This window comes from Cynocephalus volans, chromosome 4, assembly GCF_027409185.1.
Source record: "Cynocephalus volans isolate mCynVol1 chromosome 4, mCynVol1.pri, whole genome shotgun sequence".
Lineage (NCBI taxonomy): Eukaryota > Metazoa > Chordata > Mammalia > Dermoptera > Cynocephalidae > Cynocephalus > Cynocephalus volans.
In genome coordinates this window covers 107317426-107461604 of record NC_084463.1, presented here as the reverse complement: position 1 = coordinate 107461604, position 144179 = coordinate 107317426, and the positions used below count along the sequence as shown (strand labels likewise).

Sequence of the window (144179 nt, the reverse complement as noted above, 5' to 3'; positions counted from 1 at the left end):
CGGACTTGCCCGGGGAAAGTCGCCTCTCCCGCCAAGCCATCGCCCACATTACGCTCCAAACCAGCGGTGTTCTCCACCCGGGGGTACTGGCAGCTCCTTCCTCTTGGGCCTTGGCCAGGACTCTGTATGCCCTTCCTTGTCTTCCACACAATGTGGGCACCTGAAGGACTCGCATGGAATCCAGCTTCCTTTACAGCAGGCAAAACACACAGCCAGAGAAGAGTAGGGTCATGTCATACCTTGGTCTCAGTGGGCGCTGGTGGCGAAGGTTGTCTCAGCGCTGAACGCCACGGATCAAACAGAGAAAGAAAAAATATGAAAGGAAAGATCAGTAGGTACTTGCTGTTTGATGAGAAAGGGGAACTCATTTGGCTTTCAAGGTCTCATCCTCCTCTGCAAGCCCAGCAAACCTGCTAAAAGGGCTGCGTGGGCAGGCCTTAGAGGTTGGACCCTCCCGCCCCGCCCAGCGAGTCTCTCCTCCCATTGGCTGGCGGACTAAGGGGGCGCGCTGCTCCCACTCTCCCCCTCCGGTCTACGCCTCCCACTGGCTCTACAGGGCACTTCCCCAGGAGAAGATACATTGTTCAATACGGGATCCTCTGCGCTCACAACACCTGCGGGCACACAGCGTCCTTCCTTTCCTGATAACCAATAACTCAAGAACATGTGGGGGGGAAGGGGGGTCGGGAAGTTGGACCCAAGTTTTAGATGACGTTTCCCAAACTGACCGACTCCCAATAAGCAGTGTCCTTTGATTTATCCATCCAGTAATCCACATAATTATTGAGCACCTACTTCGTGCCTGGCAGTTTCCTGAACTAACTCTAGCAGCGAACAAAATATTCAGTCTCGCTCTCCAGCCCCCAACCCTCATGTAGCTTACATTCTATTGAAGGAGCACAGATAATGAATTGTAGTATATCAGGTGGAGGTCATTGCTGTGGAGAAAAACAGAGTGGGGTAAGGGACATAGTGCCAGGGGTGGGGAGTAGGGCATGAGTCCTATTTCTCTTTGAGTGGAAAGGCAAGACACTGCTAAGGTGACATTTGCAGAAGGTGAGGGTGTGAGCCATGCAAATATCTGGGAGATGGGGCATTTCAGGAGGAGGAAATAGCAAGTGCAGAGGCCCACAGGCAAGAACCTGCTTGATATATTTGGGAAACATTTGAGTCAAATCAACCGTGATGATCACCATGACTGTTGATAAATGTACCAATAGTGCAATTTCATCCAACTCCCACATGACTAGAACAGCACTTGTGTGAATTTATGGACCTGGTCCCTAAAAACAGGGACCTCAAAGTTGGCTTAAAACCTAATAGATACAGCAGCTTCGGGAATTAGAATTGTCTCTCAAACGAGAGGCCTCTGAATCAATGGGCACAATCAGTGTCCTCTAAGGATGGCTTCTTTTTCTCAGGATAACCCATTTGAAAGACCTTTTCCTATTCACATAGCAGCAAGATTTGGGAGATTCTAGACTTGGCCATCACCTCGTTTAAGCTAGTGTATCTCCCACTGGACTCTTCATGGAGAGACTGGAACTTCATTCCAACCTAACAAAGTAGGAGCCGGTATTCATTGGCATTAAGCAAAAGTATACTCCAGGCAACTGATAACTAAGGGTTGAGGCATGCTAGTTAGCAAGATGCATCCAACAATGTTAAATAGTCAGAAATCAGAGGCCTAAATTATAAAGATTCATATAAAAACTAACTCAAAAGGATAACCAACAGTGAGGGATAGGAGAAGTAGTGAACTCCTCTCTTGGTTTGGTTCTAAGCTGCTTTATTAACTGGTTACATAATAGACTTCAGGTAATGTGCTGAATATTATGTTCACAAGTACATTTAAGAGAAGGTATCAGTGTTAGAGGTTTTGGTTCTGAAACCAATTCTAAGATGCCCATAAAACCATGAAATAGAACATATTTATTCCCTGACAAACTGAGGGGATGTTTAAAGAAATTAAAGAAAATTTTGGAAGATGAGGGTCCTGAAACTGTTTCTTATAAAAATGAATTAGACATTTAAAACTTTTTATTTAATTACATATACCTGACCATATTTAATTAATGCATAAATGCTTAAGTATTATTTTAAATTTTAGTGCAGTCTTTTTTGTTTCTTTTCCCTTTTGTTTTAGCTCTCCCACTGAAAGCAACCCCAGCGAGGAAGAACACTGTTTGCCCCTTATTGCATTATTATAAAGGAATATTCTGTTTTGACTCTTCTTTATTACTTCTGGTAAAATTTAACTTTTCAGTCCTTATTTTTCTTAAAATGCTAAATAAATAAAAAAGAAAACGCAAATCTTCTTAATTAACAACTACTAGCAAAAAGGCATGAGATGACTCTTTTTCTAAGGAAAAAAATTTTAAAGATATCCCTTCACATCCTTGTAGCTGAAAGGACAGACACTTCTCTTCTTCATAAAACTAAGGTGCCAAGTTGAAAACGGTTAACAAAATCTCCGTTTTGTTTTGCTGTTCCATAAGGAGATCTGCATAAATACTTATACTACTACCAACTTGTTCTACTTTCTGTTTATGGAAACTTAGAAGTGTTATTTGTACAGAAGATTCTTATAAGATACCTAGACTTTTGTAAGTACTGCAGTGCCTTGTAGAGGTAATCTTTAACATCTAAAAGGTATGCTATTCTTAGTGATTGTAGAACTTGTTCATTTTTTGCCCTGATAGTAATTTTTTGATGGCATCTCTGTATTACTATTTTAGTAAAAATTCTTGGAGGATTTATTTGTCAAATTAAAAGAACTTGTCACTTTCTTTATCTCCCACAAACACAGAGGTAAAAGAAGAGTGGTAGAATTCCTTTTTTACTAAGAGTTTGAGAGACCATCTTATAGGACCCCAATTTTCTTTTTATTCACATCAATTCCTCCCAATAAATAATCCACATTAAGCCCATCCATTATTCAGTATGTATCTTTTCACATTTTTCTCTGTGCTTATATAATTAAACTCAAAATCACATACACAAACACATACTGAGTTACAAAATTTGAATTATTCCACTTTTTGTACCTTGACTTTCTCACCCAATGAACAATTTTAGTTATTTGTTTATTGAACACTGATGTTCTCTTCCTACTCCACCCCACCATTAAAATGGCTCCACGATAGATAAATATTTTTATCTATTTTATTCATTTTTGTATCCCCAGCACCTAGAACAGTGAATGAACTTAATCAATACCACCTCATGAATGTCAGAAGGGAGTGGAGTGGAAACAAGCATGACAGGTTGGAACAACAAGGCCAGGATGGCTAATATGGAGGGAGGAAGCAGAATAATGGAATATGAAGTCAGAGAAGTAGAAAAGGAAATGAGAAAGGTAAGGAAAGATAGATTATGTAGACCATTTAGGTCACTGTTAGTACTTTGACTTTCACTCTGAGGAAGCTATGAAGCCAGCTGAGGGTTTTGAACAAAGTGAATAATCACAATTACGTTTTAAGAGAATCATCCTGCATCATGATGAAATAGACTGGAATTGGGCAATGGCAAAAGTAACGAGACCAATTAAGAAGCTATTATTTAAAAAAAAGACTATTATAGTAATCCAGGTGAGAGAAAATGATGGCTAGGGCTAAGCTGGTAGCAATGGAGATGGTAAAATTCATCATATTCTGGAAATTAAGGATAGAACTGCATAGATTTGCTGACAGAACAGACATGGGATATAAGAGAAAGAAAAGTCAAAGACAGGTCCAGGATTTTGGCTTGGAAAATTAGAAGAATGAGATTAAGAAGGCTGTGAGAAAAACAACTGTGTGAGGAGTCTCAGGAGCACATTTTTAAACATGTTAAATTTGGGATGCCTGTTAGACATCGAAGTTGGGGTGTCAAGGAGGGAGTCTAGAGTTAGAATACAAAGTCTGAGCTGGAAATATAAACTTGAGAGTCACTAGCATATAGGTGGAAATAGATAGAAACAAGAACATTAAAATACTAACCCCTGAGTCATCTACTATTTAGGAGAAAGGGCAGGGAGAGGAGGTGGAAGTGGGGAAGTCAGTAAAAGTTTTCCAAACAGCCTGAAAAGAAACATCGAAAGATGAAAATCTGGATAGTACGGTGTCTAAAAATCCAAGTAAAGCAAGTGTCTCAAGGTAGAAAGAGATCAGTTGTGCAAAATGCTGCTGACAGGACAAGATGAGGATTGAAAACTGACCATTGGATTTAGCAACATAGAGATCATTAGTGATTTTGAGAAAAGCAGTTGCAGTGGAATGGTGTGTTGAAAACCTAATTAAAGTAGGTTCAAGAAAAATGGGAATGAGAAGAAATTCGAGACAACAGACTACTTTTTCCAGAAGTTTGGCTCAAAAGGAAGGACATAAATGAGGCAGTAGCTGATGGGGGAAGTAGGCCTGCTATGGACTGAAAGTTTGTGCTCCTTCCACCCCCAACTCCCAAATTCATATGTTGAAACCTAATGTGAGGGTATTAGAGGATGGAGCCTTTGGGAAGTGGTTAGAGTCCTTATAAAACAGACCCCAGAAAGCTCCCTGTCTCCTTCCTCTATTTGAGAACTCAGTGGGAAGACAGCTGTCTAAGATGAACCAGGCACCAGGCCCTCACCAGACACTAAATCTGCAGGTGCCTTGATCTTGGACTTCTCAGACTCTGGAACTGTGAGAAATAAATTTCTGTTGTTTATAAGCCACCTAGTTTATGGTATTTTGTTATAGTAGCTGGATCTAAGACAGGGCCCTAGAGTTTTGTCATTTTGTTTTGCTTTTTTAAAGACATAATGGCATAGTTGATTGTTGATAGGAAAGAGCCAATAAAGAGGGAAGAGGGAAGATTGATATTGCAGAAGAGGGGAGTTGCTGGAGTTAGGTTCAGAACGGATGGAATCTATTGACTAAATGGATAGGCTTCCTAGCTCGGGACACAGACTTTTCATTCATATAGAGAGATAGATCAAATGGGCACTGATGTAGGTAGGTGTGTGGATGCATTGTGGGGAATAGAGAGGGGTATGGAAGTTCTCTGCTTGTTTTCTCAGGCAATTAAAAACACTCTCATCCGCTGAGAATAAAATGGAAAAGCTCTTAGTTTTTGTAAATGTCCTATGGACAGAAACAATATAATCTCTATTCTAGGGATATGTTTCTATATATCTCTTAAGTCAAGATTATTAATCATACTATTCAATTTCTGTATGACCTTATTTTGTCTCCTAGATTTAATTCTAACACAAATGTATTGAATCTTCCACAGAACTGTATTTTTAACCAAATTTTCAAATTTATGAGTTTTGATTTATGCATTTAGTAGGTTTGGTACCAATAAACTTCTTCATAAATTGTGCCTTTAATCAATATATAAATTCCATCTATTTCTTTGGTTCTTAAGTTAACTTTCCATTAGTTTTCTGAAATATGGAAATTTCTACCCTTTTTGTTTGCCTGGTATCTTTTCTTACCAACCTCACAGGTGTTTCTAGTAAACAGCATATGGCTGGATTTTGTTGCTTGACCCAATCTGAGTTTCTGCCTTTGTATAGGAAAATTTATTCCATTCATATTTAGCATAACTGATAATTTATTGCATTCTTTGTTACTTTAGGTCTATTTATATTGTGGCTTTCTGTTTCCTGTTTCATAATTTTTTTGTGGTTATCTGTTTTGTTTTGTTTTTTAATAGAGTCCTTTCTTGAATTGTTTCCTCATATGTGGTATACCTGAATGATTAGGACTCTGAATTCTTGCAAATCCTCAAATAGTTCTTTCACTAGGACAGGTGATTATATTTTGACTGATGCATTGCAGCCCCTTTATCTTACTAGCTGCTATTGAACAGTTTTCTAGCTTGCCACATTAAGTCCAATGTCATCTTTCTTTTTAGATAACTTGACCTTTTTGCCTGAAAATTTATGAGTTTTCTCTTTATCCTTAGAGTATAGAAATTATACCTTTATATGTCTAGTGTGAGTGTTTCCTTCTTAACCCAGACTGAAATGTAGTGAGTTCTTTAGATCTTCAGATTCAGGCCTTTTAGAAATTTCCCAATCCAGAAAAATGTTCTATTATTTTGTTATTTATTTACTTGTTCACTTCTATCCACTTGTTTTTCTCCTTCTGGAAGTTTTGTGAGTTCATATTAGATTCCATAGATCTATCCTTTAAGCCTATTGTCTTTTTTCTTCATGATTTACATCTCTATCTGTTGAGAAAATATAGGAAAAATGATCAGGGTCCCTCAGATGTTCAGAATCTTGCCGAGCATTTGATGTAAATAGGCATACTTACTCAGGTGTTCCTTGGTTATCTTCTAATGTAATTGCACATGTGCACCCAGGTGTCCTGGGTTATGGACTTAAGTATAAGGATGAGTGGCTCTGATCCATGGCACCTCCCATCTCCGGGATGCCCCCCCACGGGGGGGGCATGGGGAGGCCACTACTGCTGCTGGAGGCTGCTGCTCGTGCCCCTGGGACCCTCTGCAAGGTCACTGCCAGACCTGTAAGCTACCAGACCTGTAAGCTGCTGCCACCGAGGAAGCTGAGGACTGAGCTCATGTCATTTGCCAACAGCTCCCGGAATCTTTCCCAATTACCTAGCATGGACCTGCATGTGATGGGTCTGGGGACCCAGTCTGTACAATGGGTTTGGAGGGTCTGAACCCTAGCTCTAACAATATAAAGGGAAACTTAGTATAACTAAAATAATAACTAAAATAATGAAACATTTTGGCTTTAGTTATGATTTGCCTTACTTTACACTATCTTTCCTCCCTCTGTGCTTTAGAATATTTCTGTTAAGTCAGTGTAGGGAAAGTGAAGGAGGATGGTTAGGGCCCCTCGGATGTTTGGAATTTTGCCAAGCATTTGATGTAAATGTGCACGTGTGCTCAGGTGTTCCTGGGTTATCGTCTGGTGTGGTTTGTGTGAGTGCCCAGGTGTCCTGGGTTATGGACTCAAGTATGGGGGACAAGTGGCTCTGATCCATGGTGCTCTCCCCTCCGCCCCTGTGTTCCCCCAGAGGGGTCATGGGGAGGCTGCTACTGCTGGTGGAGGCTGTTGCTGCCAGGGTCCCTGGGACACTCTGAGAGGTCACTGCTGCTGCTGCTAGAGGCTGCTGTGAACTGCTGCTGAGGACTGAGCTCGTGTTGTCTGCCAATGGCTCCCAGGATCTTTCCCAACTACCTAGTGTGGACCTGCATGTGAGGGGTCTAGTGACATAGTCTGTGCAATGGGTTTGAAAGGTCTGAGCCCTAGCCCTGAGAACAGAAACGGAAACTTAGTATAACTAAAATAATGAAACATTTTGGCTGTAGTTACGAAATGCCTACCCATACAATTAGCGTAGCTATTGCCTCAACCTGACAACTGGTGACAACTGGCATAGTCATGTAGCTTTACAGTCAGATAGGACACATTTTGGCTCAAAATTCACCATTTCCTTCAATTGTTAAAATGCTTAATTAGGAAAATAGAATTAACTTAATTTCAAAACGTCTTGTTCATGCTATATTTTATGCTCTTTTTTGTTGTTGGTTATTCATTTTGTCCTGTCATTTCAGTTAGATTTCCTCAGATGTACATTCTATTTGTTTCTCTGACAAGTGGATCCTTTTAGGATTTTAGTTTTTGTCAGTTCATTGGGGTTCAGATCTGATTAATGGAATATTTTAAGTGGCAGCAGTCCCACAAATGGGGGAAACAAAGAGATCTCTACTTCTGCTGTCCATTGAGTAAGAAGCACAAAGCCTGACATTTTCCTACAGAGGCACCTGGAAAAAACCCTCTTGCTCTCTATAATCTCTCAGACTCAGCACAAGTAGTCAGCCTAAGTGTTCAGCTTCTTCTTGGCCTCTTGGGATTCAAGGAACCCAAGTACATTTATACAGGTCTCCTAAGGGGTCCACAGATCTGAGGTCCAGGCTCTTTTCTAGAAACACCACATTCAAGTCCTCACACCTAGGCCCTGATGCTGTTCTCCACATAACTATCGAACTCATAAGGCAGGGGATGGGGAGAGGTCCAGCACCAGGTTGCTAAGCCAGTACTCTAAGCCTAAGGTCTCTCCTTATAAGCTTCAGTTTTCTGGTTTAGGAGTAGACAGCTAGAAACAGGGACTAGAGGAGTTCATTTAGGCAGCCATTTCTTAGAATCTCCCCCACAATCCACATAGATCTTTAACAGAGAGCTATTGCCCTTTTCTGTGACTATGAAATATGAGACCCCATTCTTTTATATGAAAAAGAGCTTATTTTTCTCAGTATTCACCACTTTGGCATGGAGAAAATATTATCAGTGTGTTTGGGGCAAAAGTCTTAAGGATTAGTGTTCTTAATTAGCAAACAAACAGTTGTTTGAAACATCCTAGATTCTACTTCTCTCTTAAAATAAGCTCAAAAATGCTCAATGTCTGGGAGACTCAGTTACACCTCTCATATCGACTGATACAAAATAATTTAGTCTCAAAGCACACTATTTTAAAAACTGTTAATATAAGTTAAATAATGACATCAGTAGTTAACATTTAATGTTTTATGTGGCAGGAATGCTGAAAAGTAAATTATGTGGATTATCCATAATATTCCTTAACAATCATGACTCCTACAGGCTGGAAGTAGCATGGCAGTGTTTGTTCTTACTGGTCAATGTCTGTGCACTCAGGACTTTATCACCTATAACTATTTAAATATGTTGAAATCTTCATTTTACAGATGAGAATGATGTCAGAGGTAAGTCTGGGGGCCCCGATAGTCAGCCTCAACCCACCCAATACTCTTTCCAGGTTCTTGACTCTGCCACAGGAAAGAATTCAAGGGCAGAGTCACAGTAGAAAGTGAGAAGTTTAACATAATAGATAAGAAATGCAGGTTCCACAGAGAGTGTAGCATAGCTCCAGTGACTGAGCAGGGCCCACGCTAAGTTTAACACAAAAATAAGTTCAGTACAGACATCAACTCTAACACAAAAGAAAAACATACTAAAGTTCAGTAAAAAGTGCAGGCTGGCTCAAGAGAGTGGACAGCCACTTGCTGAAAGTAAGCTCGATACAAAGAAAAGTATACACACCTCCCTCAGTTGGCAAAGTGTGGGTGGCTCCAGGAAAGTGAACAACAACCCTGCCTGCAGCTGGGATTTGGCTTTTTAGTTTCTTTATCTAATGAGTATTCAATTAAGGGGGTGGCTCCCAGTTATATAACATTTAGTCTTTCACATGCTCAGTCAGTCCCTTCCTGGAAAATGTTCATTGGTCAGACCCTACCACGTGCACCAGGCATATTTAAGAATGCTCTGTGCTCTCTGTTGCACATGCCCAGCCCTGGATTTGCAGAAGCCAGCGCCTTGTGGTCTCACTTTTCCCTGTTGGTGCTAAAAATAAGTCTAACTGGCAACAGTAACTTTCCTTCAGGGGAGAGCTCAGAGGAGGTGACCTGAGACCTCAGGGAGTGGCTTGAAACCCAAAAGCATGTCTTGAAACCCGAGCCCAGGGAAACTGAGCACCTGCTGTATCAAGAAGACTGAGGGTGAGAGGTTAAATAACTTGCCCAACATCATCCAGTGGATATCAATGACAGGTTTTAAAGTTCTGTCAGACAACAAAGCCCAAGTGTTTGAAGGCTATGCCATATTGTCTCCGGATGTTCAAGCCAGGAAGGGGTCTAGGCAGGATGATATTCAAAATGTGGTCTCTGGAGATGGAAGAAATCCAGATGCTCATTTTGTGGTGGGGCTCAGGCAGATAGGCTCTGAGCCACACACCCCTGCTAAGCATTGTACTGAACATTGTTCAACATTTAGAGTAATTCCTATGTTCCTGGGCCAGTTTAAGCATTTTAACCACACTAACTTATTTAAATTTAAAGCCAGCCTATGAAATATTTACTATTATTATGCCTATTAGTATTATGCCCATTAAGCTAACACTAAAAGGTTAAGTAATTCAGCCAAGTTCCCACCATTAAGTAAGTGGTGTAGTCAGATTAGAATCCAAGGAGCCCCTTGCTTCTAAGGCTACCCTATTAAAGCTTCCATGCCCAATAAAATGTTTGTATACTATTGGTCCAGCCCAAGTTTGAAGAAGAGGGCTTAAGAAAGCGAAAACATTTTCTTAACGTGACACACTCAACTAAATAATAGAAGAGTAAGCACTTGAAACTCTTTGCGGTCGCAGATCCCCAAGAAGGGGCTCCTTTCCCCGGCTTCACCTCAGTCCCACCCTGCCTTTCCTTTCTCTGCTCGGAGTCTCCAGAAGAGTTTAGGGCTTGGCAGGAAGGCCGCAGGGATGAAAGCCAGACTGGACCAAGAACGAAGCGGGTCCCTGGCAACAATAAAATGGAATTGGACAAGCTCTCGCCGCGGCTGCGCGACTCCAACCTCAAGTTTAGGGCGCCCACTCCGCCCAGGGCGTCAGACAGAGGCGCAACAACCCACCCCTCGCTGCCGCCGAAGGCGACCTGACAGCCAAGGGTTTCCCCGGGTTTTCGCTGGGGGGGGTTCCGCAGTCGCAGGCTGTGAGGGTCCCACAATTTTCCGAAGCCGGCCGCTCCATTTCCCTGAATCCGGGGCCCTAAAAGGAGCGGGAGTGATCCTATTTTACTGGTGTCGGGGTTGATTCGCCATGTCCTCCCAGCTACTGTGTGCAGTGCCCTCCCGCGCGGAAATGCCCGCGGCTAAGCGCCCGGCTCCGACTCGGTCTTTCTGGCCAATCAGGAGCCGCGTACTCCTGCGCGCTCCTTTCTCGCCCTGCCCCTTTCCGTTTCCATGGAAACGCTGAGAGTGTCTACTCCAAGGCCCTGGACTTCCGTTTCGGTCTAGACGGGCTGAGGCCATTGTTTGTGTGGATCAAGCGTTTTGGCCGGTTCTCTTCAGAGCCTCCGTAAGTGACGCGGACTCTCCGGAAGGCCGAGCCAAAAGCGGACTAGGGCAGGAGGAGCTGTGGGTGAAGGAAGGGTGGCAGAAAAGCCGAGGGTCAGGAGCCGAGAAGCGACTCTGGCTTACAGGTCCCGAAAACACCCTTGTAGGTGGGTCCTTCGCAGCTGCCCTACCACATTAAGACCGAATAAAGGGAAGAAGAGAGGGAGGCAGAGGCAGCTTGGGCCCTGGAGTCGGGGTGCTCGGCGTTGTTGGGTGTTAGGGCGGAGCTCGGGCCAGGGATCTGGATGCGCAACCGAGGCCGAGCGCGTCTTGGGTGCTGGAGCAGAGGCCGCGCCGATCTGTGCCTGAGACCGGGAGATCCCGCTCCTTGTGAACCATGCGTACGTCTGAATCCGGTGCTCACACTCGGGCAGCCCGTGGTGCATTGGGGCAGCCCAAACCTGTCCTGCTCTTGAGGCATGCATGAATCGTTTTTCTTTCTAGAGAAGGAGGGCTGGTTCTTAACCAATTGCTTGTCATTTTTCCCAGGGACCTACTTTGTGATCAGCAAGGAAGGGCAGGGGTGGCAAAGGCTCATGCCCCCATTTTACAGGTAAGGAAATCGAGGCCTTGGGAGGACTAGAAGTTTGGTCCTTTTTGAAGTTCTACAAGTGGTTGATGGCACAGTTGAGACTATGATCAGGTCTTGGGAGCCATACATCTGGTATCCTTCGCCCAGGCTCCAGGTATCTCTCTGAAAGTAAAACCAATGTTTGTGTGTAACAAATAGGGAAGGGCAATGGAACTATTTTCTCCTTAAGTTGATTGAACAAAATAAGAAAAATGCTTTAAGAATAGAAGGAAATTATTTAAGTGTGCTTTTATTTCTATTATTTTTATTATTGTTAATAATAAACTATACAAACAAACTATGCAATAATAAGTGTAATTAATAAAATAAAGCCTTGAGGTTCAGAGAGTTGAATTCATAGAGAGCATCTGCATCCCTGGAGGGACTAAAAAGTGAAATCAAACTTTGTGGTTTTAATGTCCAAACTAGAGTTGTATCCTTTGAAGTTTCTAGAGGGTCAGAAATAAGTTCCAAAGTACCGGTGCTCTTAGCTCTCCTTTCTGATTGTTAAAAAGGAAGAGGAATATTCTTGGGATCTTTTTGACTTCTTTCTAGGAGATTTGGGGGTCATACTCAGTTAGAATGTGGGGATTTTAGTGAGTTTGGGAATTTAAAGTCATGCCCAGATTTTTGTTTTTTATTTGTTTTATATCCCATCCTACTGGCAAGAATTTAAAAGTGTGACAATATTGGAGAGGATGTGGATCAACAGGATATTTCATATATTGGAAGAGGAGTATAAACTGGTACAAACACATTGCAGAACAGTTTGACATTATCTTATAAAGATGAATATTGCCAGCAATTCCTCTCTTAACCAAATACTCCAGAGAAATTTTTGCCTATGTACATCAGAAGATATGCCCAAGAATGTTCATTAGCACCATTTCAATAGGAAAAAAATCTGAAAATAACCCAACTGTATATTACCCAGAGAACTGATAAATGCATTGTATTATTTATACCATAGGATATTACACAGCATTCAGTCATGCCCAGTTTTTCATTCCTTGTTTCTTCTCCCTCAGCTCAGCCATCTCAACAATCCACCCTTCCGCAAAAGAGCACAGAGGAGGAAGGCATGTACGCTGTTTTCCTCATAGTGTGACTCCAGGTGAGTAGGGTCATTTTTTCTCATTTATGAAATGCCCCTGAATTCTCCATGGGCAGTGGGGGTAGTGGAAGTGGCAATGAGGATGAATGTATCAGACTATATAGAAAATGTTCCTCACTTGCCTGAAAGGCTTCCAGGCTTCCTAGCAGCATGCCTCTACCTCCCACCCAGTCGCAGTGTCTCTTCCCAACATTTATTCACTCAGTCACTCACTCAAGTCCATTATAATTTGTAGTGTTCTTGGTGCTCTCAGATAAAAAAGTATAAGAATGTCTTAATACTGGGGTATAAAACATATGAGGTTGTCCCGGCCTGCGGGACAGATAAGAACGCGGGCTCGAGGAGGACTACCTGTAGCTGGTGAAAAGAGGGAGGGACAGGAGACACGCAGAATGGAGGCAAGACAAGATTCTGATCAAGCCTCGAAATTTTATTGTTAGGCAATTGTTTATATACATAGTGAAGAAGGGGCGGGCTGTCACAGAGTGTGGCAACTTATGACAGGCGGAAAGGCAGGGGAGTGATAGTGGCGTGGTATGAGAAGAGGAGGTGGGAGGAGTATTGGCTTGTTATGATAGGCGGAAAGGCAGGGGGGTGATAGTGGCGTGGTATGAGAAGAGGAGGTGGGAGGAGTATTGGCTTGTTATGATAGGCGGAAAGGCAGGGGGGTGATAGTGGCGTGGTATGAGAAGAGGAGGTGGGGAGGAGTGTTGGCTTGGCGAGCGCGGGCTTTTCTGAGGGGGAGGAGAAAGCCTTACATAAAATGGCTGTTATTTGTTAAAAATGGCGGCTACTGTTAGATATGGCTCCCGACATGAGGTGATAATAATTTCTGAAGTTATCCACATTAAACTGTGCCAGAATGAGTGGTCCTTAAAACACAGCAACAAGAACTCAGATTTGAACCATCATTATAAATAGGAAGATAAAATTCTGGACAGGAAAACCATTTAATCTCAGGTAGAATCGGAAGAGACGAATAAGGAAACTGCTAGTTGCAGGGGAGTATAGGTAGGAATGTATAAAGTGAAACTACATTGTGGAGGGCTATTAATGTTTAATTTGTTATTTATTCTTGTGTACCATTCAGAGTCCCCTTCACATCAACTAGAGGCAGTCATTATTGACATTTGGGTATATTTACTTATACTTTTTATCTTATACTTAATGTACACACATATTTATTAATCCATATAAACATTAATGTATATGTGTACATGTACATACACATGTACAAATATATGCACATAGGTTTATCTAAGATACATGTATATATAAATATATGTAAAAAAATTTGAATCATGACAAATAGGTTCCATTAGGGTAGGGAATGTTCCCAGTATATCGAACTGTACTTGCATATAGTAAGCACTTAGTAAATATTTGTTGAATGAATGTATGTCTGTTATTTGTGTAATTTTTTTCTTTTAACATAATGAGCATTTTTCCAAGCATTTTTTGATAGCATGAATTTTAATGACTATATAGGGTTCGATTCTAGGTACTGTGCTTTATTTAAATTTTCTTTTATTGGGGAATATTAAGTATTTCCCAATATTTTGCTGTTATAAACATCTACTAAGTATTCTTATACATAATTTATTAAGTATATGTATTATCTTCTCTAGATATTACTCTGCAAAATAGGAAAACAGTCAAAGGATATAAACATGTTTTAGGCTTTTAAAAAACTTAAGTTCTCTTTTAGAAATATCACATAAACTCCTACAACCATTTGATGAAAGATCCTATTTTGCGGAACCTTTACCAGCATTACTGTATTTTAAAATTTTGCCTCGATTTGCATCCCTTTAATCTTTAGTTGGATTGGTTATTTTTTACAAACTCTTATTTATGGACCATTTGCTGTCCTTTTTTGATTAATTGCCTCATGACATACATTACCTTTTTCCTGTTGAATTTTTTCCACTTGACAGTAGGTACTCTTGTATGTAAAAGATATGTCATTTGTCATCTGGTGCAAATATTTCTCCTATATTATCATTTGCCTTTTACTTTTAACAACTTCTTTATGTTTTGAATTTCTGTAAAGTGAAATCTTATTTCTTTTATTTATATGGTTTTATGCTTAAAATCTCTCTTCTTCTCCAAATTTAGTACATAATTACTTTCATTTTCCTCAACTATTTTTTATAGTTTCAAGTGTTTTAAAAGTTTAACTCTTAAATCTGTCAGGAATTTATTTTGATGTGAGAAATGAAAGGAATACTTCAACATTAATTTTTCTTCCCACTTAGTTATTGAATTTTTCTAGTAACATTTACCTTCTCCACTGATTGTAGTGCTACCTTTTCATATACAAAATGACTAAATTGTTTACATGCAAACCACATACACACAGACACTTTTGGGGCTGCCCTGATTCATGGACCGATTTCTCAATTTTTATATTGCTGTCAGAGTGATTTTATTGTTGTTCCTTTATATGTAGTGCATTTAATGGACAATGAAAAGGAATGTGGCCTTTCTTTTACACTCAGTGAGGATAAAGAACAGGAAGGAAGATGGCTCATATATTGGGAATATTCTACAGAATAACATTATGATGGTTTACATTTTAGAAAAAAAAGTAAAAGTTACATATAATAAGTTTTAGATGTTGAGTGTACTGACCTTTAAATATGTTTAATCAGTGTAGCATATTGGTCAAAACACAGGTTCTGTACCCATTACCTAAGCTTGTTTCATGTCTCTACCACTTCTTAGTTCTATGAACTAGATTGAATCACTTAACCAGTTTCTCTTCTTTAAAGTGGGGAAATAAAACCCACCATGTTGGGCTGTTAAAAAGGCTAAATAAGATCATACATATAAAAAAACTTAACACAGTGCTTGACATGTACAAAGAACTCACAAACAGTTGATTGCTATTATTATTTAAAATATAATGCATATCTGATGAAACTTTAGTTATTAAGACATAAAAATTGAGGCAGAGAATCTAGCTTAAAATTTTTTTCCCAAATGTCAAGTCAATTATTCCAACATCACTAATTAAAACATCTTTTCCCCATAAATTTGATGTCACCTTTATTGTGTTTAAAATTCACTGTTGCACTTGTGTCCATTTCTGTATTTCTAGTCTTTTTCATTGATCTACTGTATTCCTATGTCAAACTCATGCTATTATAATTACAGAGGCCTTGTTAAAGTTTTAATATGTCATTGGATTAGTCTCCCCTCATTATTCCTCTTTCAAAATTATCTTTTTCTCACAAAAGCACTTAAAAACCAGTTTGTCATATCTCCTTCACCCCAACATCAAAATCTTGTTAGTATCTTGATAGATTCCGTTGAAAATACAGACTAGTGAGAACAAAATTATATTTATTTCTCCTATCTCAGATAGAATGCGGTCTTTTTATTTTTTCAACCCCCCTTTTTTTTAACCCCTCAGAATTCTGAAACTGTATATGTTCTAAGTATTTTTATTAAGTTTATTTTTAGGAATTTATATTTTTATTGCTATTATAAATTTCATTTAAAAAATAATTTGTAATGATTATTATTTTATGTCTGAACTCTTTTTATTACTCTATTGGTTTTTATGTGTTAATTTGAACTTTATTGTGATGTATTACTTATATGTAAAAGAATATATGAAAACCTGTATGTGCAATTTAAAATACAGTAATAACACGGACACGCACCAAATAGACCAACAAATACTTTTAAAAGCCCCCTGATGACCCCACCATTTTATTTCTATCGCCTTCCTAGAGGGGCAACCACTATCTTAAATGTTGTGTCTATTATTCCTTTTCTGTAATTTTAACTACCTAAGTCTGCATCTCTATACAAAACTATTTAGTATTGCATATTTTTGAACATTATGTAAATGGAATCACTATATATTCTTCTGTGAATGGCTTGTTTTGCATAATGTTAGATTTTTACAGTGCATCTGTGTTGATTCATATAGCTGTAGTTCATTTTCACTGTTGTGTACTATTTCATAGTATGAACAACTTATTTATCCATCCTACTGTTGTTAGGCCTTTTGGATTGTTTCCAGGTTTTTGCTCTATAGCAATTATTATACTCTAAATGTTCTTGTACATATCTTCCACTATACATGTGTAAGCTTCTCTAGGCTATAGCCCTACTAGTGGAATTAATGGGACATTGAATTTCCTTATAATTGCTAATAGTTTTCAGCTGATTTACTTGTATTTCCCAGATCTGCAATCATACCCTCAAGAGATAGTTTTGTCTAATTACATTGGCATGTGTTTTAATATCAGTGGTTTAAAAATAGTGGATTTTCAGTATACTTGTCAAGTTTCCAGTTTTAATGAGAATGCCTTTAATGTTTTACCTTTGGATTTGGGATATGTTTGTGTGTCCTTATTTTTGTTTTGCCAAATTGCTTTGTCTATAGTTTTAAATGAAGGATACATGTTGAATTTAAGAAATACCCTTTTTGGTATCCATTGAGGTAATTATATGGCTTTTCTAATTTGACATTATTATAAAGGCTCAAAGTTAATAGCTTTCTTAATTTGAAATTTCCTTCATCTTCTGGAATAAACCATCAATTTATCATGCTATAATATGCTTTGGTATTGTAGCAGATTGAATTTTACAATCCTATCCTTTATGCTCTTCTTACAATGTGACTGACACTCTTACCACGAAAAGGTAGGGTCTGTGTCCCCTCCTCAAATCTGGCTGGGGCTTGTGATTGCCTTGACCAATGAAGTACAACAGATGTGATGTAATGTGACTTCCAAGGCTAAGACATAAAAAGAATGCAGCTTTTGCTTGCCTTTCTCTCTTGGGAAACATGCCACGAAATTGATAGATTGCCCAGGCGACAGGAAAGGACTAAGTGGAGGGAAACTGAGACCTCTCATTAACAGTCAGCTGCAACCTGCCAGCCATTTGAGTTGAGTCACCCTGGAAGTGAATCCTCCATCCCAGTCAAGCCTTTTGATGACTGCAGATCTAACCAACAACTCACAACAATCTCAGGAGAGATCCAAGCCAGAGCTTGCCTAGCCAAACCACTCCTGAATTTCTGACACAGAAAAAACATAAGATAATAAATAATTATTATTGTTTTAAGCCAGTAAGTTTTGGAGTAATTAGTTATATGGCAATAGCTTATGAATATGGGTGTTGCTGAATTTCACTGGGCTTATATTTTTCTTTATTTCTGCTGGCTTGAACAATTTGTCAAGTTTTCTTGGCCTTGAACAGTTTTTGATGCCTTGGAACAATTTAATAGTACCAAATCTGTTCTTTAAAAATCTGAAATTTATTTGAGAAAATTTTTGTTCTAGTTATTTTTAAAGGCCATAATTCTTTGATAACTTGACCATTTTCTTTCATAATATCTGATCTGTTTAGTTCTCTTAGGATCATATTGAATGGTTTTCTAGGGAAATATATATTTCCCATTCTGATTTTCAAGTTAATTTTTAAAGAGTTGTAGAAACTGCTCAGCTAACATTCAGTTAATTTTTACTTGTTGAAATTTCTCCAATCTCATTTCTATTTTTTTTCTATTTGTGCTCACCGTTTTTTCCCCCTTTTACTAGCTGATGATTTATCTATTTGATTGTTAATATTCCCCCTCATCCCCACCCCCGCCAAAGAATTGGCTCTTGGATTCATTTAATAATGGTAAATATTTTCAAATTCCAGTATTTTCTTTTACTAACTTTATAGCTTTCCCTTTAACATTTAAGTAATTAATCCATCTAGTATCCCCATAGTATATGGTATTAACTTGGAATCCAGTTTTATTTTTTCTTATATAGCTAATCAGTTTCCATAACACCATCTAGTAAATAATTCATATTTTCCTCTTTGATTTTTAATGCCACCTTTATTTTTCATGTATTTTTATAGATGAAGCACATTGGTTAGTCTCAGAATCCTCTGTTCTGTTGTACTGATCTACTTTTCTGTTCTGATTTTACCATTGTAGTTTGTGATATATCAGTATCTAGTAGGGAAAATCTTCCTGCTTCGTTGATTTGTCTTTGTGGACTTTTTTTCCTTCCCTATAAATTTTAAGGAAAAAAAGTGTATTATGTTCCTCAAAAAAAAAAAAAATCTAGCTGGAAATTTGATTGGTATGTATTGCATTTAAGTCATTTTGTTTAAGGGCATAGAAGAAGGTTTCTCCTTTAGTTCAGATAATTTTCTTTCTTTTTTATTGGAATTTGAAAATTGTCTTCAATGAGTTCTTCGTGTTGGTTAAGATAGGTATGTTTTGGTGTTGTGAATGGTATTTTACATTCTAGGAGTTCTTCGTGTTGGTTAAGATAGGTATGTTTTGGTGTTGTGAATGGTATTTTACATTCTAGAAGTTTATTGCTGATGAATCATGCTGTTCCTTTATTGTATCTGGTAATTTTGCTGAACTCTCTTAGTTTATGATTTATCTGTATATGTTTGGTTTTTCTAGTTTGATGGCCATAACTATGCAAATAATGATATTTTATGGTTTCACTTCTAATCCTTATACCTCTTATTCCTTTTTTTTTTTCTTATATAGTATTTGCCAGAACCTCTGGTACCATGCTGAAAAGCAACAGTGATGGTGATCAATCTTGTTACCGTGGTAAAGGAAATATATATATAAAGTTTCTTCATTAAGCTTAAGGTTCTTAATATATAACTTTTACCAATTTAGGGAGGTTTTTTTAATTCCCAGTTTGCTAAAAGTTTTTTTAAGACTATGTATAGGTGTTGGAGTTCACGAACTTTATATCACGTGTTTCAGTTGAGATAATCATGGTTTTCTTCTATATTCTATTAATACAGTGAATTACATTGATAAATTTTCTCATGTTGAACTATACTTGCTTTCCTGGAATAAACTATGCTTGATCATGATGTAAATTTTTAATACCTTACTGAATTCAATTAGCTGATATTTTATTTAGAATTTTTTCATTACAAAATTTAGAAATAGAACTGTAATTTAATTTTATTTGCATTGTCCTTATCTGGTCTTAGAACCAAGATTACACCAGCCACATAAAATGAGCTGGCAATTTTTGCTCTTTCTGCTTTTGAAGACAATTTGATTGTAATAGTAGTTAACTGTTAATCGAATGTTTGTTAGAACTCAACTATAAAAGTCTTTGGGCCTTGTGATTTGGGGGAGGGAGGAAGAACCTTGGCTACCATTTCAGTTTCTTTAATACTTTCTACTCTATATAATTTTCTATTAGTCTTTAATCTGTTTTGATATTTTATATTAGTATTTTGTACTTTGCTAGGAATTTGTCTCTTTATATAGGTGTTTAAGTGTGTTTGCATGTAATTCATAATGCCGTTGTATTATTTTAAAATCTTATGTCTGTAGTTATTTCCTCCTTTTGCCCTGTGTTTTGTTTATAATCATCTTTTTAAAAATCAGACTTTCAGAGATATGACATTAAATTTTTAAGAACATCTTTTGGCCTTATGCATTTTCCTAATCATTTATTTGTTTTTTAAATCTTTGACTTTCAACTTTATCCTTTTTTGAAGTTTGCTCAGTTTGTTGGTGGGGGTGGGAGAGGGTTTTTATGAGTTGAATGCTTAGTTTGTTTATTTCTAGCCAGTTTTGTTTACTTTAGGTACTTCATCTAGGTCTTATGAATTTTGTTGTGTAATTATTATTCAGTTCAGACTTTTCTTAGCTGTCATTATACCTTCCTTTTTAATTCAAGGGGTATTTAAAAATGTGTTACTTGGATTCCAGAAGTGTGGGCTTGTAAAATTCCATTGTTAATAGTTTCTAATTTTATTATCTTGTAACTAGAGAATGTATTCTACAATGTATTGTGTTGATTCTTTTGAAACTTCTTGAGAATTCTTTTATGGACTAATACATGGTCTATCTTGTAAGAGAACTATATGTTCATGAAAATAACCTATATTTTGTGCTGTAGGAGTATAGAGTTCAACACAGATAAAAAATACCTTAAGCTTATTATTTGTAGGCTTCAGATTGTTGGGTTTTTTGGTTTGCTTGATCTATAATTTTGAGAGGGGTGTTTTAATATCTATGATTACAATTGGTGGTATATATATTTCTCCTTGAACTTGTGACAGTTGTTAGACATTTTGAAATTTTGTTTGTGGGTGCAATTTATTAATTTTGGATTTTTTGGGCTTACTGTTTGTTTACTGGTATTTAAAAAACATACTTTTTTGTCCCTCATGATATTTTGGCCATACATTTTACCTCAACTGAAATTAGATTTGCTATTCCAGCTTTCATTTGGTTCATATTTTTTTCAGTATATCTTTTTCTATCCTTTTATTTATTTGTACTTTTCTCTTTAGTATATCTCTTATAAACCACATGTTGAATCATTTTTTAATCAGAGTCTATGTCTTTTAACTGTGAAATTAAATCATTTACACTTATATAATTATTGTTATATTATTTTTGCTATGCTATTATTGTTTTTTTATTTTCTGTTTTCCTTTGAACAGGTTGTTTTCTTTTATGTATTTATTTATTTATTTATTACTAATATTCATGAGATACAAAGCTGATTGTCTCCCCTCTTGCCCATGATGTGGGGGCCAGATTCATACTGGGGGCAGTTGTTTTCTGCTTTTGTTTTGTTTTGATTCTATTTTGGTTCTTATAGTGCTTGTCCTTATTTTGAAACCTATGTTGACTTTTATTTACCCTTGTTAACTTCTTAAACTTACTAATAATATCTAGGTTATGTTTCTATTAAGATATGTACCTTAGCACACTCTTATTCTTTTTTCTCTATTTCCCCTTCATCATATTTGTATTGTCAAGAATTGTAGCTCAGATATGTAGACATAGATATGCTTTGTTTTCTTACTTTATTTTTTGCTTCTATGTTTTTTTTTGTTTGTTTGTTTTATGATAATAAAGTTTACCAAGGTGCTTGATCACCTTTCCTTGTCATATCTCATGCAGCCATTCCTGAATTTGTTTCTCTTCTTAAGTTACTTGTTAGGAAAATAGAGAGGTAAGTGTGTATGTTTAAAATATATTAAGGTTACCAAGTAAAAGAATAGGAATTACGTGTGAAATTGAAATCATAGGTTAAAAAGTGGAGATGGGATAGAATTAAAGTATAAAACTCTAAGAGGAGACAAGAAAGGATGGAGGAATAATTTTTAAAAATAAAAAATAAGATTTTAGAAGTCAGTCTAGATATATCAGTAATCACAATAAATGAACATGATAAAGTTAACGTATAAAAGACTGAGTTATACCAATTGGATGAAAAACAAAATCCTGCTCTATGCTCTTTACAAGGGACCTACCTAAAGTAATGTCACAAAAAAGGTAAATAGTGTTCATAAAGATCCATCAAGGAAGTGAATTAATCATAAACTAATGTAGCTAAGAATGTGTTTCAAATTGTATACAGCAAAACTTCACAATACTACAAGAAAGAATCAAAATTCCAAATTCATAGAGAATGATTTTAACTGATCTTTCTTGAAAAGGACCAAAAAGAGAACTTTAATAGTTGGAGAGATAACTATGTGCATGGATAGGAAGACAAAAGGGATATCAAGTTCATATAATATTTTTGGAGAGGTTATGTATATACAAAAAAAAAATAGAAAATTATCAAACTCCTTAGAGAAATGATGAATACTGGTTGGTACAAGAAATGTAATAGGAATGAACCTGGAACATTTGTTGTGCCAGCAAGTAAGCAAATTCTCAAACACTAAAAAGGGTCATTTCACAAACCCAGGAGCCAACCTCAAGGAACTTCGACTCTTCTAAAGATGAGGGAGTTTTGAACATCTAAAAGAAAAACAACTGTAATTTGATTGAAATACATCAAATATGTAAAAATCAATGAATTCATAAAAATGCTTGTAGAGCTAGGGTCTGGAGCTCACAGACCCCTCAAGCCCATTCACGAACCCTTCACACGCAGGTCTATGAGCGAGGTAACCTGGCAAAAACATCCTTGGAGCCTTGGCTGAAGTAGGGATAGTTTTTATTCAGCACACAACACTATGAGCTAGGCAGTACAAAGAGAAACACAGAAACTCAGCTGCTACCCACAAAGTCCACTTAAAAACTGAGCCACTGCCAGCAGAGTAAACATGCTCTATTTTTAGACTGGAGCTCTGCCTGCCAGCTCTGCTTCACAATCTGAAGAACACACAATAGCAGTTAACTAAAAAGATACATGGATGCGCATGTGCACTAACTCCATCCATACACAACTTGTTTACAAAGAAATGTGCTGCATGACCCTCAACCAGACCTAAGCAGAGGGACCCTGACTAAATTATCCTAACTTCCCCACAATGCTGAAAAGCAAAACAATACATATTTCATTGGTTATAGCTGTTGATTGCTTTGCCCCATCTTATTACTCTGAAAATTGATTTTTATTTTATTTATTTTTGTTTTGTTTTTGACCGATAAGGGGATCGCAACCCTTGGCTTGGTTTCGTTCGCACCACGCTCAGCCAGTGAGCGGACCGGCCATCCCTATATAGGATCTGAACCCTCGGCCTTGGCGCTACCAGCGCCACAACTCTCCCAAGTGAGCCATGGGGCCGGCCCTGAAAACTGATTTTTAAAAGGGTATAGGTTGGGGGATAATCAAGCGTTTATTCTGCCTTTTTCATTTGGACTACATTTTAGGATAACCAGAAAATTTGTGATGGTAAGTTCTTCATTACAGAAGAATTATAGCTTATATATGTACAAGGCATGGTAGAATAGAAAACCAATTTGCAATTCCTAGTGAAATAACAGGTCCAGGAAATTACTGTCATTCACTGCTATGACTTTTAGTGAAAGGTGTTGGGGGGAACGTTAGAGGGGAAGGACTGGACTGATAGCATCCAAACCCATTGCTCAGTTCAGGAACCCTGAAATGTCTAATAGGAAGTATACAGCAGGTATTCTCGTCAGAAAAATGAACCTTAGTCTAATCAGGCCTCTGGAACAAAAGAACCAGCTAACAGGAAGGGAATAAAGAAAAAGTTAACCACCACAAGGAAACAATTAGCCAAATCATGGCCATGGGATGTTCTACAAAAGTGCTACTGAAATTGTGGTCTCTATTCAGCAGCATCAGCATCACCTGGGAACTTAAATGCAGACTCTTTAGTTCTACCTCAGACCTACTGAATCAGAATCTCTGGGGATGGTGCCAAGGAAACTTAATAAGTTCTCCAGGCAATTCTGATGCACAGTGTTCTACAGGATAAATGTCTGGGTTTCTTTAACAAATTAATGGAATGATTAACAACAACAAAAAAAAGATAGGTGGAGACTGTTACCTAACAAGGGAGATTTAAGAAACATGCAATAACTAGATATGTTTTGGTTATTCAGCCAATAATAATTACAACAATAATAATGGGGGGTGCAGAATATTGAAACAAGATTGATAAAATGTTCTTAATTGTTGAATGATTATATAGGACCTTATTATACTGTTGTCTTCACTCTTGTGAATGTTTGAGATTTTCCATACTAAAGTATTAATGACATAAGGTCTTAAAGCATTTATGACAAAAGTTTAAGCAGTTCTGGCTGGTGGTACACAAGGGGTTATTACTTTATTTCTCACAAAATGACTCTGCTTATGCAGTGCAATACATTTTCCTTGGATTTTACCTTGCCTAATACAGGTTGAGTACCTCTTATCTGAAATGTTTGGGACCAGAATTGTTTCGGATTTCAGATTTTTTCATATTTTGGAATATTTGTAGAATACATACCATTGAGCATCCTTAATCTGAAAATTCAAAATCCAAAATGCTCCAATGAGCATTTTCTTTGTGAGGCACATTGGTGCTCAAAAGTTTCAAATTTTGGAGCAATTTGGATTTTGGATTTTCAGATTAGAGATGCTCAACCTATATTCATATTGTAAATCCTACTTTATTTTTGCCTACATTTCCCTGTTACAGTTTAGCCTATCCTTTTATTTTTAATCTTTCAGAATTCATTAGTCTTGGGTGTATCTCTTATGAGCAGTATACCACTATATTTTAAAAGTTAGTTTTATATTATCCTTTTCTCTATTAACAGGCTTACTTGTTCTCTTTACTTATTCTTTATATAACTCCTTTCTTTACTTTTTATTCTGTATAGATTTATTGTACCTATTAATTTTGAATATAGGTGTCCTGCTTTAATTTTCCTAGTGGGGGAAAATATTCACAGCATTTTTAAAAAGTATTTTCAAGGGAAGTTTAGCAGTATTTTTTAGTAAACTAAAGTGCACCTGCCTGGCAATTTTATTTCTGGAAATTTATCTTATAGAAATATTATTACAAGTGCATGTTTAATGATATATCTAAAAAAAATTCTTCACTGCTGTATTGTTATAGCCAAGAAACTAGAAACAGTCTTACTGTCCATTAGTATAGGAAGAGTTAAATCTTAGACGACATAAAGTTAAATGCTATGTAACTTTTACAAACAATAATCTATTAGTTATCTTTTGTTGCATAACAAATTATTCCAATACTTAGCAGCTTAAAAGAACAAACATTTATTGATCTCACCCACTTTCTAAGGGTCAAGAATCTAGGAGCAGCATAGCTGGCTCAGGGCCTCTCATGAGGTTGTAGTCAAGCTGTCAGCGGGGACTGTAGTCATCCAAAGGCTGTATTGGGATCGGAGGATCCACTTCTAAGACGGTTCACTCACATGGCTTTTGGCAAGACACCTTATTTCTCAATGAGGGCAGAAGGTAACAAGTTCCTTGCTATATGGACCTCACCATAGGGCTGCCTGAGTATTCTCATGAGATGTCAGGTAGCTTCTCCCAGAGCAAGTGACCTGAAAGAGAGAGCAAGGAGAAAGCTGCAGTGCTTTTTATGACCTAGTCTCCAAAGCTGCACACATTACTTCCCCTTCCACTTTTTTTCCTATTCATCAGAAGTGAGTCACAAAGTCCAGCCCACATTCAAAGAGTAGAGAATTGGGCTCTACTTCTTGAATGGAAGGGTATCAAATAATTTGTGGACATATATTAAAACACCACAAATAAGATAGGTCTATATGTACCAAAGTGGGAAGATGTGCACTATATATTAAATGAAAAAAAGCAAATTGTGTAATATGGCTTTGTTAAGGAAAAACATCAGTGGTGTTATGTATATATGTTTGTGTGTATGCTTGGAAGAAGGTCAGAAAGGACATAGTGAAAGCTGTTTGTAGTGGTTATTTCTCAAGTTATGTGGGGGAGGGTAGCTTTCAATTTTTACTTATATTCAGTATTTAAAATTTTTATGTACTTATTTCTTGGTAAGAGAAATTAGATTCTTAATGGTTAGCATGTTTTGCAAAGAAACTCTTAAATCTTTGTTAAAATAACAATCAAAGCCAATAACCACCAGTTTTATTTTCAGTGTACTTTCTACATAATGAGGAGTCAGTGAGTTCATGTATTTTACAGACAGATACCAGTTTTGACAGTTTTCAGTCCTGTAGTCTGGGCTTCTCAGCACCCCAAATTTCTTATTTTATTTATTGTATTAATCCACTTCTTTTGCTTATAACAAAATACCTGGAACTGGGTAATTTGTAAGAAAACAAAATTTATTGCTTACAGTTTCAGAGGCTGGGAAATCCAAAGTCCAGGGGACACATCTGGTGAGAACCTTCTTTGGTGGTGACGTCATCAACACAGGGTCTCACATGGCTCGAATGTTGGAGCAGAGAGAGAGAGAGAGACTCTCACATATTCTCCTTTTAAAGCCCTCAGAACCACGTCAATGGACCACCATTATTAATCTGTTTACTAGGGCATGGTCCTCACAATCTAATCACTTCTTCAAGGCCCCACCTTTCAATTACTGTAATAGGATTTCCCACCCTCAACAGTTACAGTGGGGATTAAACTTCAGTACGTGGACTTTGGGGAACACAATTCAATCCAAGGCATTTATATATGCATTGTATGTGCTAAAATAAACTTATCTTCAAAATTCTTAAAATTTGTTTTATAAATATTTACAAATAAACCACTAGATATTTAAATATACAGCCCGGAATTTTCTCATTCTTGAATTCTTAGTGTGATTAATGTTTCATTGTTTAGGTATGGATTTTCATATAGTTTATTAGGAAATATTTAGATGGAATATTTTGAGTCCTTGCATATTTCAGTACATCTTCCCTTTGCCCTAGTACATTAACACATTATGACGGTATATGGAAATCTCAATTTACAGCCCTTCACCAAATGTTTTCAATTTTCCTCACTTTCACTTAGGTAGGCCTTCGTTTAAAAACTTCTACTGTGTAACTACATGACCTTGTACAAGTAACTTAATCTACCTAAATGTTAGTTTCCTCATTCCTTTAGTGTAGATATTAATATTTTATGGGATTGTTGTGAGAGCAAATGAGATAACACAGCCCTATTTACATAGTAAATATTCTATAATATTTAGCAGTTGCTGTGATGATGATGATATCATTTTAGTTTCCTTTCATTTTAAAGTATCTATTTTCCATATTCCTAGTACTTACTGAATATTGTAAATTGAATTTTAGAATTGAGAATGTCATCAAAGAGATAAAATGAATTTGTCACATAACTAACTTATGATCCATTCTTTCCACTCAAATATTTTTAGGTAGTTTGAATACATGTATTTATCTCTCTTCTTTTCTAAAACTGCATGATGATGATTAAAAAAAAAAAAACTAAAAAACATGAACTTGCAATGATTAAGTGAAGAGCCATCAGCAAATGAGAAATTTCAACAAAAATCTGGAAGACAACAGGAGGAATAGTAGTGAGCTACATAGGGCTAAAGACGTTACATCCTGGAATGCTCACACGGGGATACAGGCAAGAAAGGCACTGACAAGCCCTATGAACTTCAGAAAGGCTGAGGCTGCATCCATACAATTTGGTGCAGAAGGCCAGGCTGAGATGCATGTAGACGCCTATCCCCCCAAACAGAAAATTAGACAGGTATTTTTCTGAACTAGTGGAACACTCCCTGAGAATTCTGGCATTCAAATCATCTATTCAGCTGATATAAGAATTATCAGATATTTGAGTAAAATTTTCACCTTTAAAGGGAGAAACCAAGATGGGGATGAAAGGATGACTCTGAGGAAACATAATGCATACTACATAAGAGAACGTAATACAAATTCCAATTAGTGTTCTTAAAGTAATTAAAGAAGACATTGTATCCATGAAACTTATTAATATCCTCAGAAAGATTTTAAAAGCATCTGTAAAGCCAGAACCGGATGCCAAGAAAGAGAACCATAAGAAAGTGAAAATAATCTCTTAGAAATTAAAACGTGATTGCCAGAGTAAGGAATTCAATGGAAAAGATGGAAGGTAAAGTTGAGAAACTCTCCCAGACGGTAGAACAAAAAGACAAAGAGACAAACAGTATGAGAAAATGGACAAAGCATAAAGAGATCATCCAGGAGAATGATACACAACTAACAGCTGACTCAGTTTAAGTATACTGTTCTAAAAGAGAGAAATCAGAGAGCAAAGTTTTCAAAGAAACAAAAGAAAATAGAGCTGATGAGAAGTATCCAGATTGTAATGCTCACGGAATGCCCATACAACCATTGAAACAGGCCCTGAACCAAGGGATCAGGGGAAAAAGAGGATTCTAAAATTTTTCCAGAGAGGAAAGAAACAAAAGGTTACCTAAAAAGGTATTAGAATTAAAAAAAAAGAAATCAGTCTTAGCAGCAACACTGAATCGTTATAAACAATGAAGCAATTTTGAGAAAATTTTTTGACTCTAGAATTCTAGACCCAGGCAATTGTGAATGGGAATAATGTAGACTTCAGGTATGCAGTGATTCAAATGATTCCTGGGAATTTTTCCCAGTGACCATGCTTGAAGATTCTCTCTTAAACCAAATGGTGTGTCTTGGAGAGAACCTTGCCTGTTTCTCACCTTTGCTTTTTTCACTGGCCATGGGCTTAATATTCATAGGTTCGATTGATCTCATTTGGGTGTGCTCCTCCAAAATAAGGAAGTAAATCACAAAAGAGGAAGAATCACATGAGCTTGAAAATGGAGCTCTGAAGAGTAGCTGGCCCAGATTGGAACAGGAAGATGACATTTCCAAAATAAAAGGGGGAAGGGTAGGGTAAGACACTTGATAAAATAGATTATATAGAGCCTTTCAAGATAATTAAGAATAAGAGGATAGTAAGTTTATTAAATAAAACAGGTAATCCTCCCAAATTATATATAATCACATTCAAAATTATATAAGGACTGCTTATTGATTTAACTAAAAATTAATGATAACTCTGTATGAGAATGAAGGGTGGAAATGTAGGGATAAGGATCTAGTCCCTCATAGCAAGAAGTAAATAGATAATGTCTAAAATGATCAATCATGAAGCAATAATATAAGCAATATTGAGCAAATTGTAGTTGGCAAATGGTCCTGGCCTGACATATGCAGAACTGGGTCCCAGCTTTGTGATCTTTGGAATTTACTTAATCAGTTTCAACCAATGTTTACTAATGTGCAAAACCGAGATAATATTACCTACGACACTGGATTGCTGTGAGGATTACCTGAAATATGTGTGAAGTGGTTCCCATATATTTGATAAGTGCTATATAAATGTTTATTATGATAGTGATTGTATTCAATGATTGGATACATTATTAGCCATTTACTATTATTATGTCTCTTCTTACCTTTCTTGTTTTTCTTCCTTATTAAAGTTCTTTCTTTTTCTGTTTGGTTTACCACTTATATTTTACACCTGCTAAATGTCTTTTTCTTTGGCCATCTTCTCACTTAGATTTCTTCTTGGAAAGCCTGATCTTTGACCAGATGGCGGTAACATTTGAAGATGTCACTGTTATTTTTACTTGGGAGGAGTGGAAATTCCTGGATTCTTCTCAGAAAAAGCTCTACAGGGAGGTCATGTGGGAGAACTACACAAATGTCATGTCAGTAGGTAAAGTTATAGCAGCTCATGGGGAACAGACTTAGTTTCTTCTAGAACCAGTTTTGTTACAAACTTTTGTTCTTTAGATATTGTATTGAGGTGGTAGAAGAAATATTCTCAAAAATATGTCTTAAATCAGGTGACAAATAGAAGATAAAGCAAAACATCTTCCAAGACACCTATGCAATATAACTAATGGATATTTGTAACTATTAATTTTAGTTATTTTCTGGATTATCTTTAAAGCACAGATCTCCATACATAGTCAATTTTCTGTGTTCCTGAATCTCTTTATACTGTTTGTATAAGTTAGCTTTTATTGTATAACTAATTACCCCAAATTTAGTGGCTCAAAACAAACTTTATTATTTTTAATGATTCTTACTGTCTAGATAAATCTTCTATCAGAAAGAGATTTGGTTGGGGATGGATGGTCTAAGATGAGGCTGGCTGTCCTGACTCACATGACTGGCAGTTGGCTCAGTATCAGTGAGGATAATCAGGATGTGTCAGCCATATGTCCCTTTTCAAACAAGCTAGCCAAGACTCATTTACAGGGTGGTGGTCAGAGGATTTCCAAAAGCAGCAAGAAAGAAGGCAAGCACTTTTCAAGTCTCTACTTGTGACACTTTTGCTATTGTCCCAGTGACCAAAGCAAATTGTATAGCCAAGCCTAGAGATAGTGTGGAAGGAGAATACCCAAAGATAATGATAAAGGAGAGGGTTAATGCAGCCATTTTTTCCACTCTATTCTAGAACAGAAAAATATAAAATATATATTTTATTTCTTATAATGATACCCCAAATAAAGTAATCTAGTTAAATCTTAGTCTTCAAGACTGGCTTTACTATTTCTGGCCTTACTCTTTTCTTTCAGTGCCAAGTAAATAGTAGATGCTCAAGATATGTCTGTAGAATGAAAGAATGAGTGAATGAATGTATATATACATGAATGAATGAAACAAATGAATTCCAGATGCAGATGGACTAGTCAAAGTCATAACCCTTCTCTCCTACCCCCATATACACATATGTTCCTATCATTCTGGAGGTCATTAAATTTAGATACGTGGTAATTTTTAAACACCAACTTCATCTCACAACTGGATTATCTGCTTATTCTTCTAGGACACTGGAATGAGAGCTACAAACCCCAAGGACAAAGATTCAGATATTTAGAATATGAAAATTTTTCCTGCTGTCAAGGCTGGCAGAATGCTGGCTTTCAGATATATGAAAGTCAGAACTATGAGGAGATTGTTCAACAGGTTGATTCCAAAGACCCAACTCAGCAAGACCTTTCCCAGTGTCGAGAATGGTTAATACTCTCCACTCAAGTACCAGGGTATGGGAACTATGAACTGACTTTTGAAGGCAAAAGTCCCAGGAACTTAAAATATAAAAAGTTTATACCTTGGCAGTCCTTAGAAACAAAAACCGCTCAAGACAATGGTAGAAAAATCTACCTCAGTGATTTACATGGTTTTCAAGGGCGTAGATACCATCTTGGCATATCCAGGAAAAATCTCTCCATGAAAAAAGAACAGAAGCTCATAGTTCAGCATTCTTGCATCCCAATGGAGGAAGCCCTTCCAGAGTACTTTGGGGAGATATGCCAAAATGACCTGCTGAAAGACCCAATGGAAGAGAAACACTGTGGCTGTAATAAATGTGAAGAAATTTATTATTGGAACTCAGAGTGTGTTCACCACAAGAGAAATCAATTTGGAGGAAAGCTCTATCAGTGCTCCATCAGCACAGCATACTTCTCTCAGAGATCAGACTTGTACAGACATCCAAGAATCCACATAGGTGAGAAGCTGTATGGATGTGATGAAGTTGGCAGCAACGTTAGTCAGAGCTCAGGAGTTCACTTTCATCAGAGAGTTCACACAGGGGAGGTACCTTGTATCTGCAATGCATGTGGTAAGAGCTTCAATCAGATTTCTGGTCTTCACAATCATCAAAGAGTGCACACAGAAGAGAAACTCTATAAATTTGAGTGTGATAAGGACCCCAGTAAAAATTCATTGCTTCACATTCACCAGAGACTTCACATAGGAGAAAAGCCTTTTAAGTGCGATCAGTGTGGTAAGAGTTTTAGTCGGAGTTCAGTACTTCATGTTCATCAGAGAGTCCACACAGGAGAGAAACCATATAAGTGTGATGAGTGTGGTAAGGGCTTCAGTCAGAGCTCAAATCTTCGAATTCATCAGTTAGTACACACAGGAGAGAAGTCCTATAAATGTGATGACTGTGGTAAGGGCTTTACCCAGCGCTCAAATCTTCAAATTCACCAGAGAGTGCATACAGGAGAGAAGCCTTATAAATGTGATGACTGTGGAAAGGACTTCAGTCACAGCTCAGATCTTCGCATTCATCAGAGGGTCCATACAGGAGAGAAACCCTATACATGTCATCAGTGTGGGAAGGGCTTCAGCAAGAGTTCAAAGCTTCACACTCATCAAAGAGTACATACTGGAGAGAAACCCTATAAATGTGAAGAGTGTGGTAAGGGATTCAGTCAGCGTTCACATCTCCTCATTCATCAGAGAGTCCATACAGGAGAAAAACCCTATAAATGTGATGATTGTGGAAAAGGCTTTAGTCACAGCTCTAATCTTCACATTCATCAGAGGGTTCATACAGGAGAGAAGCCTTATCAATGTGCTAAGTGTGGTAAGGGTTTCAGTCACAGCTCAGCTCTTCGAATTCATCAAAGAGTCCACACAGGAGAGAAACCTTATAAATGCCATGAGTATTATAAGGGATTTGATCATAATTCACATCTTCACAGTAATCACAGAAGAGAAACTTTATAAATCTTGTTCATTTAGTTAACAGCTTTAATGAAAGCTTAACCTTTAAACCCCATAAATGTTGCTGGGAAGGAAATCCTGTAAATAACACAAGTAATCCCAAGCAACATTTATAGTTTCCCCCAACTCCCACTAAAAATTATTTACTTCAAGAGGAGATCCTTAGGAGGATTTCTATGTATTTAAAATTAAAGTGCATTTTCTTTATTATAAATATTACATAGTCACAATATATATAAAAATTTAAGGAGAAAACTCTTCATCCTGTTTCATTCTAGTCTCTTTTTCTGTGCATTTTAATGTGCATGAAATCATACTGTATGTTAAACTTTGTATTTTCACTGACTTCAAAACATTTACTGAAATGTTGGTTTGAATTGAAACAGGCTAGCCATCTCTGAAACAGCATCTCGTGACTTCCCTGTAAAGTCCCTAGGAATGCACAGAAAATATGAAACAAAACTTGAAATTCAAACTGGTAGGTTACCTATTGCTCAAATATGGAAGAATTAACTATAATACCAGTAAAATTCAATTGCTTATGAAACAAAAGCCACCTAATAAAACATAAGAAAACATTGTATGACCCTGAATCTGAGATAGTATATCTTAGAGACATTATCTCTGTCAACCAGAAAACTCAGAAACCGTCCTTCTGTTGCAGGGGTGTTGCACTTTGAGGTGATCACAGTCTATTCTCATCCTTTCCCTTCCCTAATTTCCCGCATTTATTCATAGGTTCAGACACCAAATAACAAGAAGTAGGTTTAGTTTCTGTAAATAAGGTATGAAGCATGTAGACAAAAGTTGATAGGTGTGATTGCTAGAAACATGATTGGTTCCATTGGTTCAGAATCAGAGATCCAAGCAGTGGACTTGTACTTAATCTCAGTAGAACAGAGTGGTAACGGAAATACCTGCTAGGAACAGAATTGAACTCAGAGCTGTGTGCAACAATGAAAGCTAATTACGTAAGAAAAGAATTGGGCTATTACAGTATGGAGCAGAGTCAGTCAGAGTACTCCAGTCCTAACTGTTGATATAAAAATATGTTTAGATATTACATCCCAAGAGAAAAAAAATTAAGTGGACCTGTTTAGGGAAATAAGAGGGAATTGCAATACCAAAGAAAGGAATATTCTGAAGACTAAGAACCTGAAAATTAGCTGTTGCAGGCTCCAGAGGAAATTTTTAAAAAAAAATTGGTATCCTCCACAGCACAACAGAAAACCTGAATTCAATAAAGCTAGAGTAGAATTCCATAAGTAGAAAAGAGCCTCTAAAATAAAAAGAAATAGATACAATGAAGGACTTCAGTGAAATTTTAAATGCTACATCAAAGTAAAAGGCTATTGCAGAATTAATGTTGCAAAATACCGAATACTGTAGTGGATAAACTTGAGATAATCTTAAATGTATAAGAAAAGGATAATGAGATAGAAACAAATAGAAAAGACAGATATGAAGAAAAAAGAATGGAAAACTAAAGAAATTAAAGATGTTAAGAAAGAAGATAAAAGAACATTTGGGATAGAATCAATGATCAAAGAAAATAATTTTTTACTGAGTTAAAAGTATACACAAACTAGATTTTAGGCAAAATCAGTATCAAAACAATCTTAGAGACACCTTGAGGGGTGGGGGGAAGAACAACTGAAAGCATGCAGAAAGTAAAATTCTGGTTGTCTAAAAACCAAAACGGGATGGATGATGACCACTGCAACAGTAACTGTCAGAAGACAATGAAAGAACACCTTCAAAATTCTAAGATTAAAACGTTTCTCATTACTTAAGTTTTATTAATGAAATTGTCTCACATATGCAGGAAACAAATATTTTACATGAACAAGAAAACAAAGCATACCATACATGTGCCTTTCTTAAAGTTCAGGAATGTGGAAGTCAGTGTAAAAGGACTGGTGAGCACTGAAATTAAACATAGTTAAGTCTGATTGTTTACAAAAACTACAAAAATTTAATAGTTGTGCAAGAAAATATGCAAATGTTGAATATAAAAGATTATGTATAAAAATCTGGGTGAGAGAGTGGATTGTCAGATAAAATATAGGACACCCAGTTAAGTTTGAATGCCAAATAAGCAAGGAATAATTTTTACTATATGTCCAAGTTATTGCATAGGGCTTATACTAAAAATTTATTTATTTGAAATTCAAATTTAAAAGGATCTCATCACTCTTCTGATTTGCTAAATCTGTCAACCCTATGGGGGAGGGATAGCAAAAGACAGTGTGCTACATTTCTGATCTTAAATAGCAGGGGCTAATATTAACATTTTCTTCTTGGCATTAACAATTCAAAAAGCAAAGATGTAATTTTTTTTTTTTACATACTTAGAAATTGCAAGTAATAGAACTGAAAGAAACACTATACCTTTCAAAATAGGGGAGAAGATAAAAGCAAAGAATATTCAGTTACTATAGCAAAGACAATACAAAATAACAGAAGTTGGCCAAAAAATTAGAGAATGTGGAACAAGATGAGAAAAAGTCAAATTTGTTAAAATAGGTTAAGTTCCTCCTTAAAAAGATTTGAACACTCTGATTGGGTTAAAATTCTAATTATATGCTATTATGAATGAAAAGATTAAAGCAAAATGATACTGATTAATATAAAAGACTAGGCAAAGTTTTATTAGGCAAACATAAAGGAGTACCTATAACACGTTTTTAATAATTAAAAAATTCAACTAATTAAACCCATTAAGGTAGGTAAAAATACAAAATAGTTTCTTGCAATACTTAGAAAATGTAATGGGCGGAAAAAATCTGGTTTGTAATAATGGTAAAATTTTTAAAGAAAGGAATGAATAAAAATGCTAAATGAAAATAATGACAAACAAAAATTAATTGAGGAACATAAAAGAGAATTTGAATAGAGAACTCTTACAATATTCCTAGAGGGAATGTGCCTAAGTTAATTCATAGATTTATTTAAAATTTCATGAAAATCCCAGTTAGGTTCAAAATTTTAAAAATGCTAGTCTTTAAGAAAAATAGACAGTGGAGAAGAGCAAAGATAACTGTTAAAGAGATTGATGAGATTGCCCTAATATATATTAAATGGTATATTGAAGTTATAATAATGGACAGCTTAATTATATAATTGAAAAAAAATTTTAGAATTCCCAGTCACTAAACAGCTTAAAAATATACCAGTATATGGATTATATATGTATATATGACATATTTAGTACATGTGCTTATATATTTCACATATGATAATGATCTATGAATAGGAGAAGGGCTATTAGAAAATAGTGCCAAGATAATTAACTCTTTGGTGAAAAAAAGTAGGCTTTTCATCTCATGATCTATATCAGAATAAAATATATATTAATTAAAACATGAATTTTCAAGCTGTGTTCCATGGACTTCCATGTGGTTTCATGAAGACTGGTGCCTCAAACAAAAGAACCAAAAATTGAGTCCCACTTTTATCTGTTTCATTTGCAAGAAGAATATAGATTTTATTGTTTTTTAAAAAGGAGGTTCCATCACTTTAAATTTAAAATGTTTAAAGTTCACTATAGTGAATTTTCGTATAGTTGAAAACATACATACACACATGCATTTTTGAAAGCTACATAAGATGGAAGAACTCAGAAAAAATAGCTAAGAATTCGACCACATAAATTTTTTTAAACTGTGGGTCAAAAACATGGAAGTTAGACAAAAATAGGAAAGATATTTGACATAATTATAACGGTATGAGCTTTTATAAAATTATCAAGTGACCACCTAGTTTAAAAAATTGACAAAGTAGATAAACATTAAAGCAATGAAATATCTTATTATTATCAAAAATGATAATAGCTCTTTTCAGTGAGATTATGGAGTGTTGTATACTTATACATCATACATATCGAGGGTAAATTGATACAGACTTTTTGGAAAAACTATTTGGGCAATCATGAGCCTTAAGATTGCTGATACTCTTTGCTACAATAATTCCATATGTGGGAATATATCCCATGGAAGTAGAGTTTCATACTATTAGGGAACTTCTAATTGCAAAGAATAAGGATCTCAAATTTTTCTATGTGAAGAATAGAGTTATGTAACATTACATAATAGAATTTCACCAAAAATCCAAGGACAGAAACTTCAACATGGAAATTTGCATTAGAAAGCTATTAGACAACGAAACTACCCTTTCAAGAACTTATTTTCTCTCTCTGGGTATCCTCTGTTTTCTCTCTACAGGTTGACTTCCTGTTTCCTTACCCTATCCTGGACTTGTAACTGCCACCACATTTCCTGAATATAAGTCTTCAATTCCATTGCCCACCGCTAACTTATTACTTCCCTCTGGATCTCTATTCAAATTTTGGAGAGAGAGAAGCTGATTGGCTCTTCTTATAATTATCTCTGGACAAGCCTTAGAGGCCAGGCTAATCCACAGGCTACTGATTGGCTAGCTTTCTATCAGATACCTGTTTTAGTTCCTTCAGACATGGCCAGGATTGGATAAGGCATATAAAAACGTCATTAAGGGCTGATGTTCAAATAGATTTCTCCAGAAAGTGGTGGGTTTTGGCCAATAATTCTCAACTATTTTAGAGCACACACACAGACAGTTATTCAAGGTATTTATTTTAGTATTTTTATGCTGCCCCCACACAGGGGAATGGTAAATAAATTATGATGCATCTATATGATGGAATATTATGAAGACATTAACATATTTTCTGAGACTATTGTAATGATAAGAATATACTTATGGTAAGTGAAATATATAGATACAGAACTGTAAATGGGGTAAGATTATATTTATAAATATGTTTATATGGATATTTCCATGGGGAAAATATTGGATGTATACAAAAATGTTATCAGTGGGTCTCTGATAGGATGGATTGTGGTTATCTTTATGTTCTATTTTTCTGTACTTTTTACATTTTTATTGATGTTTATTATTTTCATAAAAAATTAAAATCACTAAACATACAACTTATTTAAAATGTTAATGGTTGCATGATATTCTGTTGTGTTGCTGTACCATAATACTTAATTATCAGGGATTTAGACTGTTTATATCATGAACTGCCATTAAAGTCATTATATATGAAGTTTTCCACTATGTTAGGTAATTTTTTATAATAATTTTCTATATTGGAATTATTGGTTTAAAAGATGGGAGGCAGAAGGTATAACTTGTGCAAAGATGTGGAATGACAAAATACATGATGATGATGTATCGAGTCAATTACAAGTAGCCTGACACTGTTGGAGTATAAAGTGTAAAAGTGAAAAGAGAAGTTAGAGGATGGCCAGATCATGAAGGACTTCCTGTGCCAAGCTAAAAAAATTTTGTTGGCCCTGGAGAAACATTAAAGAACTTAAATGAAGTAGCAACACTATCATTTTGAAAAGATGACTTTTTAACAACAGTGTGGAGATCAGATATGTCGTGGAGCAAGGGGAAAAGAGTGAGCAAGAGTGGAGATCACAAGACTGTTTAGGAGGCAACTATATGATGTCTGTGAGGTTTGATAGTGGGAGACAGTTTTCTTTTTTAATCATTGGTTTAATTTTTCCTTTATTAGTGTGCTCACCAGAGTAGATCTGGAAAACATGTTCAGAAAAAGGAGAGAGAGATAGAGGAAGGAAGAAAGAAGGAAGAAAGGGAGGAGGGAAAGAAAGAAAGATGCTAGCTGAACTAAACAGCATGTTTAATGACATAGTTGATATACATATATACATTCTGGCACAAGCTCCTTATCTCATTATAAATGAGAAACAGATTATGGGCTAGCATTGGTCCACCTTGAGTGGCATCCCTAACCAACTTACCTACTTCACCAAATGCTACTTTCTTAATCCCTTACCCCTACCTCACGAGTCAGTATACTCCCTGAATAACAGTATCTTTTTCTAAATAGCATCTGGTGACATTCAAGGATGGACCTGCAAGCTTCACCCAAAAGGAGTGGAAACAACTCGTTCCTACACAAAGGCCCTGCAGAGGGATGTGGTGCTAGAGAACTGTAAGAACCTGGTTTCACTGGGTAAGATGGCTTTCCCATAGCGTACACATTTTAGCATGTGGAGCATCTTGGCTTCCTCTACAGAATATGGCTGTTGACATCACAAGTGTTTAGTTGATTTGTTCTTGAGGTGGGACTCAGAAGCAAGGGATTTCTGATCCTTCTCTACCCCAAAATGATAGGGTATTTCATCAAATTGAAAATAGGCATCTCTTTTGTCCTTTCCCACTTTGCTTCCCCAGGTTAGAATGCATTACTCCAGATTATCCTACCAAGAAGTTGAAGCATGATATAATTATACTAGTTTCTCAACTATTATCCTCTACTTTCTAAGAATAATAGTGAAGTGCCTACAAAGATCCTTCTTTCTTATTTGTCTTTAATATCATAGAGAAGGATTTGAGTTTTGGGATGCCAGCCAAGTTACATTTCTTTCCACACATACAGGACTTTTCATTGCCAAGCAAAATGGGATATTTCTGTTAGAGCAAGAAGAATCATAGATGAAAGGGAGAAAGACTCAACAAGGCCACTGTCCAAGTAAGTAACTGTGAAACCAGACAGAAGTTAATGCAAGTGGTTGTCCAGCTCATCAGTAAAGATGTTTAGTTTGCCAAAACAAAGTACCACAATCTAAGTGGCTTAAACAACAGAAATATACTGTCTCACAGTTCTGGCAGGCTAGAAGTCTAAAACCAAGGTGTTAGCAGGGTTGGTTCTTCCTGAAGGATGTGGGGGGAATCTGTTCCAGGCCTCTGCCCTAGCTTGTGGTAGTTTGCCAACAATCTTTGGTGTTCCTTGAGTTGTGGCACTATAACTCTAATCTTCACATGGCATTCTCCCTGTGTGCATGTCTGTCTTCAAATTTCTCCTTTTCATAAGAACATCAGTCACAATGGGATAAGGGCCAATCCTACTCCAGTATGACCTCATGTTAACTAATTAACGTTTTCAATGACCCTATTTCCAAGTAAGATCACACTCTGGGATACTGGCAGTTAGGATTTCAACATATAAATTCTGGGGGGATCACAATTCATCCCATAACAGTACCTTAGAAATGTTGGTTCTGGGGTTCATAAAATCCCCTTGAGATTAAGGGTATACCACTATCCACGTAACTAAACTTACAATGTCCTTATGTCTCAGAAGAAAAAGTGTGTCTACCTTCTCTCAAGCCAACCCTTCCTTTTTTGTTTTTTGTTGTTTCCTTTCTTCTACCACAGTTAACTACTTATTGTTTGGTTTTTGTTTTGTTTTGCATATCAGAGCAGGAGATTTCCTGAAATCAAGGAGATAACTACAAAGAAAGGCACTGGGAAAGAAGAATCATATAGGGAGAAGTTTATAGGGGATGGTCCCTGGGACCTCAAGATGGAAGAAATATTACATGGAACTAGTTGAAAAATGTTCTCTAATTCTATTCTCCAAGATAATTTGTGTAATATTGGTGTTATTTCTTCCTTAAATCTTTGGAAGAATTTACCAGTAAAACCCTCTGGACCTGGAGTTTTCTTTGTGGGAAGATTTTAATTACAAATAAAACTTCTTTCAAAATATGGCAAACATCTCTCCAGGAGTTACCACCCTTGCCATGTGACAATATATAAATGGTGATTATTATGGGTCCTAGTTCTCTCAGGACTTATCTTTGGGACACTTGTTATTTAATTGTTCCCATTCTGTGAACTCAAGCTCCTTACAATGCCTCTTATTTCAGAAAGAACATCACAATCTTTTCCCGTCTTTAAATTGAACATAAGGTAGCCTAGGATAATTTGTAAAATGAGACAAAAGTTATAAAATGCTCTGTCTTAGCTACTGGCTGTAATTTGGAGCATGTCAAACCTTTCATTTTAGTGAGTCCTCTGAGAGTCCCCTATGTGACAAGCATCTTTGGAAGATGACTTCATCAGTCTGCCTATAGATAGAAGGAATTCAGTTTCAATAAGAGCCTCACTCCTAGAAGATTAATGAAAAAACTTAAGGTGTATCACTAGCATATGTAAACTTACTTGATACTTAAAAGCAGCCGCAAATCTGCATTTGCTTATCTAGTTGGTTGCAGCCCCTGAATGTCAGAGAAAATCAGAGCTCATGATCAACTATCTTTTGAGGGCAGATAGAAAATACCATTGGCTAGAGACAGTGAGTCTAAGGGCTCAGAAGAGGGTGTAAAACATTTTTGTTTTACATATGTAAGAGAAGAGAAAACCATAACAAACATCATTAATATGGTCATAGATCACTTTTCAGCTAAGCTGGACAGGACCTTAGAATCATTTTCAAGACAGTGCTTCAAGCAACCACTATCAGTTGTCAAGTTGAGATGACACTTTTGAATCCCTGGTACTTTGTGAATTTGAATCCTGATTCTGTTGAGAGATGGCTATGTAGGTGACAAGTTTTACCATCTCTGCTCTGACCTAGTTCAAAATGGTACAGGAGGACAAAGGACTCCAGGAGGGATGTCTCTCTAAGGACCAGTATGTGAAACTGAGAAACTGATGATGTATTTTTGTAAAAAATACAAATGAGAGGGCTTTTACAGTTCTGTTGGAGAATCCAGATGAGTTCAAGTAGAACAGTTGATTCTCATTATTCATTGTAATGTTCTTTAAAGTTGTCATGAACATAAAAATTCAGGGTGAGGTTCCTGCTAACATCTGATCACACCAGTTTAGTCCATGGATCAATACATAACTTGGTTTTAAATGATTAACATATGATATTAATATTTAATTAAGTAATATTAATACACCATAATATATTACACTATTTTATATCCTTTGTATAGAACAATATATAATATATAAAATAATATTTAATATATCTTCTTGATTCATTAATATTGAACTCACAGACAACAGCACTATCATGAAAGAAACTTATCTCACACTTGTATTTTCTCCTAAGGCACACTGCAGCCTTGTGCTTAGGAACACTAGACAGCACTTCAGCACTACATCTGGGACCATTTTAAACAGCAAAGTCAACAAAAAGCACAAAAATGCAAAAAACATGGCACTAAATATATTGCAAAAAGGACACTTTTTATGGTATGAGAGCTAAAACGAAAAGGCAGATCATTGCTTTATTCAGGCTCAACTGGGAACATGCACATTGGGCAACTCAAATTTCTCTCTCTGTGCATGTCTGCAAATGGCCAGGGAACATACTGCAAATATGGATTTTAGTGTTATGAATTCATTTTAGTAAGTAGTGAATTCACAAATATAAAATCCGTTAATAGTGAGGTTTGACTGGGATATAAAAAGTTAAGCAAACCCATCAACAAACAGAAAGGCAAATTAACTCCATAAGAAAGAACAAAAAATTGGATAAAGAAGGAAATGTAATCATAGCATACTCCTTGTCTAAGTTTGGACAATATTTACATAATCCTAAAAATATAAATACTGAAAATAGATTTAAAAAATTGAGATAAACTGTATTAGTAAGATAAGGAAAGGGTAAGTGAGAGAGGCTATAAAAGCACCAAATTTCCATCTTCCATAATAGGAAATCAGAAGGTAGTACCTAAAATTGTCAGTCAAGACAACAGTATAAGCATAGTATTTAGAAATAAGGGGGTAAATACAAGAAGAATCAGCTCAAAGGGTTGGAAGTAAATTCCTCTGAGAATCAGAAGCTAAAATGGAGCAGGCATGTGGTATGACTAGCCAGTGCCTTAATCTGGATCAGTGGTCCTAGTAAGAAATTATATATAGCTGTATGACTAGTTCAGACCACACAGCAGGTACATGGCTCCAGAAAGGTGTTCATTGTAAAAGCTGAAAGCAAAGTCCCAATGTTTGTCTTCTGCGGGCTCCTTGGTGAGCTACAGATTTCCCTCTGAGTATGTGACATAATTCTCTGGCAGAGCATGATCTGTCAGTCCTGTCCATGAAATCTAATAGAGCTGAGTATTTTTCCCTCTGAGGGCAATTTACGCATTTTATTTACACTGTAAAACTAATTCTGCTCTTAGAATGATATATCCATACATCAATTTCCTTTTTGTTGGTTTTTTCAAACCTAATCAAAGACTGTGAATAAATATTTACCATGTATATTCCATATAACAATATACCGTAGCTCCTTCTGATAGAAATCCATCTCTTGTTCTCCACTCCTTTAAAAAAAATATAGATATCAAGATAATCTTCAACATATTTGTGATATTACTTAAAGTCAGCACTCACACTTCTTCAAAAACTAAACACAATTAACAACAGTAGGGGTTGTATGTACTATGCTAAATTATTTAAACAATTCTTTCCCTGAATAATCTGTAAAAATCATGCCATTTCTGCTTTTCTTATGAGATTAGTTTTTAATAACATATTATGCCACAGCAATCTGATACTTCTTGCCATTCTATTATCTTGTAAATTTGAATTACATTTGAATCTTCCAGGTTTGTTTTAAATGATAGTGCTTTAATAAAATTTTTTAAAAATAACAATTGTACCATATTCCTCCTATGGTCTCAAATATATATATATATATATATATCATCTTAAACTGTCTAGCTCATGTTTATCAGCTAGAATTTATTTTTAATGTGAGTGTTGTTCCTTATTATGCTTACTCATGGCATTAACAAGTGTAAAAAGGTTAAGACTGAGATACTGTCATTAACTATAGTGTGTTTGTCCTTTTGATGGCTGTGGAAGTTTTACAGATTCTTTGGACATGATCAGCAGTCTTAGCTTTTGAAACACAACGTTAATAATATATGAATTTTGCCCTTGTGCTAACACTGGTGTTTTGGTTACTTATTGCTGTTTTACAAAACAGCAACCACTTCATTTGCTCACAATTCTGCAGTTTGGGCTGGGCTCAGCTGAGCTGCTTGGTTCTGCTGGTCTGGCCAGTGGTATTCCTGGGGCTGTATTCAGGGTCAAGGTGGGCTGGCAATTTTCTCTCCTTGCTGTTTCAGGACCTCTCCTTGTCCACATAGTTTCTTTGTGGCATCTGTAGCAAAATTCCTGGACTTCTCACTTGGTTGCTCAAGGACCCTAAGAGGTTAGGTCCAAACTATCACTTCTGCCATAATCTGTTAATGAAAGTGAGTTACAGAGCCACCCTAGATTCAAGGGGAAAGGACTAACACATGGTATGAATACCAGGAGGCAGGGTTCATTGGGAACTGCCAAATGGAACCAGTGGTGTTCTGACAGATTGACAAGTAACTTGTTAAAGTACTAATAAACTTGCCCTGGCTAAGCAGTGAAATCTAAGAGACTACACTGGAAATTAAAAGTGGGATTAAAATATTAGTGCAATTGAGGAATTACAATTAATCGTACAGAAAGTCAGGAACAAAGAATTTGGGATGGACACAAAATTATGAAAATATGAGCCACATAGTGAAAATATAAGGATTCCAGGAGTATAAAAATCATAAAGATTCTAAGCCATTGTTCGGTATACCTGCAAATATTGAACGGGGTGTGAAACGGACAGCGCAGAGGGGAAAGGAGGGCTGGGCGTGAGCCCTTAAAGAGGCAGTCAAAAGCAGACTGCCCTCCCAAACAAGGTTTTGAGGTAATAGGTGAAGGAACCACTAAAACCACGTCTAGTAAACAGCTGGAGTGGTGCTTCCAGACAAGCAACTGGACAGACAGTTCAATCAGTAGCAGGAGAATCCTCTGCAGAATCTTCTCCAGATTAAAGCATTGGAAAGAATTCTTGGTCTATTTCAGGTTTTGCTTTGTTTTCTTTTAAATCTGGGAAGGAGGATTCATGGATGACCTTCATGGGGATTCCCTAACCCTTTAAATTGTAGGTAAAACTGTGTGGGTGTGTGTACTTTTGCGGGGAAGGGGAGAAAGAAGGTAGTAGGAAAAAGGTCCATTGTTTTTATCAGATCCTTAAAGAGGCCAGTGTCTCAGAAACGATTGAGAATCGTCAGCGAAATCAATCCATGATTCAGCGAAATCAAATGTGCTGCATAGGCGTCTTGAGATCCTGGACCAGCTGTGGTCCCCCGGCGTGGGAAGGCGCACTTCCCGGGTGGCAACGGTTAGCAAGCAGGCTTCAGTTGTCTTCCTACTGAAGATGCTGTTAATGGCATGCGAAACTTGTTAGGTGGGAAAGACTGCCCAAGATCCGGGCCCTGCAGAGTGCTCGAGTGCAGTGGGCCCTGGGAGCAGTCCTTCAAGAGTCACGCGAGCACCTCTGCGGGGAAAGCAGGATCGAGCAAGATTGCGGCCAGGGCTGGGGCGAGGGCCGTGAGGGCGCCTGCGTCTCCGCGCTTCTCCGAAGCCGCTGCGTTGGCGAGGTCCAGCCAGGAACGGCTGGAGGTGCGGGTGACGGGGGTGGAAGGAATTAGGTAAACCCTGGCAGGAAGAGCTGTTCCCAAAGTCATGTAAGGTCAGTGTCTGGCCCCGAGAAAGGTATGGCTCGGACCGGGGGTCTTGGGATGGCCAGGAGGTCAGGAACCACGTCGGGGCTGGGCCCAGGCAGGAGGAGGAAGGGGCGCGTTGGGACCGACGGCCGGGTAGTGTGTGTATTGCGGGGAAAGCAGGGGCAGTGTTGCAGATTGGGAGTACAAAGGGGTGTGAATCTGAGTTGGGGGGCGGGAGGTGCTCGAGGCCGGCAGAGGGCCTGGATACAGCCCTTCCTTCCCGGGCTTACCTGATCCCTTCTCTCGCCTCGTGCCCTGACCTCCTCTGGCAGCTCCTGGCTGGGCCCCGCCAAGGCAAGGGCGTCTGAGGAGCGTGGAGACCCAGGCCCAGTCGCCGCCCTCGCCCCAGCCCGGGCCGCGATCCTGCTTTCCCCGCAGAGGTGCTCGCATGACTCTTGAAGGACTGCTCCCAGGACCCACCGCACTCGAGCACTCTGCAGGGCCCAAGTCCGCCGTGGGAAAGGACCAGCCGGAGGGTGTGTGCCTCCCAAGCCAGGGTCATGATGACAATGGATCACCTTTTGAGTTCTGCTGTAATCCTCTTTTCTTTTCATGTTTGTTTATTTTTCTCCACTGTAGAAAATATCGATAGATTAGAATACTGGAAAAAACAATCTGTACTTTGACAACCCATTGTTTTATAACCTTATCAATTAAGACAAATTTTTTTAAAAAAATAGTATCAGATTTTACAAACTCTTTACACATTCTGAAATTGATTTTAATTTTGGTATGTGATATCAAGCATGTTGCTAACTTGATTTCCCTCCTTTTCCCACACATATCTAGCCAATTTCCCTAATACCTTCCCCAGTCATTGACTTGTGATTCTTTTTCATTACCAAGATCTTATAATTGTTACTTGATTTTCCTAGTCTGTTAAATTCTTGCAGATGTGCCACACTAAGTTAAATAATTGTGGTTTTATAATGTGAATATATACCTGGTAGGGCAAATGTACTCCCATCACCCTTCTTTTTCAAAATTCCGTGGGGGGGGGGGACGGACAGGGATCTGAAATTAGTTAGTTAGAATTAGATAATACCCACCCAAATAGCTGTTCATATATAAAGGCAACAGAAAGACATTCTTGAAAACTTATGAAAGTCTGTGCATCAATACTAAATATTAACTACCTTTTTAAAATAAGAAATACATTAATGTGGATCTAAATACAAAAGATACTGAGGGGTGTAAAGTGAACAGTCTCCCTCTCTCTCCTAACTCTCACCTACCCAGTACCCATCTCAGGAGGCAGCCGTTATTTTCCCAGTGTCTAAAGAATCCTCTTGAAGATTTTTTTTTATACATGCATAAGCAAATAGGTATGCACATTCTTTTAGTAGCTTTTTTTTTTTTAATGGCAGCATATTCTATACAAAGTTCTGTGTACAATCATTTAACAAAGGAGTTTTTCACCATTGTTATGACTTTGCCACTGGAATTATTTCCTTTCACCACTGTCCTTTAGGACCATCCCTGAGTGAGGTTAAGGTACTGCAGTCTGATTTTGGCTCATACCAACATACTCAGCCAACCCTTATGTGAACCAGGCCTCTATTTTTACTTCCTGTCAGTTGGTCAGAGGGAAACCCCTTTTGGGCTATAGATAAAAGTTCAGGAAGAGCCAAGAGTGCATCAGAACTAGAGAACACAAGAGTCTGTGCTACCTATTCATGAAATATGAGCCCTCTGGATCAATCTCAAACATACTATTTCTATCCTGTGATGGATTGCTTTTGTACCCATCCAATTTTGTAACTTGGTGGATCTGACAGTACCCAGCTAATGGGCAGGTGTGATTGTATAATCATTCGATATTCCAGGCAGGTCTTCAGTCTCTACTAGGGCCAAGTAGTACGTCAGATACTGCATTTCAAAGGGTAAATAGTTATCTTCTACAGAAAGAATGGCTTTGCTCCAGAACCTGTCTACTTCTTTTATTGGGAGGAATAAACAAGGCTAGAAAGCACTGGGTTTGGGGGAGTGGGACAAGCAGGTGGTTTGATCAGACAGTTGATGTTTTTTTCCCAGAGGTCAGTCTCTTTTAGAATCCCGACAAGGGCTTTTGTTCTGAGTTCTAATGCTCAATGGGCCAAATTTCAGGTGACTGGGGAAAGGAGAGAAGTCTAACTTAAGCTGGTTAAATCAGGTATTTTGTCCAGATTGGTGAGTACAAACAATTCGGCTGATCATTTATGAGTCAAAGAATGGGAATTTGTAGGCTCTGTATCTGGCCTTGTCATAGGTAAACAAGGCAGTCATGTGTGCATCTTATCCTAGTCATATGGGGAAGAGTGGTTCTTTGCAGGAAGACAAAGGGAGGTGGGATTTCTTTAAATGTAACTGTTTCCAGGGATCACATGGCTCAGGTAAAGTTCAACATTATCCAGCTGTCCTGAATGTTCTGTAGTGACGTTTCTCAGCATATCTCATCTTCCATTTTACCACAATCCAGGAAACCTAATTATTTTGTGTTTGAGCTCCAATTCATCTCTGATGGGGAAGTTTTCTGAGGCCCCTCTCCTTGGGCTGCAGATGACCTCTTCTCCCTCTGTTATCACTTGCTCCTTCCTCTGTGATGCATCCTTACTGTCTCTCTGTGGGTCCAAATCTCTTATAAGGACACCAGACAGATTGGATTAGGGCCCACTCTAACAGCTATGCTTTAATATAATCACCTCATTAAAGGCCCTATCTCCAAATATAGTCACGTTCTGAGGTACAGGAAATTAGAGCTTCAACATATGAATTTTGAGGGACACAATACCAGCTCATACCAGCCTCACACATAAGAGAAGGCAATATCACTACAAAGACAGAGACTGAAGTGATGTAGCCACAAGCCAAGGATGCCAGCAGCCACCAGAAGCTACAAGAGCAAGGAGCAGATTCTCCCCAGACCCAGAGGGAGCACAGTCCTGCCAACACCTTGACTTCTGCTTATTGAAACTAATTCCAGACTTCTAACATCTAGAACTTCAAGAGAAAAAATGTGTGCTGTTTTAAACCATCAAGTTTTGTGGTAATTTGTTTCAGCAACCATGGGAAACTGATATAAGAAGAAACAGAAAACTAATACATGTACATTTCTCTTCATTAACAGAGAACCAATTTTTCAATCCAACTGTAATCATTTAGTTGCAGCATGGGGAACAGCAATGGCTGGTGGGTAAAACAAACTCACAAAGCACCTCTCCAGATGAGAACCGACAAGTATTTGCTGGTCAGACAGGTTGCGGATCTTTCTAAAATGTGATCATAAAACACACACACACACACACAAAGAAAAAATTAAAAACAACAAAAAACTCCTCAAAGTCTCTTTTGCCTGATGATAACATTAAAGTCAAGTGAATTCCCTCAATATCATAACATCATTTCCAGATATTAGCTATATTGCTTATCTGACATGACCTTCTGGACTCAATGTGGGTGTTTTTTTTCTTCATCAGTTAAACTCTACCAGTTCCCTTGACTGATTCACATACAATCTCTACTAGGCCCTTACTTTCATCATAAGAAATTATTCTTAGCATCATTGTTTAAACATTTCATATCTTATACTAATTAAGACATTAATTGGCCTTTGGAAAATAAGTCAATTTTGTGATACTCAAGCCACTTTTACATGGAACTTTGTTTGCTTTGCTTTGTTTTTTCCTTTTTAAAAATAATTCAAAATATCAGGTGAAAGATTTTTACCTTACAGCATTGGAAATGAGCAATCTGAACTTGTCTGTCTACAGATCACTTCTTTCTATTCTCTTGATCCCCACAGTTATATTATTAGCTCACATTATTAGAAGGAAGAGGAGGAGGGAGACGAACAGGAAGAAGAGAAAGAGGATGAGGATGAATAAAAGGAAAAGGAAGAGAAACAGGAAGAAGAGGAGGAGGAAGAGGAAGAAAGAGAAATAGAAAGGTACACCAGGTAGGAGAAGATAAAGAAAGACAACAAACCAAAATTGAGGAAGTTCAGAGAACCCTAAGATAGATTTAAAAAAAAAAAGTAGTTGAATAAATCATATTAAAACTGCTTAAAACCACAGAGAAAAACTCATGATGACAGCCAAAGAAAAAAATGCACATTATATACAGAGGAACAAAAATAAGAATTAGAGCAGACTTATCATCAGAAACTAAGCAAGTCAGAAGACAATAAAATGACATCTTTAAAATGCTGAAAGAAAAATATAAAACTGTCAGCCCAGAATTCTTTGTCCAGAAAAATAGCTTTTAAAAATGAGGATAAATACTTTTCAAAGAAAAAGAAATTGAGAGAATTCATTCACTACAAGTAGACCTGAACTACAAAAATGTTAACAGAGCTTTTCAGGCAGAAGAAATATAATAGAAACTTGGATCTATATTGATAAAAAGAAGATAAAGTTAAAATTTAAGTAAGACATGAACTTGGATCTATATAGATAAAAAGAAGACAAAATTAAAATAAATGTAAAAACCATAATTTTATTTATAATTTCTATTAAAGATAAATGACTGCCTGAAATGAAAATAGTAGTAATGTATTCTGGGTTTATAGCATATCTTAAAGTAATATATATAAAATTAATAGTACAAAAGATGGGAGGGAGGAATTGTAAAGTATTTCATAACACAAAAAGTTGTATATTATTTGAAGACAGGCTGTGATTAATATAATAATTATATACACAAGTATATACTCATTACATATAGTGTAAATGCTAGAAAAATTCTTTAAATAAGTATAAATAACAAGTGAACTGTGAAAATTAATCATAAAGTATATTAATAAATTAATCCAAAATCAGGCAAAAAGAAGATCTCGGGAAAGAAAGAATAGACAGAAAAATAGAAACTGTTTAAAAAGATAATAGTTTTAAATTAAACTATATCACTAATTACATTAACAATGGTCATACCATTTAAGATAAGGATTTTCAGACTGGACAAAAATCTATATGCTGTCTACAAGGAACCAACTTTAAACATAATGTCATGGATAGGTTATAAATAAAAAAGATGAAACTATATATATCATGCAATCGCTATTATAAATAAGTTAGTGTGGCTATATTCATATTAGAAGCAGTAATCTTCAGAACAAGAAATATTACTAAGGATAAAGAAGGGACTTATGTAATATTAAGAAACATAAACATCCTAAATGTGTATGCATCTAAAATCCTAGATTCAAAATAGATGGAATAAAAACAGAACTGAAAGGAAAATGACAAATCCTCAATTATAGCTGCAGACTTTAATCCTCCTCTCTCAGTATCCAATGGAACAGACTGAAAACAATAAAGGATATAAAGGATTTGAGCAATACTACCAACCAACTTGACATAATTGCTATTTTATAACACTCTACTGCAAACAGAATCATATACATTGTTTTAAATACATGTGGAACATCTACCAAAATAAACTATATTTTTGGCCATAAAACAAATGTCAATAAGTTTAAAAGAACCCAAATCATCCAAAGTATTTTCTCTGACCTTGAAAGAATTTAAAAAGAAATCAATAACATTGATATCTGGGAAAATCCTCAAGTATTTGGAAATAAAACAGTTCATTTGTAAATATCACCATGCTGAAGGCACAAAGGAAGTCACAAAGCAAATTAGGAAATATTTTGAATGAAAGTTAATAAGAAAAGCGTATCACATTTGGATGCAAACCATGTCAAAATTGGAGTCCTTAGAGTGATATTAACAGCATTATATGCATATAATAGGAAAGAAGAAATGTCTGAAATCAATAAACTAAACATCCATTTTTCCCCAGTCAAGCAGAAGGAAGAAAATAATAAAACGCAGAATCAACAAAATTAAAAAGAGAAAAACCATAGAGATAATAATCCACTAGTCAGAATGACCAAGAGAAAAATGGAGAAGACGATTCTTCAAGATGGCGGTGGCTGCGGTGGTTGGCGCGGAGTAGCTGAGGTAGAAAAGGTGGCCACTGGGCCTTAGGCAGCTGGGAAACTTGTGGACCTTCCTCTTGCCGTCTCTTAAGGGAGGACCACTGCTGGTGGCTGGTCGTGGGGGGTGACCGCCACTTTGCCCTTGGCACGAGAGGCTGCCTCATTTATAGGCAACAGCTTTGAAGTATGGAGCAGGAAAACTGTTTCTTAGCTGCAAAAGCGAGTCTCTAAACAGGGAACACGGCGCCAGGGCTGCTGTGGATGCAGCCAGGATCCCGGAAGCCGGGGCCGCACTGAAGGCGGCCAGCTGCCCTATTCAGGATTCGAGGTTTCAGGCCGGTATAAAAGAAGATTCCTGGGAGCGCCCGAGCTGTGCCGCGGGACCGAGCAAGCAGCCCTAGGCGGCGGGAGCTGAAAACGGGGATGGCGACAAAGCAGAGGCAGAGAGGGAGCTGCCCGACCTAGCACAGCCCTGTGAGTGACTCCCAACCCAGCCCTGCTCGGGGGGCTGACGCCCATGCGGCTTCCACCTGCATCACCGGGCCACTAACCGCCCGGGGGCTGCCTCTATTTTCTCAGGTGGTGGCAGCTCCAGCCCGGCTCAGCCAAGCCTGTCCTCCTCGCCCGGCTCGGCTCCTCACTGAGCCTTCCCACTTGCTTGCCCCAGCGTGGGGCTTCCCGGGGCCTGAGGGCTGGCCTCCCCTCCCACCCCCTCCGGGGTACTCTGGTGGGGCTGGTGGCGTGGGGCGTCCCAGGCCAGCGTCAGGAGGGCAAGGAAGTACGGGCGGGGCTGACTGTCACTCCACCACACCCTGGACTCTGGCCCCCGGTAAACTTCCTGTTACTGGGAGGCAGATACCATCTCTGCAGCCACCAGTTCGGAAAAACACCTAACCAATTTCTGGTTGGGAATAGTGTGGTAGGAGAGTTCCCAAGTCCGCTTAAACCTGCCGGAGAGCTGTCTGCAGGCGGGCACTGGACTCGTCTGGGCCGGGGGGATACAAAGGTGAACCGTGTGCTGCGGGCTCCTCCCCCAAGGAGCTCACACTCTGGTGTTGGAGATAAGACAAGTACACAAATAACTGCGATACCAGGAGGAAGGTGATAAGTCCCGAGAAAGATCTACACAGTGCTACAAAGGCACCCAGAGCGACCAGTTGTCTGCGCCTAGCAGAAACCTGGTAGACTTCCTGGGCAAGGCGGTGCCGAGCAGGGTCCTGAAGGCCCAGCTGATAGACGAGGGTTGCAGAAGACACGTCCCAGCCCAGCTCAGTGCGCACAGAGCGGGGAGACGTCCGGCTAGGGAGGCGGAGACTTGACAGAAACCACACACCCTGTGGAGTCGCCACTGCACGATCCAACAGCCCGCGCCAGAGCACACGGAACAGGGAGAAGTCCTGCACGGGAAGTGAAAGCTCAGCAGAGACCATACACCCTGCGGTACCGCCCCGTGATCCAGCAGCCCAGCAGAGTCAAGCTGACCAGAGAGGTGGCTCCCCGGAGAGGCCCAAGACCCGAGGCAACCATACACACAAGGCACTAGAGGCCAACTGAGCAGTCACGGAGGTAGCCATACCAAATTGGCAACCACAGCAACATCTTAGTTAGTCGACAGTCTCAAACCGGTGGACTGTGAAACCCCCTGCCACAATGAATAAACATCAAAAAAAAGATACGCAGAAATACAAAAAATCAAGAAAGTACACCACCAAAAGTTAATAAATCTCAAACTCTAGATCCTATAGAAAAAGAAGCCCTTGAAATGACTGACAAGGAATTTCAAGTGATAATTCTAAGGAAACTGAATGAGAGACAAGAAAACTCAGCTAGACATCATGATGAAATGAGGAAAAGTATACAGGACCTGAAAGAGGAAATGTACAAGGAAATCAATGTCCTGAAAAAAAATGTAGCAGAAGTTGCCGAACTGAAGAAGTTATTCAGCGAAATAAAAAACACAAGGGAGAGTTTAACCAGCAGGCTTGTTGAAGTTGAAGAGAGAACCTCTGAACTTGAAGCCCAGATGACTTCACTGGAGAATTCTATCAAACATTTTAGGAAGAATAACACCAGTTTTACAGAGATTCTTCCAGAAAACAGAAGAGAAGGGATAACTCCCCAATTCATCTAATTATACCAGCATTAGCCTGATTCAAACTAAATGAAGATATTACAAAGAAAAAAGAAAAAGAAAAAGAAATGCAGACCAATATCCTCCATGAAGATAAAACTAAAAAATACTCAAAAAACAGTTTCATGTGACATAATTGGCTACATAGAAAATCTGAATGAGACCACAAAAAACTACTAGAACTAATAAATGAGTTTAGCGCCTTCATAGGAAACTAGGTCAATATGAAATAATCAATTGTATTTATATACATTAGCAACGAACAAATGGAAATTCAAGTTATAAAAACAGTACCATGTACAACGGTACTAAATATGTTAATTATGTAGGAATAAACCTAACGAAATGTGTGGAAGATTTGTATGCTAAAACCACAAAAGACTGAAGAAATAACTATAAGATCCTTAATAAAAAGATATACAAGGTTCATGTATTGTAAGACACATATTTTTAAGATATCAAATTTCCCCAAATTGATCTCTAGATTTAATGCAATCCCAATCAAAACCTCAGCAAGTTTCTTTTGTAGAAATGGACAAGCTATTCTAAAAGTTATATGGAACTGCAAAGGAACTAGAAAGCCAAAGAAATTTTGAAAAAGAACTGAATTGGAGGACTCAGATTACCTGACTTCAAGACTAAATATTCAGTAATCACAAGGCTGAGGTATTGCTGAGAGGACAGGCACATAGATCAACAAAATAAAAGAGACGCAGAAATAGACTGACATATAAAATGTTAACTGATTTTTGACAAACGTTCAAAGGCCATTCAAACTATAGTCTTTCACAAATGGTATGAGAACTGTTGGACATTCAGAAGCAAACAAATGAAACTTGAACCATACTTCACATTATATACACATGTTAACTCAAAAGGGATCATAAACTTCAAAGTAAAACTGTAAAACTTCTAGAAGAAAATAGAAGACTATCTTTATGAAGGTGGATTAGGCAAAAATATTTTAGATATGACAATGAAAGCACAATGAGGGAAAACTGATAAAATGGACTTCATCAAAATTATAAACTATTGCTTTTTGAAAAACACTATTAAAAATGAAAGGATAAGCCACAGACTGCAAAAATATTCACAAAACATATATCCAATAAAGAATATATAAAACTGTCAAAAATTAATAAGAAAACAAACAACCAAATTTAAAAATAGGCAGAAGATTTGAAAAGACATTTCACCAAAGAAGATTATATATGGAAAGATGACAAATAAATAGTGATGAAGAAAATGCAAATTGAAACCGAGATACTATTACATCCTTATTAGAATTGCTAAAATAGTGGTGTGGTAAATGTGTAACTAGCTCTCTTGTGGGGGGGGGGGATAGCCCTGATTTATATCATTTATGTTTCCATGCTGTAAGTGGCCCCATCTTGGCTGACTCCAAGCTATAATATGATGTTTCTCAGCTCACGAATTCCTGATAATTTAATTGGTTGGTTCTTGTGAGCCAGTGTGAACTCACTCTAGTATGCCACAGCTAAAATGAAAACAAGCAAACAACTATCAATACCACATGATTGTGAGTACATGGAACATCAGGTACTCTCATTCATTCATGGTAGAAATGCCAAGTGATATGGCCATTTTGAAAAAAAGTTTAACAGTTTCTTATAAAGGTAAACATACTCTTAACATGGGACCCAGCAATACTATACTTAAATTTATACCAAGAGAAATGAAACCATCTTAACACAAACTCTTGTATATAAATATTTGTAATTTTTTTGTAGTGGCCTCAAACTAGAAACAACCCAAATATCCTTCAACTTGTGAATGGATACCATCTGAGTTACATATATACAATAGAATATATGTAGCTATATTTTATTTTATTGCAATATTTTATTGCTACTCAGCAATAAAAAACAATGAATTCCTGATACATGCAATAGCATATGCATTTGAGATTCATCCATGTTAAGTGAAAGAGCCCAGACTAAGAAACCTATATACTATTTGAATCCATTTATATCACATTCTGCAAAGGCAAAATTATAAGGGAGAGACCAGATCAGTGATGCTAGGGGGTAGGGTTGGGGGAATGGCTTGATTACAAAGGAACAGGAGAGAATTTTCTGAGGTGGTACGTCTGTTCTATATCTGGATAAATGGTAGTGGTTACACAACTATATGAGTTTGTCAAAATTCATCAAAGTCTATATTAGTAAGGGTGAATTTTACTCTGCAAATTATTCCTCAAAGAACCCTGACAAACCAACCAAGAAACCAAAACACTACTGCAGAATCTAGCCCCAACCCCCTCAAATTCAAATGTAAACAATATATCTGCACACTCTACAGAATAACATATAAGTGTATGTATAAATTCGAATAAAATGTTAACAAAATATATGAATTTGGATTTAATGATAAAATGTACTGAGCAGCAAATATATTATTGTTAACGTATGTTATCTTTGAAAACAGATTAGACAGAAACACCTTACAAAAGTAAAAATATCTGAAAATAGCATTTGTGAAGATGGGTGGATCCCTGGAGTCAGTATGATGATGTTTTAAGAGTCAGGATGCAGTGTTATAACACCAAGGTAAAGGGTTCAGATCCCCATACCGGCCAGCTGCCAAAAAAGAAGAAAAGTAAAAGAATCAGGGGTGCCAAGTTTCATGTTTATTGTTCTCATTTTATATTTCCCTGTAGAAAACACACATTGAACATTTTAGTTAATTTTTAAATAAAGTATTTTTCTTTCCTTTATTGTTTTCTCATCAGAGAATGCGGCTTTATTTGAAACTTTTACACAGTCACTATATATTGACGGTTCATGAATCAACATTTAAAATACAAAGAGATGGCAGAGTTCAGGGTTTTAAGTTTTAATACAGTAGTGCTCCCTTATCCATGGGGGATATGTTCCAAGATCCCCAGAGGATGCCTGAAACTATGGATAGTACCTGAACCCTAAAGAGACTATGTTTTACCTATACTTTCACATTTTCATTTAAAAGAAGCACTTTACCACTTCTCTTTGGCATATCCAAGTTGCCAGAATAATTGCTCTTGCACTTTGGGGCCATTATTAAGTAAAATAAGGGTTCCTTGAATGAAAGTACTGCAATACCACTAAGTCGCTCTGATAACCGCAATGGCTACTAACATGCTGGAGGCGTATACAGTGTGGATGCACTGGCAAAGGGATGATTCAAGTCCTGGGTGGGACAGAGTGGCATGTCATGAGATTTCATCATACTATTCAGAAATGCACACAATTTAAAACTTAAATTTCTCGAATTTTCCCTTTACTGCTTTTGGACCCTAACTGTGGGTAACCAAAACCATGGATAAGTGGGGGACAACTGTAATGAAAAGATTATCTCAAGAAATTTTTTTGTCAAACGAGGCAGTTTTCATGCTACTCTACAAATGAACTACCTGTGACTATTTATTTCTAAACTAATCTTAAATTCAGCATCTCATTTTAAACTTTTAAACAGAATATGCAATATCCACATTTTCTGGGTGGGGAGTCAGAGAATGAACATTTGTTCTGCTCATGTCTTACAGTTAATAAGTTAGCAAGTGAGCAGAAACAGCCACATTCAAATGCTGTAGTGGGAAAGTAGATGGTACTATCCTTTGGCAGGCATTCTGATAACTACTATCAAAATAAAAAAATGCACATACCCTTTGACCAGATTCTACAGATATTTCAATGATTCTGAAAGATAACTCTATAAAGATATCTTTGCCCATTTAACTCTCCAGGTCTTTATCACTTTGTATTTCATGCAAATATATTTTCCAGGGTTTTCCCTTATAATTTACTCTTATTACGCACATCTTAGTATTTTTATATTGTGTAATTCTTTATTAAAAGATATTTATTAAACATTTCTTAAGTGCAAAGAACTTTACATTCTTTATCTCATTTAGTCCTCAAACAGCCTTATAAGGCACTACCATCATCCCATTTTATATAAGAAACTGTGATAGATGTGTTAAGTAACTTTCTGAAGCTCACACAGCAAGCGACAGAGCTAAGATTCAAATTCAAAAATCAACTGGATTTTGGAAGTAGAGTGCTTTAACCACCATGCTATACTGGCTAGACTGACTACTTTCCTACACCTAAGGTCACAGCTCTTTCCAAAAGGCCTTTTTTACATGACTCCTTCCTCTTGCTTCTTCAGGCCTAGGGATAAAACATCCCCTTTGTTACTAGCTCTGGGGTGTTTATTTCTTGTGATTTCTCTAAACTCTGCTCATACCTTTTTAAATAGTCCCATAACATTAAGCAATTATCAAATTATTCTAAAATTGAGTATGACACATTTCCTGCTGGGACCCAGAATGAAATGATTGGGACCAAAGTGGCCTTACAAAATAGATCCTCTAAATGGGATTCAAGATTAGGATGTAGGAAAGAGCACAGGGAAAAACTCCTTGCTGGGGAGAAATCAGCATTTGAGCACGTCAAGATTTCTCAAATTATCACTGGTGGGAGAATGGAATAAAAGTGCAGGTAGAGGACAAGTGCTGAGAGATCAAGTGGCTGTGGCATTGTTATGGTGAAAATAATAATTTTAAAGATTCAGTGCCACCTGGGTTCTCCTGTAAGCTTAGAGAATGAACATCACGAACAAAAGCAACTGGAAGTGGTGAATATACAACTCAGCAATAAAATACAATGAATTCCTGATACATGCAATAGCATATGCATTTGAGATTCATCCATGTTAAGTGAAAGAGCCCAGACTAAGAAACCTATATACTATTTGAATCCATTTATATCACATTCTGCAAAGGCAAAATTATAAGGAAGAAACCAGATCAGTGATGCTAGGGGGTAGGGTTGGGGAACTGAGAACCAGAAGAGGATAACCAGAGTACCCCTATAGCAGTTTTGAATTAATTCCTCAAATCCAGCATCTGTAAGACAGATGTGGTTGAGGATCAAAATCCACTGACAAGAAAGGGTTGTGGAACTGCAGCACCAATTAAATGCGTATCCTGGTTAGAGCTAAGGTAAGGGAACTGGTGAGGAACATTGGATAAGGCACCTGGGCAGACACTGATGAGGCTGAGAACTTGACCACCTCGGCCCTGTGAACCTCTTGTTACTGAAAACAGTACCCCTTATCCACTTGAAGCTGTGAGACTGACTCTCCATTAAAACATATTCTTGACCATACCTGGGGCATTTGCTTCGCAAGGAGATACCAATTCTCTTCAGTACCTACTCCCACCACCTGTCATTGGCTCCAGGTCCATAATGACTTAGATCTCAACACAGCTCTGATGGAAAATGCAAGCACTCTCTGCTCCTATGAGAGATACCTGTTACTATAAGAGTTACAAGACCTCAGTAATTGTATTAGCAAGAGCCTGGAGAACAAGTGTCGGAGTAAATTTGGGTTGAATTGTTATAGAAGCAAACATATGGAACCCAGGATTTAATGTGCTGTCTTGAATACCAGAAAGCACCATCTATTCTGTTAAATTGGATAATTAAAGCCCGGAGTCAAAGTTTGCTGGTGTACCATAAAGGTGTCCAAAGGTCCAGGATGAGGGAACACTGGAATGAATTTATTACTCTATTTGTCAAGGATTTAAGAGATGTTTTGAAAGAGGGGCAAGGGCATCCTTGGAGTTCTGTGGTTGTTTTCTGTAGGCTGGAGATGGTGAAAGTTGCTGCAATGGAAAAGGGTTTCCTGATCTTAATGGTGATCGTACAATTCCAGAGTTGCAGGAACAAGGTGATGGGCTTCAGTTAAGAGACAAAGAGTCATAATTACCCACAATTACAGAAGAGGAGGAATCAGTGTTTCAATCCAGAGTGACCTGTAGCAATGACAGCTTGATCACAACTCCCTAAAAATAAAATATACAGGCATTAAGGTGCTTATTGATGTAGTTATAGTCTCACCTCTGGCCTAGTCCCTTGATTAGTGATGCTGAGAGTGAATCTGCTGATTAGTGACCTATACTTGTTTTTTGCTTGTTCAGGTTGAGTTCTGTAGCTACTCTGTGTGGCTGGATGCCTGCCTGGTCTTTTCAACTTTTTGCTCTTCCCTTTTGTTGACTGTGCATTCTGTGTTGCCCCCTGGGGAAGCTCATACATTTGGGGGGTATGTGAATCCTTAACTCCTGCTGTTCCCTCCCCCATCTTGACTTTTTAAAGGCTCTCAATACATGGTGTCAAATCGGTTCTCCAGAAAGTTGGTGATTATTTACATTCCTGCTAGTGGCATAACTTACATTTCCTGATAATCCCACTAAAATTGAGAAGTGTTATTCCTTTCATATGTTGCTTATCAGCTCAAAATGTGATCTTTTTGCTTTTATTAGTAACAAAAATAGGATTTTTCTATGTTTCATTGGTTTCTTGAGATTAGCAGTTAAATTTTTAGACCAGTTTTCCACAGCATATTCCTTTTAATATATTATCAACATCAACATGTATTATATATTCATATATTTAATGCATCTGCATAATATATGTAAATATTAACTATTCTTTTTTCCACACTTACTTGAAGTGATAATTTATGATGTGCTAAATCCTTATAAACACCTAGGTCTAGTTACAATCAATTCTGTTCCAGAGATGTCAATTCCTGGGCTAGTATCACACTGTTACTAGTTATAGTAAAGTTCCCATCAACCTCCTTTAAAAAAATGTTGATAGCTATTTTTAATTTTTTACTCCCAAAAAGTCAACCTCAGTCAATTTGTAAAATACATCCTCCCCACTGAATATCTGATTAGAATTTTTTTTTCACAGTTTAATATGGGGAGACATCACTACAATAGTCTTCCTATCCAGACACGTCTTTGCATTTATTCAAGATATTTTCCGGGGAAAGTGGAGATATGTATCTGAATTCATATATTAAATATAGCAGTTTTTCAACTGATTTCATTAGGTTGTGCTGTTAGTCAACAACATTATCAGCAAATAATTTTCTCCTTTATAACTGTCATTTATTTTCTTGTCTCATTATTTTACTTAGCACTTTCAGAGTTCTAAATAATTGTGGAGTTAACAAGAATTTTCTCTCTCACTGTGACGTTTAGGATGAGGTCCAAACTTCTATGGTGGTTTAAAAGACTTCTCATGTCTGGCCTTTGAGTCTCTCTCTAGCTTTACACGTATGTGAAATGGAAGCTCCATTCTTTCCCAGTGCCATATCCCAACCAGTGAACTTGTTTCCTAAACATGTCAGGCCCTTATCCTTCAGTATCTTTGGGCTCCTTGCTTTTCCTTTGTCATCTCTTCTCTCAACGTTCCCACCCTCCACCACACACAATCTAGTTAATCTCCACTCTTTCTTCATGTTTCAGCTTAGATATCTGCCTTTGATGGCACACAGTAAAATTCAATTATTTATTAAATAGGCTTATGGAAAAAGGCTTGGGGAAGATGTTAATTGGTGTAAATATTCTGCAAGAATTAAGTTTTAAATGTACTCTAAAAAGGTATTATTTGAAGCTTCATTATGTTTTACTTAGTGAGATTTTTTTTTGAAAGCCTAGAGAAAAAAATAAGCATTTTACTTAGACCCATATAGGTAGCTGTTGAGAGAAAAGATAATTAAAAAATGAATATAGCACTTTTATTGTTCAACCACCCAAAAGAAAGTTTTTAAAAAAGTGAATGGGTCAGAATACCTAAAATTAAAAAAAAATCAGAATCTATTATACTCAACATGTAAGTGCTTTGATGAATAAACTACACCTCTAGAATTTCTTAGTGTTTTTCTCATTAAGATCCTCTAAAAGTTGCTTTATGTTTATAAGAATTTCTATACCAATTATTTGTGTAGGGTTTTGTCCTAATACAATTTGTGTTCTGATGCAAAGTATTAATAAACAGAATTTTCCACGTTTATCGACTCATCATAGGGGTTCACTCCAGCATATGTTTTCTGCTTTTGATTAGGTATGAACTTTGACAAAAAGCCACTATCATCATTCACTGGGAATGTCTCTAGTATGAATCTTTTTGTACAGATTAAGACATGCTTCTTGGCTCAAGAAACTATTTGGGATCCTGAGGTAGTTTACAGAAGACACAGTTCTGGTATACCGAGTATAAAGACACTTTATTGATCTCATAATGTTTGGGATAAAGGACAGACCTAAGGCTATAAATTTCTTCAGCCTAGATTCCAAAGAGTACTTTTAAAAATGCTGACTTCATCTTGATTAACAACACATCCATCTCCCATCGCAGTTGATAACCTTCTCCTAATTCTAGTCCCCATTCAGCACCAGGACAGCCAAGGATATTGTCAGGGGTGGCATAATTGGCTATCACTGTAGTCTTTGACATGAATTCAGAGATTTCACTCCTTGTAAGTGGTCTTCTATATTCTCAAGAGCTCCTGATTTCTTGTGACCTTCTTGTGAGGACTAATAGTTTAAGTTTTTATTAAATATCAAGTTCAAGGGTATTGCTTGGCTTCTCCCTAATATCTGCTTCATGAATAAATCAGGTGAATGTAAGTATGCTTTAGGTCCCATTTATGAACTAGAGAAAGGTGAGCTTAATGGGTATTAAAATAACAATAGGCAAAGACTTGTATGGTGATATTATGTTTAACTCCAAACTCCGTGGCTTCATTTGGGAGCCTGGAAAATCTCTCTCAGACTTTTAGCCAATAACAGATCTCTCTCCAATATCAATTCTGTCATATCATTTAAAGACTAATCTCTGACACATTTTCTTACATTTATTATATTAATGGGATCCCTCCAGCATAAATTTATGGATGTTGAATGAGTTCTGCACTCTGACTAAAGGTACTCCTGCATTTTTTCCTTTTTCAGGACTTGTCTCGATAATGAAGTTTTTGGTGCTTAATAAGGTTTGAACTCCTGTTGAAGCTTTTCATACATTCCTTACATTTGAATGGTTTCTCTCCTGTATGAATCATTTGATGTCGAATAAGGGAGGAGCTCCGGTTGAAGAATTTTCCACAGTCAACACATTCATAGGTATTACAATAGAGTCTTGGACTTTTATTACTATCTTCACTCTCACTGAAGGCTGTTCCACATTTACTGCCTTTACAGGCCTTTGTTTCAGTATGAATTTTTTGATGCTTAGTGAGGTTTGTACGTCGGTTGAAGAATCTCCCACATTCACTGCATTTATAGGGTTTCTCTCCTGTGTGAATGATCTGATGTCGAATAAGGGATGAACTTCGGCTGAAGGCTTTTCCACATTGGTAACATGCATAGGAATTCACTGTGGTATGACTTTTTTGGTGTTGAATAATCTCTGTACTCAGGCTCAAGGCATTCCCACGTTCATTATATTCTGAATGTTGCTTACCTACTAAGTCAAAATTGCATTTAAAGTTAGTTTTAAACTTATCACATTTTGGGGACCCCTTCCTTGTAGGAATTCCCTGTTGTCTATCACAAATTGAGTTAACAAACTTAACATCAAAGCTTTTCTTATTTTCACTGCATTCAAAGTCTCCCTCCTCAGTGTAGATTGTCTTATGAATGAAAGCTTCTTGTGGCAAAATTATGTCCCAGTTGTTCTGGTTGCTATATGACCAATCTTCACCTTTCCAGACATCTGAGGAAGTGCGTTTACTTTTGATAAGCCTTGTCATAATCACTCCATGGGATGATTCTTCTCCAGAAACTCTCTGCTTTGGAACTGAATCTTGGTTTTCTAAAACAGTCTCCGTGTCTAAAAAGAAAAAATTCCATGAACTAGAAGAAGGGAAACTGCTTAATTGGGAAAGGGAGGCTAAACCATACAAGAGTGTATGCATTTATCATGGGTCTTAAATACAGAATAAAAACGTGAGGTGAGGTTAGAAAAAAAGACTTACAGAAGAAATAAATGGTATAAAAGTGTTAAAAGAGGGATTAGGAAATCATAAAATATGAAGAGAGCTATTCAGGAATATTAAGGAGAGTACATAAGGCTTGGGTAAAATATTAGTATGTGAACTAGGATGGGTGGCATAACACAGTTCAAGCTATCACTACTTTATAACTAACCTGTGAAGGTTCTACCTTACCTTCCTTTATCCAGCATCTTGTTTCTTTTAATTCAAGCTGTTCATCAATAATAAATAAGCCTTTCTAAAACATCAATTTAATCATAATCTTAAGAACATGTCTATATTCCCAAGCACCATACCTTAACCAGCTAAAAGCAAACTTGCAGTCATAGTGCCCCCATTTTCCATAAAGCCGCAATTACTCCCTGTAAGTAACAAAGGCAGAAAGAACTGTAGTGTCATGTAGCAGGGAAACCATTCTTTTCCTGAGCTCAAAACAACTCCCAATGCTAACATTAATGCTTTGATACTTTTTCACTATACTTCCAAGAACTCAAAACTTTACTTGTTTTGATTAAAGTTGGGTTCTCTTCCTTTCACCTGTCCTCAGTTTCTGTTTCATTTTATAATGTTCTACTTCCCCTCTCAAAATCACTTCATCACTTAGCTTTTATACAAATATATTCAGTATGCTATATACTCTAGCAATTTTTTTAAAAAGTTAAATTTCACTGATTTCCCTTTCTCCTTTTCCATATATCTTCAGCTATGCCTAATGATTTTATCCTCCACACTTTATTAGTAGCCAAATTACAACTTCAGCTTTGTACTCACATATATGTCCCTTGTTTTCGCCAGTCTCCAGGACATCTCTGCTTGACTATCCTGCTCTCTTCCAACTTAACAAATGAGAGACCGATATCATCTTGCATGCTGAAAGAACTTCCTCCAATGTCCTCATTTTTGTTCAATGAGTCATTGTTTTAATTATCCTGGAGTCCATGAAAAGATCTTAAATAACCACTGTCCTTTATCTCTCACATCTAATCTGTGCTTAGGTACTATTATTTTATGAAATGACTTTTAGCTCAAACCGGGCTCAATGATACTCCCAATTTTTCAAGTACATATCAATTTAGTCTAGTTTAGTCTAATTTCCAGCAGAAATTATCATTTGTACAATATCCAAACTGGAAGCTAGAATCTTAAATCAGAATCTCCTGGGTATAACCTATGAATATATAATGGGGGTGTGGATTATAGCTGTCCTGTCTATGCCTCTCAAGTATGTGGGGACATAGATAACTTGCCCCTTTAATTAACAGATCTTCAGAAAAAGAGGAACCTCTTCTAAACCTGGACCTAATTTAAATGATGAGATCCAGGACTTCAACCTTGACACCATAATTAGATGAGATTCTTGGGGTCTTAGGAGAGTAAATATATCTTATAAGGGGGAATAACAGAGATAATCTGTAGCCAGAGGACAGACTATAACAGACCAAAATGGCTGCACGTTCTTTGCCACTCTACCCATAGAGAAGTTGAGTTTATTTTTCTTCCCCTTGAATTTGGACTGATCCTGTGATTGTTTAGCCAACAGAATGTGGTAGCAGTGAAATCATGCCACTTTAGGCCTAGCCTTTAAGAGACTGACAGCTTCTGATTCCTCTCAGGATGTTTCCTCTCAGAACCCGGCCACTGTGCTGTGAGAAGCCCAGACTTCAAGAAGAGGCCGCGTGTAAGTGCTTTGGTCCACAGGACCAGATAAGTTCTCAGAGACACCTGGCAGTAATTTCCAATCACGTGATGTGCCATCTTGGACATTCCATCCCATTTGGACCCCTGGAACATTGCATCCCCAGCCACATATGGAGCATAAGAACTCATCAGTCAACTCACAAAATTTGAGAATTAGTAGAACTATTACTCTTTTAAGTTCACTGTGTTTTGCAGTAATTTGTTAAAATAGGTGACCAAAATAAATACTGCTGGAACAATTCCTGTTTAATAGCAAAATTCCTAATTGTATTTCCCTAAGAAAATCTTAGTTGTTTTCATGTTTGTGCAACTCATTTTTCATGTAATTTCCTCACTCCTACTTTTAAAGTCACTTTTATGTATTTTGTTACTTTCAAGTCATGTAGTTCTAATATGTAGGAAAGCTAGTAATATTTTTATATCCACCTTATACAACTTCTAACAAACATGTTTTGATGATGAATCTTGAATTTTCTAAATAGAAAGTTATCATTTCCAAATAGATTTTTCTCTTTTTTAATAATTAAATTTCTTATTTCTCATATATGGTTCATGTATTTTTCTTTCATTAGTTTAGTCATTTAGGTCAATATGAAATAAGTGTGGTAAAAGACTACCACACAAAACCTTTAATAGAACAGTTCTGATGCTAAGTCTCTTGGATTTTCTAAACCGAAAGTTATTTGCAAATAACAGCTTTTTCTCCTGTTTCCTAACAAATTTCTCATTTTGTTTCATTTAATTTTTCTTGCATTAGTTAAGTCTTTCAAGTCAATATTACATGATTATAGTAACAGGCATTCTTACTTGATGATTTTAGTCGTAATATTGTTCTTTTAGCTTTACACATGATTATTAACCCATGACTTGTTTTCCTTTTGCTCTCACTAAAGAGATTTCAAAACACTGGCTTATTTTTGACCACTAATTCCAAACTCACAAACTGTGCCTTATGTACAAGACTTTTTTCTTGCCCCTAATCTTAAACCGTAGTTTATGACCCCAATCCTATGTCTCTGCCTATATCTCTCCTGCAGACCAGCCCATGCCAAATACTCTCTGCCTCTCTTTGGCCAATCAAAGTTTTCTGCAAATCCTCAAATCACTCCAATGGCTCATCTATGCTTATAGATTAAAATCCATAGTTTCAACTAGGTAATTAAGCTCTCCAAAATTTGGTTTTATAGTCTCTATCCAAATTTACTTTATGCTGTCTCTAATAAACTTGAATCATCTGAGTCATTTGGTGAACCTGTAAAATGTGTGTGTGTGTGTCAGGGGAGGAGGGTGTATGTATATATGAATGTGTGTATACACGCACACATGCACACACATGCAGCTATGTGGTTAAGTTTAGCTTCTCACAGCATGGCAATATTAGGATAGTTAAACCGGTGGCAGCTGACTTCCAAGACAAAGAAGTGTTAGCTGCCAGTCCTATTACAGGCAAGACCTGGAACTGGCAAAGAATCACTTCTGCTGCATTTTAGTGGATACACAGTCTCAATGCCAGCTCATATTCAAATGGAAGAAAATCAAAGTCCACATGTTGATGAGGAGAGTGACAAAGATTTTGTGGCCATCTTTAATCCATGACATCTATTAACTATTTGGGAAAATAAATTACCTTTACTAAAGTAAATTCTGCAATGATTAAAGTATTATACTTAATGATGAAATTAGAATAAAATCAGGGAAAGTGTTTCTTAGTTTTAGGATGGAAAAATTGTTACATATAAAATTGACAGTATTAGAATCACTAGCCAGAGCAATCAGGCAGGAGAAAGAAATAAAGAGGATCCAGACTGGAAAAGACAATGTCAAACTGTCCCTGTTTGCACATGACATGATCCTATACATAGAAAAGACTAAAGATTCTACAAAAAAACTCAGAGTTGATAAATGATTTTAGTAAAGTTGCAGGATACAAAATCAACATGCAAAAATCAGTGGCATTTTTATACTCTAACAACAAACTAGCAGAAAAAAGAAATCAAGAAAACTTGATTATAGTCATCAAAAAAACAAATAGTCATCAAAAAAACAAAACACCTAGGAATAAATTTAACCAAGGAGGTGAAAGATCTCTATAAACACAACTAAAAATCACTGTTAAAAGAAATTAAAGAGGACACAAAAAGAAAGACATTTGTGTGGAATATACTAAAAAGCATATGTACTTCACAGGGCCTGGTTTTCCAAAGCCTTGCAGTTTCAATTATTGACCTTGCGGAGGACTGGAAATTTCCTTCAGGCTATAAGTCTCTGTTGCAAGATAAGGATTGTGGCACAGCAGGTTGCTGGCTCAAAGACAGACTAGTTACTGATTGTTATGTAAAGATACTGAGAAATTGCTGTTAAGAAGGAATGTTTGCTAAGATCAAACTGTTGTTGACAGGACCACTTAATTGCCTTACTGGAATGTCATCTGGCTTGTTCCACTGAAAGTTACCAGCCTATACTGTTAAACTATAACCTCACCTTTGTTCTCTTCCTATAACTTCCTGGTCTGAAAAATAAATGCAGGAAGAGAACACCAATTCGGTGTTAATTTCCCAAGGAAGGAATGCCTCTCTCTTGAGGGTTCTGGTGGGAGATTAACCACTTTGGGGCCTCTCACTGCTCAGAAGAGATGGGCTTTGAGTAATCCTTTCATCACCGTCACCCAGGGGAAGTGGGGTGACAAATCCGTGGGGGGCAAAACAACGCAAAGCAACAATTCCATGCTCTCAGATTGGAATAATTAACATTGTGAAAATGTCTATATTATTACCCAAAATGATCTACAGATTCAACGCAATCCCAATCAAAATACCAATGACATTCTTCACGTACATTTAGAAAAAACAATCCTAACATTCATATGGAACAAGAAAAGATTCCAAATAGCCAAAGCAATCCTGAGCAAAAAATGTAAGGCTGGAGGCATTACACTATCTGACATCAAATTATACTACAAAGCTATAGTAACCAAAACAGCATGGTACTGGCATAAAATGAGATATTCAGACCTATGGAACAGAATTGAGAACCCAGAAATCAACCCACATGCTTACAACCAACTAGTCTTTGACAAAGGCCCAAGGTCATACATTGGGGAAAAAGACTACCTCTTCAATAAACAGTGCTGGGAAAATTGCACATCTATATGTAGAAGAACGAAACTAGACCCACACCTCTCACCATACACCAAAGTCAACTCAAAATGGATTAAAATCTTAAATGTAAGCCCTGAAACTCTAAAATTCCTAAAAGAAAACATAGGTGAAACACTTCAGGAACTAGGCCTGGGTAAAGATTTTATGAATATGATCTCCAAAACACAGGCAACAAAAGGAAAAATAAACAAAGGGGACTATATCAAACTAAAAATCTTCTGCACAGCAAAAAAAACAATTAACAGAGCAAATAGACAACCTAAAGAGTAGAAGAAAATATCTGCAAACTATGCATATGACAAAAGATTAATATCCAGAATACACAGGGAACTCAAACAACTTAACAGTGAAAAAACAAACCAATTAAAATATGGGTAAAGGAGCTGAATAGGCATTTCTCAAAGGAAGATAAACAAATGGCCCACAGACACATGAAAAAATACTGAACAACATTCAGCATCAGGGAAATACAAATCAAAACCACATTGAGATATCATCTCATCTCAGTTAGACGGGCCATTATCAAGAAGACAGAAAATAACAAATGCTGGTAAAGATGTGGAGAAAGGGAACCCTCCTATACTGTTGGTGGGACTGTATACTGATGCAGCCATTATGGAAAATGGTATGGAGGTTCCTCAAGAAAACTACAGATAGAACTGCCATATGATCCAGCAATTCCACTGCTGGGTAAACACCCAAAAGAATAGAAATCATCATGTAGAAGAGATACCTACACTCTTATGTCTATTACAACTCTACTTACAACAGCCAAGAGTTGGAACAAATCTAAATGTCCATCATCAGACAAGTGGATTGGGGAAATGTGGTATATTTATACAATAGAATACCACTCTTCCATAAAAGAATGAAATACTGCTATTTGCAGCAACATGGATGAACTTAGAGAAAATTATGTTAAGTGAAATAAGCCAGGCAGAGAAAGAGAAATACCACGTCCTCACTCATAAATGAGAGCTATAAACATAAACAAATAGATAAGATATAACAACCACAATAATATGTTGAACTTTCAAAAGGAGAGAACAGAACTGAGGTTACCAGAGGTGGGAAAGAGGGAGGGAGAGGAGGGAAAAAGAAAGAATTGGTAAAGAGCCACAAAAAATGATTATATTGTATAATGCTGAATATACTAATTACCCTGATTTGAACATCGCATATTGCACACAGGTTTTGATATTAACTCTGTACCTCAAAGATATGTGCAATCAACTACATTTCAATAAAAAAAAAGAAAAGAAAACAATGGGGGAAGATATACGATGACATAAATTTTAAATTGTATGGCAGACACCATGAATGAAATTAAAAGATACACCAACTCAGAGATACCTCATTTGCCACAACTGTAATCAACAGTGAGAATTTACATAAGGTCTTAAATTAAAAACCCCTAAAGCTTTAATTGATAAAGGAAATAAAACAATTCCTGATTTACTGAGTCACAAATGACCAAATAAAAAATTTTTTACCTTTTGTATAATCCAGTATCTATCCATCAATCCTTTTATTTTTTTGTTTTGTTTTGTTTTGTTTTGTGTTCCTAGGTGTGCTAAGGGCTGGAGATAACAATAATAGGGTAAAAAGAGACATAGTCCCTACCCTCAAGGAACATAAAGCCTAGTGTGGAAGACAAATATTCAAATACATGTAAAACAGAATTGTAATAATTTCTTAAAGGAGAACATGGTGCTTTGAGAGTATTTAACAGAAAAAAAACTAACCTAGTCAGAAAGGTTTCCCTGAGGAAATGTGGACTTACTTGCAATTTGAAGGAAGAATAGATTAGGTAAAGATTAGAGAGATGAGCATCCTACGTAAACAGCATGTACAAAGGTCCTGCGTTGGGAGAGAGTAAGCCACACTCAAATAATGTGGCAGAAATGTGTTCCCTGTAGAATTTTCTTTCCTCTACTGCACTCCAACACCTATCAGAGTCCTTAGTACACAGCAGATAGATGCTTAATACATACCTGATGTTGGCTGACTGAAAGGAGATCAGTGTGGCTTGAATGCAAAGAGTGAAGATGTGGTGTGAGATGAGGATAGAGAAGTAGGGAGAGACTAGGTGGTTGTGAAATAAGCAAAACTGAAATCAGTATAACGTTTCAAGCACGCAGATCACAAAAACTGATCTCTTTGGTTGTGGTGTGGCTCAAATATTGGGGTGGGGCAAAACACATAGAGCTAAGAGGCATGCCAAGGCAATAGCTCAGGTTAGAGATGATGGTACATGGACTAGCATAATGGCACTGAAGATGGAGAGAAGATCAGACATTCAAGAGATATTTAGAAAAATAAAATAAAAACAAGTAATAGAGAGATAAAGGAGAAGAAGTTGAGTGAAGAACAGTTCACTTGCTATCCATGATGGCATTCATTCAGGAAACAATGAAAAAAGACATGAAAGGAAAAATTAGACTTTGGTTTTGTGAAATTTAAGTCTTCTCTTTAAGACATCCAAGAGAAATGTCATAGTGTATATAAATCTTCAGTTCACAGTAGCAGTCTAAGCTGGAGATATACATTTGAAAATGACCTATATACTTGTGCTAATTGAAGGTGTAGTTGCAGATGTGATAAACTAGGTAAGAAAATATAGAGTAAGAACAAAAGACAAAATGAGATCAAAAATTGAGAAACTCTGAAATTTACTGGATAGCTAGAGAAAGGTCAGTGTGCAATAGATGGAGATAGGATATCCAGAAAAAGAAGAGGGAAATCAGAAGTATTACAAGGACCTACGAGTGTTTTAAGAATAAGGAGCAGTTAACAGTGTCACTTGCTGTTGAGAAGTGAGATAAGGAATGAAAAAATGCCCACTGGAGTTAGTTATAATAGTCATTAAATATCTTAGCAAAAGCTGTGTCAGATGAACGTTTGGGGTAAGAGTAAATTGGAAGGGGCTGTGGAAGAATAAGATGTGAGAAAATGAGAAAAGAGCATGAAATACCTTGGGAAGTTTGACTGTAAAGAAGAGGTGAGAAGTAGAGTAACATCTAGAAAAGAATGTAGGGTTGCAAAAAACGTTTAGAAATCAGTAATGACCAGAAAATGTTAAAACACGAATGCGAGGATGAAGCAGAAATGGTGAGAATGTAAGTGAGAAAAGGCGGGAGAAATAAGGTCCAAAAGACAATGAGGAGTTATTTACCTTAAAAAGGAAGAAATACAGTAATTTACCTATCAAATTAATAAAGAATTCAGGTAAATAGTATCCAGTGTTTGCTAGGGTGAGAATAATAAATAGAGAGATAATAATACTCCATTTTTAGAGAAAGTATGAACTGGTATAACCTTTGTGTAGACAATTTAACATAATGTAACAAGACAGTCAAACCTCTTCTAATAATTAGGTATCCTATGAAGTCATCAGATACAACTGAAAAACTGGCAATAACCTAAATGTCCAACAGTAAGGGGGGGGTGAAATATATTATAATAAATGTATATGATGGAATGTTACATGTGAATTAGAAGCCACATTTTCACAGAGTATTTAATGAAATAGGTAGTCACTCATGATACCACATTAGGTGAGAACAGCAGGATATAAAATGACATTTTCCTGGTGAATTCTGGAAAAAAGTTTGAAAACTTTCACAATTTTGGAAAAAAAATCTTCAGAAACCAGAGACATAACATCACGAACAAAGAAAATGGCTTAAAAAAACAAACCAAAACGTTAATACTGTATAGCTCTGGGTAGTGAGGGAATAGGTAAGTTATATTTCTTGTCATATTTTTCTATACTTAATAAAATTTATATTAATGTCAAAATAATTTTATAACTTCAAAACTGTTAATAAGATTAAAGATATGATAAAAGTAAGGAGTTAAGGCACAGGTTAGGAAGTTTTACAGTAAAAGAAGGAAAAATATGAGTGTACTTCAAAAAGTTAATGGAAAAATCCCTACTATCTTTTAATTCCATTTTTACATGAACTTTTTGAAGTACCCTCATAAAATTACTAGAAGTCACTCTAGTAGAAAAGATTTTTTTTCCTTAAAAGAAAGAATAACACTGAACGTTACGTTGGCTGTTTCTTTATTTAGCACTTATCATGTGCCAGGCAGTGTTCTAAGTGTGTTACACATAGCAACTCATTTAATCCTCACAGTAACCCGGAGGTAGGTACTCTTATCAACTCTGTTACAGATGAGGAAACTGGCAGAAAAGTTGCCCTAGGTCACACAGCTTTAAGTATCTGTGGTCATAACCCAGGATACTAGTTTGCCACATAAGCAAAGGAACCTGTGAACAAAAGGCAATAATGTTTTCTTTTGTTCGTTTTGTTTTTCTTCAAAGTTTAGGTAGTTTTGTTGTCACCTCCCCAACTAACATTCTAAGGCTGGGTTGCACATTATCTGTGCATTTAACAAACAGAAGCTTCTTACAAATGCCTCATATCTACCTGGTTCTTACCAAAAATGGTCCTTCTTGGGATTTCTCCCTCCATTATCCATCTTCTTTTCTTACTCTCCAACTCAGGCATCTCAAGTGGTTTGGAAAGTAGATGTGCTATTCATGGGGAAAATAAGAATGATGACACCAAGAAAGAAACAAAGCATTTCAGACACTTTTTTTTTTAAACAGGGAAGAGCATTCCCTCTCAATCCAGTAGTCTAAGCTGTCAAAGGACTAGGTCAGGGGAACACTGTGGACCTGTGTATTTCTGGCTCTACATCATAAAGGGTTTTCAACCAGACAGAGCAGGAAAATTTGCTATTGTGCCCAAAGGCTATTAAGAAGTCTGAACCCAGACCCAAATGAACTTAACCACTCTATCAGTACTGTAGCTTTTAACAGTAAAGAAAGAGACTACTAATGGACAGATTAAGTAAATACACAGAAGTCACCTTTACGCAATGAATTCAGGTTCCTATAGTTCTCCAGCATCACATCCCTATACAGGTTCTTTACAGCAGGATCCAGCTGCCCCCACTCTTCCTCACTGAATTCCACAACCACGTCTTTCAATGTCACTGATTCCTAAAACATTAAATTTCGTTTTAATCAAAGGTCACTCCCAAAAATATTACCACAGAAAGAATAAATATGGAAAAAACCGGGGAGGAGCCAGAATATATGAGAAGTTGAGAGGATAATACTTGGAGTTCTAAGTGATGAAAGTCAAGTTGTATTCAGGGCCAATCAACTTGGTACTACACATACTCTATGAGGTCTGCAAAAGGAAAATGAAGTGCAGTTCTTATTCTAGGTTCACTTATACCTTGGTTGAGGAGAAAAAGACAGTAGAAATAAATGAGTAACAAAAAATTACTATATAGGACAAATAATTTGCATAAAAGGAGTTCAGAACAGGAAGTTTACGGTAGATTCAAGGGAAATTTGTAATGAAAATGTAGGCTCTGCTGGGGCAAGAGATAGGGCATTTTCTCTGAGAAATGCAGCCTGACCACTCCTTATTATTCAGGTCTCACAGCTCAATGTCGTCATCTTGTCAAAGGGGCAAAATTGCCTTATTACTCAAAGTAGCCTCCCTATTATTAGCTGGTCTCTACTGCATTACGTTTCCTTCTTTACTCTGTGACAAGTATTACTAACTACAATTATTTATTGCTTATGCTTCCCTGTAAACCTCTATTAGAATGCAATCTCCACAAGGCAGCGGTTTGGTTTTGTTTACCAATCATATTCTCAGCCCTTAGAAAAATGTCTGGTATATTAGGCACTGCATAAATATGTTAAATTCCCTCATCTCATACCATCAGTTATTCCACTTCTCTCTCCAGCATACTCAACCTTGTCTTTATTGGTGCCTTCAATCACACTGAAATACACAAATCTCTTCCCTTCCTCTCCTTCAGAGTCAGTCTCTATGAATAAGTTCTCTACATCAGTTTTGTCTATTTCCTCACCTCATACTCTTTCCTCAACCCACTGCAACCTGGTTTCTCTTCCATGAATATTATTATCTACATAATGATAAGTGAATAGACACTACTTGGGCTATATTATCCTGATCTTTTAAAGCATCTCTCCTTTAAATACTCTCATCCTTTGGCCTCAGTGGCATATTTTCATGGATTTCCTCTATGTCTTTGGTCCTTTCTTTTCAGTATCCTTTGAGGTTTCTTCTACTCCTGCCTAGTAAATGACATTGCTCAGGATTCTATCCTTGGGCCCTTTCACTTTTAATTCTAAACATTCTCTGGGTAGGCTCAATTTCTATATCTTCAATTATCGTCTACATTATTGAGGGAAAAGATGTACAGAGAGTACATAAGGCTAAAAGAAAATATTTTCCAAAAAGTGTTATCACCAACTAAAATAGGTCCAACATCCTGCAGGAGAAAAAGTCTCATGTCCTTGGATAGAACTATGTTTGGCAAAAGTTCAAAGACCAAAAAAGTAAAAGCAGGTCATATTAAGAAAGAGCACAAATTTCCAGCAAAGAGTGGAATCCTAATTCACCTGGTGTCTGCCTGTTAGTGGGTCAGCTTCCATTTCCTGCTCCTTGATGCTCCCCTTCTGGAGGACAGAGTCCTTGCAGAGTGTATCTGAGAAAGATGAAGGAAAGTGTTAGGGAGACAAATTTTGCCCTGGAGCAACTTTTAATGACTAGAGTAGTAGTTTTAACATGCTATTCATAGGAATCATCTGTAAGACTTTGAAAAAAATAATGATGTTAGGCCCTACCAGCAGTTAGAATCTCTATGGGTAGGGCACAGATCAGACATTCTTAAAAGGCTCTAAAAGTGATTCTGATATTCTACGAGGGGTTGAGACCTACTGGATCAATGAGAAGAGGGCCAAAATACTATTTTGTGACCTCATCTACGTTTACAGAAGATTCCAAAAAATAACATTAATCCTGACAACTAAGGCCTAAAGTAAGGTTTAGCCACCACAGGCTGTAACTCTACGTAGAGCTAAGAGCATTTTATCCAACCAAGCCCTTCCTCAAACACACTGGGGAGAATTCTACTCAAGGGTTGTTTTCTTCTAAGATGCTCTGTGCATACTATACACAGACTTAGGCAGTCTGGCTGGCTGCCTTGAACTACTGATTCTCTCAGGACACAAAAATTTGAGAGGCAACCAATTCTCTTCTCCAGTCCTTTGGTGAGAAGTATACCCCAGGGACACTTTCCCAAAGTTTCTCCAAGATTCATAAATTAAACCAGTGACCCTCAAATGCCAAACTATGGACCAATACTCGTCTGTGATGAAGTTTTCGTTGATTCAGGGTAAAATGAGAAAAAAAAGAAACAATGCAGTTTGTTATAACATTAAATTTATTCAATTTAAGGAACTATATTTTTATGTTAAAATGTCTTTGTGTAACAATAGTTGATCTTAAAATGTTCTTACTTGAAAAAAAGAATAGAGTTGGCAAACCTACATCATTCCCACTCCCATTTTTAAAACTTTTTAATGACCTTTGAAATTCCCCAAATCTGAGAACCATGCAGCTGTATAACAGTAAGCACTAACCCTCCACTGTACAACTGGATTCAAAGATAACTGAAACAACCGCATAGGGGGATTTCTTAAAATACATTTGAATTTCTCAGCAACATACCGTTTGAATGTCGCAAAAAGATTTTGATCTGTTTACTTTATTTAGGCCTATAAAACCTTGTGGAATTCAATTTGCTCAGTCTCACAATCCCTAGTACAGTCAATACAGCACTGTTCCTTATTCTTGTCATTCTTGGAAATATCTGAGATATCTTGGAAAGGTGCAAATACCTCCAATCAGCTATCCTTTTATTTACTGCTCTCTCTCAACGCCCTTAACTCTCCTTACCTTAACCTCCTTCTTGAACCTTTACAATTGCGTTCTTTGAAACCTTCACTGTACTCAAAGAAAAACCCATATACATTCTCAAGTTCTTTATGGAATACTCCTTCCCCCTTATCTAAAATGGGTCTTGGACATCATCAAAGCCACCTCTCTGAATCCTTCAAATATTATGATCATGAAAGTTGTTTTGATATACTTGTGCCTCCCTATTCCAACTTTAATAATTTCTCTCTCATGCAAAAAAACTTTTTTAGAGATTCATGATTCTGGTTCTCATTACTTAGAATGATTTTACCATGAAAATAAGCTTGAATAAGTCAATCCCTAACTGTATCTTCCTATTCTTTCATTTTCACTTCTGTGCTTTTTGTATATTCTCCAAATTTTATCAAGGTCCTACCACGTAAAAGTACACAGTAGTTGTCTCTTGATTTATCACCCCTCTTGTAAAGTCACTTTATTCTCTATGCAGCTTAGATTTTATGATACGTCACTTCCAGCACTCTTTCCAGAGTCTTCAAATTCCTTAAATGCATGCCCTTTACATCCAGGTTAACACCCAAACTTAGTTTGATCCAATAATCTCTTATATACCTTTAAGAAAAATTTTAAAAATTAAAGTAAAAATCACATAACAAAATTCACCATGTTAACCATTTAAATTTTACAGTTCAGTGGCTTTTAGTACATTCACAATGTTGCGCAGTCACCACCACGATCTCTCTAATTGAGAACATTTTCATTATCCCCAAAAGAACCTCATACCCGTTTAGGAGTCGCTCTCCATTCTACCTTCCCCCACACTGTCTCTAGGGACTTGCCTATTCTGGATATTTCATGGAAATTGAGTCACATGGTATGTGACTGTTCATGCTTGACTTCTTTTGCTTAGCACAATATTTGGAGGTTCACCCATGCTGTAGCATGTGCCAGTATTTCATTCCTTTTCATAGCTAAATAATATCCCATTGTATGTGTATACCACAACTTACCCATTCATCAGTTGATGGACATTTGCCTTGTTTCCACTTTGGGGCTATTATAATGCTGCTATGAACATTTATGTACAAGTTTTTGTGTGACTGTGTCTCTTCAATTCTCTTGGGTATATGGTAAAAATCTTAATTTTTTGAGGAACCACCAAACCGTTTTCCACAGTGGCTGAACCATTTTACATTTCCAAAAGCAATGTATGAGGATTCCAATTTCTCTACATCCTAGCTAATGCACCTTATTTTCCTTTCTTTTAAAAAAATAATTACCATAGCCATCCTAGTAGGTACCAAGTGGTATCTCATTGTGGTTTTGATTTGCAATTCCCTAATGACTACTGACGCTGAACATTTATTCCTATTTATTTGTTGGTCATCTGTATATCTTCTTTAGAGAAATATCCATTCACATCGTTTGCCTATTTTTAAAATTATGTTGCTTATCTTTTTGTTACTGGGTTGTAAGAGTTCTTTATATTCTCCTGATACTAGAACCTTATCACATATGATTTTCAAAATATTTTCTCTCATTCTATAGGTTTTCTTTTCACTGCTTTCATAGTGTCCTTTGAAGCACAATTGTCTTTAATTTGGATGAAGTCCAATTTATCTATTTTTTCTTTTGTTGCTTGTGTTTTTGGTGTCATATCTAGAGATCAATTACCAAATTCAAGGTGATGTGAAAATGGGGGAGCAGAGGCTAACTTCTTTATTCATTTCCTTTTTAGAAACTTTACTATCTTATAGTTTCCCAGAGTTTGGGTTTTACTAACGTCATTATCATGGTATAATTTAACATGTTCCTCTATCCTCTGTACTTCCTGTAATTGGTAGTCAGATCTAGACCAGTGCTTAAATATTGATGCTCCCTAAGGATTTGTATTTCTCCTACTCCTGCTCATACCTATAAGCTTCCAAATTGTCTCTTTCTGAATACTAAAGCCATATTGTTAAATATATATTGGTTTATTTATTGTGGAGATCCCACAGGGACCTCAAATTCAATGTGCCACATAATTAAACGTATTATCTTCCCCCCACCCCACCAACACACACACAAAATTTGCTACTTATGTTCCATTCATGCAAGCCAGAACATATGAATTTAGGCCAAACCTTATCCTATCAATTTCCTGTATCTAGTCAATAATTTAGGTTCAAACTCCTGTCTTTTCCCAATGCTCCTTCACTCTCTAATACCTAATTAATTACAATAGTATCCTAACCAGTTTTCCTATTTTCAGAACCCTCAGGTTCTTTACATGAGAAATCAATAAACTTTTTTGGAAAAGGGCCAGATAGTAAATACTTTAGATGCTGCAGGCAATATAGTCTTTGCTACAAATACTCAATTCTGGTTGTAGCACAAATGCAATCATAGATAAAATGTTAATGAATGGACACGACTATATTCCAATAAAATATTATTTCCAAAAATATTTGACCTGTAGGCCATATTTTGCCAACCCGACTCTGTATTGATGCCAAACATGATATTTTTAAAAAGCAAATCCAACTATATTACTCCTCTACCCAATCTGTGAGATCTAATTCTCTATTTCTATTACCTACAGAATAAAGCCCAGACTTCCTAACAAACTAATATAAAGTCCTTCATAATTCTGCACTCTCTAGCTTCAAAAATTATAATTTCATATGGGAAGGGTCAACTATTTTACCTCTAATTTTCTATATTCTCACCTTCGTCTTTAAGTATTTCAATCACATCCTCTATGAGGGTCACCACATCTCTGCTGTTCTTTGGATATTGTAAATTCACCCAAGTTCTGACTTCTTCAGGGAGGATTGCCAAGAATTGTTCCAGCACTAACAGTTCTAGGATCTGTTTCTTTGTATGAATGTCTGGTCTCAGCCACTGAAGACAGAGCTCCCAGAGTTGGCTCAGGGCTTCGTGGGGCCCAGACACTTTCAAATACTGGAAATGTCTGAATTTTTGACGAGATGCCTCAGAGTCATGTGTCTCTATGACGGGGATGGTCTCCTGCTGCCAAGACACATCTGCTCTCAAGACCTCATCTTGTTCACGCAGAGCTAGGTTTTGAGGTTTTGAAATAGTCATCAACTTGTTCAGAGGCTTCATCTTCCTAAATAGAACTCCCACTGTAGTTCAATACGTCTTACCATAAGATTCCAGTAATTCTCAGGCTTGGGCTAAGCACCTGCATACTATATGCAGTATGATTTCAGCCAAGTTATATCACAGTAAGGAGAAAAGTTCCAGGAGCTTCAGACACAAAGCCAACATTCAGCTACCTGAGAGGCTGAAAGAAAATACAAATATGACCCATAGATAACAAACATCTATTAGCATGCTTTTAAAAGAGGAAACAGTATAAATAACATTCTTAAAATTACTTAAGAATAATAAATATTCCGAGTTTGAGTTCTCCTCCCATTTTTGTTTTCCTTTTTTAGAACAGAAAAATGTTTTTCCCTTTTCTCCCCAACAACCCCACAAGAATACAAAGACAGAGAAACAAACACAGATAAACAGACATCCCAAAACAAGGGATAAAGGAAACATACCTTTGATTTAAAACAAAAACAACAACAATAAAAAACCTTCTTAATTGCATTTAGAGGTCTTCTGTATCAGGTAACAAATCATTTTTGCTTTAAAATTTAGCAAAACAAATCAGGCAGGATATTCAGGTTATTAAGTCTTTTAGACTACATAAACCTGAAAAACTTCTTCCCAAGTTCTCATCAAAATAAAGTTATATATAATGTGTAAAACTTGCAATATAACTAGAAATTAAAGTAAGAGACAATGATTAAAAATATGCTAGAATAAATATCCACGAGCCATTTTATTAGTAGAAATAAATTAAAAAGTGAATTCTCAGACTATACTAATATTTTTCATTTGCTAGGACTTACTGTGGGCCAGTCTGCAATGTACATCAGGGGATCTTAGCATCAACTGCACATTTAGACTCACAACACTACCATAGGTCATATTCAGCACTAGTTTATTTAGAAGGTAAAAAAACAAAGCTTGCTCGCAGAGGAGCAATAGGCATTTTTCTTCAATGGGAGTCCTGAAGAGAGCTTAGCTCAACAGCAAGGAGATGAGACTCACACAGGTGGTGCAGGAAGCACCCTGACTGAAAAGACTTCTCATGGGAGCCAATATCTCATTTAACAACTCCATGAGTGCAGCTTTCAGAATTCCCCCAAAGAGCCTGCCACATTACAGGAGAAAGTGCATTCAGGGAAGTTGAGATATGGCCTTCTATTTGATTTACGGTTCTTCCAGTCCAGATGCAATTTACTATTCAGGGGTCATTTTATTGTAAGCTTCTAGGCCAGTAGTTCTCAACCAAGGGAGATTTTGCTGCCAGAGGAAGTTTGACACTGTCTGGAGATAGTTTTGGTTGTCACAGCTGGCGGTTGTTACTGGCATCTAGTGGACTGAGGCCAGGGATTCTGCTAAACATTCTACAATGCTCAGGATGACCCCCTACAGCCAAAAATGATCAATAAATTCTCAAAATGTCAGTAACTCCAAGGTTGAGAAACTGTTATAGGCAATATACAGTGGCTAAGACTACATACTTTGGACTCACACCAACATAAGTTTAAATCCCAGCCGTACTAGCTACTAAATATATGAACTTGAACAAATTATTTTAACCCATGCTTGAGTTCTCAACTATAAAATGGATATAACAATACCTGTCTGATTGAATTATAGGGATTAAAAGAGCTGTCATCTCACTTCTTGGCAGAGTAAACACTTGATAAGTTATCATATGCATGCATGTACAAGGGGGCCTTCAAAAAGTTCATGGAAATATTTGTATTATCTTTTAATTACATTTTTCCACAAACTTTTTGAAGTACTCATGAATGTCTGTGTGTTAGTAAACCTTACATATTGGCCAAAAGTTTGTGAGACCCTGTCTACTGGCAATGTCCACCTGAATAGATCATTCAACAGTTAAATAAGGATTAGTAAATAGAGTGGGGGAAGGATACAAGGGGGCCTATTAAAAGACAATGTAGTAGACAGAAAAAAAGCAAAATGCTTAAAAGAGTCAGGATAAGAGAACAGTTTAGAATATAACTTTCTGTTTAAAAAAAGTGTGAAAATGAGTGAAATCTTTAAGACTACAGGCAAAAGAAAATGTACAATAACACTGTACTGCATAAGCACTGTACTTCATTTCCCACAGGGGTACAGGTTAGCAATTCTAACTGCTCACCTGTATCTGCTACAAACGTATAATGGAATTAACCAGGTATTTCAATATTTGAGTAGGTGTTTACAGATAACCAAGGGAAGGACACTAGAATTATCCATGTGGTAATGAGTTAGAGTTGGAGACATAGGTATAAACTTGTGTTTAGCTTAATTTATATAAAGACAATTACATACAGAAATATTTACAGATACATGTATATACATAGATTAGTATACACACATACATTTCCTTGCTATGTCAGCTGAGCAGGCCTAAAAGCGAAGACACCTCAGTAGCAAAATAACACCTAGCTCCCAGATCTTGGTTTCTAATAACATTCTCCAGTAAAAAAGAACCAGGGCTTCTTGGAGAAATGGCTGATTCTATGACTGGGGCAAGAAATATACAAGATGAGCATGGAGCATCCTGTAGCATCAGAAGGTAAAGAAGTGTACAAAAACGAAACCAAACCAAAACATTAGGGCATGTCAAAGGCCCATAGGAGTCAAATGAAAGAGCTCCAATAGCCAGTGCTGAAACAATATAAGCAACAGAATAAAGTAATATTGGATTACAATCCAAACTATAAAATGCCTGTAAGTCATACTGATATAAATGATATAAGCCATAAATAAATAAATGGAGGAGAATAGATAAATCTCTCATGCAGAAGAATTCCAAATAATTTATGCAGACACTTAGCCATCCAGGAGGTCGAGCATAACTTCCCACCCCTTGAGTGCGGGCCCCTCAGTGATTTTCTTCCAAACAGTGCAGCATGGGATGGGGTGCAAGAGTAAATTTATATTGGAAAAACCTGGCAAACATTACCTCAGCCAGATGATCAAGATTAAAATCAACAGTGATAAATTACTTTGATAGTAGGGACCTGTCTTAGTCTCCTTTCTGTTGCTATAAAAGAATACCCGAGACTGGGTAACTTATAAAAGATATTTATGTCTCACAGTTCTTGAGGCTGGGAAGTCTAAGGTTAAGGAGCCACATCAGCTTCTGGTGAGGGCCTCATGCTGTGTCATACATAAAACAGCAAAAGTCATCACAGGGCAAGAGGGGCACACAGAGCCAAGCTTTTATAAGAGACCCACTCTTGTGACAACCAGTCCCGTGATAACCCATTAATTCATTGGGCCTCAAGATCCAATCACCTCTTAAAAGCACCACCTCTTAATACTGTTACATTGGGGATTAAGTTTCAACATGGGTTTCAAAGGGACAGTCAAACCACAGTTGTAACCCTTGAGACGATGTGATGAAAATGGTACTTTACTTTTATGATATTCCCTCCCCAAACCCATAACCCTACTCTAATCATGAGGGGAAAAAAAAGGTAAATGCCAATAAATGGACCTCCTATAAAATACCTGACCTCCTAAAAACTGCCAAGGTCATCAAAAATAATGTCTGAGAAACTGTCACAGCCAAAAGGAACCTCAGGAGACATGAAAACTAAATGTAATATGATTTTCTGGATGGGATCCTGGATCAGAAAAAAGGATATTAGGTAAAAACTAAAGAAAGCTAAATAAAGTATGGACTTCAGTTAATGTAATATTATTATTTCATTAACTGTAACAAATGTACTATACTAAAATGTTATTTATAGAGGAAACTGTGTGTGGGGTATATAGAAAATCTGTACAATCTTCTTAATTTTCCTGTAAATCAAACTGTCCTAAAATGAAAATTTTATTTTAAAAAAGTTAGAGGACACTGCCTGGTGTTTGCAGATTCCAAAGGATTCATGGTAACTTTATGAAAAAGAATCAGGGAGCCATTTGATAAAAAAGGATGAGTAGAATGTAAATATTAAGAGTTAGCCAAATTAAGAAATGAATACAAGGAACCCCAAAATGGATTAGCAGATTAAAATCTTGATTGGAAGCAGTAAAGAGCAGAATGGACACTTAATTGAACCAGCGATGGGTTTTTGGACAAACCTAAAAGTTTCTTCCAAAATGCAGAGGTAAGAAAACCAAATTTTGTGGTGAAAAAAATTCCCATGCTTTTAATTAAAAGCCATGGGATTTTTTTTTTTTCAAATCAAAGTTATAGTTGTGTATGGGAAAAGGACAAACAACCAAAAAGCACATGAGAATTTTTATGATGAAAATCAGTCTTCTACCCTACTCCCCCTTTCTATGTCCAGATTTACTTCACAGAGGTAATTTTTAGAACACTTTTCAGTTTTGTTTTGTTTTTTCTTTCAGTTACGCGAGCTCTTCACTTGATCTAATAGATTTTTTTTTTTATTTAAAAAAAATTTCCCACCATCATATTTTAAATTTAAGAGATCTTTCTTGCTCTGACGGTTCTTTTTCCATAGCACTGTGTTTGTTTGGTTGTTGCAATATCATTTCAAATTTGTCTGATGATTCTAATTGAGTTTTCTCCTAAATTCCCTTTTATTCTGTGGTCTTGGTTTCAACTTTCTTGGTTTTCAGACTTGTGGTATTCCTGCTTAAATTTAAGAATCAAGTGTTAGGCTAATTATTCCAGACAGTCATATGAGTTTCTACTTCTGCCACATCAGTAGTTTGGTTTCTTTTCTTGAGTGGGAGATCTAAGAGCCAGGCGTGTGAGATACACAGACTGGCAGGCTTTGAGTTGAAATAAGTGGGGGAGTTGGCTGTCAGGCTGTGGGCCCCTACACATACACAAGTGAAAAGGTGTTACTTTGAAATGTCAACACCCATACAAAAAACCTTAGCTTTCCAGATGGTTTATTCAATTGATTTAGCAGAGAACTTTTTGGAGGGTGGTGCTGGAGCTAACATGTCTATGCAGGTGGGAAGGGTGATGGGAGGATGGGAAGATGATGTTTCACATGCAGACATTCACTTGATACTTGTGTTCTATTTGATTCTCACTCCCACACTGTTGGAACTGCTTAAGATTGACATATGCAGATGAGCTTCTATCTCCACTGTGGTAACCTCAGAGCATATTCTAAGTTGTGCTTTTTCTACACTGTTTCTTTAAAGTCATGCTTCTTTCCACTTTCCATCTTGTAGAGATATACTGCCACCATTTATATGCTCATTAGTACACCCATACCCATCTGCCATATGCAAGGCAAAATGGACTGAGTAAAGATGCTGAGATAAAACACAAACCTCTAAAGCTTAAGAAAAGCACAGACTGATTTTTAAAAAGTTTCAAAGTACTGAAGAGGTATCAATGAGTCCCAAAGGAATGAACTATGGGCCCAGATACTTTTTAAGTTAACATAAACGGAAAAAGAAAAAAAAAAAGCTCACAGGCCATATGTCAAAATAAAGAACAACAACAACAACAACAACAAAAAAGGCAAAGCAAAAAACCACAGAAGCATAAAAATAAAAAAAATAAGGCACAGAAATAATAAGAATGATATCCATTGTAACAACAAATGTACTGGGTAAAAATTTAAAGTCAACTACGTAAAAAGTCAAGAGACATCCAAAACAAAAGAACTCCAAAGCTGAAAGTACAGGAATAATTTTTTAAAAATACCATACAAAATCAACACCCAAAAAAACAATAGCATTTTTATATTCCAACAACAAATCAGCAGAAAATGAAATCAAGAAAGTGAGACCATTTACAATACTTGCCAAGAAAAAAAAAACCTAGGTATCAATGTAACCAAGGAGGTGAAAGATCTCTACAATGAGAACTGCAAAACACTATTGAAAGAAATTAAACAGGACACAAAAAAGTGGAAAGACACACCATGCTCTTGGATAGGAAGAATTAACATAGTGAAAATGTCCATTCTACCCAAAGCGATCTACAGATTCAATGCAATCGCCATCAAAATACCAACGGCATTCTTCACAAAAATAGAAAAAGCAATCCAAATATTCACATGGAACAACAAAAGACCCCAAATAGCCAAAGCAATCCTAAGCAAGAAAAAAAATAATAATAAAAATAAAGCAGGAGGCATAGAACTACCCAACTTCAAATTATTTTACAAAACAATAGCAACCCAAACAGCATGGTACTGGTATAAAAACAGACACTCAGATCAATGGAACAGAATAGAAAACCTGGGAACCAACCCACAAACTTACAGTCAACTGATCTTTGACAAAGGCAGCAAGAACATACATTGGGGAAAAGACAGCCTCTTCAATAAATGCTGCTGGGAAAACTGGACATCCATATGCAGAAAAATGAAACTGGACCCATACCTCTCACCATATACCAAAATCAACTCAAAATGGATTAAAGACTTAAATATAAGACCCAAAACCATAAAATTACTAAAGGAAAATATGGGGGAAACACTCCAGGTAATAGGATTGGACAAATAAGAGCCCCAAAGCACAAGCAACAAAAGAAAAAATAAATGGGATTATATGAAACTAAAAAGTTTCCGCCCACCAAAGGAAACAATCGACAGAGTGGAAAGAACCTATGCAATGGGAGAAAATATTTGCAAACTTTACATCTGACAAGGGATTAATATCCACAACATACAAAAAACTCAAACAACTATACAGTAAAAAAAAAAAATCCAATTAAAAAAATGGGCACTCTCTGTTCTGCCATTCTGCCATGTGAGACCCCTGTGTCACTGTCACCACCAATAAGGCCTTCATCAGATGTGTTCCCTTTACTCCGGACTTCCCAGTCTCTGAAACTAGCTGAAATAGTTCAAGAACCTATAAAAGGCCAATATATGGGTATCTCTATAGCCCCACCGTTTGGGTAAGTCAATAAAAAATTACTGGAGCCCACCAGTACCAGCCAGCAGAACTGCGCAGCTCCACGCACAGCCCCCTCACCCTGCCGCCTTGAACCCAGGCAGCGGGGAAGCTCCAGGACCTGTCCCAGTGCCCTGAACCAGCACTGTGCAGGTGAGCCCCCCAGTGCCAGCCAGTGGAACCATGGCTCCACGTGGCTCCCTCACCTGGCCACCTTGAACCCAGGAGAGGGGGGAGTTCCAGGACCCACTTCTGTGCCCTGAACCAGCTCCGCGCAGGGGAGCCTGCTGGAAGCGGCCAACAGCAGCATCAGACAGTGGAACCGGGTGGCTACACGTGGCCCCCTCACACCGCCGCCTCGGACCCAGGCAGGGGGGGGAGATCCAGGCCCCGCCCCCCCACTCTGAGCCAGCACCGTGCAGGTGAGCCCACCTGTACCAGCCAGCAGAACTGCACGGCTCCATGTGGCCCCCTCACCCTGCAGTCTTGGACCCACCCAGGCATAGGGAAAGCTCCAGGCCCTGCCCCCATGCCCTGAACTGGCACCATCAGGTGATCCCACCAGGGGCAGCTGGCAGCAACACCAGCCAGTGGAACCACGCAGCTCCATGCAGCCCCTCATCCCACCTCAGACCCAGGGGGGAGCACCAGCTTATGGTTCCAAACCACCAAGTTTGGCCCAGCAGAACTCCATGTGCTGGGGGCTCATTCTACAACCACAGAGTATAGAACGGGAACCAAGGTGGTTTAACATAACCACCACCACACCTACTCTCATGCAAAGACAATTCACCCCCCACATAGCAACCAAGACCACACCATTGCCAACCTCAGTGTTACAGAAGAAGCAAACCCCCTACCAAATGACCAAGCATCCATGAAAAACACTAGAAGCACAAACAATCAAGAAGAAATGACACCACCGAAAGGATACAGTAATGCCCCAAAGTCAGACTCCATGGAACAGGGAATCCTTGAAATGTCTGAAAAAGAATTTCAAGCAATGACCTTAAGAAAACTTGAAGAAATAAAGGAAGACTCAATTACAGAACACAATGAAACAAGAAAAAACATCTAGAATATGAAGGAGGAAATCTACAAAGAGATTAATACCATAAAAAAGAGTGTAGCAGAACTTCTAGAAATGAAAGAGTCACTCAATGAAATAAAAAACACGACTGAGAGCTTGAGCAGCAGGGTAGAGCAAGCAGAAGAAAGAATTTCAGAGCTTGAAGACAGTTTTTTTGAAATAAGTCAGGCAGACAAAAATAAGTAAAAAAGAATTAAAAATAATGAGGAAAACCTACGAGAGATGGCAGACAATCTTAAGCGCTCTAACATCCGAATTGTGGGTATTCCTGAAGGGCAGGAGAAAGGAAAAGGTATGGAAAACCTACTCAAGAAAATAGCTACATGTGGCCCCCTCACACCGTCGCCTCGGATCCAGGCAGGGGAGGAGATCCAGGCCCCACCCTCCCACCCTGAACCAGCAGGGCGAGATACAGACCTTCAGATCCAGGAAGCTCAAAGGTCCCCAGACAGATTCAATACAAAAAGATCCTCCCCAAGACATATTACAGTTAAATTCACAAAGCTCAAAGACAAAGACAGAATTCTACAAACAGCAAGAGGAAAGCATCAGGTCACTTATAGGGGAGCCCCCAAACTAAAAGCAGACTTCTCAACTGAAACCCTTCAGGCCAGAAGAAAGTGGAACGATATATTCAAAATACTAAAAGAAAAAAAATGCCAGCCAAGAATGCTTTACCCAGCAAGGCTCTCCTTCAGAAATGAGGGAGAAATAGTGTATTTCCCAGATAAATAAAAGTTGTGGGAGTTCACCACCACACGACCAGCCCTGCAAGAAATTCACAAGGGAGTCATTCATCTGGAATCTGAATAATGGTGACCACCATCACAAATACACAAGAAAGAGCAAAACCCACAGTTAAAACAAAAATGCCAGCAAGAAAGAAAAGAAGCTAAATCATTCTGCCTCAAATTCCCAACTCACATTGAAGAAGAGAAATAGAAGGGGAAATAATGATCAAAAGATATTTAAACCACCTAAACAAGTAGCAATTAAATGACAGGAATTAAACAACACTTCTCAATAACTACTCTGAATGTGAATGGGCTAAACTACCCATTCAAAAGACACAGACTAACTGACTGGATTAAAAAGCTAGACCCAAGTATATGCTGTCTTCTATAGACCCACCTCATCTGTAAAGACACTCAGACTAAAAGTGAAGGGATGGAAAAAGATATACCTTGCAAATGGAAACCAAAAATGAGCAGGAGTAGCTATTTTTATATCGGACAAAATAGATTTTAAACCAAAAAACACTAAAAAAGACAAAGAAGGCCATTACATAATGCTAAAGGGAACTATCCAGCTAGAAGACATAACAACCATAAACATGTATGCACCCAGTACTGGGGCACCCAGATATATTAAGGAAACCCTCTTAGACCTAAAGAAGGAGAAAGGACTTAATACATTAATATTGGGTGATCTGAACACCCCTCTTGCAGTATGGGACAGGACTTCCACGCAACAAGTCAACAAAGAGACACAAGATTTAATCTACACCCTAGACCAACTGGACTTAGCAGATATATACAGAACATTTTACCCAACAGCTAAAGAATACACTTTCTTCTCATCAGCTCACAGTACATTCTCCAGGATAGACCACATATCAGGTCACAAATCTAGCCTCAGCAAATTTTTAAAAACTGAAATCATTCCAACAATCTTTTCAAACCACAATGGACTAAAACTGGAGATAAACAATAAGCAAATTGCTGGAAGCTATACAAGTACATGGAAAATAAATAATAGGCTCCTGAATGACCTAAAGGTTCAAGAAGAAATTAAACAGGAAATCAAAAAATTTCTAGAAACTAATGGAAATAAAGATACATCATAATACCAAAACTTGTGGGATACTGCAAAAGCAGTACTAAGAGGCAAATTTACTGCAGTAAATGCTTATATCAAAAAATGGAAAGACTCCAAATAAACAGCCTAACACTATGTCACAAAGAACTTGAAAAGCAACAACAATCCAAACCTAAAGGCAGTAGATGGAAAGAAATAATTAAGATCAGAGCAGAACTAAATGAAATAGAGACCCAAAAAACAATAGAAAAGATCAACAAAACTAAAAGTTGGATTTTTGAGAAGATAAAATAGACACACCATTAGCTAGATTAACAAAAAAAAAAAAAAAAAAAAAAGGAGAGAGAAGACACAAATAACAAAAATCAGAAATGAAAAGGGAGACATTAAAACTGACACCATAGAAATACAAAGAATCATTAGAGACTATTATAAACAACCATATGACAAATTTGAAAATCTGGACGATATGGATAAGATTTTAGACACATATAAATTAGCAAGACTGAACCAAGAAGAGATAGAAAACCTGCACAGACCAATAACAAGCAAGGAGATTGAAGCGGTAGTTAGCAATCTTCCAACAAAAAAAGTCTGGGTCCAGATAGCTTTACAGCTGAATTCTATCAAACTTTTAAAGAGGAGTTAATACCAATTAAACATGAAACTGTTTAAACAACTGAAACAGATGCTACTCTCCCAAACTCATTCTATGAGGCTACCATAACGCTGATACCAAAATCAGATAAAGACACAACAAGAAAAAAAATTATAGGCCATAACCCTTGATGAACCTAGATGCTAAAATCCTCAACAAATTATTAGCAATTAGAATACAGCAACATATTAAAAAAATTATACACTATGATCAAGTGGGATTTATCCCAAGGATGCAAGGATGGTTCAACATATGAAAGTCAATAAATGTGATACATCATCACATCAACAAGCTCAAGAACAAAGACCGTATGATCATCTCAATAGATGCTGAAAAAGCATTTGACAAAATTCAACATTCCTTCATGATAAAGACTCTCAACAAATTAGGTACAGAAGAAAAATATCTTAACACAACAAAAGCCATTTATGACAAGCCCACCGCCAGTATTATTCTGAATGGGGAAAAACTGAAGGCCTTCCCCTTAAGGACAGGAACAAGACAAGGATGTCCACTCTCAGCACTTCTATTCAACATAGTACTGGAGGTACTAGCTAGAGCAACCAGGCAGGAAAAGAAATAGAGGGAATCCAGATTGGAAAACATGAGGTCAAACTTTCCCTATTGGCAGATGACATGATACTATATATATAGAAAAACCTAATGACTATCAAAAAACTCCTAGAGCTGGTTAATAACTTCAGTAATGTTGCAGGATACAAAATAAATGCCTCAAAATCAGTAGCATTTATATAATTAAATAATGAATTAACAGAAAGAGAAATAAAGAAAGTAAGCCCATTTACAATTGTCACCAAAAAAATACAATACCTAGGGTTCAATTTAACTAAGGAGGTGAAAGACCTCTATAATGAGAATTACAAACCACTTCCGAAAGAAATTAAAGAAGACACAAAAAGATGGAAAGATATTCTATGCTCTTGGATTGGAAGAATTAACATTGTGAAAATGTCTATACTACCCAAAGCGATTTACAGATTCAATGCAATCCCCATCAAAATACCAATGACATTCTTCACAGAAATGGAAAAAACAATCTTACCTTTCATATGCAACAACAAAAGACCCCAAATAGCCAAAGCAATCCTGAGCCAAAAAACCCAAAATCTGGAGGAATAACTCTGCCTGACTTAATATTATACTACAAAGCTGTTGTAACCAAAACAGTATGGTACTGGTATAAAAATAGACATTCAGACCAGTGGAGTAGAATTGAGAACCCAGAAATCACCCCTCAGGCTTATAGCCATCTGATATTAGACAAAGGCAACAAAAATCTACATTGGGGAAAAGACTGCCTATTCGACAAGTGGTGCTGGGAAAACTGGATATCTGTATGCAGAAGAATGAAACTAGATATGCATCTCTCACCATACACTAAAATCAACTCAAAATGGATTAAAGACCTAGCTATAAGAACTGAAACTGTAAAATTACTAAGGGAAAATATAGGTGAAACACTTCAGCAGTTAGGTCTGGGCACAGGCTTTACGAACATGAGCCTGAAAGCACAAGCAGCCAAAGAAAAAATAAACAAATGGGACTATATCAAACTAAAAAGTTTCTGCACAGAAAAGAAACAATCAACAGAGTGAAAAGACAACCTACAGAGTGGGAGAAAATTTTTGCCAACTATGCATCTGACAAGGGACTAATATCCAGAAATACACAGAACTCAAGCAATTATACAGTAAAAAAATAAATGACCCAATTAAAAAATGGGCAAAGGAGCTGAACAGACATTTTTCAAAGGAAGACATACAAATGGCCAACAAATACATGAAAAAATGTTCAACATCACTAGTCATCAGGAAAATGCAAATTAAAACCACATTGAGATACCACCTCACTCCATTTAGACTGGCTACAATAAAAAAGACAGTGAATAACAAATGTTGGTGAGGGTGTGGAGAGAAGGGAACACTACTGCACTGTTGGTGGGACTGTAAATTAGTACAACCACTTTGGGAAACAATTTGGAGGTTTCTCAAACAACTACAGATAAACCTTCCATATGATCCGACAATCCCTCTTCTGGGTATATATCTAGAGGAATGGAAATCATCATGTCGAAGAGATACCTGCACTCCCATGTTTACTGCAGCTCTGTTTACAATAGCCAAGATATGGAATCAACCTAAATGTCCATCAACAGATGATTGGATAAGGAAACTGTGGTATATATACACTATGGAATACTACTCTGCCATAAAAAAGAATGAAATACTCCCATCTGCAACAAACAACATGGATAAACCTGGAGAAACTTATGTTGAGTGAAACAAGCAAAGCACAAAGGGATAAATACTGCATGTGCTCACTCACATGTGGGAGCTAAGAGAGAAAGGAAGGCAGGACAGAAAGACCATGGTAGTGCCGTGATCCAACAGAGGGATGGAACATTCCTAGGACTACAAATTGAAGTTGAGGGGAGAGGGGGAGAGGGAGGGAGGTTGGGGTATAATTGAGAGGGGACAAAGGGTACAAAAGTAATTTCTGGTAATGGATATGCCCCCAGTATGAATCTGGTCCCCACATCATGGTCAGGAGGGGAGACAATCAGCTTCATATCTCAAGAAAAGAAAGGAAAAGAAAAGAAAAGAAAAGAAAGAAGGAAGGAAGGAAAGAAGGAAAGGAAAGAAGGAGGAAAGAAAGAAGGAAGGAATGAAGGAAGGAAGGAAGGAAAGAAAGAAGGAAAGAAAGAAAAAAGAAAGAAAACAGGCAAAGAAGATGAATAGACATTTTTCAAAGGAACACATACAAATGGCCAACAGGTACGTGAGAACATGCTCAGCATCACTAGTCATCAGAAAAATGCAAATCAAGACCACATTGAGATATCATCTAACCCCAGTTAGACTTGTCATTATTAAAAAGACAAAGAATAACAAATTCTGGCGAGGATGAGGGGAAAGGAGAACTCTTCTACACTGTTGGTGGGACTGTAAATTAGCACAGCCATTACAGAAAACAGTATGGAAGTTTCTCAAACAACCATAGATAGAGCTACCATATGATCCGGCAATCTCTCTACTGGGTATATATCCAAAGGAATGGAAATCATCATGTTGAAGGGATACCTGCACTCGCATATTCATTGCAGCTCTATTTACAACAGCCAAAATATGGAACCAATCTAAGCATCCATTGACAGATGACTGGATAAAAAAAAAATGGTATGTATACACGATGGAATACTACTCAGCCATAAAAAAGAATAAAATTCTGTCATTTGCAATAACATGGATGAGTCTCGAGAAAATTATGTTAAATGAAATAAACCAGACAAAGAAACAGAAATACCACATGTTCTCACTCATAACTGACTGCTAGGAAGGAAGGGAAGAAAGAAAGAAAGAAAAGACCACAACAATATGTTGAATTTTCAGGAGAGAACAAACCTAAGGATACTAGAGATGGCAGGGAGGGGGTTTGGGAAGTGATAGGTCGGGTAAAGGGCATAAAGAAATATCACAATTTGTAAGAACGAATATGCTAATAATAAAAAATTAATTAAAAAAGAATAAAAAATAAATCAAATTACAGGAGAGGAGAAAATGGCAGAACTGACAGACTAATGAATCTGAAAGCTGTTTAATAATAAAAACCCAATAAAAACAAACAAAAAATAAAATAAAATATACAAATGTAGACAACAAAATATGCAGGTATATGCTGAATTAAAATATATAATTAAAAGCACAAATGGATTTACTCAAAGAGGAAACTTTAAATGACTGAGGCTATAACTCATAATTAAATATAACTATCATTAAATGCACCAAATAGGAGACTTGAAACATACTTATAGCAAAACCCTTGGAAAATCAACAATGACACAATAGAAATGGGAGATTAAAGCAACTTTCTCAGTCCTTAGATAAAGGAAATTAAAATTAACTAATAGTATAGTTGATATGAATAATATGCTCAGTCTAATAGATAAATGAAACCAGGTAGAGTGCAGTTTCGATTCAAACACCTATGGGAATGTTTACAAAAGCTATTTCCTGGGCTACCAAAAAGAAAAGCCTCCATAAATAGAAAGTAAACAAGAGGAACAGAGACCACAGTTATTACCAGAATGCAAACTAGAAATTAACACCAAACATACAAAAAACTTCAGCTACTCTGAAATTTGTTTTTGCTTTTAAAGAGTCAATTAGATAAAAAAAGATTATGAAAAGTACAATCGCAAAATATCTAAAAATTAAAAACAATAAAAACATCGCATATCAAAATCTACAGAGCACAGTTTAAGATCTACTGGTAGGCAATAGCAAAGCCTTACAGGTAATTAAACAAGAATGAGATGAATTAAACATTCAATTTAGGAAGTGAGAAAAAGAAACAAAACATACCTAGCAGGATTTATACGTTAAAAGCATAAAATAATGAATTAGGGCAAATCTTTATAGAGCTAGGAGGTTAGGCAGAGATATTCAGGATGATACATTTGCATGTAAGATTCCAGAGGAGGAACAGTTTTGATGATAAAAGGTGCAAAGTATGGACCTTTTAAGTGGTCTGGGATGAACACTGGAATAAACAAAGCAAAGAACTCTAAGTACGGAATAGACGCCACTGAGGATGATGATGGAACTCTGGATGAAGAGTTAAGACGATGAGCCTGGGCCACTGTAAGGAAGGGATCAGGACTGCCTAGGTAACAGGAATCTGGAGGGGAATAGAGTGGGATAACCAGATGACACAAATTCGAAGGATTTTACAGCCTCAAGGAATTTGAACAGCTGCTATTTATGGGGGAAAGATAATATCTGTCTGCGAAGAGGGTTGTTTTTAATCAATTAGGTCATAGGCAGGGCAGCAGCTTGAGGTAGAAGAGCCTTGCGAGGTTAGCTCCGATGAGGAACAGAAAGCAGTTCGTAAATGAGTTTCTGAAATAAGAAAGATACCTGCAGGTTTTAATGCTTTAGGGAGGCGGCCAGGAATGATTGGGAAAGCAAGGCAAGATGGAATTTATTGAAGGAAAACTCCATTTTCTTTCCGGTAGGTTTTCCAGGAGGCATCAATAGGAGTCATTACAAAACCAGCCGATGACGATATATTTGCGAAGTCACGCTCCTGGAGGCTGCCCCCATTACAGAATGGGAGAGGACTGCAGTGAAGTTAAATCCTGGGCTAGCAGAACCGGACCTAGAGCCCCAGCCGTCCTGGTCCCCGGTCCTGACCCTCCCTATCTCAGCTCTCTCCCGCACTAACTTCCCCCCGCAGCCCCCGCTCCCATCCTTCTCCGTCAGCTCGCGCCCTCCGCCAGGTTCTCGGGCAGAGACCGTCCGCACCGGGGTGATACCTGCGAGCACACCTCCTAGCCAAGGCTCCGTTCAGTCACGCCCGGGTGCCAATTCCGAGAGGAGCCGCGGAAGTCGCCGTCCTCGCTGATGAAGGGAGCCGGCGTTGATAATCACGCCAGAATGAAGTATCCCTGCCCTCACCCGGCCCTTAACGCACAGCCCGCGCTAGTCTCTTAACGCGCCCGAGAGTTACCACGGCGCACGGCCGGCGCATTCTCGCGCACGCGCACCAGCTGGGAAGGGCCCCCAGAAACCCGCGAGGCCCAGGGGTCTGTACAATAGACCAGGGCCTGTCCCAGCCCCGCCCCTTTCCTCCAGGCCCCGCCTACTCCGCAGACTTGCGAGATGGAGCGCGGAGGGATTCATGTCGCGCTTCTGGTGAGTATTGTCAAACTTCTGTCCCTTCCCCGATCCCATTCGAGAAAACTGGCCAAAACTTCCTTTGCTCTCTGCTCCGCCCTCCCTATTTGCCTAGAACCCAAAAACAATGACATAATTTCGACAAGATATCGCCTTGAATATTACATGGTCTTCACTGATTTAGTAATTCAGTGATCCATGCATTTAGTTTTGCATTGAGGTGAAAGTTCTTGCAGACTATTCAGTTTTGGATTGTTGGGTATGAGATACTTTGTGACATCCAAGAAGTGTTGTCAATTCGGCATTTGTATATAGGCGTCTGGAACTTAAAGTTTACATGTCTGGGGATAGAGCACCAACAAGCATTAGTTGGTTGCGTCAGGAAGATGAGCCTGAGGAGGATCAGCCCTAGAGGTAGGAGGAAATCTGGTGGGTGTTGGAGACACAGTGGGAAGGGAAGTGTCTGTCACAAAAAAAGGGAATGCCCCGTGGTATTAATTACGCGATAATGTGACTGGTGCTTGAGTAGAAGCATGCACACAGTGCTGTAACGGTACAGAAAAAGGACTCAAACTACTCAGGCAGGAAAAGCCTCCCAGAGGGCACTTTAAATCTAGGCCAAGAGTTGATTAAGCAGGAGTTGACTAAGGTAAAACAAAATAGGAGTTAGGATTTTTTAATTTTTTTGGCCAACCTACTTTGTACTCCTTGCTATCATAAACAAATGATCAATGTCATCCCTTTTAATCATCACCACAATACTTAAAGTAGCAATTTTCATCCTGGAATTGGTTGAAACTAAGATGGCAAAGCTGGGCTGCCGGCTCAGATCACTTCATACTTGTCCCTCTGCTACACACTCACTGATTCAAGATTTAGTTGGCCATTAGTAAGACATGACCGAACTGTGGAATGATATTTTCTAAAATTGGGGGTATGGTGTATGCCATGAATTGTTTGTGAGGGGATTGATCTTTATAAAAGTCATATTTTAACTAGCTAGACAAAAGTAAAAAATAAACTTGCACGTGTTGCCAGTAAACAGGCTCAAGCATGGGATACAGCTAATTAAGAGGCAGGGAAATGGAAAAGGCATAAAGTAGGAGGGAGAATAACCAACTTTCTTCTTATACTACTCTTTGATATGAGGTTTCTGTCCCGTGTCTTCAAAGGTCAACTGAATCCTGGACACTGCTCTTTAACTGAACAAGGATTATTTTCATGTCACAGTCATTTCATTGACAGTCCAGCTATTTTATAATGGCACAACTTTATAAGGTTTCTCTCAATATTTCAGTCTTAGTCTGGTTGTGTTGCTATAACAAAATACCTGAGACTGGGTGATTTATTAAGAAAAGAAATTTATTTCTTCCAGTTACAGAGGCTGGGAAGTCCAAGATCAAGGTGCTGGCAGGTTTAGTTGTCTGTGAGGGCTGCTCTTTGCTTCCACTATGGCACCTTATTGCTGCATCCTCTGGAGTGGAGGAACACCGTGTTCTCCCATGGTGGAAGGATGAAGGGCAAGACAGTCCAACACTGATTGATGTGTCTTTTATAGGGGCCTTTATTCAGGAGGGTAGGAGCCCTTATGACCCAATCACCTCTTAAAGGCCCCACCTCTTAATATCAAAACATTGGCCATTAAGTTTCAACACCTGAATTTTGGAGGGAACACATTCAAACCATAGCAGTATGATTCCAATTATAAAGGTGAAGGACCCTGAAGCCATGTGGGGCCAGATCCTTAAGATGCATAAATTGTTGCTACAAACTCTATTCCCTTTGGAGTAGAACCTGTCCATATTTATTTAGGAAAAGATACAGAGAAAACTTGACCTGACTTAAGCCAACAGTTTCCCTTAAGCCACTTATTTATTCATACATCAAATTTTTATTGAGAATCTAATATGTGGCACACTGTAGTAGGCACTGGAAATATATTAGTAAACACAACCAGATAAGAACTGCCTTAGCACCCAACATTCCCTATGCTGAGCTATTGTATTTCTTCATTCAGCGTTTTTTGTTCTACACATCCTCAGGATACTGTGTTGTGTAGATTGTGACTTTCACTGGTCAATCTGGAAATTGTAGGTAATCAAGACATTCAGGTTGATTTGGTTTCAGAGGTCATGTGTAATGGACATTTGTCAGTTTTTAGTTTCTGATCATCTGAATACTTTTTCTGTGTTTGTAGTCTTATGTGAGTATTGGAAGGAGTTAGAGACTGTGCCCCTGGCTAACACACCTGATATTTACTTTCTTTGTCTATGTTGCAGCTGAGGCATAGTCTGTAACTTGGACTCAATTAGATTCACACAGTGTAGACTTTGAATTAAAAGCTAGTGACATGAAAAAGCAAGGACAACAGTTTTTTTTTTCTTTTTTAAAAAATGGACTAATTTTTAGAGCTATTTTAGATTTCTAGAAAAATTGAGAAGCTATCACAGAGAGTTCTCAAATACCCTGCAAGCAATTTTCCCTATTATTGACATACTATTATGGTATGTTTGTTACAATTAAGAAAATAATGTTGATACCATATTATTAACTAAAGTCCATGCATACTTTATGCAGATTTCTTTAGTTTATTTGCTTTGTTTTTACTTTTTATCTTTTTTTCTGATCCAGCATCACAGGATCATATCCAGGATACCATATTACATTTAATTATCATGTCTCTCTAGGCTCCTCTTGGTTATGACACTTTCTCAGAGTTCCCTTGTTTTTGATTACCTTGGCAGTTTTGAGGAGTACTGGTGTTTTCTAGGATCTCCCTCTATTGGGATCTCTCTGTCCTGTCCTGACCGTGTTGGCAGTGTAAACTGCGCCCTCTAGTGCTGAATGGCAGTCATGTCACCAGACCAATTCTGTAATGATTTTGGCCTGTGGTTCTTCTGGCTGCAGGACTGGAATTATCATTATTTCAATATTTTCCACTTTTAGCTTAAATCATGCATGATCGATTTCTGTTACTTGCAACTAAGAATTGTGACTGATTACATCATCTTTACTAGGAATTCTCCATGAGGGGTAGGAGTTTCAAGCAGACAGCTTTTTATTGGTACTGTGAAAAAGCTCCATTAGTGTAGGGTATACAACATAAATTAAAACACTTCAATGAGATGATAATATCATAAGCAATATTCGAAGATAAACCAAAAACTGAGAAAAATCTTTGACGGAGATGCAAGACAAAAGTTAAATAACTTAATTACATTAAGAGTTTATATAAACGCTATGAAAATCGTTCAGTTCAAGAAATAATGAGCCAAGGACATAAACAGACTGTTTGCAAAGAAGAAATGCAAATAACTTCTAAAAATAAGAAAAATATTCAATATTATTATTACTCAATAACTATAATTACAACCATGAGAGAGACATTTTTCAGCCAGGTAATTAAAATTTTAACAGCAAAAAACATAACTAAAAATAATAACTAGTGTCTTATTGAGTATTTAACATGTAATAACCATTATTTTAAGTATTTTATATGATTATATTTTCCCAATAACATTATAAGGTAGATACTATTAATCTTGTCTTGAAGATGAGGTAACTGAGGCACAGAAAGGTCAAGTTACTTACAGAAAATCACACAATAAGTTGCAGAATTCATTAACTGTGTAGTGAGGTTGCAAAGAGAAAGACACATTTACAAATACCAGCGGACAGGAAAATTAGTGCATTCTTTCTGGAAAATAATTTTGCCAAATAAAATACTCAACTGTTATATGTTTTGACCCCGTTCTCAAGAGCATGGGGCAGGGAGAAATTTGCATTTCACCAGACCTTTTTTTTTCCCATGAGCAGCGAAATACTAATTTGAAACATTCTAAAATGTCAATTGGTCCATGTTTACTACTGAGTAGGGTCACTGTGCTTTAAAATGTCATGCATGTTTCTATTTCCTTTATTCATGGGACTAAACAGGTGTAAAGCAAGTGCTTACAGACCCCTTGAGTGTTGCACAGACTGAGTCACAAACCCTCCACATGCAGGTCTGTGAGCTAGGTAACAGAAAAAAAAGGTCCTGGGAGCCATGGGTTTTATTCAGGTGTAGGAACAACTGTCCTAGTGCCTTATCTGAGTGTTCTGAAAAGCATTGTGGAGCAGAGCTGTTAGCCTTTTATACTTAAGTCCATAACCCTGGACACCTGGGTGCCCACAGGCAATTACATTATGCATTAACAAGGAACACCTGAGGATATTTACAGCAAATGCTCGGCAAGATTCTGAACATCTGAGGGGCCCTGACCATTTTCCTATTTTTTCCCAACAACAGGTAAGTTAAAAAAATCCCCCTAAGATCCTTACTTGCTCTCTTCTCTCATTTTTGAATGGTGTCTAAGTATATTAATTATCACTTTGTTCTTCTGCATCATGTTGCTAGCCACAAGGTAATAGGATGATACAGTGAGGATTTAAGCTGTAAGGGAATTTGAAGTTCTCCAAGGAATTTAGGCCAGGCTGAATACCTCAACCCAGGTTTATCAGAACTCTGAACTTGAGAAGCACTATGGACTAGCCCAATTAATAAAAAACAGTGTCTTAGTTTTTATTATTTCTTGTTTCTTTTGTAGAATGACCAGGATTAGAGTAGTAGTAGGAGTTTCTAAGTCCCCTACGCCTAACATCTAATATCCACAAACATTACTCTGATTTCTAAATCTTCTTCTGGGAGTCCATTCTAAAAAACATACTCTAAATTGAAGATAAATATTCAAAAGCAAATTTGTTTATCACATTACATAATAAAATAAAAAATAAATAGGCAGTAACAGATGACTAGGTAAATTATACATTGATATTATGAAATACTATGCAATCATTAAAATGATGCTTGTAAAGAGATTTCCCGGACATTGATCATGCTTTTTACATAGTCTTAATTTAAAAACATAGGACTTAAAATTTTATATGTGGTGTGCTTTCTAATAGACTTAACTGCAATAGTGAAATGGAGCATAATAGAAGCATGGTATCTATTTCCCTAGCTATAACTAGAGTTACTAAAAATAGTGAAACATTCTCCCTATTTGAAGAACCACTTCCTCTCCCACAATTAGTTCTGAAATTCCACAGGAACTAACTAACTTATTCTTAGGAACATATCACTGTCACCCCCAAAGTAATGTCTGTCATTTTGTTTTTCTCCTCTGGTTGTCAAGGTGCTGTCTGAACACTACTGTTTCCTCTGGATCCTACAGATAATGATTACTAATATTATCAACAATAATGACAATCACCACCCATTGGTACTTACCCAAAGTGGTTTTGCTATTGCCTTAGGGACTTGTATATATCAAAATGTACGGAAAAGACTGGAAGAAAAAAAATTTCCAAAATATTCAGAGTTGTTGACTCTGAATTTATCCTGTTTTGGTACTTTAAAGGGTCATACATTGCCAATATAAAAAATATATAAAAATGGGAAAATCTAGGTAGCACTTAATTGTGGATGCTCTAAAGTCATTTCTTTGCTTCTAATTTTGGCATTGGTAAAATAACTAGTAAAGGACTAACACTCTTGCTGAAAGCAAATATAAAATAACATTTATGGAACAATTTTCAGACATTGAACAGTGGCCAGCTCAGAAAGTAATACCTTATGATAATGTGTATTTTTTGAAATCAAATCTCGCATCATGCTTAATGGTGAAATATTAGAAACATTTACATTAAATTCTGGGTTACAGAAATTGTCTATTTACAAAGAGTTAGTAAATGCATTAGAAGTTATAAATTAGAAATGAGAGGTATGATTGTTAGAAAGAGGGTAACTATATATGGTAACTATACACAGTAGCTATGTAGATTCTATGTGTAAATAACTATGTAACTATAACTATAAATATGATTTTCTTATACATTAATAAGAATTAATTAGAAAACTAAAAATAGATAAAATTTAGCAATCTTCAAAATATTCAGGAGTGAATTTAACTCAATATATTTAGAAACAATACAGGAGAAATCAACAAGCATAAATGGAGAACTATGCCTAATTCCTAGATAGGAAATTAAAATATTATAAAGATGTCAATTTTTTCCCAAATCATTGATTCTCGATTATTAATGTTCCCAATAATTTAAAGATTTATGGGCTTAGGAGAGTCTTGGTATGTTTGTTGCTGAACAAAAAAATTTGCCTTTTAACAAGTCCATCTGGTAATTTTGATGTAAATAATTCCATGGGCCATATTTTGAGAAACATCACCCCGTAAATACTCTAAAAATCAAATGTAATTATAATCAAAGTCCATAAGCAATTTCTGATAGAAAACTTAACAAAATGATTTTGAAGTTTATTCAGAGGAATACATGTGAAGATATTCAGAGAAAAAAATCTGAAAAAGATGAAAAAGATAAGAATTGTGGTGGGGTGGGTGGGGAGATTTAACCTATCCAGTATTAAGATATATTATTAAATTATAATAATTTATACATATTATACTACTTCAGAGATCAACACCTCAATGAAATAAAAGAGAATTCAGAATCAAACTCAAGTATATAGGGGTTATGAATGATAAAGACATCATCTAAAGCAATAGAGGAAAGATGTATTATTAAAAAATAATGTTAGGATATCTGGCTATCTGTTTAGAAACAAAACATTCTCATATCAGTCCTAATTGTCCTCCAAAATCTAGATTGATTAAATATCTCAATGTAAAACAAAACAAAACAAAAAGACACCCAAATATTTCTAGGAAAAAATATAGGTGAATATTTTCTTTGGGAAAGGACCTTCTAAGAATATCATAAAAACCATAAAGGTTCACTTAAGATTGTGTATTTTATTATATAACAATTTAAAAATGAATGGTTAAATAAAGGACACATACAAGTAAAATACAAGCAACAAATAGAAAAACTAGCATATCAAAGAGCTTTTGAAAATCAAGAATATAAAGAATTCATCATAGGAAAGGATGAAAAAATAACTTTTAATGGGCAATTCACAGAAGAAATGCAAATGGCCAAAAAATTGACCATGTGAGGAATGTTCATCCTCACTTAGAATAAGAGAAATGTAAAATAAAACATTATAGTAACTACATTATAGTAACATAATAGTAATTACTATTTCTCTCTAACCAGATTAGAAAAGGTAAAATAGATTGAAATCACCCACTATATTTTTGAGAGTAGGGTAAACAGATATAAAAAATGTAGTCAAGTACATTTATAAAATCTCTCTGGAAGGCAACCTGAAAATATTTTAAAATTATAAAATGAACTTATCTCTTTTTATGAACAGCTCAATTTTTAGGACTTTATTTTTTATTCAAATATTTTAACATTTACTTGAACATATTTGTGGGGTACAGTCTGTTCTTTCAATACATGCATATACTGCACAATGATTCGCTTAGGGTAGATAGCATTTTTAGGACTTATATTTGGAAAAAATTAAAAGGCTCCATAAAGCTTTGTTTCAAAGGATACTCTCGTAAAGAATTATTTCCAGAATAAAACAATCTACAGTCTAACAATAGATGATGTGTTAAATAAATTATACTTTTCCTATATAATATAATATACACAGTAGAGAGAAGCTGGTAAGAGTGCAGATGTTTGAGCCACACAGACATGGTTTGGATCTTTTTTCCCCCATTTAATTTTAGCTCTGTGGCTTTGGACAATTTAACTCCTTTTGCTTCAGTTTCCTAATCTGTGAATTAGACATAACAGCACGACTTTATAGTATGAATGTAAAAATTAAATTAAGAACTTAATGGAAAATTTGCATTATGCCTGGCAACTACATTAAAGAAATGGCTGCAATGACAATGATGATGATATGATAACCTTAAGTCATCAACAAGTTAAGTAGATCTATATTTTCTGTGGAAAGATGTCTAACATACTGTCAAGTTAAAAAAAAAAAATAGGTTGCAAAGTAGCATGTATGGTATGTATGATTCATAAATAGTGTGTGGTGTGTGCATCTGTGTGTGTTTGTGACCCAAGTCTGGCTGCCTGCCGCCAAAACAAAAAGAAATGACCCAAAAGTCAAATTGTTGGTGGAATAGGAAGGCAGCTTTACTCGAGCCTGAGGAGACAGCAAACTAAGCCATCTCAAACCCTCAGATTTACTGAGCGGTCTTTAAGGAGGAGAAAGCAGGGAGTGGAAAGCAGGAGGGGGATATGTAAGGGGCCAGGTGCAAATTCTCATCAAGAAACCTTTTGGTTTCTGTTATTGTCCCTGAGGTTATCTTAAGGTCCTGCAGGATTTTATTCCTTGCTGGTGCCCATGGTCAGCCTTCAGACATCTGTTCTTGGAACTCTACAAGTCTCAAAGAAGAACTGTTAGTTTTGCCAGGTACTGATTAGCTTTCAACAGCTTTGTTTTTCTGTTTAGCAACCAAGATACAAAAGTCAGGGTATAGTAAGAACGAGAGGAAAGAAAAATAATAAATAAGTGAAAGGGAGCTAAATAAGACAAAATGTAGTATCATTTACATTCCAAGAAAGGCCAGGGATAATTATTTTTTCACACTCCAAAGATATCATATAACTCTGTCAACTTTTCTATTTTAACTAAACAATGGTATGTCTGGTATTTTTAAATCTAATATGGAGAGAAAATGAAAGAAAAAAATAGTGGGAAAAATAGAACAAATAGAATAGAATTTAAAAGAAAACAGGAAGGGGATGGTGAACATAGAGAACAGGAAGTCAGAGATGTGGAGAGAAAGCAGGAAGAAGAGAACATAGGGATAGACAGGTCAGTCTGGCTGTTTCCCCAAACTGAAAGGACAGGCAATGACCTTTTGTTTCTCTGAGGTTCTAATAACATTGTAATTAATATGGCCTTTCCAGATGTCTTCTCTTACTGTTCCACACACAGGCACATAGCCATGTACACGGGGACTCTTCCTTGATAAACTCACACACCACAAGCCACAGGTACTTACAAACTTAATATCTCACACAACACACAGACATTCAAGATATACCCACACAAGTATTTCACATTCTTTGATATGCACCCTCGTGACTACCAAATCTTGCATCATAATAAAGCAAGTCAAAGTAGGTACAAGGTCAATTGGATAGTGACCAGGGCTTAGTCATGTGGGAACCCATCCCATCTGACTTGCATGGAAAGGCTATTTGAGTACTGAGTAGATGTGTGATGGCACCAGTAGTTGGGGCTGATATCTTCCTCTGCACCAGGAGGACAGCCCTGACTGTAATTGGAACTGCTCTCCTGTGTGTGCCCTAGGTCACCAGGGGCTTGGGGCTAGCAGTGCTAGTATTCCTACAACGGTGTACTCGTACAGTTGGTCTGTTCACATCTCCTAGATCCAGAGCATGCAAAAGAACAAGAAGCTGTTGATGGAGCTCCTCAAAGCAAGTTTCCCGTTGTCCTTCCAGTTCCTTGCCTGTTCAGTGGGCCATTCACCTAGGGAGATGGTGGAACAAATGCAAGCTGAGGGAAACAATGAAGAAAGGCTGACAGAGGGCAGGGGAGAATCAGGCAGAGCTACTTGTCAACAGCAAGAAGAAAGTAATTGGGAGGGTGCAGCCTCTGTGATGTCTCTAGAAACAGCCTTATCCCTGAGGGAGAAGATCTGGAGGAGGGTTTTCTGGCAGGGATTCTGGAGAAGAGTGGAAATAGAATTGTCTTCTCTGGGAGTCTATCAAGGAAAAAATTGATGTGTAGGAGAGCAAATGAAATAGTTCATCTTTCCAACACCATGCCCATCCCCCCAACACCCAACCAGTATTGCCAAATCCTACAGATTGAGGCAATTTCTCTCTCACCTTAGGGAAGATATGAAGTAGGAACATTGCTGTGGGGTCGCTGGTGAAGGAAACAAAGATCTAGCATTGGTAGGAACAATTTCTGTATTCTGCAGATCCGCACTTGAAGGACAGCACCCATTTGTAGATTGGCTCCTGAGCAGTTCTTTCCAGGGCCCACACCAGAGTCATCCCATTCCTTTGTGCTTTATTTGACTCAAGGTGCAAATTCTCCTAGTTCTGAACAGAGTGTTTTCCTTTGAGGAAATATTTAAAGGAGAGGTCCAATGATGCTGGAGGAAAGGTCTGGGAGGTCCGATGGCCAGCTTCAACCCACCCCATCATCCTCTTACCAGTTTCTTGACCCCACCACAGGAAAGAATTCAAGGGCAGAGTCACAGTAGAAAGTGAGAACAGGTTTAATATAGTGAATAAGAGATACAGATTTCACAGAGAAGGTGTGGCCTAGCTCCAGAGACTGGGAAGGGCCTGCACCAAGTTTAACATGAAAGTAAGAAAAACATACTTAAAGTTCAGTACAGAGTACAGGCTGGCTCAAGAGAGTGAGCAGCCATTTGCTGAAAGTAAGTATGATATTAAAGAAAGCATACAAACCTCAGCCTGCGAAGTGTGGGGTGATCGCAGGAACGTGAGCAACTTGCTGAAAGTAAGTTTTGTACAAAAGGAAAGAAATACACAGACCACAGGCAGAGCATGGGCTGGCTCTAGGAGAGTGAGCAATAGCCCCACCTTCTGCTGGAATTTGGCTTTTGTAGTTGCACTATCTAATACATATTCATGACATTTGATGAATATTTAACGAAGGGGTGGGCCCCTGTTATGTACTAGTCTTGCACATGCTCGGTTGGTCTCCTTTTGGAACATGTTCATTAGTCAAATCCTGTCACATGTACCAGACATATTCCAGAATATTCTGTGCTATTTAGTACCTCTAGTGGAAGGTCATTCAAAGAATAAACTCCCTTCCACTGAGCGTGCTTGGCTACCAGGCTAATATAACCCTTCTCTACTAAGCATGCCCAACCACTGGATTTGCATAAGCCAGCCCCCTGAGTTCTCAGTTTCCCCATGTTGGTGCCAAAAATAGGTCTAACTAGCAACAGTAACTTTCCTCTAGGGGAGAGCCTAGAGGAGGAGCCTGACACCTTGGGGGATGGCTTGAAAAACAGAGGTGTGTCCTATAACAGGAGTCCATGGAAACGGAGCACCTTCTGTACTGAGTTATGTAAACAGGGCTTCCCTGGAGCTTTCAGAGCCCTCAACTTTATTACATTTCCATCCTCCAAGGCACTTTTTGTTATATTTAAAATCACAGGCTGAAATGTCTAAATCATACTCACCTCTCTTTCAAACCTTGCACCAATATCATTCAAAACGGCCTAGCAGATATACTCTCAGGGGTTCACAAGTTATCAAACGTGTGTCTTTATTTCTATAGTAATTAAATAGAAATAAAAACTAGCAGATAATGGATCATCTGGACTCTGTCTCTCTAACTGAGTAATGCAACTTAATTTCAGGCTTGCACTTCCAGTTTATGATGGTTTGGGGTGCTGTGTGACCACCTCAAGTGGTAGAGTTTAATTTGGCTAGCACTGTCCTAACATCAACATGACAATGGGGCCTCTGAGTGTATTATATTAACGTTGTATACTTTTAATGGACATAGAATCAAAGCTTTTCTTTTGTGGAGATAATTCATAAAGGACGGCTTTCTAGAATGAGACTTTAGTTTCTTAAACCATTAAATTGAGACCTTGGTTTGGCCTCATAAAAATGAAATTGTTTCTGTAATTCTCTCAAGCTAGTCAAAAAATTCAAAACAAAGGCAAATTTTATATCTAAATGATGCATCCATATCTTCTGAAGACTAAAAGATGTAAGAGAAAAATGATGGAAGGATTGAGTTAAATGATAGTGTAGTCATGTGAGGCTCAAAGAAATGCCCTGAAGTTATCAGTCCCCAGTCATATCTTACATGGCAATTTAGTTCCAGCCAAACATCATCCATCATATTATGTAAATGCTGTTAGTTTTAATATTACTTTATTGGTTTTGTGGTTTGGCTTATGCATTATTTGTAGTTTAGTTTTAGTTTCATAGCACATATAAATATAACTAAAAAATAAATTATGTTCCATGGTATAATTATGCCATGATTTGTTTAACTATGTACATATTAACGAACAGTTGAGTTATTTCCAATCTTCAGACACTACAACAGTGCCACAGTGAACATCTTTGAACGTGTATCTTTGTGTCCTTGTCAGATATATTAGAAGGATAAGTTTCTTGAGGCTTGATTCCTTAGTCTAAAGGTATATTCCTTTAAAATATCAGTAGATATTGTCAATTTCTCTATTAAAAAGTTGCATTAATTTATACTCCCATCAGAATTGCTTGAAAATTCCTATTAAGTTACACCTTTACTATCATTTGATATTTTCAAACTCTTCAATTTTGCTAATCTTTTAGGTAAAAAACAGTATCACATTTTAATTTTATTATGTGATACTTTATATTTGAGGAGGAGCAAATTTTATATTTATTAATCATTTTCATTTTCTTTTCTACGAAGTGACTTTATTTCCTTTGCTCATTGTCTTTTATTGAGCTGTTTAAATTTCTTTTACTGCTTTGCAAAATGCTTGAATATTATGAAAAATTGGCTCTTTGATTTTGCCTTGAGAATAAGTCTTTTTCTATTTAGCCAGTTGACTTTATGCACGTATTTTTATATCACACATGTGTTTTATAATTTAATCTAGGCAAATCAATCAGTCTTTTCCCTTATTCTGATTTTTGTGTTCATATTTGAAAGGTTTCTGTTGTCAAATTTATGCTTTTTAAAATAAGCACCAATTTTTCCTTCTAAGATTTTCATAGTTTTCTTACTAACAGCTTCATTTACATCTTTATATGTCTAGAATTTATTCTGATGTAAGGAGGGAGGTAGGGATTCTCCCACAATGGTCATTTGCACCATTTGTGGGAAAATTTCTCATCAATTTTAAATGTCTTTTTTACAAGATACTAAATGCCTGCTGGATTTGGTCTATTTTTGTACTCCCTAGTCTGTTCCTTTTCTAACTTTCTATTTCTGTACAATAGAATCTGGATTCTGTGCTATAGAATCTGAAATCTGAATTTTACCTTTTGTTGTTAATTTGTTTGATTCTCAGGTGCACAGAATTCAGTTAATTATATTCTTTAATATATGACACATTACTACAGTGATTTCAAAGACCCTCTCTTGGTTATTTATTTATTTATGCACTTATTTTATTTATTATTTATTTAACTTGTACCCATACCTCATCCCCACTGACCCTGTAACCATTCCAATGCAGGCAATGCTTTTATTTTCTTCTTGAAAAATATTTTTTTTGTTTTATGCATATATTCTTAATTTGTATAAATAATATTTCGTTATATATCTCTTTGTTTCTTACTTTTCCACTCAGCTCTATGTCTTTAAGAGCATTCAAGTTGCCACATGTGCATCTAATCTCCATTTTCTAAGTGCTGAGTAATATCCCTTGATGTCCACCTGTCACATTTTCATTTATCTTTTCTGCCGGTGAGGGATATTGAAATTACACAGCACCTCACCAACACAAATAACAGAACAACAAACATCTCAAGAATGTATCATATAAGTTTGTCTGTTAATTTTTTTAGTTCTATGTTTAACAATAATTGCTCCATCATGAAACATGCATTAAGTAGTGCAGGTGACCAAGTAATGCAAGATTCTTCCCAGGATGGCTGTGCCTCTCTCTGCGTTTTTTCTCACTTTGAATGAATGTTGGCTTCTACTTTTTTGTCAACACTTTACAGTATCTGACTTTCAAATTTCTGCATGTCAAATAAGGGTAACTACATTTCTGCATCTCTAATATGGGTAACCTAGGTAGGTTGAGCTCCTAACTAGGAAACTTGGCAAATCTTTCTTATTACTCCTAACAGTTTGTTCACTGATTTTTTTGTTTTTGTTTTTGTTTTCTATTTGGATAATCATATGATCACCAAATAATACAGTTTTATTTCTTCTCTTCTAATTCTTATACCTCATATCTTTTTCTTTCTTCATGGTTTTTTGACTGATCTCAGTACTGTACTAAACAGTAATGGTGACAGCAGCGTTATTGTCTTATTCCTGATCTCAGAGACTGCACCTAAAATTTCTTTATTAAATATGATATGTGTTGTTATGTTTTGGTGTATAACCAGTCAGGTAAAAGAACTTTTATTCTATTCTTAGTCTAAAAAAATTAAAAAATAAAAATAGGTGTTTATCTTTTTTTTTTTTTTTTTTGTCTTTTTCGTGACCGGTAAGGGGATCGCCCCGCACCGTGCTCAGGCAGTGAGTGCACCGGCCATTCCTTTATAGGATCCGAACCCGCAGTGGGAGTTTCGCTGCGCTCCCAGCACCGCACTCTCCCGAGTGTGCCACGGGGTCGGCCCTTAGGTGTTTATCTTTAACAAATGTTTTTTCTACATCTCTGAGACTATTCTCTGATTTTTATCCTTCATTATAATTCATGAATTTCTTTATAGAGTTTCTGGTCTTGAAACATATTTTCATCCCAGAGAGAAATCATATTTTGTCATGTTGTATTATTTTTATATATACTTTTGGATTTAATTAGCTCTAAATTTAGTAAGGATTTTTGTACCTACATTCATAAGTAAAATGAATTTATATTTTCCTTTTCTTGTATACACTATTATGTAGTTTTGTACTACTCACATTTACACAACCTTATAAAATAAGTTAGGAAGCATTAACTCTTTTTTCCTATTTTTGGGGGAAAAATGTACTATAAAGTAATGAATTGTTTTATGAAAGTCTGGTAGAACTCAACTGTAAAACTACCCACACCTGGAGTATATTAGGAGGGCAGGTCTTTGCTGTTTTACTTTGTGATGTTTGTCATTTCAAGTTCTCACTTAGTTTTACCAATTATTTTGTACATTGATTTTGCATTTTATGTTTTTCTATGAATTTAGTCACTTCCTCTGTTTTAAAATTTAATGGCATGTAGTTTTTCCTAAGTCTTCAATTTAATAAAACTTTTATCCGTAGTTGTTTTCCCAATATGCTGTATTTTATTTGCATTTTCTCTCCTTTTAAAAATCATCTTTTAAAACAAAAGTGGTGACTTTTTTCTCCTTAAATAATGCATCATAAGAGAAAAACATCATTTCACAAAAGTTTCAGGAAAAACAGTGGGTTTAATTTGTGTTATTTGAAGAACTAACAGAATCTTCAGAACACCATTCTCATGCATTTTGGTAAATAAGTTTGGTCTCTAGCATTGTCATTCTTTTGTTTGTCTCTTCTACATTTATTATTAATTATTTGTGATAAACTACACATCATAAAATTTACCATTTTAACCACTTTAAGGCATACAACTCAATGACATTTAATACTTTCACAATGTTGTGAAAACATCACCACTACCTAGTTCAAGAACATTTTGTCATCTTGAAAGAAAACCCCATACCATTAGGGAGTCACTTCCCATTCATCCCTCTCTTCAGCTCCTGGCAGCCACTAATCTGCTTTCTGTCTCTACGTATCTGTCTATTCTAGATATTTTGTATAAATGGAGTAACACAATGTATGTCCTTTTGTGTCTTGCTTCTTCCACTCAGCATAATGTTTTCAGGGTTCTTCCATGTTATAACACGTATCAGTACTTCAATCCTTTTTATGGCTGAGTAATTTTCATTGTACAAATATGCCACATTTTGTTTATTCGTTCTTCAGTTGACGAACATTTGGGTTGTCTCTGCTTTTAGGCTATTGTGAATAGTGCTGCTATGAACATTCATGTACTAGCATTGTTTGAATACTTATTTTCAGTTCTCTTGAGTATATAACCAGGAGTGGGATTGTTGGGTCATATGGTAATTCTATGCTTGACTTATGGAGGAACTACCAAACTGTTTCCACAGCAGCTAAACCATTTTATATTCCTAACAGCAATGTATGGGGGGGGGGGTCCAATTTGTCCATATCAACACTTGTTCATTCATTAATTTGTTCCTTCCTTCCTAACTTCTCCTATTCTCTCCTCCCCTTCTCTCTCTCTCTCTCTTTCTTTCTTTCTCTCTCTCTCTCTCTTTTTATTTTTCTTTCTTTCTAGTATAGACATCCTAGTGGGTGACAAGTGGTACCTCATTGTGGTTTTAATTAGCATTTCTCAAATAACTAATGATGTTGAGCATCTTTTTATGTTCTTATTAGCCATTTCCACATCTTCTTTGGAGACATGGCTTTTGAAATTCTTTGTGCATTTTTAAATTGCATTGTTTACCTTTTTGTTGTTGAGTTGCATGCGTTTTTTAAATATTCTGGTTACTAGACCCTCATCAGATATGTGATTGGCTAGTATTTTTTCCCATTCTGTGGCTTGTCTTTTCACTTTCTTGGTAAAAGTTAAAGCAACACAAAGTTTCCCTATTTGGTTTCAGTTGTCCTTTTTCTTGGTTCAGTTGGTCACAGTAAACTTTTGTCTATTTTCCACAGTTTATATGTTTATTCAATAGTATTTGCAAGGGTTTTTTTCCCTTGTGTGTTCTTGGGGAGATGGCCCATTGCAGTTCCTACTTCACCATTTGCACATTTTAAAAATTTTAATTGAAACATTGTTAATTGTACATATCTGATCTGTGGGGTAAAGAGTTGAATATCAATACCTATGTGCAATATGTGATGGTCAAATCAGGATAATTAGTATATTCAACATTATACATTGTAATTGTTTTTCATGGCCCTTTACCAATTCCTCCCTTAACCGCCCCCCCTTCATTCCTTTTTATGGCAGAGTAGTATTCCGTTATGTATGTATACTACATTTTCCTTATCCAGTCATCTGTCAAAGGACATTTAGGTTGGTTCCAACTCCTAGCTATTGTAAACAGAGCTGCAATAAACATGGGAGTGCAGGTATCTCTTTGACATGATTTTCAGTCCTCTGGATATATCTTCAGTAGTGGGAATGCTGGACCATATGGCAGTTCTATCTGTAGTTGTTTGAGGGAATGCTATACCGTTTTCCCTAACAGCTGCACTAATTTACAGTCCCACGAACAGTGTAGGAGGATTCCTCTTTCTCCACATCCGGACCAGCATTTGTTATTCTCTATTTGAATATGGCAAATCCAACTGGGGTGATATGACATCTCAGTGCGGTATTGATTTACATTTCCCTGATGCTGAGTGAAGCTGAGCATTTTTTCATGTGTCTGTTGGCCATTGGTATGTCTTCCTTTTAGAAATGCCTAGTCAGCTTTTTTGCCCATTTTTTTAAATCGGGTTGCTTGTTTTTTTTACTATTAAGTTGTTTGAGTCCCTTGTATATTCTGGTTATTAATCCTTTGTTGGATGCATAGTTTGTAAATATTTTCTCCCACACTGTAGTTTGTATTTCCAGTCTTTTAATTGTTTCTTTTGCTGCACAGAAGCTTTTCAGTTTGATATAATCCTATTTGTTTATTTTTTCTTTTGTTGCTTGTGCTTTTGCGGTCATATTCATAAAGTTTTTGCCCAGTTCTACTTCCTGAATTGTTTCTCCTATGTCTTCTTTTAGGAGTTTTATAGTTTCAGGTCTTATATTTAACTCTTTAATCCATTTTGAGTTGATTTTGGTACATGGCAGAAGGTACAGTTCTAGTATTATTCTTCTACATATGGATGTCCAGTTTTCCAGCACCATTTATTGAAGAGACAGTCTTTTTCCCCAATGTATGTTCTTGGTGCCTTTGTCAAAGATCAGTTGACTGTAAGTATGGGGGTTGATTTCTGGGTTCTCTATTCTGTTCCATTGATCCAAGTGTCTGTTTTTATGGCAGTACTATGCAGTTTTGATTAGTGCAGCTCTGTAGCATAATTTGAAGTCAGGCAGTGTTATGGCTCTAGCTTTTATTTATTTGTTTGTTTATTTATTTATTTATTGCTCAGAATTGCAGTGGCTATTTGGAGTCTTTTGTGGTTCCATATGAATGTTAGGATTGTTTTTTCTATGTCTGTGAAGAATGTCATTGTTATTTTGATGGGGATTGAATTGAATCTGTAGATAGCTTTGAGTAGTATGGACATTTTTGCAATGTTAATTCTTCCAATCCAAGAGCATGGAATGTCTTTCCATCTTTTTGTGTCCTCTTTAGTTTCTTTTAACAGTGATTTTTTAGTTCTCATTGTAGAGATCTTTCGCTTCCTTGGTTAAATTTATTCCTAGGTATTTTATATTTTGGTGATTATTGTAAATGGGCTTGCTTTTAGATTTCTTTTTCTGCTAGTTTGTTGTTGGAGTATAAAAACTCTACTGATTTTGTGTGTTGACTTTGTATCATGCAGCTTTACAATCTTACTGAAATCCTTTATCAACTCTAAGAGATTTTTTTTATAGAGTCTTCAGGGTTTTCTCTATATAGGATCATGTCACGTGCAAACACAGACAATGTGACTTCATCTTTTCCAATCTGAATGCCCTTTATTTCTTTCTCTTGCCTGATTCTTCTGGCTAGTACTTCCAATACTGTGTTAAATAGGAGTGGTGAGAGTGGGCATCCTTGTTCCCAATCTTAAGGGATGATTTTGGCAGTGGGTTTGTCAAACATGTCATACATGTTGAGATACTTTCCTTCTGTACCTAATTTGCTAAGAGTCTTTATCATGAAAGGATGTTGAATTTTGTCAAATGCTTTTTCTGCATCTATCGAGATAGTCATATGGTTTATTCCCTTGATTTTGTTGATGTGATATATCACATTTATTGACTTGCATATGTTAAGCCATCCTTGCATCCCTGGAATGAGTCCCACTTGATCATGGTTTATAATTTTTTTGATGTGTTGCTGTATTCTATTTGCTAATATTTTATTGAGGAGTTTTGCATCTAAATTCATCAAAGATATGGCCTATGGTTGTTTTTTGTTTGTTTGTTTGTTATTGTTGTTGTATTTTTGTCTGGTTGTTTTATCAGGGTGATGATGGCCTCATAGAATGAGTTTGGGAGAATGGCCTCTTTCAATATTTTGGAAAGTTTGAAGAGAATTGGCATTAATTTCTCCTGAAACGTTTTGTACAATTCAGCAGTAAAACCATCCAATCCCGGGCTTTTCTTTGTTGAGAGACTGCTGATTATTTCTTTAATCTTGTTATTTGTTATTGGCTGTTCAGGTTTTCTATGTCTTCTTGGTTCAGACTTGGTAGTTTGTATGTGTCCAGAAATCTATCCATTTCCTCCAGGTTTTCATATTTGTTGGCATATATTTTTTTGTAATAGTCTGTAATAATTCTTTATATTACTGTGGTATTGGTTGTGATGTCTCTTTTTTCATTCCTAATTTTTGTTATTTAGATCTCTCTCTCTCTCTCTCGTTTTTTTTGTTAGCCTAGCTAATGGTATGTCTATTTTGTTTATGTTCTTGAAAAACCAACTTTTACTTTCATTGATCTTTTGTATCATTTCTTGGGTTTTGATCTCATTTGGTTCTGTCTGATGTTAATTATTTCTTTCTATCTACTGATTTGGAGATTGGATTGTTCTTGTTTTTCTAGTTCTTTGAGGTGTACCATTAGGTTGTTTATTTGAAATTTTTCTATTCTTTGGATGTAAGCACTTTTTTGCAGTAAACTTCCTTCTTGTACTTCTTTTGTAGTATCCCACAGGTTTTGGTACGATGTGTCTTTATTTTCCTTAGTTTTGAAAATTTTTTTGATTTCCTGTTTAATTTCTTCTTGGACCCATAGGTCCTTCAGGATCATGTTGTTTAGTTTCCAGGTATTTGTACAGATTCCAGAGTTTCACTTGTTATTAATTTCTAGTTTTAATCTGTTGTGGTCTGAAAAGATACTTGAAATAATGTCAATTTTTAAATATATGTTGAGACTTGAATTGTGATTTAACATGTAGTCTGTCCTGGAGAATGATCTATGTGCTGGTGAGAAGAATGTTTATTCTGTGGTTGTTGGATGAAATGTTCTGTAGATATTTGCCAAGTCCAGTTGGTCTAAAGTGTAGTTTAAATTCTGTGTTTCTCTGTTGAATTTTTGCCTAGATGATCTGTCCAGTGTTGACAGAGGGGTGTTCAGGTCCCCAAATATTATCATATTTGGGTCTATTTCTTTCCTTAGGTCTAATAGTGTTTGGTTTGTATATTTAGGTGCTCCAATGTTGGGTGCAATAGTATTTATGATTGTTATGTTTTCTGACTGGATAGATCCCTTTATCATTATATAATGGCTTTCTTTGTCTCTTTTTATGGTTTTTGGTTTAAAGTCTATTTTATCTGATATAAGAATAGCTACTCCTGCTCTTTTTTGGTTCCGTTTGCATGGTATATCTTTTTCTATCCATTCTTAGACTTTGTGTGTCTTTACAGGTGAGGTGAGTGTCTAGTAGATAGCATACAGTTGGGTCTAACTTTTTAATCCAATGAGCCACTCTGTGTCTTTTGAGTGAGGAATATAATCCATTTACATTTAGGGTCATTACTGAAAGGTATTGTCTTACTCCTGTTATTTTATGGACTTTTGTTAGGATCTTTTAAATATCTTTTATTTCTTTCTTTCCCTTTTATTGTCTGTCTTTGGTGTGTGTTGGTTTTTGGAAGTGGTAAGATTCAGTTTCTTTTTCTTTCTTGTTTGCATTTTTTTTCTACCAGTGGGTTTTGTTTGTTCTTGTGTAATCATGGTACTGGTTATTGTTTTTTGGATTCCAGATGCAGAACTCTCTTAAGGATTTCTTAAAGGGCTGGTCTTGTGGTGGCAAACTCCCATAGTTTTTGTTTGTTTGGGAAATATACTATTTCTCTTTTATTTCTGAAGGATAGCCTTGCTGGGTATAGTATTCTTGGCTGGCAGTAATTTTCTTTTAGAATTTTGAATATATTATCCCATTCTCCTCTGGCCTGTAGAATTTCTGTGAGAAGTCTGCTGTTAGTCTGATGGGGACTTCCTTATGGGTGATTTGGTGCTTTTCTCTCGCTGTTTTTAGGATTCTCTCTTTGTCTTTGAGTTTTGCTAGTTTGACTATAATGTGTCTTGAAGAAGATCCTTTTGGATTGAATCTATTTGGGGATCTTTGAGCCTCCTGAATCTGAAGGTCCTTGTCTCTCTTCCTTGGGATGTTTTCTGCTGTTATTCCATTGAATATGTTCTTAATGCCTTTTCCTTTTTTCTCCCCTTCAGGATCTCCTGTGATTCAAATGTTTGTGCACTTAAAGTTGTCTGCTATCTCTCTTAGATTTTCTTCATTTTTAAAAAATTCTTTTTTCTTCCTGAGTTATTTTGAAGAGACTGTGTTCAAGATCAGAAATTCTTTCTACTGCATCCTGTAGCCTGATGCTTAAGCTCTCAGTTATATTTTTTATTTAATTGAATTACTCCTTCAGTTCCATGAGTTCTGCTACATTCTGTTTTAACACATTAAACTCTGAAAATTTCCTCCTTCATATCCTGGACAGTTTTGCTTAGTTCATGTGTTGTCTAACTGCATCTTCTTGTATCTCATTGTGTTTCCTTAAGATCTGTACTCAGAATTCCTTTTCTGTTATTTTTAAGTGTTTCCTACTCTATGGGGTCTGGTATTTGAGAGTTACTGTATTCCTCTGATGGGCTCATATTTTCTTGTTTTTCATATTTCTAGTATCTCCATGTTGATGTCTGGTCATCTGGTAGAACAGTTGCTTCTTCTACTACTCTCCTTCCTTGGACTCCACTAGTGACCCTCCTTGTGTTAATGTAGTCAAGTGGTCGGCAATCCACCCACACAGTGGCAATGGCTGCTGTGACTCCTGTTGTGGTAGCAGGCTGCCCTTGTGGCAGCAGTGGCTTTGGCAGTGGCATGGTGGGCTGCTTGTGTGGCTGTGGTGGCTCCAGTGGTGGCAGGCTACTTCACGATGATTGAGGCTGCCTGGTTGTGCTGCTAGTGGCAGTGACTGCAGTAGTGGTAGTGACTGCAGTAGTGGAAGATGCATCAGCTGCTCACTTGGCTGCATTGTCTGCAGCAGTGGCCCACAAAAATATGTTGTCTGCAGCAGCAGTCGGGTTACCTTGCAGTAATGGCAATGGCTGCAGCTGCCTCCCTGGAATCTGCAGTGTCCTTGGCAGCAGTGGGGTTATCTTGTGGGAGTGGTAGATGCACCAGAGGCTGCAATTGCCTCCCTTGTGTCTGTGGTGTCCTAAGTGGCAGCACAGTTATCTGGTGATGGAATGGCAGTGGTGCTGGTGGCCATCTCCCTCATGTCTGTAATGTCCTTGTGAGCAGCAGGATTAACTCATAGTGGTGGCAGTGGCAGTAGTGGTTGTAGCCACCTTCTTTGCATCTGCTGAGGCTGCGGCTGCAGCAATGAGCCACCTGCAGAATTGCTGCTCTGCAGGGAGCTTCTCTGCAATGGGTGACAGTTCTGGGACTGGACAATGGCTCTGGCAACTGAGGCAGCAGTGGCAATGGGCCTGTTTTGATCTGTTGTAGGAGGAATGTACCCTTGTCACCTCTAGTCCACCATTTTCTCAGAAGTTAACACATTTTCACCCTTAAAAATAATTTTTAACAGTTTTGACTATCTTAGCAATCTCTACAAAGATCCAATTCAGGATTTTAAAAATCTTATTCTTATTTATATTTTATTGTCTGATTGATTTCTTCTTTCATCTTTATTATTTCCTGTTTGCACCTTTGGATTTGCTCTGCTACTTCCCCATCCCCAACCCATCCCCGGCAATTTGAATTAAGTGCTTAACTCCATTTTTTTCTACTCTCTCTCTTGCTCTCTTTCTCTCCCTTTTAATGAGGTATTACATACAAAAATGTGCACCAATCTTAAGTGTAGCTTAAGAAACTTTTATGTATGTATACGCTTATATAACCATTATATACATCAGAATGTAGAACATTCACAGCACATCAAAAGGCTCTGAGTCAAAGGTAACCATCATTTAGAATTCTAAATATGTAAATTAGTTTTGCCTGTTCTTGAGATTCAAATAAATGGAATCATACAATGTATATGTTTTTGCATGTCTAGCTTTTTACTAAACATTGTGTGACATTCATCTCTGTGGATGTTTGTAACACTAGTTCATTCTTTTTTCATTATTTGGTAGTATTCTACTATATGACTGTACCATAATTTATCCTTTCCATGGAAATTTATATTGTTTCTAGTTTGGGCTTTTATTAATAAAGCTGTTAGAAATGTCCTGTACATATCTTTTGGTGGATGTAAACACTCATCTCTCTTAGATATACTTGTATACGTAAGAGTAGAATTGCTGGGTCAAAGGGAAGGCATATGTTTAGCTTAGTATTCAAGGATATTTACAAATGGATTTTTTTGAATTGATTGCACCAATTTATGCTCCCCTAAGCAATGTAAATTGCTTCATATCCTCAGTCATTTTATCCATTTTGAGGAAGGTTAGTGGAATTTCACTGTGGTTTTAATTTACATACCCTGGTGGTTAATTATATTGTGTACCTTTTCATGGGCTTATTAGTGATTTGCATTTCTTACATGGAAAGTGCATGTTCAAGTCTTCTGCCATTTTTAAAATCTGCAATTTTCTGACTTTTCTTATTAATTCTTAAAAGTTTTAAAAAATATATTCTGGGCATCATGTGTATAGCTTACTGTCAAGCTATTAAAATAATATGTATAAATAAAGACAAATAATAAAGAAAATGTAGTAAAATGTTAATAATTGGAGAATCTGGGTAAGGGAGGTATGGGAGTTCTTTATACTATTCTTTTTAAAAAAAATTATTTATTTTATTATGAATATTCATGAGATTCAATGCTGATTGTCACGCCTTGTGGCATGATGTTAGGGCCAGATTCATACCAGCAGCATACCCACCAACAGAAATTGCTTTAGTACCCCATGTCCCCTACCCAATTATCCCCACCTCCAACCTCCCCTTCCCCTTCTCCCCCAGCTCCACTTTGTAGCCCAAGGAATGTTCCCTCCCTCTGCAAGTCCAGTGAACTACTTTGGTCTTTCTTTCCTTCATTCTGTGTCTTTTAGCTCCCACATATGAGTGAGCACATGCACTATTTATCCCTCTGTGCTTTGCTTATTTCACTCAACATAAGTTTCTCCAGGTTCATCCATGTTGTTGCAAATGAGAGTATTTCATTCTTTTTTATGGCAGAGTAGTATTCCATGGTGTATATATACCACAGTTTCCTTATCCAATCATCCATTGATGGAAATTTATGTTGGTTCCATGTATTAGCTATTGTAAACAGAGCTGCAATGAATATGGGAGTGCAGGTAACCCTTCAACATGATGATTTCCATTCCTCTGGGTACATACCAGAAGTGGGATTGCTGAATCGTATGGAAGATCTATCTGTAGTTGTTTGAGAAAACTCCATATGGTTTTCCATAGTGGTTGTACTAATTTACAGTCCCACCGACAATGTAGGAGTGTTCCCTTCTCTCCAAACCCTTGCCAGCATTTGTTATTCACCATCTTTTTAATTATAGCCAGTCTAACTGGGGTGAGGTTATATCTCAAATAATTTGCATTTCCCTGATGACTAGTGATGTTGAGCATTTTTTCATGTACCAGTTGGCCATTTGTATGTCTTCCTTTGAAAAATGTCTATTCAGCTCCTTTGCCCATTTTTTAATTGTGTTATTTAGTTTTTTCCTGTATAATTGCTTGGGTTCTATGTATATTCTGGGTATTAATCCCTTGTCAGATGCATAGTTAGTGAAAATTTTCTCCCACTCTGTAGGTTATCGTTTCACTTTGTTGATTGTTTGTTGCTGTGCAGAAGCTTTTTAGTTTGATATAGTCCCATTTATTTATTTTTTCTTTTGCTGCTTGTGCTTTTGGGCTCATGTTCATAAAGCCTGTGCCCAGACTTAATTGCTGAAGTGTTTCACCTATATTTTCCCTTAGTAATTTTACAGTTTCAGGTCTTATACTTAAGTGTTTAATCCATTTTGAGTTGATTTTAGTGTATGGTGAGAGATGCATATCTAGTTTCATTCTCCTGCGTATGGATATCCAGTTTTCCCAGCACCACTTATTGAAGAGGCAGTCTTTTCCCCAATGTAGATTTTTGTTGCCTTTGTACAATATCAGATGGCTATAAGCCTGAGGGGTGATTTCTGGGTTCTCAATTCTACTCCACTAGTCTGAATGTCTATTTTTATACCAGTAACATGTTGTTTTGGTTACAGTAGCTTTGTAGTATAATTTAAAGTCAGGTAGAGTTATGCCTCTGGCTTTATTTATTTATTTATTTATTTTGCTAAGGATTGCTTTGGCTATTCTGGGTCTTTTGTTGTTCCATATGAAAGGTAAGATTTCTCTAGGTATTTTATTTTTTTCACAACAATTGTAAATGAGCTTACTTTCTTTATTTCTATTCTTTTAACTCCTTTAAAAATCTAAAATTGTTTCAAGATATAGAATTACAAAATAATAAATGTTTACTAAACTTAAGATTTTCATATGTATTTTCATGAACTTCTCTTAGTAATTTTTAAAACAAATTGTCAGAAAAATTAGTAAAGATGTGAAGATTTTAATGATACAATTAACTAGCTTGACCTAATAGAATATTCTACACACTCAGATTTTGTGAGATCTGGTCCATGTTCAGTTGGCTCTTTCTCTTAGAATAGCCATTCAAGATTAAGGAGCTGCAACTGAAAGAGTGGTGTTTTCTTTTTTTTCTTTCTTTCTTTCTTTTTTTTTTTTTTTTTTTGCCGGAGGCTCTCTTATTTTCAGATCCTGATCTCAACTCCCACACCCAACCCAGCTTCAGATATTTTGCTTAGCTCTTTCCCCCGTCCCCTGTTTGCTGCTGATTTGTTGTTGGTTTTTCAGCCTCTCATCTGGGCAAGGTAGGATTCTGAAAATGTGTAATAGATTTTCTGAACAATGTCAAATGATATTTGCCCAAAGTCAAATACTTATCCATAATCTCTATCCTCTAACTCTGATCATAATAATTTGAGGTAGTATTTATTGAGTTCTTACCATGTGCAGACATTGTGTTAATTCACATTCATCTAATAATTATTATCTCAATCATATCACATTCACATTCTGCAAATGATGTTCTTTCTCAAAATCATATTGAAAGTATGTGATAGACCTCGGATGCAACCTAATATTTTTTCCTCCAAAAGCCAAATACTTAATTGCAGTAATACATGCTTCCCCACAGAGAAGACGTGAAAGGAGAACTGGTGATGGGACCTGTAAACAGAGATGTGAGTCCTAACTATGTGTTATTTTCTGTCCTCCTTATGACCATGTGAGAACTTTCTGAGAGGAAACATAGTGCAGGATCCACTTAGTGATTCAGAATTCTCCTGAGCACTTCAGCCGCTGGAGACTGCTCTTACTACTCCCCTGTTCACCTCATTTAAATGGAACTATTGTTTCACAATATACCCTAAAGGCAATGATAAGACCTTTGGATGGGGTGGGAGGACATGGGAGATGTAAGGATTTCCCTTCCTACCTTGTCCTTCACTCTCTCCAAGGTCTTGTCCTTGGAGATTTTCTGAGCTCTTTGCCTTTATGACAAAATGCCTGCAATCTTTACTCTGCCCATGCTGTAGCCAGTGCACCTGCAGCACATTCTCCTCCGGCAGTGGAGTGTCTTTACTGGCTTTGACATACTAATTTGATCTTTTAAATCTACCACATAAGAAAATATTGGTACCATTATTAGAGGGAGAGGAAGAGAAGGCAAGAGTTGAACACAGAGGGGATAACTGGGGATATGTTGGGAGTGAATTGGTTTCAGTTTCTTCATAGATTTGATTTTTAAAATTCAACCAATTTTGTCCAAATAATCTGATTCTCAGGGCTAAATCTTCTTCAGTAGATCTAGCCAAGTTTTTATTCATAGTGGGATTTGCCTTATCAGACCACGATTAATAAATATAAGATTAGACAATGCATGTTTCAGTGATCCTGTAATTATGTTCCATGTCCAATGACATATTTTATTTTTAGAGAAATGAACTGACAAATTCATGTTAAGTCTGGAGGAAAGGTAAAATACAATGACAGGTTGACAGTAAACATAATTTTCTTACAGAAGCTTCTTGACCCTGGAGGCAGATTCATAGTCACATGGGGAAACATTTTCTCCTCTACATTTGCCTGGGAGAATAACATTTTTTAAAGACAAAGCATGAAAGGTTAGGGGTGCTACCTTCTAATGCTATAATCCCAGGGTCAATGAAAGCCCCTTCCATCTGACAAGTCACATATCACCCTCATCTCTGACTCACCTTCACTCCTCTGTCTCCTGCTACTTTGGTTCAGGTCAAGTCAGTTCAAGAAACATGTTGAATACTTATTATGTACCGTGATTTTTCTTATGAGCTGTGGATACAAATGATTCAGATGTGGTAACTGCTCTTAAAATCTTACAGTCACAGAGAAAAACATACAGTTTCAATATAGTTTGTTAAGAGCTGTGATGGAGGTAAGTACATAATGCTATAGGTATAATTGTGTATCTAAGATAGACAAGGTGTTTGTGAGTGTGTGTATTTGTGTGTGTTTATGTTTATATGTGTTGGGTGTGGGAATGAAGAATGGTGAAAATGTGTGTGGATCAGAAAGGAAAGTGTTTCTGGGGAATGTTTTGCCTAAATGGAACCCTGAAAATCCTGTGGTTATGAGCCACATGAAGAAGGGATGAAAATCATAGCCAAATCCTGTAGTTGCCCATTCATTTAGTTAATCTCTAATTGTAGGCATCACTTTGAACTTTGTGACAAGTGTTTAGTTTTATGCTCTGTGTCTTTCATCAAAACTGAGAAAGATTGTTTACCTACCATTTGATTTTCCTTGAGATCTGGACACATTATTGATACAGTTGCATTCAAATTTCTACTCTGGGAAGAGTGAAAACTGTGGCACAGAGAGAACTGAGTCTAAAGAACCTGACCTGAACCAGAACCTGGAGACTCTAAGAACCAATCAGGTAGTACCTTCCACTAGATGGGTGGCAATTTAAAAACTATCAATATTTAAATAGCTTGTTCTAAAAATTTATTTTTATATCAGCTGTTTTGATAATACACTATAGTTCTCTTTAGAAATGATTCTATATTAGCTTTATTTTAGTAATTGTCAGATCATACAGATTCATCAAATTAATATTTGCTGTGAATCTGTGATGTTCTAGGGACCACACTAAGCACTGGGGATGAAATACTACTATAGTTTGGGTCCTCCCCCCTGGGATTCTTTGGCCTCGGGAGCTACGTCTTCGGTTTGTATCCTAGTACCCAGCATATGATTGGTTCAATAAAATAAGGTGGACTGAATATTCAAAGTATGACGAGTGCACAAAGAAAATAATGCTACCTTTATGTAGTGGACATGCCTCTGAGTTGAGGGACTATGCTGAGCAAAAAACAGTCGGGTATAAAAACGCAGGAAGAGAAGCAGTGAACTAAAAGGTATAAAACTATGCTATCTACTCTATGTGAAACATTGTGCAGTATATGCATGTACCGAAAGAACTGCACTTCACAAATATGTACAAGTAAATGTTAAGATTAAAAAAATTTTAAAAAACCTGCTGGGTTGAAGGAATTCCCAGGGGTTTTCTTTAAAAAAAATAAAATTACACACTACATAATCTGAGTCAAAGTGATGAAAGACTTCAACTCATAATTGGTCTTAAGACTAAATGTGGAATTTGGCATTGGGAGGAAGGTCTCACTGGAGTTCTATTTAGTTGTTTGGTGCTTTTTAGAATTTCTACTTGTTCGCTTTGTAGCAGCTCTTAAGCAAGCCTAATCTAACCTATGCATCACCTATATGACAAAACCCAATTTATAACTCTTCTGCCTTTACTGGTTAGTTGACATGGACTCCCTGCTCCTTTTGTCACTTCCTGAGATTTCTCCAACAGCTCCCTGAAATTTTATTATTACTCCCAAATTCTTTCAAATCTCTCTAGGGACATTGAAAGGCCTTTTAAACAACACTGCTTAACTATGTAATCAAATTGGTTTTTATTTGCTTTACTTAATTAATGATCATTTACTGAATGAAAGTCTATGCTAAGTCTTATAAAAGACACAGAGATGAAAATAACACAGACACTGTTGTAAAGATGTTGTTGACCTTCGGGAGGAGTACACAGATAATGCAAGGCAGTGAAAGATGATGACGGGCAGGAGGTGGGGAGTTGTGCTCTTTGGGCTGAATAGGAAACTAGCCAAGTTGGTGGCTTAAAATAAAAATTCTATGGTGGTGTGTCTGATACTCTGGAAATTTATTCACAGTTTAGATCAAACAGAGCTGAAACTGAAGCAGCAGATAGGATCACCAAGGGCTATCCTGAGTTACCTCTTGGCTCCCCACCTCCTTCAAGACAGATCATTTCTCCCTAAGAAACATGTTAGTTCTACAAGGTACTTTGGGTCTTTTTTATTTCTCATACCTTTATGACTGTCCTTTCAGGGAAGAGAAAATAGAAACAGTTGCATGCCTATAACATTAAAAAGAAAAGTCTGCACGATCCCGAGAGGGGGAGATGTGACAAGAGCAGCATAAGACTCAGGGGTTTTAGTTGATAATAAACCAAAGTTAAATGACATGACTTTACAGATGAATGTAATCTGTATTTAATATTGTATTATTAGAAGTGTGATATTCAGAATAAGGAAGATGATTCTTTTGATCTATTCTACACTTGCCAGATGACACCAACAATGAATGTTCCATCTTTTAAAGTATTGTTTCGCAACAGTGAAAATGTTCCAAGGAAAGCAGCATGATCATCTTCTAAAGACCTTGTAAAGGGGATTCTTGAAAATTTTGGAGTGGTTGAGGAAATTTCTAAGCCCTGCAACTCTGAATTATATAACCTTATATCATATGTATGCCTATGTTTAGCATATAGTGACTTCCTACTGAAAAGGGAGACACACAATGAGACTGACAAATCAGACCCAGGTGACAGAATTCCTCCTTCTGGGACTCTCTGATGACCCACATGCCCAGCAGCTGCTATTCATCTTATTCCTGGGTGTCTACCTTGTCACTGTGACTGGAAATCTGCTTCTCATATCCCTTGTTCACCTTGACTCTCAGCTTCACACACCCATGTATTTTTTTCTCTGCAACTTGTCTTTGGCTGACCTGTGCTTCTCTACCAACATAGTGCCTCAGGCCCTAGCCCACCTGCTTTCCAGGAAGAAGGTCATTTCATTTGCACGTTGTGCAGCTCAGCTTCTACTGTTTCTCATTTTTGGGTGTACACAGTGTGCCCTTCTGGCAGTGATGTCCTATGATCGGTATGTAGCAATCTGCAAACCTTTATATTACCCAAGCATCATGACCTGGAAGGTGTGTGTCCAGCTGGCTGCAGGATCATGGACCAGTGGCATTCTGGTATCTGTGGTAGACACTACCTTCACACTAAGGCTACCCTTCCGAGGCAGTAACAGTGTTGCCCATTTCTTTTGTGAGGCCCCTGCACTGTTGATCCTGGCATCTACAGACACCCGTACTTCAGAGATGGCCATTTTCCTAATGGGAATTGTGATTCTCCTCATACCTGTTTCACTAATTCTGGTATCCTATGGCCACATCATAGTGACTGTGGTCCAGATGAAGTCATCTGCAGGGATGCTCAAGGCATTTTCTACCTGTAGCTCCCACCTTATGGTGGTTATCCTTTTTTATGGGTCAGCAGTTGTCACCTACATGACACCCAAGTCTTCTAAAGAGCAGGAAAAACTAGTATCTGTTTTCTATGCAGTAGTGACCCCCATGCTTAACCCCCTCATATACAGCCTGAGGAACAAGGATGTGAAGGGAGCTCTGAGGAAAGCAGTCACAAGAAATTTCCCATGCCAGCTTGGAATCTCCCACTGACATTGAGCTCAGAGACCCTGTTGGCTTCCTACTTGTACTTGCTGGATAGTCCTCTTCCTTATGAATCTAAAATACGGTAAGATTCTCATGCTTGGGCTTTGTACATGAACCTACCCTCTATCTTTCACCCAGCATTTACTTTGTAGAAGGAGAAGGACAATAATTCATGGAGCAATAAGAAAAAGAATCTGCTCCCTTCTGGTTGGTCCTCTGACTCCTAAGGGCTAGGAGAAACATTCACATTTAAAAAATCTGTCTTTTTAATCACGCTATATATTATCATCTATCTCTCTCATATCCTACTCCAAGTGCTTTATCTTTTGGTATTTCTGAGTCTCTTTGCATCATCAAATAATCAATAAGTTAACAAACATTATTTAATCACTTACTATATGCTAGGGGTGTGTGTGCACCTGTATGTGTGTTTAAGGTGGTTAATGAAGAGTGTAGGTACAGTGGAGCAGAATATATGAGCTCTTCTGTCCTCACACTCTGTTTAAAGACATGAGGATTGTATCAAGATACATCTCCATAAAGGTGAAGATGGGGTTTTGGAGACCAACAAGAAGTATTGATCCATCCCAGGGCTAGCCAAGAGTGAGAAGCTGTAATCAATCCTAGGCCTGAAGGACCAAGAGGACGGAACTTGAACATGGAGAGGGTAGCTGTATGCAAAGTGCACCAGACAGGAGCTATGGACTTAGGTTATATAAAGGCAAGGAAGCCACAGAAAGAAATATTTTAAGCTCATTCTCTACCCACTTCCTGATCCCCTGCTAATTGTACTCCATTTAAAAGCCAGAGAAACAGGGAGCCTTTTGGTACAATACATTCTGGAGCAAACATTCTGAAGCACATAGGAAAGGTGAAAAAGAATAGAATATGTGTCTGAAAGGGCCTACAGAAGGTGAAGTAACTCTCTTGCCCCTTAACATCCACTTGTTCTCTGTGCAGTAATTAATTCATGTTCCTAGTACCTGGAACACAAAGTTCTGTTAACCTTTAATAGCAGTGTGATATCAAGAAGGTACACTTCTACTTGATACCTAAAAGAATAGCTCCCACCAGCAATATTTATATAAGAAAGTAGGGAGGAGAAATGGGGGGGAAAAAAGCACAAATAATTGTACTTCAGCCTTTCAGAGATTGTCTCGCAGCTGGCCTTGTAACTGAGACTTCTGCAGGCTGTTCTACAGTTCTATCATCAACTGCTTCTGGTTACTGAAATGCATGATGAGACAAATTCAGTGGGCTTGAGCCCACTATACATTTTTTTAACCAAAAAGAAAGGAGAAACACTGTGAGTCAGTCCATTCTTGTGAGGACAAATCATTGACTCCTCACATATGGAAGGGGTCAAGTTTAATCAACATACCACCAGGAGTCAACTGTTTCTCTTGGTGAATTGCACCATATTGGGGCTCAGTTTTCACAAATGTAAACAACAGTGTAATCACTACCATGCATGATATAAAAAATTTTCTTGGAGGCTTCAAGTCAAGATGGCAGAATAGACAGTCCCCAGCATCACTCTCTCCCATAAATCAACCAATTTACAACTATCAAAAAGCAGTGACAGCCAAGCTGGGTCTGCTTGAGCTCAAGGGAAGAGGAGACACCTACAGAGTTCATGAAGGCAGGAGAAGCCACGATGAGAGAAAGAAAGGACTGCTCCCACCACTTCGAGCCTTGGCTGCTTTAAGGCTGGAGCTGATGAGTGCACACAGCAAGAACTGGCAAAAGCTGCAGGTGTGCCGTTCGTATGAAGTTGCTTGGAGGTGGGAGGGGAGGAGAGGGCCTTGGTGGCCCCCAGGCCAGCAAGATCACTAACAGTTCCTGTGGACCCACACAGGAGCGAGGAGCCACAGACAACAGAAAAAATGATCCACGCAGAGGCTGGTGAGTCATCACAAGGGACAGGCACACAGCCCATCCTATGAGAAGTGTTTGGAGTGTAGGCAGTGGGAGAGATGGGCCCACTGGGGGAACACTGGGGCACAGCATGGACAGCTGATCTACCCCTCAGTCAGCACAGGATGACTCAGTGGAGATTGGTCAAGAATATAGAACTGCAGGGGGTGCAGTTTGCTGAAAAGACTCAGGCCCAGACCAGAGTTTCCACACAACCTGGGTGTACCAGATCTCACGAGATCTGGAAGCACATACAAGGTCAACCATTAAAACCTGAGCTACACAAAGAGCCTTTTCCTGGGAATCAGCCATAATGAAGTAATTTAGCTCAACCACAGAGCTCAAGTCCCCACAGGAAGTTCCTCCATTTTAGAAGTAAGCAAAGGACAACAAATTAGTTCCAGTACAGAGTTTAAGTGGTGGGAACAACAAATAATCCAACACAGAACTAAAAGTAAAAATAAAATACCCACAGATCACAAAGTCTGATATTAACTAGTAGTGGTCTAACACCACCAAAGGACACCTATAAAACCTAGAAGGTCTGGAAGCCTCCTGGGCTCCTAAGCTAGTGAGGGGGGAAGGCCGAGGGCCTCAGCCATGGTCCCTGACATCTGCAACCAGCCCAGCAATGACTACTGAACTGCCAAAGGAAGTGCCCCAGGCTCCTGAGCCAGGACAGTGGGGGGGCCAAGGGCCTCAGTCACAACCCCCAACATCTGCATCCAGCCCAGCAATGACCCAGCTGCTGCTGGAATGAGGGAGCCCACAGGCCTCAATCATGCTCCCCTCTTCTTCCCCATCTTCCTACCATATTACCCCTTCCTCTTCCCTTCTCCTTTTCACCCTGCCCCAACAGCTCCACAACAATATTTTAGATTGAGGCATGAGCCAGGGGAAGCTGAACCCAGCTGAAACTTGGCTAGCTGCTGCTACCACCCTGGACCCTGCCAGGGTCCTGAGGCATGGAGCCAGGGGAAACCAATCCCAGCCACACCAGGTAAAGAGCACACCAATAACACCATTTTTACAAGGGTTGCCTACCATAGTCACCACAATTGTCATGGCTGCTGCAAAAGTGGCTAGTCTCTACAGCAGCAGTCACAGCCTCCATGCAGATGACATGGCAGACTCTCAACTTCATTGACACAGGAGAGGCACCAGGGGAGACCCCAAAAAAAAAGAAAAAGAAAAAGAAGGGGTCAGTACTGGACAGATCATCTAGGCAACAAACCAACAGAGGAACAGTTAATCTATCAGATGGGGAGAACAAGTCTATAGTTATTGGAGGGGCGAAGGGGAGGGGGAAGGGAAAGGGGAGAGAATGGATAAGGGACATAAAGACTGGTACAATTTGTACAATGAACATGCTAATAAAAAATTTTTTTAAAAAAAGATTTTCTTCACTGTGAACAGGTCCCTGGTGCCTTCCTTCAGTCAAAGTCCTTCTTCCCCTACCCATGGCAACAATTTATCTGCTTTATATATATTTAACTTTTCTAAAATTCATATAAATGTAGCCAAAAAATGTAGAGTCTTTTTGACCTGGCTTCTTTTACATAGAATAATGCTTTTGAGGTACATCCATATTGTTGTATGTATCGATAGTTTTTTCCTTTTTATTGCTAGTAGTATTCTATTATATGTATATATCTCAGTTTGTTTATCCATTCACCAGTTAGTAGACATTTGGGTTCTTTCTAGTTTTTGGCTATTATGAATAAAGCTGCTAAGTACATTCAACAGATTTTCATATATTTACTTGTATCCTGAAACCCTGATAAACTCATTTGTTAGTTCTAGTAGCCACTTGTTGATGATTCCATTTGATTTTCTGCATGGATGGTTAGGTCATCTGCAAATTAAAACTGTTTTAATTATTCCTTTTCAATTGGGATGATTTTTGTTTCTTCTTGTCTTGTTGCATTGGTTAGAACCTCTCAGTACAAAATGAGAATAGTTGACCTCCTTGTCTTATTCATGCTCCTAAGGAGATGAAATCCAGTCTTTCACCTCTGAGTAGAATATTAACCATAAATTTTTCATAGATCCCCTTTATCAGGCTGAGGAAGTTTCCTACTATTCCCAATTTGCTGGGTATTTTGTGTGTGTGTGTGTCTTGCATTTTTACTGATAAAAAGTTTTTAAAAAAATTTTCACATTTACTTGTACATATTTGTGGAGTACAGTGTGTTGTTTCAGTACATGCATATACTGCACAATGATCCAGTTAGGGTAGATAATGTAGTTTTGTACCTGTTAGTCCACCACTTCTCCACCTCCCCCCCCACACCCTCCAGTCCTCTGGTAACCATTATTCTGCTTTCTACTTCTGTGAGAACCACTTATTTATTTTTTTAGATTCCACATATGAGTGAGATCATGCTGTATTTGTTTTTCTGTGCCTGACTTACTTCACTTAACATGATGGTTTCCAGTTCCATCCATGTTCCTGAAAATGATAGGATATCATTTCTTTTTATAGCTGAATAGTATTCCATTGTGTATATATACCACGGACTTTTTTTTATCCATTCATCCATTGATGAACATTTAGCTTGATTCTATCTCTCGCCTACGGTGAATAGCATTGTGATGAACATGGAAGTTCAGGTGTCTCTTTGATATGTTGATTTTATTTCCTTTGGGTATAGACCCAGTAGTGGGGTAGGTGGGTCATAAGGTAAATCTATTTTTAGTTCTCTCAGGAAGGACCATACTGTTTTCGACAATGTCTGTACCAATTTACATTCCCACCAATCATGTAGGAGAGTTCTCTTTTCTCTCATTTTCACCAGCATTTGTTATTTTCTGTCTTGTTGATAGTAGCCATTCTAACTGGGGTGAGATGATATCTCATTGTGGTTTTAATTTACATTTCCCTGATGATTAGTGATTTAGAGCACTTTTTCATCCACTTGTTGGCCATTTGTATGTTTGTATGTCTTTTGAGAAATATCTATTCAAGTCCTTTCCATTTTTTTTTTTTTTTTTGCAAAGGAAGGCCTTACTGGAAAGGTTGACAAAATAAAGAGAGATCCACAACTCAACAAACCATTAAGTTAAAATGTGTGGGGGATTTTTTGGTGGGGGGACAGTACAGATAGTACCACAAAATATTAAAAAATACAGAAAACAGTTTATATGAACTTTCTGACTTTTGACAATGTCATTGTTCAAGAATATAACTAAATTAATTTTGAGGTATTTTATAATACTGGTTGGACATTTAAAAAAAGTTTACAAAAACTACATACACACATGAATTCAGTAATGACTCAATCTTTTCTATTCATATTCTGATAAATTAATTGGCATTTAAAATAGCTACATTTTATTCATAACATATCCAAGATAAAGATTATCCTGCAGAAAATAACTTTAATAGCAACAGGCTCAAAGGTGAAAATGAGAAAGGTACTTCAGGAAAATGTATTTAACACGGGCCTAGCTATATTGTTATAATTCTAAACTTCTATATGAAAAATAACCAGTCTAACTTTTAAGATTTCACTGATTCTACTAATTCAATTTTAAGGATACTAACAGAATGTTAGAATATAAACACTTCCAATGTGACAATACACATAAGAAAGATATTTTAAAAGTTCTAATAATTCAAACCAAAACCTGCTATAATTTTTTTAAAATTTCACTTAAAAATTAGTTGAAAAAAATACACTTAACACTAGAGTACAATTCTGAAGAAAACACTTTATGACTGCAATGACATATTATTTTTAAGCAGCAGAAGTCTTAAACACCTTTATATCCTTCAAAATACTATTGACAATTTGTTTTGCAATACTGTATTAGATGCCATTAAAGAGAACCTAGTTCTTTGAATCAGTTTCCTTGTTATTGTGAGAAATACTGTAAGGCAGGAGCATTAGAATTATGTAGGCAGGGGTTACTGAGATACTGTGATACTGAAGTACTGTTGGCTTCTGGAAGAATTTTCTCATGTGGAATTATAGTTATATATCTGAAGAGTCACTCCAATCCGTCACAGTGACTAAGCTGCTTTTTAACGTGCTTGATTCATTTTCTTGAAGTCCTTCTCCCTTTGCCCCCTTAGGATTAAATGCACCCCAGGAAGTTGGCACTTAGTAGAATTTGATTCACTCATCCTCCAGGAGGAGGTTCCTTCTGTGTTTTCCCAGTTTTTTTTCCCCAAAGATTTTTCTTCCTCTAAAGATGACATGTCCCAGTCATCATAATCTTTATCTGTGCACTTTAGTTCTTGTAATTCTTCTTTTTTCATAAACACCTCAACAACATTCATCTCACTACCTGATTTATTCACATTTCTGTGATGCGAAAACATCTTTCCAACTTTTTCGGTTAGTGTCTTAGTGGAGATTCCTGTGGGCTTAGGGGACACATGGGAGGAGTCCTCCATGTTGCTTCCCTCTGTCAGTCTGTGACAGTTCTGACCATGCCTTCCCAAAGCTACTCTTGTTGCTTTTAGAGGAGGGCGCAGAAAGTGGGTCCAGGGATGCATACACCTGAATGAGATTGTCATCGCCCAGCTCCTCCTCTGAACTAAAAGGAGGGACAGACTTTCTGGGAAAATGATCTTCTGTGATATTTTTCTTAATTTTTGGAAAAAATGTTTTATCAGTAAAAACGGGCCTTTATCTAATCAACTGTCTGTTCTTAGAAAGATGTATTGCTTTGGATACTTCTCCAGTTGAAAGAGTATCTATCTGAAAAGCACTGAACTTACCTGAAGAGAGTAATGCTCTCTCCTCAATTTTACAGCTGACCTGATGTTCAAATAATTCTTAAATTTGCTGAATGTTAGGTTATTTGTCTTTCTCGCTCATGTCTTGCTGATTCCACAGTTCTTAGCACTCTGTTGGAGTGGTCACTTGGAATACTGCACACATCTGCATTGATCCCCAAGTTTCCAGTTTCTCTACTAAGCTCTGCTCCAAGACTGTTATTTCCTTCGTGAGGGAGGGGTTACTCTTCAAAGCTTTCCCTAAATGCATTTTGTTGTTATTTAATTTCTGTTCTTTTTCCCTTCTTTTTTCTTCCTCTGAAAGTTCTTCTGTGTTCCATTAGGTGTGACAAGAGTGCCTGTTCATGTGCCATTGTTAGACTTGATTTAGCTTCCAAAATCTGTGGCATTCATGGGTACAGCTGGGGCAGTTGGCTTAGAAACAAAAGTTTGCCAGGTTGGGCCGACCCCGTGGCTCACACGGGAGAGTGCGGCGCTGGGAGCGCAGCAGCGCTCCAGCGGCGGGTTCAGATCCTATATAGGGATGGCCGGTGCACTCACTGGCTGAGCACGGTCACAAAAAAAAAAAAAAAACCAAACAAAAGTTTGCCAGGTTTAAGAATTTCCTTTCGGTTCACTGACACTGTTTAATGATTTACTGGTAAACTTTTCAATCTGCTGTTTCTGAGTAATAATCAGCTCATTCTATTCATGGAGTCTCTGTTCTAGCTCTTCTATCCTTTTCTTGTAGAGAACATTACTTGCATTTAGATCGTCTATCACTGAGGTTCAGAGTTTCTCTATACGTGACAGGAGCCGACCCTTTTTCTTTCTTGTGTTCTGAAGAGCTTGAACTCGATCTATCCACTTGCTTTCCTATCAAGAAATTGCATTTACATTTTGGAAACGCTGGAGATACAGAGGACACTCTTCATTAAACTCATGTGCATTTTTAACATGCTTAAACTGTTGGATTTGATCTGCATGTTGGACTTCTGGATTTCTGACAATTGATATTCTAGTGCTGAATTGTTAGAAGTTGATTCTTTAAATTCCTTCACAAACATTTCCTTGACTTTTCCCATTTCATCAACGAGTTTCTCCTTTTCTTCTTTCCGTCTATCCGATAACTTCACAAATATTTCCTCTTTTGTTTTCTGCATTTCATGCTCCTTAGAGAATCTGTGCAGCTTCTAACTGAGACTTGGTGCGCTGCAGCTGTTCCTTCAACACGTCGATCTCATTCTGGAGCTTATCAGTCAGTGCCTTGTTCTTATGCTCAAGGCGAGAATCTTTGCGGCGGTGGTGTTGAAGGGGACTTTGTAGAAAAGCTTGGTTCCTGAAGGCCTTGTCACAGAAGCGGCACTGGTAATAACTGGCCTTGTTCCGGATCGTCAGCTGCTGGGTGGAGATGGTCTTCCTGCGTTTACAACTCTTTCCTGAGCAGTTTGATCGCCGCAGCCAGCTCTATTCTCAGTCGCTGAGGCTCAGGCGCAACCACTCCTCCAATATGTGCAGCTGGGAGGTGAGGAGCTCGATCCTGAGCCGCGCCGGGCAGATGAGCTTCAGCACAGGGTCCACCCCCGACTGGCAATGCGGGCACCTCTCCCCCTGCAGCCGGCAGAAGGTGATGTTCATGTTCTTCTGCAGCGTCAGCCCGCGCACGGCCCCCGCACCGCCTTGTCCACGCCGACGGCACTCAGCTGCCGCCAGTCCACGGTCTCCAGCCGTGGCCAGAACTGGCAGAAGGGCACGGGACCTGAAGCCACGCTAGGGGACACAGGCCGGGGTGGCCAGGCCCACCGCGGCGGCCACAGGGGCGTTGGTCCTCAAGGGCAGCTGGCAGGGGAGAGCAGATGTGCTTCTGGAAGGGTGTGCTTGTCGGCCGATCTGCCGCCTCTGCTTCATGGGAGGGACGGGTAGGTCTCGTTTGCCTGGCCGGGCGTCCGGGACCGCCGCCGCAACCCCCTCACCCCTCGGGAAGGAGAAGGGGAGAAGGCCGGGTTCCCACGGCGGTGGCCTCGGCTCTGCGCGTCTCTGTCCGGGCTTGGGGCGCTGCCATAGCAACGTCCTGTATGCCTTTTTCCATTTTTTAATTGGGTTGTTCGGGTTTTTTCTTCTGAGTTGTTTGAGTTCCTTATTTATTCTGGATATTAGCCCCTTGTCTGATGTGTAGTTTGAGAAAGTTTGTTGTTGTTGTTTCTAAAATCAGCTACGAAGATGAATTTTGTCAAAAGTTTCTGCATCTTTTGAAAAAATCATCAGAGATCTTTTTTTTAGTTTGCTAATATGGTAGACTATGTTGACTGCTTTTTGAATGTTGAATTAACCTTGAATGCTTGGAATAAGCCCCACGTGTTTATAATTTATTGATTTTACATATGGCTGTATTTGATCAGTTCAAATGTTGTTTAGAAGTTTTCTGTCTGTATTCATGAGCAATAAGGGTCTGTCGTTTTCTTGAAATGCTTGTCTGGTTTTGGTATTAGGGTAATTCTGGCCTCAGAAAGTACGGAGGGAAGTATTACATCCTCTTCAATTCATTTGGAAGAGTTTGTGAAAAACCGGCATTGTTTGTTCCTATGATATTTGGTAAAATTCAAACATTAGTTCAAACATTAATTGGGAGGTTTAGACCACTTAAATTTAAAGCGAAGCTGTCTGGGCCTGGCGTGTTCTTTGTGGGAAGGTTTTTTTTTTAACCACAGTTTTGATTTCTTCAGTAGATATAGGACTCTTCAGGTTATATATTTCTTCTTGAGTGGGCTTTTGAAATTTGTGCTGTTCAAAGAACTTGTCTATCTCTTTTAAGTTAATGAACTAATTGGCAAAAATTGTTCACAATATTCCCATATCATTTTACTCTGTAGCATCTATAGTGACATTATTTCCCTCATTATTGATATTGGTGATTTGTTTCTTCTTATTTTCCTGATCATTCGAGCTAGAGGCTTATCAATCTTATTGATCTCAAAAAACCAGCTTTTTGGTTTCATTGATTTTTCTCTGTTTTTCTGTTTGTTATTTCATTGATTTCTGCTTTGATTTTTATTATTTCTCTTCTCTGCTTACTTTGCTCTTAATTTGTTCTTTTTTAGTTTGTTAAGGTGGAAGCTAAGGTCATTGATTTGAAATCTTTCTTTTTTAAAAATATAGGCATTCCACATTATAAATTTCCTCTAAGTACTGTTTTAGCAGCATCTCACAAATTCTGATATGCTGTGCTTTCACTTTCATTTCAAAATACTTTATAAATCCCCTTGTTAATTCTGCTTTGATCTATGGGTTATTTAGAAGTGTGTTAACTAGTTTGCAAATATTTGGATATTTTCTAAATATCTTTCTGTTATGTCTTTCTAATTAAATTTCATTGTGGTCTCTCTTCCTCTGTTAGGGAATTGAAAAACACTCTTGGGGAAAACACCTGGGTGAATGTGGCACTTAACTTATTGTTTTTCCTTTCTCTTACCTTTTCTCTCCAAGTTCTCTGTTTGTTGCTCTCCACTGTCTTTAAACTTGTTTTGTGTGTTTTGTCAATCTTTTATAGTTGTATAGTTGTTTTGGGGACAGGGTTATTTCAATGCAAGCTACTTCTTTATGGCCAGAGTAGAAGTGTTGACTTAAATAGTTCTTCACAGTTCTCCAGTTGATTGTGATCTACAGTTCAAAAACATTGTACTACTATATCAGTGTAATTGAAGGGCCACATGATTTTAAATAAGTTTGGAAACATGAATAGGGACTAGCGCATGTTGGGCATATAGATTAATAAAGGTATTGAATTTTATTCTGATAGTGATGAGAAACTGGAAAATTTTCAAGCAAAATAATGACATGCTCTGATTTAATCTTGAAAAGACTACTCAGGATCCTCTCTGGATAATGGATTATAGGGCTGCAAGATAGAAAAAGAAAGATCTGTTAGCAAGTTCTGCAGTAGTCAAGGTAAAGAATGATTGTGTCTTGGTCTAGGATAGTAGTAGTGCAGATGGAGGAAAATTAGATATTGTATATATTCTGGAAATAATTTGACAGACTTGCTAATAGGTTGACAATGAGGGATAGATGGTAGTGAATAAAGGATGGCTTGTAGAGTTTGGCTTGTGCCACTGGATGAATGGTAATATTATTTACTGGTAAGTGGAAGAGGTGAATAGCAAAACAAGCTTTTTAGAGGTCTTTGGCCAAATTAAGTTTGAGATGCCTACTTGACATGCATGCAGCGGTGTGAAGATTGTAACTGAATATCGGAGTTTGAGCTCAGTGGAGAAATTACAACTGAAGATATAATTTTGGGTTTTAACTCCCTATAAATAGTATTTAAAGGCATGAAACTAGATGAGATCTTTTAGATAATTTCTAGCATAGGAATAATAACAATAGTTAATTCAAAGTGTTGTTTTGAAGATGAAATTAAAATTTTATGAATGTAACTTATAAATTATAGAAATGTACATATTTTATTACTATTTCTAATCCAACCCTATTATGTAATTTACACAGAAATGGCTAATTGCAGTGGGCAGGGAGTGGATGGAGAATGTATATATTTTAAACATTTTCTTGGATAATGCAGACACACTTTGGCTGGGTAGATATAAAGTGTTATCATTTTTAATTTCCATATTTAATCATAAATATAGAATTGTCTTGAATATTGGAAATCTAAAATATTGATAAATTAGCATTTCTTTGCAAGGATTATATATGTATATGTACGAGGAATCTTTGGTATTCGAGTGTTTGGACTTATTTAACATTATCAATTTTTTTCCTTCAAATCAAATGTATGTCGATTGTATTCTTACTATGTTCAAGTCACTGTACTAGGTGTTGGAGGAGACATAGTATGGTATAAAACAACCTTACAAGAAAATGACATAGTCAAAGAGCAAAGAGGTAGGACAGAACAAAATAGAGCATATATGTTTGTGTGTATGTTCCCAGAGAAGAAAACACTGTCTGACTGAAAGCAATTGAACCCTTGCCATGGAAGAGGTGGTATTTGTAATAAATCTTGAAAGATGGGCAATCTATGAATATCTCACCATGTTTTGAGTGAGCAGAATAGTGATAAAATTTTTAAATGAGCAAAACAGTGTAATTTTAGGAAGAAGTAAACTCTTTTTTTAAATTTTGTAAAATAGTATTTCTAAATTATGATCCAGAAAAAAAAGCATATACCCCGTGGAGAGTTTATTGAAGATATGTCCAATGCACTATAGTGGCCCAAAGGAACCAACAGCATGCTGGCTAGGTGAGGGCTTTTTATTGGCTTTCCTGGGTATGAAGGATGAGCCTCATTTGATTATCAGGTTTCTTGCTTGGCTGGCTAGGTAATGTTAGTGATAGTCTCTGGCATAGGAATTTAGTTTGTAAAGCAGGTTTGGTGAGGAAAAAGAGTTTAGTTTTTGATGTGAGTTAAAACATACCTTTGAGGTACCTCTGGGAAATCAATGTAGGTATATCTTATGGACAATTGCAAATATTTCGAGCTCAGGGTTGATGAAGATACACCCCTTCCTCTCTCTTTCTCTCTCTCATAGTAAATGCAACAGAGTAAAGAAGCACTAAGACTATTGTTGGAACTTTGGGAAACACAGTGTTTCCAATGGTTAAGTGTTTGTGGGAAAACTCCTTAAAGATTGAGGAGTGGTCAGAGACGCAGGAAGGAAATCAGGACAGAATGGTTCTTGGGAAGTAAAAGGTGTAGAAATTTTCAAAAGAAATGCATGATTTCCAGTTTCTAGTTCTATCCATGTTGCTGCTAAATATGGCTTTCTTTTGATAAAAATATTCTAAGCTTAGACTGTGATGATGGTTGCACAACCCTGTGAATATACTAAAAGGCACTGAATTGTACACTTTAAATGGGTGAATTTTATAGTGTGTAACTTATTTTCAGAAATTGAGACAGAGGATATACTAGAGGAAGCACAGTCCATGAGGAGACAAGAGGCTACGTAATCAAGTATACGAAGGTACTTCAAAAAGTTTGTGGGAAAATGAAATTAAAAGATAATACAAATATTTTCATGAACTTTTTGAAAACTCCTTGTACAGGTGGAGAGGAAGGCATCTCTTCTTATCAGGCTAAAGAGAAACAGGCATAGATGAGCACATTTTTAGATGTAAGGGCATAAGTAAAAATCTGATCACCTCAATTTACTGGATGAAGTAGAAGTTGGTATTTTGAATGAAAGGAGGAAAGGAGTTGAACATGAAAGAATGACAAAAACTTGGGACATCAGCTAAGAAGAATAAGGTATGACCAAGTATATTAGTTTCCTATGGCTGCTGTAACAAAATACCACAAACTTAGTGGCTCAAAACAGCGTGGATTTATTATTTTACAATTCTGGAGGTCAGATATCCAAAATCAGTTTTATTGGGCTAAAATAAAGGTGTCAGCAAGGACTGCATTCCTTTCTGGAGGCTCCAAGGGAAGAATTCATCTCCCTAACTTTTCCACCTTCTAGAGCTACCTGCATTCTTTGGCTCATGACCCCTTCTTCCGTATTCAAAGCCAGTAGTGTACCATCTTCTCTCTTCTGTGGCCTCTGCTTTCATCCTTGTGTTGTCTTTCTCTCACTCTGATCCTCTTGCCTCCCTCTTATAAGAACCCTCGTGATTACATTGGGCCCACTCAGGTAACCCAGGATAATCTTCCCATCTCAAGATCCTTAAGTTAATCACATCTTCAGAGTCCTTTTAACATGTGGGGTCCCTCATCCACAGGTTCCAGGGACTAGAATGTGGACATCTTTGGGGGTCCATTATTTAACCTACTCTATCAAGGTCAACAGAAAGGAATGTGAAGGAGTGACTAAAGTTTGACCAAAATGGAGACTATAAATTTGTAATGGTGCCAGTCTGTTCAATTGTGTGATTGCCATCATGCATATAGGACCCCATAATCTGCCTTTTCCTTTGAAAATTCTTCTAGTGATTTTACAGAATGGGCTGCCTTTCTGGAGCTCTTGCTGCATGAGAACTGAAGAACACCTCGTCCAGGAAATAAAACGTCCTGGTACCTCCATGGCACACAGAAGTAGAATTGTTTATACAGTTAGTGGGGAAAACGAGCCTGTTCAGTGAATACTATTTTACCCTATAACTATCAATGAATTGTTAGAAATATGTTTACACAAAGTTATGCTGCCCATAACTTTATGTAAAGCTGCTATTTGCTGAGAGTCCACAGTTGGACTATGTTCACTGGACAAAATCATAAAGAGGCTGCTATGTTGGTTGAATAATATGGAAGCTTGGAAAGGACCATTGATTCCATCCTATCACAATACAATTACAGAAAAAAATCTAGTAAATCATCTTTGGGTTATTTACGGCAGTTTCTCATAGTTCCTCCACTTACACTTGACCAGAGAGTTCTTTATTGCCTTTCTGTCAGTCAGCTGTTATATCCCAGGTGGATAATTTGAGATCCAGGCAGTTCTCAGTGTGGAGTGGTCTCTCTCCAGAGGAGGCACAGAGCAACTGTGATAGCAGAGGAAGAATCCTCAATTGCTGGCCCTCTAAACAAGTGGACTTTATAAACCACTGGAGGTTTTAAGTATCTTTTTATGATCTCTCTTTCACACTAGAATGTAAATTCTGTGAGGCAAGAAATTTATCTATTATCTTCACCCATGTGTCTTGAAGGCCCAAATGGCCCGACTCATGCTGAGTGCTGAATAAAAATTTGTTGAAATTTTGGGTTCAAACTCAGAAGTTGTTGAAAAAAAAGAAGAGTAAAAGAATGAAACAAAATTCTACTATTTATTATCATTATTATCACTATTTTAGTTGCTTTGTAATCAAAGTTACCCTAGAAATTTACAGGTAGAGTTTTTGAACAAGTAGAAGAAAGTAAAGCAGAAGATTATGAAATAAAATTGATGAACAAGTTCAAGAAAGGTTAAAACAAACAAACAAAAAAGGTAGATCATAGTGAAGTTATCAGCCTTCAGAGGATCCTAATTTATGTTAACTAGCAGCATCCCAGAGACATTGGTACCAAAGTCCCACAGAATGCCTGGCCTACTGCAGTACTTTCTCTCACTGTTCACGTTCTTTCAGAAATAAATTCTAGTGGAAAGTCCAAAATCCCAGTAAGCATATTGCATCTCCTGGGAAGAGTACAGAAACCCCAAACTCATTTGAGGAATTTGTTTTTCTTTCCTTTTTCCTTACATTCTACCCCTTCAGTTTCCATCTAAGTCAGTCATAGTTCCTGAGGACCCAGGTTTCTGTGGATGACCCTCTTCAGTGCAGCCTTTACTTCACTATTCCTTAAGCTGTAGATGATGGGGTTCAACATTGGAGTCACCACTGTGTAGGAGAGTGACAGCACCTTCTTGCTCTCAGGAGAGTTGCTAGATCGGGGTCGGAAGTACGTGAGGATGGCCGTGCTGTAGAACAGGGAGACAACCAGGAGGTGAGAGGAACAGGTGGAGAAGGCCTTGCGTTTCCCCTCAGCTGAGGGCATCCTGAAGATAGTAGAGAGGATGCGGACATAGGACCCCAGGATCAGCAAGAAAGGGAAGAGGATGAATAGGACAGTGGCTGTCAGAGCCTCCAGTTCAAACAGAGAGGTATCAGCACAGACCAGTGCAATAACAGGAGGGCTATCACAAAAGAAGTGGTTCACCCTGTTGGGGCCACAAAAAGGGAAACTGAAAATCCACGTGGTTTGCACTGTGGCCACTGGAAGCCCTGAGAACCAAGAGGCAGCTGCCAGCTGGGCACAGGACCTGCGGTCCATGATGACTGGGTAGCGCAAGGGGTCACAGATGGCCACATAGCGGTCATATGCCATGGTGGCCAGGAGGCAGCACTCAGCAGCCCCAAAGAAGAAGAAGAAGTACATCTGAGTGGCACAGCCAAGGAAGGAGATGTTTGTGTCTTGGATTATCAGGGTCCCCAGCATCTTGGGCACAATGACCAAGTTGAAACCTATCTCCAGGAAGGACAGGTTTCTGAGGAAGAAGTACATAGGACTTTGTAGCGCAGAGTCAGCTGTAGTGACCAGGATGATGAGGACATTGCCCATTAGGGTAACCAGGTAAACTATCAAAAAAAGGACAAACAGTAGAGCCTGTAGCTCAGAGGACAGGGCTGAGAAGCTCACAAGAACAAACTCAGTGAGAATTGTCCAGTTTCCCCACATCATTCTTCTTCCCAGGATTTTACTGGGCATTCAAACTTAGGGAAGTAGGAGAAGTCTCTGTAGGTTATTTATACCTCTATTATACCCTTAGAAAGGGAACCTCCTGTGACCTCATTCTCTACCTTCCTTGTTACAATTGTTGAGAATTAAATACCTGTACTCACCAAAATGTAATAAAACAAATTTGAGCATTGGATTCACATTTTTGCCGGGAAGAATTCTATTTTTTCAGATTGAACTGAGATACACCATCTACATCTATACATATCCTGACTTTTCTCTTCTTTATAGAGGATAGTCAAAGTCACAGCTTCACTTGTGTGTGCCCATCCTATCTCTCTTCTGTAGTCAGTGGTTCTAAGAAAGTGAGGCCAAGCATTTCTGAAGAGAGGGATCTTGATGCATAATTAGAGGTTGTGATGTCAGGCGGGGTATCTTTCCTGCAAAATGAAAGGGTGGGATGGAGAAAATCAAGGAAAGTGAACTGACAATTACCAAATGAGACCTGAGAAGGAGACCTAATCTCAAGAAGCCCATACATGGGAAGATTTCACTATAATGTAGAAATTTCCATTTCTACACTAAGAAAATTGCACGCTAACCAGAAAGACACAAAACACAGATGCTGTGGTTTACCTTCATCCCAGGGCAAAATACTCTCCATGTGGCTATATGTGATCAGACAAAGGAAACACAGACTCAAGAGAGTGTCAGACCATGGAAAGAATCTCTATGTGTTAAGCATAAACCTTTTCATCAGCTTCTCTTGGTTGGCACTTTTGACTCCCAAGAAATTCAAAGCTCACATTTTGTATGTTAATAAAGTCCAACTCAAATATGCAGGTGTGACCAATAAGATGAAATCCTATGAAAAAGAAACAGAAGATTTCATCATCGTATCAATAACTAAGCTTTCAATCAACAAAATACAAAGGCAGTCAATGGAGTGGGAGAAAATATTCATGAACCATGTACCAGATAAGGGGTTAATATCCAAAATATATAAGAACTCACACAACTCAATATCAAAAAACCCAAATAATCTGTTTAAAAAATGGGCAAACAACCTTAATAGACATTTTTTCCAAAGAAGGTATAAAAATGGCCACCAGGTATATGAAAAGGTGCTCAACATCAATAATCATTAGAGAAAATGCAAATCAAAACTGCAGTGAAATCACTTCACACCTGTTAACATGGCTATCATCAAAAAGACAAGAAAGAACAAGTGTTGGTGAGGGTGTGGAAAAACGGGAACCTTTGTACACAATTGGTGGGAATGTACGTTGGTATAGCTATTGTGGAAAACAGTATGGAGGTTCCAAAAGAAATTAAACATAGAACTACCATATGACCCAGCAATCCCTCTTCTAGGTATATACCCAAAGAAATTGAAATCACCACCACGTAAATATAGCTGCAATCCCATGTTTACCGCAGCATTGTTTGCAATAGCCAAGACATGCAAACAACTGAAGTACCCGTTGACAGATAAATGGATAAAGAAGTTGTGGCATATATATTGAATGGAATATTATTCACTCTTAAAAAAAGAAAATCCTGTCATTTGTGACAAAATGGATGAACCTAGAGGACATAAAATGAAAGCCAGACAAGGAAAGAAAAATAGAGCATGATCTCATTTATATGTGGAATCTAAAACAAAACTAAACTAAGAAAAACAGTGAATACATAGAAACAGAATGAAGCGGTGTTTACTAGGTTGGGGGGAATATAACACAAAGTTGAAGTTATCTAAGATGAGTAAGTCTAGAAATCTCATGTACAGCATGAGGACTATAGTTGATATTATATTGTATACTATCAATTTGCTTAGAGAGTAGATTTTATGTACTCTTACTACAAAAAAAAGTAACTGTGTGAGATGATGAATATATTAATTTACTTGACTGGAATAATCACTTCACTATGCATACATGTATGTATATCAAAACATCTTTTTTGATATATATATACTTCCTAAATAAGAACAATTTAAAAAACTAAGCTTCAAAATTGGGACCCTGAAATTCTTTCTGATGACTATAATAGTAAATGAAGAAATAAATCTAAAGCACATGGCATGTTGTCTGGTATGTTATAAATGCTCAATAAATGTTAACCATTAAAATATTATAATTATAGATCTACCTTCTAAAATCTACTTCTTATTGAACCCATTGCTGAAACTCACTACTCACTGTAGCCCCTGATATCCAATCCCTTAGACAAAAGAATCATTTATTCAATAAACATTGATTATCTTCTGTGTGCCAGGCACTGTTCTAGATACTGGAGGTGGTCCATCAGTAAATAAAACAAACAGAAAAATCTGCCATCATAGAGCTCACCTTTTTGTAGTGAAGACAGATTATCAACAAATTATGTGAGCAGAATGTGTAATATTCTTAGATGGTGATAAAAGCAATGCAGAAAAATAGAGCAGTGGAAAAGGAGATAGGCACTTGGGGTGTGAAGAGTATCAGGATAAGCTCCACTGAGAAGATATTTCAGTAAGGTCCTGAGCTGGTGCAAGAGGTAAAATCAGGGTGGTGAAGGGAGGAAGGGAAAGAATTTAAAAAGAGAGGAAATGTTACTTTAAATTTTTTGATGAGTCCAATTTATTTTTAAAAACTCAACCAGGGCATCATTTCTCATATGAAAACTTCTTTGATACCACATCTGTTTTCATAGTGAGAATATAACATTTTCAAAGCACCAAACAAGTGCCACACACTATTCTAAGTGTTTTGCATATATTATTTAATTCTCATGACAACCTAACTATACACGTACTATTATTAGGCCCATTTTATCACCAAGAAATCTGAGGAGAGAAAAGGTGAGTAATTTTTCTAACATTAGGCAGCCAGCAAGTGTTGGCATCAGGATGTGCATCCTGGGCGGTCTGACTCCAAGTGATGGATTTTAATCATCACGTGACACTTTCACTCACCTTTTCAGAATGGAAATGACTCTGAGCCCACAGCTAAGAACCAGCCAGAGAGCAAAGCAAAACAATTTCTAAAGATGGGCAGAAAGTTTGAAAATATTAGCAACACTGGAGAACTGAAATACCACTTTCATAGTCTTTATTTTAGAATAATCATTAATTTATGTCTCTGTCTCATACTCTATATGGTAGTAGGTTCCTTGAGAGTAGAAATTGCATTATTCAACTTTTTATCCCAGTGCTTTGAA

The 144179-nt window shown here is 37.3% G+C and overlaps 4 protein-coding genes and 1 pseudogene across 7 annotated transcripts; 2 read left to right on the top strand and 3 right to left on the bottom strand.

Annotated features, from left to right (window-relative positions):
* Positions 1 to 29398: 29398 nt before the first annotated feature.
* ZNF214 (zinc finger protein 214) lies at positions 29399 to 32338 on the top strand. Its single transcript, XM_063095916.1, has 2 exons — positions 29399 to 29525; positions 30645 to 32338. The coding sequence occupies exons 1-2, from the start codon at positions 29399 to 29401 to the stop codon at positions 32336 to 32338; spliced, it is 1821 nt and encodes a 606-aa protein (XP_062951986.1).
* Positions 32339 to 60905: 28567 nt separating this feature from the next.
* Positions 60906 to 94346, bottom strand: ZNF215 (zinc finger protein 215). Of its 4 annotated transcripts, none has more exons than XM_063094094.1 (6): positions 94112 to 94346; positions 78003 to 78583; positions 73974 to 74059; positions 72395 to 72527; positions 71961 to 72056; positions 60906 to 62494 (listed from the first exon to the last, which is right to left on the bottom strand). In XM_063094094.1, exons 2-6 carry the CDS (start codon positions 78400 to 78402, stop codon positions 61614 to 61616), a joined length of 1596 nt encoding a protein of 531 aa, XP_062950164.1. In that variant the 5' UTR covers positions 78403 to 78583; positions 94112 to 94346; the 3' UTR covers positions 60906 to 61613. The 4 variants fall into 4 exon arrangements, with proteins under 4 accessions (XP_062950164.1, XP_062950163.1, XP_062950165.1 ...); XM_063094093.1 differs by having other exon boundaries at positions 94123 to 94346; XM_063094095.1 differs by having other exon boundaries at positions 94135 to 94346.
* Positions 94347 to 124224: 29878 nt separating this feature from the next.
* Positions 124225 to 125172, top strand: LOC134377256 (olfactory receptor 2D2). Its single transcript, XM_063095897.1, has one exon. It carries the CDS (start codon positions 124225 to 124227, stop codon positions 125170 to 125172), a length of 948 nt encoding a protein of 315 aa, XP_062951967.1.
* Positions 125173 to 131060: 5888 nt separating this feature from the next.
* Positions 131061 to 133871, bottom strand: LOC134376389 (cilium assembly protein DZIP1-like; annotated as a pseudogene).
* A 6162-nt stretch (positions 133872 to 140033) lies between these two features.
* On the bottom strand, positions 140034 to 140981 carry LOC134375716 (olfactory receptor 10A4). Its single transcript, XM_063094387.1, has one exon. It carries the CDS (start codon positions 140979 to 140981, stop codon positions 140034 to 140036), a length of 948 nt encoding a protein of 315 aa, XP_062950457.1.
* Positions 140982 to 144179: the final 3198 nt, after the last annotated feature.

Bases quoted from the DNA above. Each gene is read 5' to 3' on its own strand.
- ZNF214 (XM_063095916.1), top strand. From the start codon at position 29,399: ATGGCGGTAACATTTGAAGATGTCACTGTTATTTTTACTTGGGAGGAG. The intron at 29,526-30,644 runs GTAAAGTTATAG...TTATTCTTCTAG, and splicing joins CACAAATGTCATGTCAGTAG to GACACTGGAATGAGAGCTAC.
- ZNF215 (XM_063094094.1), bottom strand. From the start codon at position 78,402: ATGAAGCCTCTGAACAAGTTGATGACTATTTCAAAACCTCAAAACCTA. The intron at 72,057-72,394 runs GTGACTTCTGTG...CCCCATGAATAG, and splicing joins CCTGAATTCATTGCGTAAAG to CACATCTACTTTCCAAACCA. The intron at 62,495-71,960 runs GTAAGAACCAGG...TTTTCTTTTTAG, and splicing joins CCCAAGAAGGACCATTTTTG to ACACGGAGACTGTTTTAGAA.
- LOC134377256 (XM_063095897.1), top strand. From the start codon at position 124,225: ATGAGACTGACAAATCAGACCCAGGTGACAGAATTCCTCCTTCTGGGA.
- LOC134375716 (XM_063094387.1), bottom strand. From the start codon at position 140,981: ATGATGTGGGGAAACTGGACAATTCTCACTGAGTTTGTTCTTGTGAGC.